The sequence below is a fragment of the Kryptolebias marmoratus genome, linkage group LG2 (assembly GCF_001649575.2).
Source record: "Kryptolebias marmoratus isolate JLee-2015 linkage group LG2, ASM164957v2, whole genome shotgun sequence".
In the NCBI taxonomy this organism is placed as follows: domain Eukaryota; kingdom Metazoa; phylum Chordata; class Actinopteri; order Cyprinodontiformes; family Rivulidae; genus Kryptolebias; species Kryptolebias marmoratus.
In genome coordinates this window covers 13,155,769-13,271,548 of record NC_051431.1, presented here as the reverse complement: position 1 = coordinate 13,271,548, position 115,780 = coordinate 13,155,769, and the positions used below count along the sequence as shown (strand labels likewise).

The following is a 115,780-nucleotide window of genomic DNA, read 5'->3' as shown; positions in this document are numbered from 1 at the left end:
CTCTTTTCTCATTGATGCTTAAACCAAAACTAAACACAACACCTGCACCAAAGTTACAGCAAACATGTGTGCATGGTTTAAACTAAAGGAATGGATCCATATTTTGTTTTTGTTCACGATCCTTGTGAACCTGCTTCACTCTCCCACATTTGGGTCTTTCAGCCGAAGAACTCAACTCTCACGGCAAGCATTTTAGTTTCACTTTTTGCATTTTGCCACAACTGTGATGACCTATTTTGCAGCGAATAGCTTATAAGGTTAAGGTTAATGAGGTTATGACTGACAAAATTAACTGACGTAACCCTAAGAACAAACTAAAGCACAGCTTTCAAAATCTCAAACTGTGCCTTCAAATCTTTTTTCTGTTCCCCCCCAAAAAAAAGAAAAAAGAAAAAAGATATTACTACAAGGTTTCACTGAGACATGACTTAAGTGCTTCAGTCAAAAATCATTTGATCTCAGTTTTTGCTTTTGAAAAGGATGCTCTGTCAGCAGGTGCACTTTACTAACTTGTCACAGTTGGCAGCATCACTTCACTATTATCTGGCCTATATTAGATCAGAGATTTACCTTGCACCCCTGACTCGCACATTTTTCAAAGTCAGTTCTTATTATAAAAACAGACATGTGCTGGCACAACACCTCCTTCAAGAGCGCAAAGCATCTTTATCAGCTGTTAAATTTTACCCTGAGTGACTTCGCAACACCTCGGGAGAATATTTCTACTCAACTTTGGCATAATGAAACTTTGGGCATTGTATATCCTCACTACAAATGAATCCGAGGCCCATGAATAATTAAATCAACCTTGCTATTATAGAAATATTATCATACCCTTGTGGTCACATTAGCATAAAGAGCAGGAAACAGGTTAAAGTGCTTGACAAACAGAAAGCTGCTCCAAACTGCTGAATAGGAAGCCAAATCTCCTTAGGAATATTAATCTAGTGTCATGAAGTCCTGCATTAGACTCATACTAAAAAGACAGATAGCACATCCAACCCCCCCCCCAGCTGTGTAAAACAGAATCAATGAATTAAACAAGAACCCTCTCACTGTATACCTCAACCTGTCCTCTCCCCCATCCATCTCTCTCATCCATTTTCCCATCCCTCATTTAATTCATCCGCATTTCAAACGAGAGGCATCTTTGATTAGCAAGACAAAGAGGATGCCTTAAATAAAAAGACCATTTACAAGTCAGACTCTGAAACGACACGCATTGACTGAGGCCCTGCTCTCTAATTTGGGATGAGAGCACGGAGCTGGCCTGTAGCACAATGACGCAGCAGCTCTATTGTTAGTAAAATGAACACCTGGCTGCCAGAGAAGTGCTAAATCACCGCTGTGTGTTCAATCACACCTGAGGCTCGCCACACAAACTGGCACAAAGCAGAACATTACATTGCAGGCTGCCTGAATATAAAATGAATCTGTAAACCAAAGTTCTTCTTTCCCCCTGTAATCTATCAACAAATGGTGTATCAGTTTAATTTAGTGTGTGCTTTTACAGTGTGTCACTTTTATAAATAGCTGTATTTTATTTTCTTGGAGTCGAACGACTGCGAATGAAACATTAATAAATCTGGTTACACAAAACTGGAGGGGAGGGAATTAAAGATGAGGATTTCCAGCAGTTTGTGATTGTGTTATTTACACAGAAGTTGATCAGGGGGAAAGGGAAGGGTTTAACGGATAACCAGATCACTGATAAGCCATCTGCTTTATTACGTTCATACTGCAACAGAAGCAGCAGTTGACTGATGCCCCGCTGACTCTGCTAGTCAGAGAAAGCCCCATCATGTCTGATGAATGAGATCTTAATTCTCTTTCCATGCACACACACACACCACACACACAGGTGGAAAATTATTTTAAAAAGTTACAAATTCCCCTTCTAACAAAAGCAGACGTTGTTTTATAAAAATAGCAAACCACACAGCATGACTAGTTGCTAATGAAAATGTTTTTTTTTTTTTTTTTTTTTTTTTTTGTTTTGTTCTTTTTTTTGGTGTTTTGCATGTAGCTGATTATTACCAATAAGTACGAAAGCTTCAAATCAGCTTGGAATCTGAAAAAAAAAAAAGTCATATGAACAAATTAATACTATAGAATTTTTATTAAAAATAAAAAAGAAACAAAAGAACAACTGAATGGAACTGAATTAGGATTAAAGTGTACTTTATTGTGGATACTGAAACATTGTCTTATAAAGCCAATGAACAGTAACTAAACAACTAGTAATTTATGCTGAAGACATTAACTTGAGGTCAGATTTTTTTCCTCTTTTACTGTCTGGAGCTAAAATGATGGCCGTCCATAAATTTCTATCTGTACAAGTAACTTTCTGTTAAAATCAATACAGCACAGTGACTTACTCATAAATTTATTTATAAATCAAAATGAAAACCTTGAAGTCTTAACCCTCCTGTGGCCTTTGTGTCAAATTGACCTGAAATTACAAGGACTTCTTTATCTTTCTCTATCTCTGTCTCTTTTGAGGGATCCAGGAGGGTTAAATATAATTTAGGTTCTCGCTTTAGTAAAGGAGACAAAACAGCCCATGGCTGAGATGTCTGCAGATTATTGTAATCACCGTTCATTTCGTGTGTTTACTGATGTCGACAAAGTCGGAAAGTTCCAGCTGTGCTGCCATTGTGAAGGTACTCGCAGATGTAAACAAAGCAGTATTTTGCTACTTTTGTGAATAAGCAGATGTTTTTTTATAATGTTGTTGTTGAAATAATCGCCAGGAAAGTGAATCAAAGCTGCTGAAATGTTCCGAGAGTGCTCAAAATGCGAGAGAGAAGCAGCAGGAAATCAAGAATAAAAATTCAAAGGATATAAAATTGGGTTGGAATGTTGATCCAAATCTACTCTCTGAAATTACCAGATATTGTGGACTACTTGATATTCAGACAAAGTTTCTACACCTCAGACAACCTGAAAGTCCTTCATTGGATTGAAAGCCTGCAACCACATGTTCTGAACGGGTCAGGGATGTTCTGAGGAAGGTAACTAACACTGAGATGCAGTTAAACATTTTAACAATACTGTATAATATATAAATCAATAACTACTGTCAGCAGTTTGTGAGCATCAACAGCTTGCATCAAAGTGCACCTATGTTTGTTACATTTGTAAATCATTTGCATCAGTATGTTGTAGTGAAGTGAAGTGAAATTTATTTATATAGCACTTTTCCACAACAAGGCGATTCAAAGTGCTTTACAACACAGAAACAGCAATCAGGTACAGAATCAAATACAGCAAACATCATAGAAACATCATATTCAAATATAGATCAATCATGTATAATCTAAATGAAATCATGAAACTAAACATATCTAAACATGAGCTAAAACAGTCAAAATAGTAGCTAAAATAATCTAAATAAAATCATGATAAAGTTAAAGCTGAACTAAACAACAATTAGGCTAAGACAGTCAAAATATGAGCTAAGATAAACTAAACAAAACTAAATGTACAGGAAGGCTAAATATGCTAAAACAAGACAATACTAAAGTAACGGTACAAAAAACTTTCTAATAGTACCAAAAGGCCCGCTAAACAGCCAACATAAGAATTACTAACTAAAAGGAGAGAGGGAGGGAGTGGAGTAAGAAAAGATGAGGCAGAGACGGTGGAAAATTGCATACATATGATTTATAACTGTTGGGTAATGGTGCTTGACACAAATTCTACTGAACACACTTGATTATTACTCAGAGGCTTCTCTTTAAAATTCCAGTTTAGCTTTGTAAACTACTGATGCGGCCTCTCAGCTGGTATTCATTGGCTTGATGTTTGATCACATAATTTTGTAGTAATGCCAGTGTTTCTTGCGATCGGAGCTGCATATTTAAGCAACCTCCCCTTCTGCAGTAGTTTACAATCTCAATCTAAATCTCTAAATTTTCCATGTCTTTTTTAAGAGAGTTCAGCAGTCAGCTCAAACGCTCGCCAGTTTACACCTCTAGTACCTCCAATATGATCGACTTTCAGTTTGGTGACATCAGAGAAAAGGACCGGGGACATAATTTTTGAGTTTGAAGTAAGTGGAAGGCTTGAAGTTGGTTAAGCTCAAGGATAGAATCAGTGGGCCAGTGTAATGAGTTAAAGATTTACTGGAGATTGGAATATTTCAGAAATCAATAGGACCAAAGATTTAGAGTTAAAGTAAAGAGTTAAAGGTTGGACTTTGGTTAAGATTAGGGCAGCCAGCACTAAGCCTGACACCTTACCACCAACATAGAGAAAGGTTTAAAATTCATTGTGCTCTATAGCTGCCTTCATACTGAGCACCTGGTTGCAATTTGCTAAATATACAAAAAAAGTGTTAGTTTGAAGAAAATCTCTCAGATGAGCTCCATTTATCATAGAGAAAAAGTAAAACAAAGAAAAGCAGCCAACATTGTCAACAGTCTTTCTGTACCCACAACAGTATATCGTTCAGTATTTTTTTATTTTCAGCAGTCAAAATGAAATGCACTCACCCCTAGTGAATGTGACCTCCACTGCACCATAAAAATCGCTTAACAAAGTGAATTTGATATAGGTTGAATTGGATCGGAGCAACATATTGTGCAACAGTGGTAACCTGCAAAGACAGGACATGGTAGATTAAAACTCAAATAGATGGAAAAGAAGCTTTCCTGATAAAACTAGAGTAGGCAAATTGCTTTTCAGCCGCTATTCCAAACCAATTAACCTTTAGACACTTCAATGCAAACAGGAATTTTGCACATACACTGCAAAGTGAGGATCATGTGTTAGCAAAGTGTGACTACCTATTGGATCAACAAAAGCATTATAGCAATTAATCTTTTGAAAAAATATACGTAAAAAAACATTTATATTATATATCTATATTGTCCCTCTTTACTTGCTGTTTAATTTAACAAATAAAAGAAGTAAATATGAGTCATTTTGACATCTATCCAATTCAGCTGGCTAAATATAAAAATTCATTGTTCACTCATCCCTGACTGCTGGAGTTATACTCATTTATCTGTTCCTAATGAGTATTTTTACGCTGAATAGGTCTAAAAATTAGTGAATTACATTCCCACGAGTGTTTCTTATTTAGCTCTAAACATAAAATGTAAAAGATTCTTTTTAATTTTTCTATCAGCAGCCCCTCTTAGTGATCACACCTCCCCAGAGACCTAAAGTCCAACTGCGTGCTCCGAAGTACTGCCATTCATTTTAAAACTACGGTGAAGCTGTGCAATGTAGGCTGCCATGAACCATCATTTTATGAACAATGAAAATGTTGAAGATGGGATGTGTGAAGTAATTGATTTAACCCACGTGATCAACAAATTTAGAATGTAATTATAAACCCAAAAATGTGTTCTGTGAAAAGAAGTGCTGGTTATCTCATTTTGTTGAAAAATGCTCAGCAGAGGCAGAATCTTGTTGCAGAAGGTCTGAGCGTAAGTTTCATACTGTCCTCCTCTGTGCCTGCCTCGTCTCTCTGCTGACAAATAAAAGCCACAAGAGCACATAAAATCTTTAAAAGAAAAACAAACAAAACAAAACAAAATCAATCAGCGCCCTGCAACCTTGCAGTTTTTCGGGGGGGCAATCCTTTAATCAACAAACTTTTAACTTTTGTTCCTGCTGCAGTGGATCAGCGCATGAGAAATGATGCTGGATGACATTTTAACAGATAAAAACAAACAACACATGGTGTATTATCATAAAATCTGCTACTCTTTGAATGTTAAAAAGCAAGTCAGACTGTGTGAACTTATAAAAATAAACTTGCAAATCATTGTGGGGTGTTAAACTTGTTTGTGGTGTTTTCCAAGTAGTGGAAATGAATAATGAAACTGCAGCCTATTTAATGAAATTAATATTTTATATATTTGATAATGACAACCATTCTATTCAAAAGTAGCCTTATAATGAGCAATGACTCAAATAATTAGCAATATTGTTAAACTGCTTCCCATTTTCTTGTTATTAGTTCTTACCTTAATTTGTCTTAAAAAAAAGACTCAAAGTAACAACAATCTGGCAGTTTTTTTTTCCATCCTGGGAGCCCCTACAGTTATTCTACAACTATTCCCATGACAATATATCCCCAGGCATACACCCCGGGCCCCATCCTGGCAAAACCTTCTAGGACAGCGTCACGGTGCAGCTATATGCTAGAACATCACTTCACTTTAGCACGACGCTACTGCCACGGGTATCATTTCTTTACATGACCATGACGTGTTCAGTTACCCACATAAGGCAGCTTCAAGTTCTCAACAACTGTGTGAATCCAATGTTAGTGTGATCCCTTAAAACCAGTGAAAAACACTGTTTAAATGTTCAGACATTTTCTGGTGCTGCTTTAAGTCCAAAAATTGGATAAAGAAAGATTTGTTTTTCCTCACAAAAATCATGCACCAGTGTTTTAAACCCTATGTTTTAGAGGTGAACATTTTTTTCTTAGCTCAGATGATCAAAAGTCTACATTGACTAACCCTGCTGTAGCCACACAGAAGAAAGACTTTTCTTTGCACCAATTTTTCTGTTCAGTGCTGTTGTCAACGAGACACAGCAGGACCTTCTTATGTCTTGTCACTTATATGCAGGTCAACAACAAACAGAGAAAATGTTCTAAAAATGTGATTTCTTAAGTTTGCAGTATTAAAAAACTCTGACAAAGGATAAAATCATTGTAGAGATATTATATATCTCAAGGTTTACTTCAAGTCATTTCACAGAACCCTAACAATCTTACAAATGTCTTTCTCTGTGCAAGTGCTCTTCAGAGTGAGAAAACAGGAACATACCGTACAAACAAAAGTTCAAAGACAAGCAGATTGAAAAATGTAAGTGTATTTTTGGTTTTTGGTTCATTGTTATTTAAAATGAAGCAGTTGTCATGTCAGTTGTCTTGTTTTTGTGGAGTCATGCATGCACACACAAACACAGACACACAATTCCTGGATTTAAGACATTTATAGTAAACAATAGATAAATTATCTGCCATCACGGAAATTTGTTTTCTAGACGTTTTTAATTATTAGATTCATTTTTTTTTATTTTATTTTTTGAGATGACTATGGGGAAACTTGAGCAAAATAAGTGCAGGGAAGGCTATAAATATTCCTAAAAAGATGAGGAACGAGAAACAAGGATGTTCAGCTCTGTGAGAAACTCAGTAGCCGGTGGACCATTTTCTTGAAGGACCTCCCTGACTACAAGCAGCTCTGCAGGATCAGCAGCAGAAGTTGGCCAAAGGCTTTAAGTTGGAGAGCAAAACGGAACAGCAGTGTAGTTGGAAAATCACAGATGCTTGAGAAGAGCCAATGAGGAGGGGGGTAAGGTGATTCTTGTCATTTTCCTGTCGCCCAGCAACAAATGTGCCATTGACTGAAGCATCCAATATAAATCTCCAGCTGTGAAGCCATTGTTGCATCAAAAAGAACAAGAAAGAACAAAATCACTATAAGTAAATGTTTTTTTGTATAAATATATTTTGCAGTTATTTTATTTTTGCTATTTGTTGCTTACACTTGCTTTACGGAGATGTCTTGCACAACATGTTAATGAAGACATGCAAAATGTGGCTGCAGTCGCCTCCCCCAGGTTTTCCACATTAAGCTACTCGTGGCCAGACACTCTCAGTGGGTAATTTGCTCCGAAGGCTGTAAAACCATATATAAACATGGCCTGTCCATCATTCTACCACAATATAATCCAGAACTCAACACAATGGAGTCACAAGGGATTCATTAAGTAGACAATTTTAGTGGCACTCATTGGAGCACAAATGAAGTTACACGCGTCAGGCATAATAAAAGTGAAATGAAACATCACACCTCCTAAGATCCCAACAAAGACCACAGTTACAACAATTTGAAATGGTCTAAAAGAAAATTTCCTTCACTGGAACATTTTAAAAAGCCAGACAGAGTTACATCACACCTCTCTTTTTTTAAAGTAACACAGCTAAGTATCAATTAAAAACATATAATAGGTAATTTAATTCCAAAATTCTAAATAAAGGCCAAACATTCTTTGAAAGAATGCCTATCGCCCGCTGGATTTCATACCAAAGTATTGGACCAAGATCATTTTAATATAACTGAGTTATAGCCATTTTGGTCAAATGACTCTTAGCTACTACCACATAAAATTTAAGTTCAATATCTGTAAAACTGACCAAATTATAGACATTTTGGGGTTTTCTAAAATCAGTTCGCTGTGGCAACAATTTTAAAATTTAGTTGGCTACAAAAGTCCATCAGCTGTAGAGGTACATGTAATAATTAGTATCTTCCATTAAAATCTACCCAGTGGTTCATAAGAAAGTTTGCTAAGAGACTGTCATGCAGGGTTGAGACGGAGACAAACCCAGGGTGCAGACTCATTTTTAAAACAAAACTAATCTATTAAACTTAAGAAAATGAGCAAAAACAAAAGCTGACGTGGCAGCAGCTAAAACATAACAAAAATCCAAAACATGGCAGGGCAAGACAACAAGGAAACAACAAACAATGAACCGACAGAGTGTGGAGGAGAAGACCGGACTTATGAAACACAGAGGATAATAGGTAAGTGGGCACAGGTGCGTGAGACTCATTACTGTCAGGTGGAAGTGGGCGTGGGAGTAAAACCGGGTGAAGCCTGAGGAAGAGTGGAAAAACACATGGAAGGAAGTACAGAAAGCAAAACAAGATAACAAAACTCAAGAAAAACCCAACAAAAAACCCAAAACCTCACACAGACAGAGTTGACTTCAAATAATAATTTGCAGATTTAAAACAATGATCTTGCGGGAGCTGTTAGAGGTCAGAGTGGGTGTTGTGAATGACTCTCAGCATTTCAGCATCAAGACCAGCCATTGTGACTCATCGTTTTGGTCAGAATGAAACTAATTCTCCAAACTGAGGCTGTTCAAGGTAACTAGAACAGGTAAGATACTCTTTGTTTCTTTCCACAGAACCCCAATTCAAAAAAATCAGAACTATCCATTTAGTGCATTTGGTTATTTACAAGAAAATAAAAAAAAAAAGAAAGAAAAGGAAAACATACATTTTATACATTTGGTGGTTTACAATAATGCAAATCCCTGACGTATGACAATTTTCAAAAGTAACATTTTTAGAGCCAAGCAAATATAATAATTCTACCACGTTTTAATGTTTATTATTAAACTTTGATGTTTTGTGTTGTTGACCAATGTATTATTTATCCAATCTGATGTGAAAACAAGTTGAAGTGACATGACATTCCCTTGACCTTTGTGCTAACCAGGCAGTTGCAGCAAAGAAAATGGGTCTAACTTGACATGCTGACTTTGGTTTTGTAGATGATGTAAGTCTTAGGACTCTGCAGTCTCTCAGAGGTATTTAGCATCACTTTTTCTTCCTCTGATGTAAGTTAAAACAGCAGTCACGTTGTTGGGTTTTGGTCTCTTTCTGACACTGTCAACCTTTGTCAAACTTGTCGACTGATATCATCTGTAGCCATCATTAATGTTGACTACTTTATCACATTTTATAGCAAAAAATTGACAAAAAATTTCTTTGAACTCTCCCTTGAAACTGTTGAGTTGCGTTGTTCATTTTTCTCGGTCACCTTAGATGTCTCTCAATAAGAATAGATATAAAGTTCTTTACTGTTGAAAAATTATAGCTGACAAAGCAATTTGTTTGTTTCATTTGTTCTGACCCAACACCAACAGTGAAGTGCCGATAATATTTGTGCCCATGTCTGTGTGTGTGTGTGTTGTGCTTGTTTGTCTGTATTATTAGCAATATCATGAACTACTGAATGGATTTTAATGAAACTTTCAAAAAGTAATCATTAGAAGTTACTTATTGGAGTCAAACTCATTCAAGATGGGCACCATAGCGCAGTGTCATAATCAAACACGGAAATGGGAAACTTTACAGATGTTGAGATAAAATCTGGTGTGTTAGTAGTTGAGCATCTTTCCCACCACACACTCTGACATGACACGTTGCATTATAGTTTTGCTTAAAACTTTGTCATTAACTTTTGGCAACTTGTCTCATGAACCACTCGATGGATTTTAAAGAAACTCTCAGATAGTAATCACTGGATGTGCATCAAAAACTGATTAGGTCAACCCAACTGATTGCAACCACAGCTATGCAAGCTTAGCTAACATAAAAATGACTGCAGCTCTGTCAATTTGTCAGAGATTGAGCTGGTTTTGGTGTGGTAGTATCTGAGAATCACCTTTAACATTCTCTGAGCAATAACATGTCGCAGTATTTCACAACATTGCATGAAACTGTGGTATGAAAGGTGTAGGGCGATATGCATTCCTTCAATTAAAATTTGTTACCACTGCACAGTAAGTGTCACCACCGTCTATTTCCAGAAATAAGTCTCCGCTTTACACAAAGTTGTGGCTCACACTAAACTGGAGTTAACAACTCAGCTGGGTGTTTTATGAAACAGGCTAACTGAAAAAGTGACCTTTTAAAAACTTCTCATTAGTTTTAACTCAGCTGTTAAAGCAGTGGGCCAAATATTCAACAAAGCAGCCAAAAAGCACACAGCAGAGCTTTGTTATTCAAACAGCCTCAGTTTCATCCTCATTTTCATTCACATCACTTTTTCAAATGATTGTGGGGTTTAAAGAAACCTGCACTGTGTTCATAATTATTAGGAGAGTGAGTATTCTGAATTCATCATTACTTCTTTGTTCATTTTTCGATGAGGTATTTTTGTGTAATTAGGAGGATGTGGCATAATGTGATGAATAAAATGATCACAGTTATGAAGAAACTTCATCACCCCAAGATAAACTGAGCAAATAACGAGGATTTGGCTGCCAGGGAAAGTCAGTATTTGTCAATAAGCTTCTGAAAGATCGAATATTCCTGAAATATCAATGTGAACCTGAATGCCAGACATAAAAATATGTTGCAAATATCAAGAAATGTCACAAACTAGTGCATGGATAATAAAGCACAGATAACTAAGATAAAAAAAGCAATAATTAGAAAGAACCCCTTTTTAGATAATCTGGTGTGACTAACAGCATCAAAAATATTTAAAACAAACAAAGTTTTGTATAAATAGACTTGTATGATTATTTGCAGGCACATATAGTGGCAGCAGCAGCTAGCTGTAAGAAAATACAATCCCTCCAGAGGGTCTTCTCTAGGGTGTCTCCTCTCCCTGGGGGAGAGAAGCACTTCAGCTGTTTCTTTTCAGTGTGAAGGAGCAGCCGCTTTTCTCTCTGTGCTACTCCTGAATGACAGCTTATCATTAAGGCTAGGCTTGGCCACCCTATGGAGGAAGATTGTTTCAACTGCTTGTATCCAAGATCTCGCTCTTTCAGTCATGATCCATATCTTATGATCCTAGGTGAAATGCTGATGGACCAGTAAACTGAGAGCTTTGCCTTTCAACTCGTTGTTCTTTGTTGTTTTTTTTAACCATGACAGATGAGAGCAACACCTTCATTATTACAGACAAAGTCCTGATCCCTTAATTCATTTTCCTACTGTTACTCATGAACAAGAACCCAAGATACTTAAACTCCTCAGCTTGAAGCAAAGACTCTGAAAGGAGAATTCCTCCTTTTTCCTGTCAGGAGCCATGTTCTCAGACTCAGAGGAGCTGACTCTCCTCCTGGCTGCTTCGCACTCGGCAGGGAACTGCTCCAATGCACAGTGAAGATCATAGCTGGAATAACCGTGTAATGTGAAATTGATGCTAATGTAAAGGTTTATGAAACAGGGATTGCATAAACTGCTATGAAATTTGTGAAATCGGAGGTGTTTTAAGACGACAGCAATCCACTTTGGTCTTGGCCCTGTTTTGACTAACCGTTAGCCTGTCAGTCCAGCCAGAACTAAACCCTTTTTTTCCAAACTGAGATTGTTCAGAGCTATCCACAGCAAGTAAGATATTAATTGTTCATAACCTTTACACAGAACCCCACATCAAAACAACTGAACTATTGCTTTGAACTCAGAAAACACCTGAATAATGTATTTATAAGCACACCTGAGCAGATATTTTTGAAACTTTTGTGTCTATTTTGTTCCAGTTTATTCTGGCCTTATTCCTTTAGACTTCTTCTCATACTCTGGCGGACTCATTCTCTCAGATCTATGTTGTCCTTAAAAACAACTTAGACCAAGACTATTTGACCCACTTCCTAGCCTTATGATAAGACATTAATTGAGTGTGATGGTCGCGAAAGTCCAGCTGAGTGACAGCCAATAACACGTTCGACAGTCAGCAGACATTCCACCGAGTACAGAGCCGTCTTAAACACACAAACACAGGCACACTCGTGCCAGTCAAACAGCACTATGACAGAAGGGCAGTGTGAAGAGTCAATGCCACAAACACTCCAAATCATGTTGTTCCCCGCAGACCACTGAAGCTGAAGTACTGTACGTCTCCCTTTAAAGGAGACGTTTTTAAATATTTCAAAACTGCTGCATGTCCAGAACCACTCAGTGAACAAGATGCAAGAACACAAAGCACAGGTTTTGTTTAGAGGCATGCATGGTGAAGTTTTGAGCCACAGTGATTACAATATGAAGTTCCTGTGGATCCTTGTTCAAAATAATAAAAGAATAAATTCCTGATTTAATTTTTTTTAACTTTTTAATCCACATTGTAGCTTTCGAGACAGCAGGTTGCTTCAGAGCTTTCGTGTGTGGTGTCATTTCTTATTATTCATGGACTCTCTCCAGTCTCCTTTGGCCCCCTGCCCACACTATCCTCTTATCTTTTGCTTTCACTTCCCCTCCTAACTCTTTCAAATCCCCTTTCTGCATCTGTTTTCCATCGTCTCCTGCCTTGCAGCATTCATATGGGCAGCAGCAGACCTATGGCTATTGGCTCTCGGCAAAGAGAACGCTCAAAAAATATTAATAACACCCAAGCTGCTCCCACACACAAACATCTATACACTGAAAAAAGAATTTTTGACCGAGGTAAAAGAGAAGCAAAAATGGCTCTTGATGCGTCCCTACTGAGGGCTATCCAGACATATCCTCTGAATTATGTGCAGCATAAAAAAATGGGAGAGTAGGGAGAGTGCTGAAACACTAAAGGTTCACTTTGTTCAACAGAATAATAGCAATAATGGAAGTGCTGCATGATAAAGTGAGCGATAAGAAGGAAAGATCAAAACAAAGAAAAGAAAGTGATGGATTGTGAGTTAAAAAAAAGGAGACAGCATGACAGTTTTGAAGTTGGCAGGCTTGGTGCATGAATATTAGCTGCACAAAGGTAGCCTGAGGATGGGTGTCTACAGTCAGGGAGACAGCTTTCAGGAACACCAGTGCACCCTGGGCAAGGAGACCTCTTGCCTGTTCCAGACTCCTTATGTAAATACACATCACAGCTTCTGTGTGTTTTGAACTATCACAACAGTGCAGCTGAGGAGAATGCACAGTAATTTCCTTCTGCTTTGAGGGGGGGAAAAACATGAAGGAGCAATGCTAAAAGAGCATCAAGGAAGTCTAAACATTGCATGCGCAGCCATTACGCATGAAATCATTCATATCCTTTTCTATTGGAGCATGTACATATGCTTCACTTAGACTCCAAGAGAAACTGGTTGACTTAGCTGCAGCATAATATTCAAGATACAGTTCATTTGTCCATCTTTTATGTGGCTGCTGACACATTCGCAGAGGTTTTGCATTCACGTTCTTTATTTGTTTTGTGTTTTATTTTTTTTCTGACCAATGCTAAACAATGGCTGTTTTCGTCACACTTCCATGCTTTGATAATTGCAGGAATAAATTAAACATTTTTTTTCCCTCTCCTCTAACATTCTATACAGGACTTCAGCATGACCTTCACTACCAAATAAAAAATTTAGCCGGAGCTGTGAATCCATTGCAGTTAATTAGAGAAGAGCACTGTCGTGGTTCAGCATTAAAGGGCAAAGGCTTTTTGTGTTGAAGATAAATGACAACGGATCAAGTTGTATGAGAGCCACGAGTGTATTTGTGATAATTTGTTTTGACACTGCAATGTCCCAATATCACAGATCTATGGATGTAAATGCAGAAAATCTTTAAAAATTTGAAGTATCAGCTTAAAACACAACAGTACCTTTAGTAGGGACCCGTTAGAATGATCCCTCTTTCAGGTCCTGAGGCCAAGCTGTTATGATGCCATTTTCAGTCAGCAGTCCGCTCTGAATAAGCCACACTCTGTTCCCATTAAGCAGAAAAGAGAATTTAAGTCAGCAAGTGATAATAAGGCATTTATTGTAACTGACACCTGTTTTGTTGCACTATCATTCCTTCAACTAATGAACTGTAAGGACACAAACATCTAATCTGCATTTAGTTTCCAAGTGCTTTCTTCTGTAAAATAAATGTTTGGTATTGCACCAGAGTATAAATGGTCTCGTTTTTTTTTGCCACACAATCTAGCACAAGCAGCACCAGCTGCTCCTCATTTCTTTTCTGACATAGAAGCATTGTTTTACTCTTTCTTCAGGCCCCACAGCTTCGTGGATAGAGTGGCAGTAAGTCTCTTGGAGAAGCCAAAATTATTCTTGGATACTTTCCAACTCTGTCAGGTAGGACTGTTAGCTTCTTTCTAATTCCTTTCCAAGCAGCTCAGATGCTAGACAAAAAAAAAAAAAAAATTTTCACCTCTAGAAATTGTGGACTCTTTTACACCCAGCTTCTTTTATACAAAAAGATTATTTTACAACAAATGACTAATGTTTGCCAATGAATCCTAATCAGACCTTTTAAACACACAAACCTAACCAGACTTGCCGCCTAAATCTATCAAAAGAAAGATAAAATGGATTTTAAAAAATGGTTTATTCGTCTTGGGGCATGGTTGAGATCATTGGAAAATAGTTTTTTTGAAAAGGTTATAAACAAACAATATTTATATGTTCTCGTTGGTAATAGTTGTAGATATTCATCCAATTAAATTTAACTAACTGTAATGTGAAACTGATGATAATGTAAAGATGTATAAAATAGCATTTTTATGAACAGATATGCGTCTTTGAAGGTAAGAATTCTTTAAAGTAAAAACAGCAGCACAAATCCACTTAATCCTGCAGCTCGTATCTCATCAATTTGGTCAAACTCTGCTTCTTGTCTTCATGCTATACCAATTTGTGCAAAGTCATGGTTCAATAACTGAATAAATGTCTCTACAAACATCTTCTTTATTTTGCAATGGTTACACTAAAAAACTAATTTGGGTTCAACATTCATTAGCGCTCCACTGGTGGCAAAACTGGAGAACTATAAGAATTTTACTGCAAGCAAAGACACATTGTCTAACGTATGTGCTCACAGTAGCATAAGTAACATTGGCTCCACATCAGTCTGTTAAAACATAAATTTGGCTTTACTTGTCTTATCTTGTTCCTTGTCCTTTCCCTTTCTGTGTCTCTACATTTGTGCTAACTATCACATCTCGGATCCCCTTCATTAGCACACTCACTAACTCTCACTAGCTTCCAATTATAGTCAGGAATTGTCTTTTTTAAAATAAAGATCCTTATCCCCCTGGTACTGAGTGCTCTTCAGCTCTTGCTGCCTTCATTCCCCAAATTTCTATTTTTGTGCACACGTCTTTTCCAGCCTTACTAGTATCTTCTCCATGCATCACTCACTACTTCATTGAGGTAATTTTTGTTAGTTTCTTCCATTTTTTTTTAGTTTCAGATACTGTATCTAGAGCAAATTCTTTTAATTCGTTTTAATTAGGTGAAGCTTTACATACATGTAGTCAGTGACTGTGGAAGTAATCCCTGCCACTGAAGAGAAGAATTTACTTCTCTTCAGTTTGGTGTTTTTTTTTGGATGATGGTTCTTCAAACTGAACAGAAAATATTGATGTGCTAAAATTGTGTATATGCTGAGAATGCCAATGAGTATGGTTACTGATGGGAGCTGAGAAATTCTAAACTAGAGTATTAAAAAAGTAGTTTGAAGTTTAGCATTTTAATCATTGCTGCCAGGGACTGTATGTTCAAGAGCATCACAGTGTGTGAGCTGCGGCAAAAGACTTCTTTCTTCCCAATATGTGCTGCTCAGAAGAAAGGAAACCATGTAACTGAGTCAGTCTGAAAAACATCCATCCATCCATCCATCCATCCATCCATCCATCTATTTATCTTCCATCATTTAGTTCCTTTATCTTTTCTTTAGTCAGTCTTTTCCTTTCTTCTTTCCTGTTATAGTTCCTTTCTATAACTTCCTCTTTTTATCTTTCCTTTTTTCAATTTTTTCCATTGCTCATTTTTTTGCTAATTTCTTCCTTTGTTTCTTCATTCCCCTTTTCCCTCCTTTCTTTAGTTTCTTTTGTCTTTTTGTGTTATTTTTTCCTCCATCCCTTCCTTTCTTCCTTTATTTGTTTGTTCATTTCCTTCCTTCCTTCTCTCCTTCCAGCCATTCGTCCTCAAAATGACCTAAAATGAAGAAAAATCCATGAAAAAATTATGTTAATCACACTGAATGGTCTTAAAGCAGAACCCTCATTGTTTTTGGCAGGAGACTTATTTTCATGACATCATGCGTCCATAACATGAGAATGAGATTTCAGTTTATTACAGATGAGGATTAAATTGTTGAGATGGGATTACACTAAAATCAAATACATCAATTTTTTCAAAATTTTTTTTGAAACACTAATAATGTAACTTTCCACTGAAAAGAAGTATAAAATGGTTATTAAAACTATTTTGCAAGAAGTGAATATCAGTTTGGAGGATTCTTCATTTAACTGATAAGACTTCATCCTGAGATGCTGAAATCTCTGAAATTTAAAAACTGGAACTTGACTGATCAACAGCTTTTAGGCTTCGAGTTATTGCTTCAACAAATTCAAGCATGCACAAAGACAGAAGGCACAACAGAGTGCATATTTTTGTTCTTTAGATTCATGTTTTCATATTTTTATTTTATGTTTTTAAAAAATCACAGCTTTTAAAAAAATCATTTAATGTTTGTTTTGGCAAGCCACAATATTTAGGTCAAAACATTTTTTTTGTTTCAAAGTAATAAAAAAAGCTTTTCTTGAAAAGTAATGATTCAATATTTTTAAAATCATCTGTCAAGAACTGAAACTCATTTAGAGAAATTGATTTTTTTCCATCTATAATGCAACAGGCACACATATTTATATAAATAATTTGCACTTACATATTAAATTAATGAGTGTTCATATCACATTTCTGCCCATGAGCTCATGCAAACAGAGGTGAGAAAAATATGATAACCTTGAATCCTTTAATGTGACATGACATACATCCCTCTGCAGCACTGAGCCAAAATGGAGCTCATTAAACATTTTTTCAAGCCACTGGAGGAATTGGTGATTTGGTCTGCAGCACAATATAGCCAATCAAACAGCATTGCTGCCATTAGGGCCAATATGGTACACAAGGCTGGTTTGTCGTTTTCTCCGCAGCCTTTTTCTGATTCTCTTTTTGTCTTTTTGTAAATCTAGGCTCTGGGACCTGTAATATGTCTCCCTTGGAAAACCACAGATGTTTTAAAAGACTCATTTTAGAGAATAAACTTCTAGCAGGAAACTTGACTTTGTATTTGGGCAGACAGTCAGGGACTGCAAATGAATGTAAAAAATGTGAATTGATTCAATCAAACTGCAATCTGCTACTTCTCCACTCGGTCCCTGAGTTGTGCATAATCACCCCAAACTTATCAGGGGGAAAAGCCTTTTCAATTTCAAATCCGTCTGCAATCAGCCGAAGCAGATGGAAAAGGATACATGAAAGCATGTCGGGGAAACAGTCGCATCTTTGTACTCAGTCATGGATGGCCAGAAGGCCAACAGGCTTGTATATGAATGCAAAAGCAAATCCTGTTTGGCCCATCGTGCTGTCCGCATGCTGTTTGGCTTGGCAGAATCAGCACGGTGCGTGACCTTACAAGACAGTTTTGTCTTCTCTGTGCTGAAACTCACTTTTGTCTCCTTGTTCTGAAAGAACCACAATCTCCTTTCTTCTCTTTGTAGACAAAGATGAAGTGACAGGTGATTGCAAAGCCATGAAAATGGGATTGATGACATTTTTTATTTATTTGCCGCTTCTTCTCCTTGTCTTCGTCTCCACACCTGCTCTTCATTGGGATTTGAAAACTTCAGAACATTTACTGTATGTTACATTGATAACAGGAATTAGTTTAGAATAAATGCAGTTTTATATCACACAACAAATAGTGAAAAAAAAATGTGTGGGTTTTTTTTTGTTTTATTTACCACGAAGTACTTCACAGAGTCGATGTCCTGTTGAGTCATTCTTGCGCACACTCATGTGAAGTAATTATGCTGTCCTGCAGTCAGGAGCAACTCTTCAGTGTTTTATACAAAGAAACTTCAGCATAAGGAGGATTTAGAGGAACAAACTGCAGATTATAAACAACCTGATTTTCGGCCCGAGGCACAGTCAAATAAAATGCATGGATGAGGTTCAGTGATGTGTTTTATTTTTTTAGTTTGCGAACATCAGTTTTGTCGTCACTTTTAGTCTTATGATAGGACCTAAATATACAATATTAAATCCCTTCAAGTAATCTCTCTTTTGGATATGAAAGGTGCGAACACACCTCCCACAGACATCTCTTCCTCGTTTTCCTCGCCGTCTTGCTTATCTCTGTTGAAGTTCTTCCCGAGGAGCAGTTGTTGTCACAGCTATCCTCGAAACAGACGGTCATGCCAACCCTGCCTGTCTCTCCATCGCTCTGCCTCCATCAACACACAGGTCTGCATGTCAAGTTACAGTGCAAGTGCCGGCCAGGGAAGGGAGCCTAAATGTCAAGCTCAAGATGTCACACAGGCTTATTTGGTGCTAACCAGCAGTGATTTCATAAATTCTTTATAGGATAAGGCAGACTTTAAAGGATTGACTGCTGGTGCGTGAAATATGATTCACTTCCAGGACCGATGGATCGAGTGTGTGCGTGTGCTGTGAGGTTTCCTGCAAGTAAAAGAAGGAATGCTATCTCTTTGTGTGACAGTGGGGTCTGTGTTTACTGCTGAACACCTTCAGTTTGCTTCAGCTTGCTGTTTGTGGTGACTCTGTGCTCTGGCAGGGCTTGCAGCTCCAATCTGTGTCTCTGTTTGACACGAGGTTAACTGTGAATGCCAGTTTCGCGAGTGAACTTTGTTTTCAGCCCCAGGAAATAAGAGTGCGTACAAAGAAATCAGGATCTTGACCATATTTAATGAATTGTAAAATGTTTCATTTCTGCGAAATGAGGCAGAAACTAATTTGTAAAACAGCACAGACAGAGTGACAGTAATATCGCTGTGGATTTTAGCAGCCATTTCACATCTGATCATCAACACAAGTTAAAATCAAGTGAAGGCGGAAATGTTACTTTTAAGATAACTATTAGATGTGTTAGTACATCATGCAACAATTCTGGGTAATGTGAGTGCATCACAAGTGTATACATCAGAGGTTTATTTTTTTTCATGTTTATGTGTGAGTCACTCAGAAGTGTAAACTGTGATCTGGCTATCTGCCTGAATTTCCCCTACAGGGGCACAGAAGTGAGAAAAGCTGGTTGTGAGGGCTGCTTCCAGCCGAGGCAGATTTTACTCCTCCGGTTGTGTCACTAATCTGCAATATTTCATCAGTAGTGAAGAATTTAGGTGTTAAGAGTTATTTCTGTTTCTTGTCTTTCAGTTTGGACTACTTATTCATCCATATATTAGATAGCTCCTACATTGCTAAACATATAGGTCGTTTGGTGGTTCGTGCTCATCTGTTTGGTAATTCAGAGGTGTTTCTGTGGGGTTTAGCCTTCCAAAAAATATCATTGTAGTTATTTATTTATATATATATATCAGTGGTGGGCCGTCAGGGCCAGCAAGGCCTTCTCTGCTGGCCTAACATGACCAGAAATCATGATCATAATTGTGATAAAGGTTAATTATGAAAAGGTTAATTGATTAGTAGTCCACAAACAAATTCAGGTGTAAAGCTGCTCTGAACAAAATATCTTACTACATATTGACCTTATGATTATCATTTTTACGATTTTTTTTGATGATTGTAATGTTTTTGATGTTTTTTTTGATGATTGTAATGTAATCCTACTGATGTTTTTATTATGTAAAGCACTTTGAATGCCTTGCTGCTGAAATGTGCTATACAAATAAATTTTTACTTTTTTTTTTACTTTACTTTAATTTTAATTTACTTTCCCTAGATATGTAAAAGTATTCATATTCTCTTCGTGTCATATTATGCTCCTTCCAGCGCTGCTGTTTTTATGTTAGAGTTTTTATCCAATCAGAATTCAGCTATTCAGTGCTGGCGTCTGTGCGCTGTAAGTGAACGGGCAAATACGGTTGATAGACAGTTGCGACAGCCAATCAGATCACGAGTTGTGTCAGTAAGGCCTTCTAGCTGGCCTCACGTTGAACGTGACATTTACGCGTCCTGTGATTGGACATGGATACTTACGAGTTGAGCCGCGGCAGCACTATGCAGATCAACAGAGTCACACCCGGAACTGTTACCGGTTAAAACCTTTTTTAACCCACAATGGCCGAAGGAGAGCAACATGTTGATTTGGTTGCTGATTTACTGGCAAGACTGTTTTCAAGACGAACTTTTCAAGAGAAGCTAGATCTGGTTAGAGGAGGACAGCCGACTCTGAGCTAGCTAACCTGCTCCAGCATGGATTTTGTGTTGAAATACGTGTTTGGGGGGACACAGCTGTTTTGGTGAGTGCAAACATTTTATTTATTTTATTCTGTTTTATTTAATTTTGACAGTAGCATACCAGATATGTTTTAATTGCTGATGCGGGTTTGTTGATTTTTAAAATGCACCGGATATTAGCCCATTTTGTACACAACTGAGGTGATGCAATGCCAAGTAGTGCTTAAGTGTGTTTCTAACTACTCTACAATCCTGGTGTTATAAATGCTGGTCTAATGAAAGGTATTTATTGGCTAAGTTGGACATCAGTGAAGGCCTAAGTGTGAAATGCACCGCCCGCCACTGATATATATATATATATATATATATATATATATATATATATATATATATATATATATAAATACTTTAAAAATCAGACAGAATTCTACGTAAACTGCACCTTGACACATAACTCTGTCATAAACATCTTGCATGGTGCAGGTATGAAAAAGAAACTTAGACGATACAGTTGTTTGGTGGTTAAAGCTGTTGCCTCACAGAAAGAATGCCTTGTCAAATCTGAGCTTTGCAGGCCTCTTTTGTTTAAAGTTTGCATGTTTTTGTGAGTCTTCTCAAGGTTTATAACCTTGCAACATTCATAAGTCAATTAAAACATAACGGTTGCAGTCTGATTCAGTCCGACTTCCATGCAAACACACAATAAACTTAATTATGGATGAATCTTCTAAGTCTTTCAACAGTGAGTGTGTTTGGGGGGTGGAAAAAGACAGGTAGGTGTTCTTTCAGGTCAGGCAGTTAGTCAGAAAGTAAGTAGGTTAAAGTAAAAGATGATATGGAGGGTACTAACTGAGATGGTTTTTGATGTTTCTTATTTTACCACTATGACCCCACAGGACATAACAGACAGTTTGTGGCTGTGGATCAACCAAGAAAAATCAAGGAATCCTGCCAGAGTTGGCTCATTGGTGCTTTTTTTTTCTGATCAGCATTCTTGCATGGATTTAAATTGCTCACACTAATTAATCACATTTCTCTTAAAGTCAGAAATGTTGATTTTTGTTTGTTTGTTTTTCTGTTTTTTATTATTCATGTAATATGCTGGTGTAGATTCTCAGTCATCCAGGACATGGTAAATCCAAAACAGGTTTAAAGCAATTTAACAATTTAAAAAGAAGAGGATGCGAACTCTCCTTTTTGAATTGAGAAAACTCAACAGATGAGAAGCGAAACGTCTTTAGCTACAGAATAGAAGTTGATTTTTTTAACTTTTTTGGATTTTACATGTAATATTCCAACTAAAAAGTTTCAATATTTGAGTTCAGAAATAGAAAAAAATAAATGTTTGCTTTGTTTTAATGCATGAACAGCATTTCATTCCAAACTAATATGAACTCATCAGCAAATTTAAACTGTATAATAACAAATTTAGAGATAATATTTTTACTATGGTTCCAAGGCTTTTATACTTTCACAGCAATTAAAAAACAAAAGTTTATTTAAATGACACACGTTACTAAATATAAAACATTAAATAATTCACAAAATTATTGTCTCTTATTCACACAATAACTTGTTTTATCATCAATGACAGTACATCCGTTTACTTTCCACAGTAAGGCATTGTTAAGTTTGATGGAGTGATGGAGGATTTTTGGCCACAAACATGTGGGCCCACATACTGTCATTAGGTTCTCTGTCAGATCTCTTTGCTGAACTTCATTTATACCACTTAAATAAATGAAAGAATGATGACAGAATGACAAACTGGAGGAAGTCCTCAAACTCACGGGTGACGTCTGACTACATGCATCTTCATATCCAATCTGCAGAAAATAGAAAAAAAATTCTATTCAGGATCTTAGTTTTAGGAATTAAGCACCAACATTTAAACATGCTTGTTTACAAAGAGAGGTTTCATGTAAAAAACAATGTAAGACAAACTGTCTGTAACTCACACTTACTGAAAGTGCAGACTATCATTAATTTACCTGAACTGCATTTGAACAAAAGGTGCCACGAAGGATCTTTCAATTACGGTTAACTGACTTTTCCCACCCTCAGGAGATGTATCCCACTTCCTCCAGTTTACAATCAATATTTTATTTTAATATCTAATTAAACATGAGGCCATGTGCTGGAAGAGGTGAGCTGTATTATTAATCACCCCTTTAGTCTTGTGAGTTTTAAAGAGTAAAGTTACTGTAAAGCCACTGCAAATGTTGAGTGCTGGAGATGAAATGAGTCATAAAATAACATTCAAAAGTTTTTTTTAAACAATTCCAGAAGCTGTTTGAGTTTATAAGTTCAGTTTTAAAGTGTGGAGGTTTCACTTTAACAATGATCCTTGAATTTTCTGTGTTATTTCTGACAAAGTCATCAAACTTGGTTGGGCTCTTGATGATGTTTTATTGTTAAATGCCTGATGATGGCTGATTTGTTGAGTTTGTATTTGAGTGTTTCACTTTATCAGTTGTTGTAATTGTGATATATCTACTTTGACTTGACCTGAATGATTAAAAAGACAAGAAAATAAGTTGGATGTACTGTATCCTCTAATGCAGTTAACTGTTGCTAGCTGTAGGGTGGAACAACCTTGGTTTGGAAAAATTAAAATCTTGTTGTGTGACAGCCCCACCACTCGGGGACAGCAATTTTTGTTTGGTTTACTTTGTTTTTCAGTAAAACCAGGTAATAAAGAGTGAGCCACACCTGAGACCATGTGGTCTCTCCTGTGGTCCTCCTGCTCCTCCCTGGGCAGAATGAAGTTCACCCTAGCTGTCTCCAGTCCTGGCTTTTCCTCAGTTGCATGCTCAGTGTTCACTCATTCCCAAATGATCTGCACAACTGATGAATTGATTATTCACATTTATTCTGCTATACTTTAAAATAAATTATATTTTGAACCTGCCACCTCATGTTGTCTCCCTTTATGTTACAGTTTTTGAGCCAAACTGTACCAGTTGTGAGTTGACAGCCAAGCCAATGAAAAGTCCAAGGAAGCCAGAACCAAAAGTGGGTCGCTGCCACCTCAAAACAACTTGGATCTCAAAAAATTCACAAGATTACAGACTGCACATTCTTCAGTGTAAATACATACAGATTCCTATGCAAGTAACTGTGTAATGTGAATGTTACTGCAGTCAAAATGTTTTTTAAAATAGCATTTCTATGAATTGCTAAGAAAGTTTTCAGACTGAAGTTTATTAAAGACAGCAGAAATCTGCTTTGGTTTTTTTGCCCTGCTTGGATTAGCTGTTAGCTCTTCAATGAGGTCAGATTTAAACTAGAGCCATCTACAACAGACAGTTGTTTTTACCTTTCCAGAAACCCCCAAATTCAGAACTATTTTTTAAAAATCTAAATAATAGGTCATATAGTTTGTAGTTTGTTTCATTCACATTATGACATCAGTTCTGCTTGCATCTGAACCTACTGAAAGAAGAGATGTAAGGTAAGGCAGTAAGTAATATCTATTTATTAAAAGAAAAAAAGGTCCATTCAAAAATCTGATGTGTCACAAAGAACAATGATAAGAATGAAACTTGTAGTTTGTGATAAATCTTGTCCAGAGTTCATCCGCTGGAGTGATCATCAGCCAGGCAATACTTATCTTCATGCTTTGCAACAGGATCACACACATTTTCTTCTACAATACTGGTTTGGATTTGTAATTTTTGATTCATGTGCTAAAAATGGTCCTAAAAAGAAAACCAAGCCTGTATTGTAAAGCTATCCTTACAGGAGAACCATTTAAGGCATTAGTGGCAGGATAGAGGAGGTGGAGAACACCTTTCTGCTTGTAAAACGAATCTGGGATTAAGGAAAGTTAATTGAATATCAAAAGCAGAGTGAGAGTAAAGCAGAGGCTGTGCTGGGATGGAGCCTGGGGGGACGTGTAAAACTGTAACATCAGCACAGAGCAAGAGGTTGGTGTCTGTATCTTTCTCCCCCTTTTAATTTAAATCTGCAGGTGGATTTCACAGCCATTGTCCATTTTTCTTATTGCCAAGATTCACACCACACAGTGCCAAATATAGGATAAATTATAATTGCTTTTACAGGGGGAAAAATAGCAGTGTGAAGGAGATACGTGTGGTCCATACTTTAAAAAAAATGACACGTTCACCTTTTCCATCCTGTGTTTAAAGTGCAGCATGGGGTAAATGTAGAGGGAATAAGGTGTCTCCTACACTGGTGACATTAACAGCAGCACAGCTCCCTGGTATGGATTAACCAGATGTAACCCCGCCTTGAATTTCCACACTTCTTTCCAGTCGCCGCGTCTCGTGCCTCCATCAGAACCGAAGGGAACTCCGCTCCGTGCGTAAAGCTGCTGGACACCTGGAGGACGCGTCGCGCGCTTCAAGCTTCTTCTGCTTCTACTTCCCTACAAAGCGAAATCCAAGAAGAAGAAAAAAAAACACGTCGCTTTTATTGCATGTAAAGGCCAAACGGAAAGCGCGTCATCATTTTTAGGTGTATTTGTTTGTGCGTACATTTTGTGCGTTTCTTTTTTTTTTTTTTTTTCTTCCCTCTTTCAGCCTGAACTAATGTCTCGCACCCGAGCTGCCGCGCCAATACGATTATTTTCTTTTTAAAGAGTCAAATAATGCGCAGAGGGAATAAAAAGGACACGGCAGGAGTTAACTGTGGACTCTTTTGGATTTAATCGTGGGTGCCTTTAAAACAAAGATTCAGTCAAACTTATGGCGTGAAGGTAAGGCAGTTTCGGTTGTTTTTGTCCTGTTTTTATTATCATGTAATATCCTAAACTTGAAAAAACAAAATTATATTTTAATTTAATCGATCTGATATCCTAAAAAATGTTCCTTAAAGATGTTGTGTGTGGGCGAATGAGTGAATGAGTGTTTTTTTTTTGTTTTTGTTTTTTTGCGCGCGACTGACAGCGCGTTACAGGAGCGGTTTCTAATGACAGCACTGTTTCAGTTATTGACTCTTGCTGGATGTGATTTAAACTCGCTGAAGGCAAACATTCAGACCGTAATCCAGCCCGGGGTAAGGTAAGGAGCGCTCCGAGCGAGCCTTTCTGCGTGCGTGGAGCTGACCTTCCCCACCCAATTTCAAATCTGTTTGTTCCCAACTGGTGATCAGTACTGGTCTCTGACTCTGGAGGCAGCAGGTCCTGGAGCCGGGGGCAGGTGGTCTCATGCTCCGGCTGTGCAACCTCCACNCCCACACACACACCTACTCCCTGCTCTGTTTGAGCCAAGGGCAGCTCAAACAAGCTTTTAGAGAGACATAAAAACCGAGGTCCACAGCTCCTCTGATTATCCTGTGAGAGAATTTACGGAGGACCGTTTTGTGACTGATTGCCTTTTAATGGCAAGGAAATGACTGATGGGATTTAGTCATTTCGCTTTTCAAAAGATTTGTAGCATCTCACTGTTTTCTAAGTTACATAAAACTTACAATGATGAAAAAGTAATAAAGCCTCCACAAACTTTACCAAAACTAGTCAGTACTTTGACATTTGGTCAGCAGTTGGTCTCTAACCCAAGAAAATCTGCAACTCAGGAGGCAATAGCACCTGCTGCATTAAAAATGACACTTGTCAGACTTTAGCTTATTAAGAAATTAGTTGTGGCAACGCCACTTTGACAGAATTTCTGATTTCAATGCTGCCTGAACTGAAGAGATTGATCTGCTAATCTCTACTGAAAGGATTTTCAGTTAAATACCAGAGGATCAGGTGAGAAGAGCTGCTGTGTGTGTGTGTGTGTGTGTGTGTTTGTGTTTAGTGTTTATCCAGTGACAGCGCCCAGACAAATATTGAATTCTACACCCTCCTGTCTCTTATCTGTTACTCCTCTTTGTGAGCAGAACAGCTTCACTAGAGCTGCCTGATGCAGTGTTTGCAAGGGCTCCAATGCTTTGAGGAATTGTTAAAAGAGGATTTATCTGAACATTTTTTTTTCTGTGCTCGAGTTATTAGCAGAAAAAAGACTCACATTCCACAACAAGTGACCAAGAGGGTATTTGGATCAAGTTGGGAGAACGATTGCGCAAACCATTTGTTCAGTGGGGTTTAGAGTGAGCTAAAAAGTAAGCTATTTGATGCAAATGGTCAGCCAACAGAGAAAGGTAAACAAAAGCAACAGTAAACCTGCTCGCGCAGATTACACCTAATTATAAACCAAGTTATTTGTTTGTGACGTTCTGCCTCACGATCCGGTGTGTGAAATCACAAGCTCAGTCCTCAAACAGACACATTTGAACAGCTTTGAGAGGATTACCCACGTGACATGTGAGAATTATAAAAGATTCAATACACGGTTTTCAAAACTGAGAGCTAAATTTTGAGAATGCAACTTTAACAGGATAAAATACTAAAAAAAAATAAATAAAAAAGCCTGCATGGCCTCACTGTAAGAAAGAAAATTGGTCTGGAACCTCTATCTTAATTCTTAATTTCGAAAGGAATGATATCTGCAAAAAAATGCCCCCGGACACAATTGGATAGACCTGCAACCAATCAGAGTAACAAAGTGTGTGATGGAGCTTCGAATGATATGCTTCACCAGTGTTTCTACAGGCCTATCGTCTCAACCTCCCCTCCAGTAATAGATAAATGATTGTGATTGCCTGGCCAGCGCAAAGTAGAAAACTGTTTGAACCCAATGAGGGCCAGATGTATTTTGCCAGTGCAAATTACGCATGTACCCGTAGATTTGCCTGCTTTTCAAGCTAATAAAATGCTGCCTAAGATACAACTGCCTTTTCCCCCTCTAATGGAACTATATGCTGCTAGTTTATCACTTCAGTAAAAAGTCAGTTCAAAGGTAGTGCTGTCAACTATTAGTATTCATCTATTCAATTTTGTAAATTATTGATGTATTAAACCATATGCCTCTTCCAATGTTTTTTCCTTAAATACAGAGCATTAGTGCCAAAGAAGACCATGTGCATGTTTCAAGAAGAGCACTGACAGAATGACAGGGTGAAATGCCCTGGGAATTAGAGCACACTGCAAACAATAAATAAAGCTTATTTAGTTTGCTTTGTTGACAATTCATGATATACTTCCTACTGGCCTAGAACATTACATGAGTGGATGATTCCACAACAGTTGTGTCATTGTAAAAAAAAAAAAAGCCTTAGAGCAGCAGTGTTTGAAGTTCGTTGTATGTGATTTTGGCTGAACTATAAGCGAGTCAAATTTTATTAAAATGGTTTGAATAGTCACCCAGTGCACTAACTGGATGCTCAAAATTGCCTCTAGATTGTAGAGACCACACTGTAAATAAATACTCATCTAAACAGCAGTGCAGTTGTTGTGTATTTCACTAATATTGCATGGGGCTAATGTGACATCCACCATCTCCAGCGCAGCTGCATGCTTCATCTTCCGTGTCTTACAGCATAAGCATGGTAGTTATGTAGCTGAAGTGGGCTGACAGTGTTTTGACAAGTAAAGCATTTAATTGTATTGGATCTCTGTGAACGTATCCAAGCGGCCTACATCCTCGCTCTGCTGAAACTTGTTCCTTGGCATGTCAAATATGTCTCCACTCAAGGGACCATCACGGATAAGGATGTAAGGATGGAGGAGACAATTAGGTCCAAAAAACCAGTAGGAGATATATTATGAGCTTGTTATGCTCCATATAGGAGAGCAGGAAGTTGGTTATTCTGTTTGGGCAATAATACACATTGCTATATTTAGAATATATAACCAATTTGGTGCACTGTGAGTGTCGGGGTTGGTATTTTGTCACACAGAATAGGATCTGTTTTTCACTTGTTGTGGTTATTTACTAAATATAGCATTTTTAATATTCTATTTGCTGTTAGATACAGCTGTTGTAACGCTGACAGTTGCGACAACACCCACATTATTGCTAAAGTGACTGCCTATTTATTAAAACACATAAAAAAGACTAAAAGAACTAATGCACTGCTCATAAACAGAAACAACCCACTGGTTTCGGTCTTTTGAAACTTGAACAGGTAAAACCACTGTACTTAGAAAAGCAAGGAACCTGTCCCAGACTCGGTATTGCAATGAGCCACTGTTGAAGTAAACCTTCATACAGCCAATATTCCCCTGAGAGGTGTGAAAGGGTTTAAGCTACAGTCAGGCTGCACTGTCAGAAGATATCAGCCACCTATTTCTATAACCACACTCGCAAATTTGTCTTAATAGCAGGCACAGAATGCACACCAATGTCCTAATTGGTTGTAGATATGCAAAAACGTCATAGAAATTCAGTGGTAAATGCCTTAGAAACTCTTTTGAGGCCACCACAAGGGAATTCTTTGAACAGTCTGGTCCTATAGGAAGGGATATGTTGTTTTTCAACTGACAAGATGACTATGAAACAGAGCAAAAGGCACAGGGATTAAAAGCAAAGACGGAAAAGAAAAAGCAGGATTTCCCAGGAGAAATGAAAACTCTTCCCAGTTGTCTCTCCGTGTTGCGTGTTCGCTCTGACTACCTTGAATCAAGAATACGTGGAGCGTTCAGGAGCATCTCTCTGAAGACTTTAAGGAAGTAGCTGAAGCTCCAGATCACCCAGACTCCAGCAGATTATTCATGGCACATGAAGACCCTCAGCATAGTAGTCAAAGACAAACTACTGATGCAGTCCACTCATAAACTCATCTCTAGCTGTGAAATTCAGTCTTTGAAAGGTCAAAAATTTAAAGATTTAAGTGGGTGAGAGGGTCAGATTTCAGATCAGCGTGACGAGACTCCTCTCACTTTGAACAATTTTTTTTCTTGTCTGGTGTCAAATCAAAATAAAGAACAGCCTCTCAGTGGCAGCTTCCTTGACATTTTCCCCACCAATCTGTGATTGTTTTGTTTGGGGAGCAAAGCAAGATCCTGTATGACCTTTTTGGTCTTAACTTAAATACATTATTTTCAAACCAAATGCTGGCCAATCTATTTGACTAATATCTAAAACGCAGCAAAGCATTTGAAAACATATTGATCACAATAAATAAAAACATCCTCAGTGCTTTTTTTTTTTTAGATTGATCAATTACGGTCATGGAGGTTGTTGCACTCTCTCAGAAAATAACCAATCTTCTGGTTTCATGCTTGCCACAACCTTAAATTCATTGCTTTGTCCTGCTTCTATGGATTTCATTGTTGCTTGTTAGATTAGCCTCTGACCCAGCTTGAAAGGGCAGAGAAACACAAGTGTGCATAAGGAATGTGATCTAGCATCCAAACATTTTCTTAAAAATAATTTAAGATAATGGAAACATCATTGCATATATTCTAGCTTATACAGGATATAAAAACTGAATAGTTTACCTTTGCAATAACCTTTTGTTATTTTTTGTAGCTTATATTGTAGATATAGATGAGTGGAGGCAATCTCCCTGTTTAAGACCGTCTGGCCCATAAAAATGGCACCTGAAGTCATTTGTGCTGTTCGGTATTACATTCAAATGTTATGTCTCAAATATAAGTTATCTCTTTTGGCCTTGGGGAAAACGGCAGACAGAATCTTTTGTCTTTTTTTCCAGACATCTTAAGATCCAAGCTTTTACACTTAGTGGAAATTGTGAGAAAAATGTAACCCTGATGTTTTCTCACAATAGTTTTAAAAGTACTAGCATTCCTTGAAAGAATACATATCATCCACCACCTTTTATGTTTTGAACCAAGATCATTATTGTGTGCAGTTATAGCCATTTTGGTCAAACCTTGAACAAAACATTATGCAACATGTCACATTGAGAGTCTGTTGGTGATGACTCTCAGGTACAGAAACACCAAATTTTAGCTCAATAGCTGTAAAATTGACTAAATAATAGTCACAGTTAGGTGAGATACAATCCTGAATTGGGTTGGCCCCCAAAATTAATCAGTTCTAGAGGTACATCCATGGGTTGCTTTCTGAAAGTTTTATTAAAATCTATCCGGTGCTGCATGAGATATTTTGCTAACAAACATACAATGTTGACTCCATTAGTTAATGGCAGTTTTAGACGAAGGTCTACTATAGTGTGATTTGCGACTGCTCAGAGTGTGTTGGAGATGACTGTTCGCCACTGCGAAACCAAACTTTAGCTCAATAGCTGTAAAATGGACTGAGTTATAGCAATTTTTGTTTCCAAAGTTTGAATATGGGTGGTGAACATTTTGAATTGGGTTAATTTCAAAAGTTAATCAGTTGTAGATGAACCTCTAATGATTACTTTTAATGATTTAATGATATGCCTCTTGATTCATGAGATATTTTGATGAGACAGACAAACAAACACAGAAACATTTGCACAGACACAGGCAAAAACATTATCACCCACCTTTTGCCTTTTGGCATTGGGCATTAATAATCAAACGAACCCCAAATTTAGGATTAATAGTAGTTTAAAAAATTAAGTGACCTGTAATCTGCTCCACAGGCTCAATCCATCACTTCTCCAGACTCCAGCCACAGGTCACAGTAGCACTCCCAAGATGTGGACTATCTTGGGAGTAAAAACTCATCGCTGCTGTTTCAGAAAAAATCTTATAGGTGGTATCTTATCAGTTGCATTTGGAGACAAATCGTTTGGGTAAAATAAGTGGCTGCCCACTTGAAGGTCATGACCTCAATGTGCCTTTTTATCACTGGATTGATTTTGGGCTTTACCTTCCACAGGCCGGCCTTTCCTTCAGCTCCTTGTAATTCTCCACTTTTCATGCTCATTTTTTCTGACGTTACTGTGAGCTCGGATTGCCACATCTATCACAACTGCCCTCCTCTGCTCCTTGTCAACTACCATTGTGTCTGGTTGTTTAGCCAGCAGCTACTTGTCAGTCTGTAACTCGAAGTCCTGAAGGATTTATGCTCTGTTGTGCTCAGCCAATTTGCGGTGTGTCCTTTTGGGACCTAGGGACTTCTAAGCCATACTTGGCTTGCATATTCCTGCACACCGTTGAAGCCACTTGGTTATGCCTGTCCTTGCTTTCATCTTAAACTATGTGTTGGAACATTCTCAGGGGCAACTTTGCACAGCCTGCATCTTTGATAATGTCTGCTGTGGTAAACCCCACCTCTATGATTTGGGGCTCAGGGGCTTTTCGTGTTCCTGTGATGAGAGTCTTTGCACAGTTCTCCAAGTTTGTCTTTCCATCAAATGGCAACATTTGTCAAACAACACTTGTTGCATCTCAAATCCTAGTGGAACTGTTAGGACTGCTTATCCTGTGACCAATCTCAGAAATAAAAGAAGAAAATGAAATCTAACTTGATTTAGCAAATAGCTGCCATAGCTTCTTTTGATTTAATACAAAATTATGTCCCAGGCATTTTCATTTGCAAAAGATTTCTGTTGACACTGGCACTGAAACAATTTATTGAACGTATCTGTTATGCTTTTGAGAATTTCTCATAAATTTGAACAACCTGCATAGTTTCAGAATCAGCTGATATTGCAGGGCTATGTTGCTTCAAATAAGCAATTTATCACTGACATTTGTTTGGATCATAAAGATGCTTGACACTCAGTCCTGAGTGTCCACACAGACAGCTTTGCAACAAATGTCACAATTGGCTGAAATTGTATTGAAGACTGAGAAAAGTCACTAGAATTTGCACATTTGTTTTCGACAAGTGCTCAAAGTTTTGTAAAGTAACAGTTGAACTTTTCATTTTGTTCAAAGTTTAACTTCAAACTATTAAGTCTGAGCTTGTTTATGTGTTGGAGATTATATTTATATAATCTATATTGATGCTAACAGAATAATGCTCGAATAAAAAAAAAACCCCAACAGGTTCTATACTTTTGGTATTCATCTACCTGTTATTAATGCAAACAGCCTGCTTGTTTCCCTACCACTGAATCCATCGCCATCAGGTTACTGTTGGGATAAAGTCAGGATTATAAACTGCCTGATTTGACTGTGAATTAAGCTGAGACGTGGATCAAACAGCAAAAGCCCCACTTTATTTACTTTTCTCATTCTGTAGACAAGACAGCCACCGCAGACAGATATGGTGAGACCTAAAGAAGCACCTGATTTATCAAAGGCTTACGAGCCTCTGCTGAGCAGACAAGGTGTATCAGGAAAAAGCAGAGGCAGAGCTGCTGTGCATGCTGATTTGCTTGTTCACACACCTGCATCCATTGCTGCCTGTGCGTCTTTGTGTATCATGGTGTGCAATGCAAAAATGGCAAGGGATTTGTGTGTGTAGGTGTGTGCGTGTGCATGTGTGTGTGTGTGTGTGTGTGTGGGCTATGCACAAGAGACAAAACCAGTTGTTTGGTTAGAGAATCTCTAGAACCTAATGAGGTCGATGGAGGCTTGTTACCAGCCTTCCTTTCCTCTCCTTTCTGTGGGTGAATGGGCTATCATTTTCACTTACATGGCTTGATTTGTGTTAATAATGGATTAAATCACTTCTACAGTAACCCTTTATTTTTTAATGAGTCAACAAGACTGAAGGATGAGTAGAATTTAAAACCATTAGGTCTTTAGCTCTTGATTAAACTGTGCTTTTTTTATTTACAGCCATTTGCTTTTTTTGTTTACGGTTATTTGCATTGATGTGTCTTGTTGATGGTTTGTTTTTATTTTATTTGCAAAATTCAAGGAGCACTCTCTCCACTTACTGTTAAGTTTTTAAATTATTTTTGTACAAATAAGGCTATTTTCTGTAAGAATTGCATGTTCTTTTAAAAAAACATTGATGGAAATTTTAACTCTTTTTTTTTTTTTTTTTTTAGCTCTGGAATATTGTGCTTACCTCAAAAAAAAAACGAAAAAAAAAACAAAACAATGCTTTCAGCTCTCAGTTTCATACAAGTTGTACTAAAGGTGATATTTTACTAAGCTGCAACTGTTGGAAGACAAATCTGCATAATCTGAATAAGTCATACTTTGGGTGGTGACAACAAACATTTGTGTTCATGTTTACCAGGAGATCGGTTACCTTGAATTTGTTTAGGCAAAATTAGGTGATGTGATAGGTCTTAATGGATAAATTGGTCAACACAACACTAGCTGTTAGTGATGAGATCAGAGATTGTCTACAAGATTTAAAAATCTCACTATACTATTTAATAATGTCACTAATATGGACTCTATTATCACAAACAGATGATGCAGACTATCATATCAACACATTTAAGGCCTTCTGATGATTTGGTGATGTCAAACCAAAAGAAAAAATTGAAACATTTACATTTGTATAATTTAAGCATATATAATGTTTTTATTCTTTGGTTTTGCACTTTGTATATGCTCTCTAGTTGCCTTATTTGTCCAGCTCAGAGGAAGACTTGCTCTGATTGAAGCTAAGTTGTTGCTTTTTTTCTATTTTTTGTGGTTGGAGGAAAATGAAAAGTTTGTGATTTTTCTAAACTTTTAAGCACTTGTGGTTCCAAACCTCCAAAATAAACTGTTTTGCATTGTTGCTTCTTAATTCAATAAATCAGAGAGATGTTATTTGGATGCATAATGCAGAAAATAATAATTTGATTTATAATTATAGGTATAGTTTTGCTTTCGAACAGCAGCAACTATGTTTATTTTGGTAAAAGCTTAAGAAATATGACTGTTGTTAGTTGCTTTTCAGATTTTGAGAAAATGCAACTTAGAGAATACAGTAATTAACATGGCTTTACTTCCCCTTTTTTAAAATTCTATTTATTGCTCCTATGTCAAAGGTGTGCTAAATAAAACTAAATGCACCTTCATGGACTTCTACTAGAAAAACTTTCAGAATAATAAGTACAGAGATAAAGGAGGCATAATTGCAATGGCAAGATAATCACAGTAATTGCTACACTGAATGAGCAGGTTTATTTTCAGTACAGTAAAAGTCATAGCAGACACCACCTACACAGCCAGCCCAAAGATGTTGGCTTCACATTTACACCAACATGCTTCTTTACTCGTTCAGAAAGAACAGGAGGCCATTTTTCTGAGAGAAGGAATTCACAACATAGTCATTGACTTTGCCAGAATCAGTCATTACGACCTGGCAACTAAGGGGGCTCTGGCTGTTAGAAAACTGTTTAGGGTGAAGACTATCACAGGGTAAAATCAAACACAGCATTGACACAGTGATATCAGTTCCTGCTATGCTTCCTCTCTGCACAGGCTGAAAGTAGAAACGAGAAAAACAATTTATGACGGCTAGAGGTTGCAAATGTGTTAGATCCTGAACTGAATGTTAATATGAGTAAAGCAGGTGTGAATAATCTGGACGAGTTCAAAAACATACAATTTATTTTTATGTAAAGGTGCCTTAGGAACTTTGAATCCATTAATTACAGTTTGCACCGATTTCCACTTGGAAAATAGGCTAACAAACAAAATTAGTTCAAACAATCCTTTAAAGCAATATTTCTAATTTTTTTAAGTGTTTTTTTTTTTTGGAAAGGTTATGAATATTTTTTTACATCTTGCATGTTGTACATAGCTCGGAACAACTTCAGTTTGGAGAAACTGACTTTAATTGTGAGTGGACTGATGAGCTAACTGTTAGTTCAAGGAAGTCATGATCAAAGTGGATTACTGCTGTTTCATAAAATCACATGCAAACACTATTTTAATAATCTTTAGATTGCTGCCAGTTTCACATTATATGGGTATTTACAAAGAAATCTGTGTTTATTTGCATGTTTAAATAGCAGCAGCTCGCTGTAGCCTGAGACAGTTATTGTTGAAATATCAAGATTTCTTGCAGAGAAAAGGTAATGTAAGACTGACTGTGGTGTAAATGTTACAAACAGCATTCTCACGAAGCACTATAAATATGTTTTAACTGGATTTGTTTTATGATGATAGCAATTGACTTTAGTCCTGGTCATGCTTGGACCAGTTATTAGTTTGTTATTCTAATCAGATTGAAACTGTATTTTTCCAAGCTGTCTACAACAGATAAGACATTAATTGTTCATAAACTTTCCATTGAACCCTGCTTACAAAGATATGAACTTTCGCTTCAAGACCAAATTCCTAGTTGAAGAGGCCTTATTGAAAGAATTATGTTGCAGGTTATTATGTGGTTTAAATGACATCAGTTTTCAGCAACAACAAGACACACAATCATTTTTTTTTTTCTCTTAAGCTTATGTCACCCAGCATATTCTTTAAAAATAGTGGAATTAATGGCAGTTTTTGAAGTGTTATGAGTAAAGAAAACTTATAAGGAAATGCTTGAATACAGTTACTTTTGTATGGAAGCCGGCATGATAAGTTTGCTAAAAAAAAAAAAAAAAGGATAAATTTATTTTCCAGCTTAAAACAGACACGGGGAGTAATTGATACAGTTCCAGGAGAAACAAAACAAGTCATGGAGTATTTATGAGGGAATTATGGGGTGATTATGATTGAACTGTTTTGATACTGAAATATATTTTTAATCACTGGCTGAAGTAAAAGCAGTTTTGCTGTGCTGTAATTGAATAATTGTAATTGTTTTTTAAGTACCCCGTCATTATAGAGTAATTTGTTGGGCATTATCTCAGACCATTAAATATAAGTTATATGAACTCAAATCTATATAGGCAAAAGATTTGACATCACATGTTTAAACTATATGTATTGTTTCATATAGTAAACAAATCCTATCAGTGGTTAGAGGCACTAATTATGGCAGCACAAGAGCAGGCCTTCATCACAAGAGCAATAAAGGCTGGGGTCTATCATACCAGACAGGACCATGCAGGCTGTGCAAAGATGCCCCTGAGACAGTCCAGCACATAACAGCAGGGTGCAAGATGCTGGCAGGGAAAGCATATATGGAGCACTAAAACCAAATGGGTGGAATGGTGTATAAGAGCATCTGTGCTGAGTATGGACTGGCAAAGTTGTAGACTCCACCAAGGGTTGTGGAGAATGACAGAGCCAAGAAACTGGAGGGCTTTCAGATTCAGACTGAAAAACAGGTGATGGCTAACCAACCGGACATTGTGGTGATAAGATACAGAAGAAAGCAGTGGTGACAGACGTAACAATCCCAAACAACTGTAACATCAGGAAGAAGGAGCATGAGAAGATGGAGAAATACCAAGGGCTGAAAGAGGAAATCGAGAAGTTTTGTAAAGTCAAGCCATCAGTGGTGCCAGTGGTCATCGGAGCACTCAGTGCTGTGACCCCCAAACTGAAAAAGTGTCTCCTAGAGATCCCAGGAACAACCTCAGAGATCTCTGTCCAGAAGAGCACAGTCCTAGGAACGACTAAGATACTGCATAGAACCCCCAGGCTCCCAGGCCTCTGGCAGAGGACCCGAACTTGAAGTGAAATTGGAAACGCCCATGTGGAACAAATGGGGCAAGATAGGAGTTTGTTATCATTAATTTTTTTTCTTTGTAAAACACAAAAAGCAGACAGATTTTACATAAATAATGTGCCATAACTAGCTTTAAAACAAAAATCCCACTTATATTTAGTCGTTTTGTCTAACTTTTTTTTTTTGACCTCATCATTTTGCCAATATGCCAAGAAAAGCCATGTCATTACTGTGGAAATCTAGTCCAGTCTGATAATGCTTCCTGCTCTCGTAGATCATTGCTGGTGTCAGCTGAGAACAAGAAGATGCAGTTTGATGTGAGAGAAAGGAATTGTGGGTAAAAAGCAGGGTCAGTCTATTTAAGGACTGTATCCAGGAAAGGTCAACTATTCACAATTTGGAGGTCACCTGGCTGGCTGTAGTGCCATTTAACCTGCTTAATGATGAGAGGTGGATACACTGTGGCTGCGGCTTTGTGATCCACTCGTTTAATAATAGAAAACCTCCATATGATTCAGACCGTGTAGGAAGAAATTGGTTTGTCTAAAATGCTTTGTGGATACTGACTGCACAATTTGTGGGAAAGAAAATGATGTGTGTTTTTTATAAAAACCTCAACATCTTTGTATTCCAAGTCTGTATAACATGAGCTGGCTTTAACTTTTTTTTTTTTTTTTAATCCTTCTTCAAGTCTTTGAGCTACATCATGCCAGACAGGCATCCGATATTCAGATTGTTTGATCTGACAGTTACAGGTTTTTCTGTTGGTTCTTTGGCAAAGCATTTTTTATTTAAAATAAAAGAAAAAAATCCACATTAAAATGTCGACTCTTAACTTTAATTTGATGAGGCTCATTCATGCAGATGGACCAGGATTCAAGGATTCAAAAGCAATGCAGAACTTGTCTGCAGGCTGGCTTTAGAACAGCTGTGTCTTTTCAGTGCTTTCCGGCTCATATATGTTCCTGTGCATGCTTAAGATTTGAGTGAGAGCTGCCATTTGGACACAAGTGTACTTGTTATCTACTATGAATAGTAAAGAAGTGAACATATAAGTAGATAGGAAGGATGTAAATCAAGTTTTGTTTATTTTGCAGGTGCACACAAGAAAATGCAGGAAAGGGGTTATTTTTGATCCACTTACTGTCATCGAAATATGTAGAACTACTTAATGCAGACACTTAGAAAAATAGTTTTTGTCATACAACTTTACGTTTTGCACTGATACACATGTGTTATGCTCTTCAGTCCACACATTCTTTAGATTTTTTTATATATATTTTTTTTCCAGATGTGTCTGAGAACTATTTTGTAGATTTTAGAAGTTTATGATTTTTTTTAGGAGGCTCATTCACTTTTTTCTGTTTACTTTTCATACTGACAGAAATATTTTGGTCCACTTTTGATGTACCTGTGAGCCCATTTAAGCAAAAATATTGTTTTAATACAAAACATTTTTATTTTATTTGTGCCATTACTTTTTTGAGGTTTGCATTTTGGGAAGGGGTGTTAAAATATTAATGTTGCAAATATATATATATATATATATTACTGTTGGACACTGTTACTGTTGAAAATTAAAAAGTAGGTATTAAATTGGTATGTATTTATTATTTTATTTCAAATTATACATGCTGAGACTCTAAAATGCTTTTAGTTTGGACTTTCTGAATGCTATAACTGGACACACTCAAAAAACATAAATGCTGTTTCTAAATAATACAAGGAACTAATCAAGTATTTGCAGCCTGCATACATCCAAAAATATTGATTTGAATGCTTTGACTTGCAAAATTTTGACATTGCACCTTTAAATTAAATACAACAGCTGCAGACTTGCAGATAAGAAAAATAAGTTGTATAGTTCCAACATCATGTTCAAATTTCTGTGGTATTTGGTCCAAATGGAAGAAAAACACAAAATCTAGGAAATACAAATAATGTTTTATAACAAAGGTTTTGGTAAATTTAAGATTTTATGAACTAATCAGGAAGCACAGCCTTGAAAAGACGTATGTGACAAGAGAACATCATGGTATGATGTCTTTATAAGGTTAGCCTGATCTGCTGTTTCTGCATCCTCAGGCAACATTTTGAGCCTACGTTATCAGACTAAAACTGTAAATACTGCCCTTCAACCTTTGTAGGTAATACACCAACTGTAAAAAATAAAAAAGGACTTGCCTTTTTTCTTGCAGCCAACAACAGAACAGTTTTTTTTTTTTTTACTGGAATTGACACATTCTAAGATAGCAGAGACAACAGGTCGTCTTAAATTTTGCACTTGATGTGGTCATGAGTAAATACGAGTTGCACAACACCAATCAGAACAGAGTATGGAATGGATAAATGTGCTTCATGTTAAATAATCCTGAGCGTCTGTTTTACTATGCAAATACAGATATGCTGAGCATAGACCGTGTGAATGTTTGTGCCAATTTGGTGTTCTTACACACCAATGACATTTTTGAGACAGAAATGTTTTTTAAACCTGAAAAACAGAATAAAACTGGCCTTCCTTTGGCATTTAGACTGCAGAAAGATATCTGCCCTTTTTTCATACTCCATGATCTGTGACTGATGTCACCACTCATATAGGAACTAACTACTGATAAATATTTGAGAGAACATTACTTCTCAAATGACCTGACTATGTTGTGCTGAGCAAACCCAATATGCAGACTCATGTTGGTACAAAAAATAAAACTGATTTATTAACAAAAGAAAAAGAAAACAAAAGGCTGATGTGGCTGCAAAACTAAGTAACAAAACCTTACATGGGAACATGAGGAGCAGTACCAAACTGTGATATGAACGACATACATAACAAGAATTAGAGAGAATTAAATACAATGAACCAGCAGCTAGTGGGTGACAAGATATGGTTTTAAGGAACTGTGGGTGAGTGAGAAATGAGTTACAGCTGGGAGATGACGAGGAACAGGTGAGGTGGGTGTGCAGGCAGACCAGAGAACTACTGAGCTGAGGGCAGGTGAAAATTGGCACAGGAAACAAAGAATAATACAGCAATACACTACACAAAGAACAAAGAAGTAAAACTAAACAATATACACCGACATGAAAGCAAGGATCCCAAATATGAAAATAAATGCAGAAAAAAAAACACACAAAAATCTCAAATCATGACAGACCATCCCTTTTAAATCTGGAGAAATACAATTTTACAAAATGGTGAGAAAACAGTGACACTTTGTAAACACATGCATTTTGTTTTCTGAATTATTAGCTGCTTACATTTGTCCACATGGAAACAGCAATGATTGCTGGCACTTATTGCAGGTTGCCATCACTACTCTTTACGATTTGTGACAAATTAAAAAAATGTTGGCCGATGTAATTTAAATTGATAGTTCAGATTACGAGGTAAGATTTTAGGTGTTACTTTCCACAGAACCTCACTTAAAATAAATCGGGGTTCTATGGAAAAGAAAGACCTAATATCTTACCTGTTGTAATTAGCTCCTTGATCAGCCTCAGTTTGGAGAATATGAATTATTTCTGAGTGAAATGATGAGGCAGCAGCTGGTCTGCGCAGGGCCAAGACCAAAGTGTAATGCCAAAGTCCTGAAACAACTTCAAGGTCAAAAAATTCTCAGCAGTTTGTATAAATGCTATTTTATAAACCTTTGCATTGCTGATAGTTTTGCATTACATAATTACAGTATTTACATACATTTCTCTGGTTGTTTAAATTCACAAATACCAGCTTTAGTAACTAAACTGTGGCATGTTTGGTGTAGCCTGAGACATCTTCAGCAGGAAAATCACATGGTTTCTGCTGAAATAACCATATAATGCACAACTGACAACAGTGTAAAAATTTATATATTATAAAACAAACCTTTCAGCTTTTGCTCAAACTACTTATAAAAAGTTTTAGATCAAAAGACAGCAGCAATACACTTTGGTCTTGGCAGAAAATATATATTCACTGATAACCAACACACAAACAACATACCAAAAATATCCTGCAGTTAAAAGGAATTCACACTTTCCACTTCACACCAGTATTACTTATGCAACTGGTGCAACAATTTTCACATGATTTCATCAACAATGCTCCACTTGATTCCTTTTTTTTATGCTTTCACATTTAGTTTATTTTTCAGGCTGTTGGGTTTCTTCAATAGAACATGAAGAGCACCTCTGGGCTATTTCACTTTCTATCAGTGGAGCTAAAGCTGCTAGATGTACCCTGGCCATTTTATGCTCATGTGTGAGAGTTTTCTTACCAACAGTTTATTTACTGTTATCACCATTTATGCTTTACGGGACAGGCAGCAGCTTCTGGGCTGAGAGAATAAGACAGAGTACTGTAATAACTCAGATGTCTGAAATTGACATGGGAAAAAAAAAGAAATGTGGGAAAAGCAACTGCCAGTGCAACTCGGAAGATTAAACACCATAATGGCCATGACCTTGGACTTAGAGGAGCTGACTCTCTTCTCAGCTGCTTCACACTCAGCTGTGAACCGTCCCAGTCCATGCTGAATGTCTTGGCCTGAAGATGCCAGCAGAACCACATCATCTGCAAAAAGCAAAGACAAGACTGTGAGGTTCCCAAACCAGACACACTTCTCTCTATGACTGCCTTGAAATCCTGTCCATGAACACCACAAGCAGGATAGGGGACACGGGACAGCCCTGTCCAACCCACACCAAAAATGAGCATAACTTTGTGCCAAGAATGTGGACACAAGTTCCTGCTTTTGTTATACAGAGACCAGGTAGCCCTCAAAAGCAATCACAGAAGCGGCAGTGCTTCTGGGCACCCTCACCTTCTGGCCACTCAGAAAAATAAACACCATAATGACTTTAAGAACCATGGTCACCCTCATTTTAGAACCATAATGAAGGCATTCCTCTGATCAGTCATGGTAAAGAAAGCGTTGAGTAGAAAGGCAAAACTCTCGATTTACTGGTTCATCAATGTTCCAACCCTCACCTATGGTCATGAAATTTGGATCATGACCAAAAAAACAAGATCCCAGATTCAAGGGGCTGAAATTAACTTCATTTGTAGGGTTTGCCTGGCTTAGCCTTAGAGATCAGATGAGGAGTTCCGTCATCCAAGGAGAGCTTGGAGTAGAAACGCTTCTCCTTTGCATTAAAAGGAGTCAGTTGAGGTGGTTCAGGCATCTGATTAGGATGCCTCCCTTTGAAGGGTTTTTTGGCATGTCCTACTAGGAAGAGACTTAGAGGCAGACCCAGAATTTGCTGTAGGGATTATGTATCCTCTCTGGCCTTGGAACACCTTGGGATCCCCCAGGAGGAGCTGGAGAGAGTCAGTGGGGAAAGGGATGTCTGGATTTCCCTTTTGGACCTGTTGCTTCTGTGATCTGACCACGGATAAGTGGTAGAAGATGGATGGAAGGGTGGCTTTTAGGAATAATGGGTTTGACATTGTTAGCTGGAACCTTTGTTTTTAAAACCCTCATTTTCTTTGCTGGAAAGTCACAAAGTGGTTATGACAGAAAGAATAGACTGAAAGGTGTGTTTTGAAAAACACTTAAAATTGGAACTGATCAACAGTGAAGCTTTTGCAGAGAATTATCAGATTCATTTTTGCTCTGGGAGAGTAGAAATTCATTTGAAACCCTGACAACTATTATATGATTAGTACAATGTATCATGAGTAATTACTGTATTTTCTATCAAACCGTCAGCTGACTTTAAACAACAAGCAGTATAGTGAATTAGTAGGGTTGAAGAAAAGAACAACAAAAAAAATCATATTTAGATAGATTTTGTTCATATAGTCAATGAAATTCATACTGTGCATGACAGTATGTGTGGTATGCTTCACTCAGTGGAATCTCGGCTTATTTCATACCTTTTCTTGCTCAAAATCTTTAGAACTGAACCATATCTATGTTTAGCATTGAATGTGCTACAATAAAAAATAATTTCCTTCCTATTTTAATACCTAGACTTATTCATTATTGTATTTTGATTATGGTTTGAAAAATCCTGCAGCAGAAGCCTGATTTTCAGACTGAAACCATCATTTAGTACTTTGCTCAAACCTGTGGCTGTGACTGATGTATTCTGCCGCTCAATGTCAATCTGACAATAGCTGAGTTTAACAGCTTTGGAGCACTTAGCTTGGTGATTGTCAAGAGGATTGTCTCAACATGTTCTTGGAAATATGTTTGCAACGAGTAAAACCGTTTAACAACTGACTGTGTCATTTTCACTGTTCACTCCAGGCTCTGAAGCTTTTCATTTTCTTCTCCTAAGAGCTGCATCCAAAAACATGAAAGGATAAACAACTATGAATGCTGCAACCTCACCCAAAGCAACACAGTTAAACAACACTGGTTTAAGACAACCTTTTGGTTGCCATCAGGTCCTTTTAGAGTTGCTTTGTCTTTAAACACCAGAATCTTCTCTTTGGTTTAACTAGCATATCTTGAAGAAATGCATATTGCTCTCATCCTTGCATGACAAATTATTAAACAAAGATTTTGTGTAAATTGATAGTGATCAAAGTATATGGCATGATTATGTAATAAAATGGGGGAGCAAACTCTGGGAAATATCCCTGGTATTTAAATATGAAATAAGTTGTAGACATTTTCTATCTTTTTTACTTTTGGACCTTTATTTACTTTATTCTGTTTGATTCATTGCTAGAAAACAATGCAGCACAGCTTCAAAACTTAGAAAAATACTTTGTTTTTTTATAATCATCTCCATAACTGAAAGCTAGCTGGGTTGAAAGGCAAAGGCTAAGCTGCAGGAGGGGATGTCGAAAGTAGTGGCACCTTTATATATTATTATTATTTTTTAGTTTGTAACTAAGAAAGTAAAATTAAAATCCATAAACACTACATGTTTTTGTCTTATTGCTGGGAGTGATAACATGTTTTTAAGTAAAAAAAAAAATAGGAGAGCATCTGCTCAAACATACCCATGCACACACACACACCTTCTGCCTTTCTGTCTTGTTGCCGGTGCTTTGAATTTTGGTACTGAGAATCTGACTGACTTTTACCAAATGAGACAAACAAACATAAAAGCTATTCGATAAATGTCTTATTTAAATCTTGGTTGATTGTAGAAGCTGTAGCTGAGTTAAATTTTGATTCACAATTCAGAAGTCAGGCCATATGTCAAAGTGACTTTTGGCAAAACAATTAACCCCACATAACCCTGATTTAGTTCCACAGTCTGTGTGAGAAAAGAACGGAAGGCATGAACACATGTCAGTTTGTAAATGTGACTTTAGTGAGGCTAGAAAAACATGAATTGGGGAAAATAGAGTCAAACTTTTTTTATGCAGTTTATATGCTTGACCTGTGCAACGCTTGAAAGAATTTTAATTATGAACACAAAAAGTGTAAGGATTTTCAGTTCTCCAGTAATGTCTAAAACCCTAATAAGAACAATATAAGTACTACAGCTACGTGACTGCCACTGACAAAATCAGTTAATTTCTTATCAGTTGACAGGTCTGTTGAGGCATCTTTGTGTGCAAAGACATTCACTTTGTTTTTGGTCACTTGCCCTGACCTTTGAGTTACGTGACCAACGAGATACATGTCCCAAAACACAAAATTTCAATAGGGTGAGGTACTCATGGCATCAGGTAAAGATGGGAGATTTTTGTTTAGAAGCAAAAACTAACCATCAGGTCAGCAGCATTGGAAATATTGCAACTAAGGAAGAAGAGGAGGCGAACAAATACGATTAGACAATGCAAGGCATCTGCAGGGCACACATGTAGACTGGTGAGCCCAGAGCATTCCTAACCGGAACATGTTTTCCTTCCTCCAAGGTTGTCTGCTTTTATTTATTACATATCACCGGATTCCCTCTGTTTTCTAGCTCTGCTCTGAGCCTTTCTTTGCCATATTATGATTATTTTCCTGTTATTGTAATTAGGAAAACTACTGGGCTAAAAAAAGTTAAAAATAGGAACATTGGTTGATTCATCCTATTAAAACTCTAGCTAGACCTTTTTTGGACGCTTCAGGGCTGTGACATTTAATGTACTGTGGATTAACTGTATCAGACTGTATTAAGAGTTGCCTGTCCTTTGCAGTGACCTGGTCAACAAGCATTTTGAAAATTCCCAAAATAAAAGTAAAAGCTGCTCACAAAAAGGCTGCAAAGGTCACACAAGAATCCATAGAAATGTGCCCTTTTAAAATCAGTGGTTAATAGCATTGCAGCTTAGGTCAGCTCACTTTTTTTTATTAAACACAAGAAATTAGTTTTAAGGCATCTTTAAAAACATCTTAAAACTATCATATAGGCAGTTCAAATACTGCAGTCATTCATATACTGATATATCCTTTATTTATTCGTTTGTATTTTCATTGAGATTAAAATATATATTTTTGAGAGAAACCTGGCCAGGAATGCAGCAAAACATACAACAAAAATATTACATAACATTAAAACTACAACTGGTATTCAAGTGAACAAGTGAACAACCAAACTATGCTGTATTCCATAATTCAATCAGGAACAACATCACAAACAGTTACATTCAGACATACATTTTATATAAAGAAATTAATTCCTATCAACTCATTTTGATACAGAGGAGCAGCAGTTCTACTCTGAGCTCCCATTGAATGATGAAGCTCCTCTCACCTTATCTCCAAGGCTGAGCATGGCCACCTAACAGTGGCAGCTCATTTCATCCCAGATTTGTTCTTTTGGTCATGATTTCATACCCATTGTTGAAAGATGGACCATAGACAGATCAGTACATCAATAGTGCTGCCTTTTGGCTCAGCTCTTTCTTTACCGTGACAGATTGGAGCAATGCCCTCATTACTGTCATTGAAGCCCTAATCCATCGGCTATTGCCTTGCTCCATCATCACTTGTTAATAAGACATCAAAATAGTTGAACCCCTCTGCTTGAGGCAGAAAATCACCCCCAACCAAAAGGAAAATCTTCACCTTCAGCCTTAAATGAGCTGACTCTCATTACGACCACTTCACACTCAGGTTTGAACCACTCCAGTGCAAGCTGAAGGTAATGGCTTGAAGACATCAACAGAAAACATCATCCACAAACAGCAGAGATGAAACCCTGAGGTTTCCAAACCAGACACTCTCCTCATACCAACTACAAACTATGAACACTTCAAACAGGATCAAAGACGAGGAGTAGCCCTGGCAGAGTCCAACCTGATCCTAGAAAAGGCTTGACTTTGTGCCAAATATTTGAACAGAGTTCTTGATTTGGTTATACTAGAACCAGACGGTTTTGCAACTTTTACACCCCATGCATCTGCAACACCCCTTCACAAAACAGGATATATATAAATTATATAAAATGTTCTTATGGTTTTTGCATTACTGATTCAAAATCTAAAATGTCTACCCTGTGTAGGCATTCCTAAACTTTAATTAGCGAGTGTCTCAAATACATTATTAAACCAAAGTTTTTTTTCAAACACTTGTCATCTTAGGTTTTGCAGTGTGTATTTTAGCTAATCACAAGGATTGCACTGACAGAAAACAATCATGACCTAAATCAAACAAAGAGAAAAAGACTTTAATGCAGCTGATGGGTTGAAGAAAATTAAAGTATGCAGAAGTGTCAGATTAAACGTCTGTTTAGTACAAATAAAGAACAGAGAGAAAATCAGGGAATGACATAAACATTCAACTGAACAGAGATGAGGGAACTACATGCGTTTGTGATTTTTTTTTTTTTCAAAGAATGTAAAAGAGCTTTGTTACATTTTCAAAGATGACACGCATTGCATTACAAATGTAAACGTAATAACACAATAGTACTATACTATGATCAAACAAAGAAATGAGGCAAAGCAAACATCAAGGTAAACTGACTTTTTATACAACACATAACCATCTGGGATATTACCCACACAGTATGCTAGGCATAATGCAGTTTTATTTATATGAAAAGCTCAGTAAATCTGTTGCAGGGAAACATAAAATCAGACAACTGTCAGGACTGATTGTCATGGGGTTATTGTCAGGCCTGCCGTGATGACACACGATGGTTCACGGTGGCTGGTTTCTGATACAATTCCTGAGCACAAAGTCATATTTTTATTCTGCTCAGATGAATTTGAAATGTTGTATGCATGGTTGGAGTCATCATTTTGGCAAAACAAAAAAAACAGTTTGGCTAATTTGTTGTCTTTTTGCAGTAGGTAGGTAAGTAGTTTTCTTGTCAACGAAAAACAGTGCATTATGATTTTTATATCACACATGACTTTGGGAATATTTTTTGTACTGTTATTAATTAGATTTTTTAATTTACTGAGACTGAAGCCATTTTTACAATGGCTCATTTCAGAGTTTTATTTATGTGACAATGCTGCAAAAATGATCATGGCTTCATGGTATTTGTTTTCTTTTGTTTTTTGTTAGAAGAAAACAAAAATTGAAGGTTAGTTGCTGATTATTGTTGAAATATTTAGTGAGCAAAAAAACAACCTCTAGACAGAGACTGATGTAACATGAGCAGTCAGTCAATGTAAACCAATCGACCTCAATGTTTAAACTGTGACAAGGAAACGCAAAAAATATTGATTATGTCATTAAAATGATCTGCTCTGCTGGGAAACCTTGTGTCTTTTGCATTCATGAAGAGATGCCCCCTCCATCAAAACCATGCACCTTGCCTTGTCACAAAAAAGCAAATGCCTCGAGGATAACAGTAATGAGCCCACCCTCCAACCTAACCAAGGAGGCATCTGATCAGCTCTAATTTCATTCATTTAGCATCACAACACCAAATATGCAGTGACAAGAAAAACCTGCAGGAGATGGTTTACCACCCACAGACCCCGAGTTTCAAACAATGCAGTTAGCTGGGTGTTACATAAAGAGACAAATATGAGGCAAGCTAAACCTATAACCTACTGGAGCAAGAAAACTTATCAAGGTGTGTTGATTTAAACTGAACAAATGACTGGACCAAACATTGGCTCATTTTTTTCTATTTCTTTAAAGGGAAATGATAAGTAAAAACTATTTATTTGTAAGATATTTCAGAAAGCATGTTCGTCCAAAACATAATTTATTTTCTGTACACAACTGAGTGATAAACACAAACGTCTCACATGATTGGAAGAAGACCCAAATGCAGACAAGAGGAGGCAGCAGGCAGGCAGGTTGTGGAAATTTTAACTAAAAACCGAGTTCATGAATTTTGATGAAAAACAAAAATATGCTTAGCAATATGCTAAGAATAAACAGGGAATCATACAGTAGCCACTTCCACTAAAAAGGTTCTGTGGTACAACCACAAAGACATCCCTTCTTTAAGAAAACACAAGAAAACCAGACAGTACAACAAAGATACAGACTCAAATTGTAACAGAGAGTGTATGAAGCAAATTTGAAATCACAGCATTCACAGAAAGATATAAGTAGATATTCCTAATCACATTGATGAAACAGCTGAAATATTTTCTCCTTTTGTTCAGTTTTTAATTCAAGCTTTTTTTGGAAGAAACCTAATCTGTTGATGTTCTATTTTTTCCCCTTTAAGTTCACTGAACACACCAATGATTTGATTTCTATCTCCGCTGCAATTTGAAATAAAGACCAAACCTATTATTTGGCTCTGCCGAGTTTGAGAGATCAACTGAAAACAGTTTCTGGTCAGCAATTACTGAAGGATTATAGATGATCTCAATGTAATATCCTGTGACAGTAATTTCTTTTTCACTGTGTGTAACCTTTTCAATGAATACAAAAACAATTAAACGGTACCTTCTGTCTTGCAGGGCCCCATCTTGGCCTCCATCACTCACAGCTAATGGATGTCTTTTCCCAGTATGCCTACAATGACAGTTTCTTTGAAAACGGAACATGGAGCTTCAACGAAACGGAACAGGAACAGAGGCTCCCGTACAACTACTATGCCATGCTTCTTACTCTGCTCATCTTTGTCATTGTCTTTGGCAACGTGCTGGTGTGCATGGCTGTGTCCAGAGAAAAGGCCCTGCAGACAACCACCAACTACCTGATTGTCAGCTTGGCTGTTGCTGACCTTCTGGTGGCTACACTGGTTATGCCCTGGGTGGTCTACTTAGAGGTAGGAAAGTAAAAACGCACACAAACACACTGATACACAAAACATTTTGCCCATATCTCTTTGTAATTAGACATAAAACCTGACATGACTAGTGTGACAAACATGCTTTCCTTATTCTCTGTGTAGTCCTTTTTCTCTGAGTGTAGAAAACAAAGATAATAAAATGACAGATGAACAGACATCCAGCAGACTTTCAGTTTAGCAATAAACTGGAACAACTGTTTTCATCTTCAGCATCATTACTGTGAATATTGTTTGTGAAACATTAGAATAAAAGCATGTATTAGAATGAAAGTATGTTGTTAAAGGAAATGAACTTAAAACACAACATTTTATGAAGAGGTTAAAATGAAGAAAAGCATGTTGTGTATATGAAATGCACTTCTTTGAAATCTGGTGCCAGTAAACTATTGTTAAAAAAAGGTTTGAAGGAAAAAAACTGCCTACAGTTATTGGTATCTCTGCGTCACAGCTTTAAGGTGAAACAAAAGCAAAATTTAAATTGTTCACAGGGGTCTTGCAAACAGACGTCTTGCTGTGGACAAAGGCTTATCATGAAGCAGATATGTGACGGCGAAATGTCAGAACAGCCAGTTCTATCAGAAGTCCGACATTTCTGAATATTTCTTCCCACTTCCTGGATTCATCATCTTGTGTTCAAACCAATGTAGCATAACCTGTACTTTTTAAAATATACATCAGTCTCAGCCAACAACCACCACTTAAAAGCACATTCAGACATTGGTCAAGCATAAAATCATAACTAACTGACCATATAAATAACAGGGGGAAGGAAAAGTATCTTTCTATTTTTACTCATTTTTAGTATCAATACACTGTCCTACAGTTATTTCAGACCATTAGGCTTTAGAACATGTTCTCTGATGTAGAAAAAGGGCCATTTAAGATGGGGACTCTAATCCGCCTGTCTTTCAGTGAGTCATGATGACCATCACTCTGATCAAATTACAATGCATTCATAGAAGGTTGTCTTGGCCTGCCTGCCTGTGATTTTTCGTGTCCATGATCAACATTAGGACACACTCATCACACTCTGTTAGTCCTCCATCGGAAATATATCTTTCTTATCTTGTGGTGCTTTGTGGAATAGGGTGGATCAGCTTGTTCACAGCAGTGTTTTTATCATATTTATTTACTTGTTTTCTTTGTTGTTGTGAGCAGCAGGATACTCACAGAGGGGGACCACTTCAAAGCTTATCATAAAAGCAGGACTTGTATTGTTAACAGAAGCTCCATATGATAGCTCACCACCTTCTCGAACAAACAAACAAACAAACAAAAAATTGTTATTTAGTTGCAGATGTTAAAAACTTTTTAAATAGTAAATTAACTACATTTATATAACTCAGTAGTTCTCAAAGTTTTTAGAATGAGTATCACCACAAAAGTTACTATGTTTTCCAAGACATTAAAAAACAGCAGTACGTGCTTACAATAATATACTTGTATCTGCTCTTCTCCTGCTCAGTATTTGAAATGCAAATATGAGATAACTTGAATCAAATTTCCTTGCTGTTTTGCACTTTTTGTTGCTAGCAGATTCAATAGAGACCTCCCTGGTGCTGCTTAAGTGTCCACTAGCACATTGGTTATCCATTGTGTGCTGTTTCCACAGGTTTTTCTCAAAATATCTCCATAGCAGTATTTTTTGTTTCAGTAGTTTCCATTTGGAGACAAAATTGTAATTTGCTTGAGTCACTTTTCTTTTTTTGTTGTCTCTAGCTTTACATCACAGATCAGCTTCTTCTGATGTTTACTAAGTCTGTTTTTTTTTACTTGTAAAAAGTTGATAGGCTACTAAAATTTCTTCTAAGTATCACTAGAAAGATTCTGAGTACCACCAATGGTACTTGTACGACAGTTTGAGAACCATTAGTATAGTAGCTCTTTTCTAGTCTCATTAACCTCTCAAAGCACTTTGGCACTAGAAGCTACTTCAGAAGATTCCCATACACTCACATTTACCCAAGGACACTTGGATGTGGGGTGGGAAAAGATGAAATCAAACTAAGATGACGACTCTGCTTGGCTTAGGAAGACAAGTATTATGGATATGTGGTGAATGCTAGAACCACAGTTTTACATGTGACAGTAGGAGTAAGTTTGCCAGGGTGCTATAGGCTTTTTTAATTACTGAAGAACACAAACAACAGCAGATTATAAAGGCATATTACCTGTGACATGTGCTGATTTGTCTGTTTGCAAGTCAGATTACGCAAAAATGATTGTGCCCGTCTTAATGAAATTAAAATTAATTAATGGAATTTGTGAGCCTGGGTTGGAACAAATGAGTCCTGTAGTTCCTACAGTGAGACAAAATTGTTATTTTCAGTAGTGAAAATGTTGCAGGTGGAACAGTTGTGGACACTTTAAATGGTGCATCTCAAAATCGTTTTTGCAAAATTCAGTAAACAATACTGTGATTTTATTGTTGTAATCGTGCAATCCATTTTTACTTGGAAGTTTGATTTTCCATGTTCCTAGTTGAAAACCCCAACTGGAAAACACCCCTTGTCAGAATTTTAAGTTGGAAAGTCGGAGATTCTTGCAACCCTGACCTCAAGATAAAAAATGTCTGCCTTGCGCATAAAAAGCTGTGATACCTGCAGTAATAACCTTTTTTTATTTTCATTGCTGTTGGGTTGTATCTCATAAAATCAGTTGCAGACATACAGTAGAACTGTACTCCTTATGTTGTTGCTGTGTTGACATATTTATTGGCTTGTAGCAACCAGTCTAATAATAGTTAGACTGGTTGCTAAGTGCAACAATTAGCTATGCTGCTGGTTTAAACACTTGCAGCTGGAACGTGAGCAAATCGATCTGAGATTTGACTTCCAAAGTAAACAGAATACAATATGAATCAAAAAAAGACAGGGCAACAGAGAGTGAGTCCAGTCCTTATCGGTCTGCTGGTGCAAGGCGCAGATAGAAGTGATGACGAGATGAGAGAGAAAAGCTTGCTGGTAGCTAAAGGTGTCACCTTAAATAATGGATGACCTGTCAAATAAACCAAACTTTATTGTATCCATAATGTTTGAAAACGAAAATGTGTATTAGAGCATCAAAGGAATACAGGAAATCACTTGCTGGCTGACATTTCTTACATTCAGCAGATTTAGTAATACATTTATTATGTTCAGACTACATTTATTTTGGCAACAAAATAGTGATGTTATGTAGTAATTGTGTCATGGTCTAGGCAGACACTTCAAATCAGAAACAGGACATGGTCGCACTGATCAAATGCCAAAGCCCAAAGACAAAGAGAATATATTGTTGAATACTTTGCTGATGAAATTACATGGAACTGTAAGAAATAAAGAGAGACCTGTTTGTTTGAAACTTTTTTTTTATTCTTCAGACAGAGGTACTGCATGAAAAGTGTGAGAACCACTGTCTTATAGTATTAGTGAAACTAGAATTCCTTGAAGAAATCCATATCACCCGGTGCTCCGCGTGCCAATGTTTTGAAGCGTTCTTTACAAAAAAAAACCTCACAACCATATAAAAAAAGACGTTAAATCAACTTGTGAAACTTATCTCTGCACAGAGATCCCATGTGATTTTGGAACATTTTTAACATGTTTGTGTTATTTGCACGTGGTCACATGTTTTCCCACATGGGATTACATGTGAAAAACCTGTCTTGCTAATGAGATCTTCTTTTGATGGCTTCCTAAAAATATCTTCTTAGATCTAAATACTGGCTGTTTATCAAAGTCTTAATGGATTACCCAGTATTTAAAGTAGGATGCTAATAATCTGATTTTGGCAAGTCCCTCTTAAGCTGTCAAGCCTCCTGGTAAAATGAAGAGGAGTAAACTGAGTTAGGGCGGAGTTGGACTGATATAAAAGCATGCAAGTTTGAAATTATTTGTTGGAAGTGGGTGAAATGACACTTGAGCTTGTCACAAAGTTTGCATCATTTTGTGGAACGGTATCCTGCAGTTTTGAAATAACCTGAACTTCAACTTTTATGTTTTATGTTTACTCATATAATTCTTCACACATAGACACTGTCTAAATTGTGCTTGACTTTGTACAAACAAATCAAAAGAACGCTTCAGACCACAGTGTTTATCTTGTTTTTACTGGACCATAGACAGGCCTTTCTCTGCACCAGACACAGACTTTTTATTTGCCTTTATCTATGTGCAGACATAGGGTTTCATTTCAGTTCTCGTGTCAGTGACCGTGTCCATGACTGAGGTTCTTGTGTTAATAATGTTGGAGCATAACTTAGTCACAGAGAGTGGGCAGGGCATTCAGCTTGCCCTTTATTATTAAATGCTAAATTAGCATTAATTACGAGAGGTTTTCTTTTCAAGTGTCACTGATTATTAGAGCCTCTGGAAGGCAAACTCTGCATAATCCAAGGTGGCAGAAATATACCTAAATAAATTATACTTTCTTGTCTCCTGCAGCACACGCTCTTGACCCATAAAGCAAGTTTCTGATAACCTTTCTGAAAAAGCAATAAACAAAAAAACGAATATTAATTAACATTCAGATTTCTAATGTGACTCTGGTCTACATCTTTGCATTTTTTCCACATAACAGGCATCTAAAAAGAATCTCCTGAGAGAAAAAAAGACTAAGGTTTTTTGGCAGGAATCAAATGTAGAGAATGGACATTGTCTCAAAATATCTTCTTATGTCAGAGTTAATAATTTTCTGTTAAAGCTATAATAATCTAGTCAGAGTCAAAGGGAAAAAACAGCAATAATAAACAGCTGTTTGAATGCAAGTCATACACCCTTACTGAGTGTTTAGGACTATTTTAGGAATACGGTTACTGCTGCCAGACTTGATGATTGATATGCAATTTGTGTTTCAATCTGGAGACAGGAGACAGGTGATGGGGCAGTTTGATGGCTCTGAATCTAAACACATCCTGCTATGATGTTAATGAAAAATCTGTAAAGTCTCCTGCCATGACTTTGTGTGTCTGATCAATAACACTTAAAGTAAGCCCTATATTGACACATATAGAGGGTGCATCTTTGTTTGTTTGAAATACAGTCATCGGTCATACTAGTTTGTGCTTTAATGTCATTTATACCTGTATACTATATTTGTAACATTCAAGTAAAAAACATTGTGCAGAGCCTCTCTAAACATCTTTGTTCCCACTTCTTACTGAAATGCATGCTATTTCAGCAGGACAGAGATAACAAATCTCTAAAAACTGTATAATGCCTATCGTTAAAACCATATTTCCAGGTATTTCTCATAACACTAAAAACAGCAACAAAACTAAGTCTGGTGCATAAAGTTAGATACATGGACCACATAATCAGGTATGATCTATGTAAAAATGATGATGTGCAATATTATTGTTCTAAGTTGAACAAGCTAATATACAGGCATAGCATTTTCAATTGTGCACAGATGACCTTACAGTAGCTCTTTTTAGAGCATGCAGTACTTCTTTTTCATAAAACCAATCTGTGGTGTAGCTACTTACACTAAATTTGTACAAAAGCCTAGAAAAGCTACTTAGTGTGCCATGATGCAGAGTCGATCTTTTTGGATTAAGAGCCTAGAAAAAAAATATAACCCCCAACTGAGGAAGCGGAATTTCTGTATATATGGAGAGCAACTATTCATACAAACAATTATATTTCATCATTGAAAACAACTTTTGGATGAAGTTTTGACACTAGAGTTTAAACACAAGACAACCACAGTGGCTGTTTTCCAGACAGCAGCCTGATGTACAGCCCAAGCTCTGCAGACTTTGAACAGATTGATTTTGAAATCGTGTTTTGTGTCTTTTCCTGCCAACTGCCATACTAAGTAAGCTGCTCAGCAGAAGAAAAGTGCACTGCTAATGTCAGTTTGCATTCTTGATAGCTAATTAATGAAGTTACTTCTAAAGCAACAGTTCAGATCTTATGAATAGAAATTCAAAACTTGAGACCTTAGAAGTCCACACTCTCATCTGTTAGCAGTTTATTGTTAAGTCATGATGCCCTCTAAGTGATACTACCTCCCAGTTATTGTGAGGCTGGTGGCCCTATCTGTCTTACTGATACGCTTTGCTCAAACGAGCCTTCTCTGACAATCTGAGGCAAGACAGATCCCACTGCTGCCTTCAAGTTGTCATGGCGAAAAGGAAAGGGAGACAGGAAGACCCAGCTTGTTGATTTTTTTTAATCAATTTATCACAAAAGAAATGTCAACCAGAACATTTCCGGGATACAACTGATCCAAACGGCAGGATTTGTCCACCTTCAGATTGTCAGAGTGCTCATTTGAACAAAAGGTATCAGTAGGACACAAAAAGGGCCACCAGCCAATTCATAACTCTGAGGCCATATCGTTTGGCCACCCCCGATTTAAATGGCATCATGACCTAACATTAAACTGTGAACAGGCGCAATGTCCTCATTTGATGCAACAGCTTTGTCAAGTATGGTACATACTTGACATCTCCATAACCCTATAGTTTATCTCATTTTTCCACAACAGGTAAAATATTAATTGTCCATAACCTTTCCAAAGACCTGAACTATTGCTTTGAAGTTTTTCAAGAATTATAAGACATTATGACTGCAGTTTACCAGACATTTGTTTGTTGGCACTTAGCCTTTCAAAAAAATAACAGTAGATCTTATCAATATTTGCTTTCACAATATGATGTTCATGAAGCATTCAAAATGTAATTTTCATAAATGCATTACAGTTGTACAGCAGTCTCACTGAGATAACGGAAAACCTAAATAAAATATGAACATATGGCTACCAAAGGGTTTGCATCAATATGTTATTTATTTTCTCTCAATAGTAATAAACATTCAACATTTCAATGCGTGAATAATATTTGTCATTTGTAATTCTAGTTCTGATATATAATAAAGACAAATGATGTTTAGCTGTTTTGATATTTTTCACTTTAGACGTTTCTTCAATAAATGTCATTTGATTTCATGGGTGGCTTTTATTATTATGTTGTCTGAAACAGAAATTTGTGTCAAAAAAAAAGAGCTGAGTGGTTAAACTCGTTTCAACTTCAGGAGATCATTTTCTAAAGCCCTTCAGACAATCTTTTTGCATTTTCAATATGTCAGAAATCAAATTAGAAGGTTGCTAAACTTTGAATCATTTATGACTAATATAACTTACACTATAAACTTGGAAGTTTTAGATCCCTCAGTCATCTTGTCAAAGATTTGAACCTTTGGAATGGTACATTTGCTGTGAGTCAACTGCTTGGGGCAATGTGCAATAAAAAAAAAAAACTAAACTTTTTTTTCCTCAACAGATATTTCTATCATTGTGTTGTGTAACCATGACACCTATGAAAGTTTCCAGCTCTTTTGAGTTTTTTGATTTTTAAATATCAAAGTTGTTTTCGACGATAGCGCTGATGTTGCTTTGGAGGAACTTTTGAGAGGAGTGCATACTGACATCTAACAAATCAAAAACAAGCAACTGAGTGACGGCATACGAGAATGTGGTTGCAAAGAACAAAATGCTTGTTTCCAGAGGCAGGAAGGCTGATGTCAGGTGCAAAAGGTTGAAACAATAAAGAGAGAGGAAGAGAAGAGAGGAGAACTAGTGGGAGGGAAAATGGCAGTCATTGCTCTGTCAGATTATTCAGCAGTCACTGTAGTGTAATGTCACCACCCATATCATAAATGATGGAGCATAATTTTATGAAGACAAGTCTGGGGACAAAAATAATCATCTGCAGAGAGGCAGGAGATGGCCTTTGACACAAACATCTCTTTTATTTTCTACATAGCTTTTGGAAGAAGCAGCTAGGACTTTATGTCAGCTTAGTTGGGTGTAATTTGATCTGTAATTTCAGAATACCAATTCTACAGCAGTGGTCAACAACTAACAGCTCACAGACTGAACCTATTCCACTACATATTACAATAATAAATACAAATCTGACACATTAGTAGGAGTAGGTGTTGAGGATGATGTTTAGTAAGTATCACACATAATTTGAGCTCAATTTCTGTAAAATTGACTGAATTACAGTCATGTTTCTGGTTGCTAAAGTGTGGCAATTGTGGCAACTTTAATTGCTTAAAGTGTATCAATTGTAGATGTACATTCAGTGATTACTTTCTGAAAGTCTGTTCAGTGGTCCATGAGATATTTTGCAAGACAGACAGACATAAACACACGCACACACACCCACACAAACACTCACATTATCACCCAGCTCAGGAGGTGATAAATATCTGCCAGTATGTCCAATATAAGATGTGTGGTTTGTTGTGGACATAGTCTCTTTCTTTCTTCTTAAAGTTGCATTTGGTTTTCATTTCCTCTTCTTGTGTTACCAGTGTGGAAATGATTTGACAAAATATACAGAAATGCTTGACAGAGTTGCATTTCTGTTCAACAGCGAAACATAATATTCCTGTCAAGAAGCTGTCTCCGCCAGGCAAATGTAGTGGCTTTGTTTTGTTGATGTTTGCTGTAAACTGCAATTTGTTCGTGTTTTTCCTCTCTAGGTTGTGGGAGAATGGCGCTTTAGCAAGATCCACTGTGACATCTTTGTCACTCTCGATGTGATGATGTGTACAGCGAGCATCCTCAATCTTTGTGCCATCAGCATTGATCGGTGAGTCGGCCATTGCACAGACTGTTTAGGTCGGTTGCTCATGTTTGCAGCATGGAAATCAATGGAAGTGTTTAGCTTCTGAACAACAAAAAGGAATTGCAACCTTTCAGTGCATGACCATCAAGGTCCACGTGTCTATTTACAAACTAAAAGACTTTCCCGACATGAATTTGAGACTGCACACAATCTGGAAGTGAAACATTTCCAGTTCTAATTAGTGGCCACCAGATGTTCCAGGGTTATAAACATAAATACCTCCATTAACGTGCAGCAATTTTGAAAAAAACTAACAAACAAACGTGAATAATCTCATGAACACTCGTAGAACAGGTGTGCAAAAGACAAAAGGTTGTTGATGAAACTGTAAACGCTAATTTTACGAGCATTTAGTCCAATAAAGATGTATTTGGCTTTGAATTTTGACTTTCAACTACAAAAGAAAGCAAATCATAGACAATACACTTTTAGTGAATCAGTTGAGGCTGAGTTTTTGTTCTGTTCCTGTAATTCTGGCCATAGCCTCTTGACATCTTCAGTAATCTCTGGTTCCAGACCCTTTCACATTAGCTGGCTAATCAGCACACCTCTTCCTACTCACAGTTTTTATCCTGAATCTTCCTCCTCGTCTGTTGCATTTGATTTCATCCCACCACAATCAATAAACAAAGAGAAAGGGTAATACACTGGACTGCAACTGTTGGCAACTCAAATATGCAAGAAAATTGGCAAATTTTCTATTGTTGTCTCAATGAATTCTGAGTGTTTGCGACCAAGCAACTAGTGAGCTGTATGTCTGCATTTAGAGTGGTCAGTTTTGGAAAATCATGGCTTATTTTTGTGTGCACAACTTGTAAAATTGTATTCCAGGTTGTGAACATTATTCCATTGTCCACCTCTACCCACAATACAAACACCTCAGCCTGCTTTGTATGCTGTAGCACTCTTAAATTTATGGAATGCCATTCACCAGCTAGTTGCCAACAGTTGCAGCCCAATGAGATACTGCTGTTAGGAGATACTTCCAAAGTCGGAAGTGCAAAATTAAAGAACTGCAGAAAATGTAGTGCAGGACTCATTTGGAACTCATGAACTCTTGCTTTAAAGTTGACCATTTAAATCCTTTGTGGGGGTTTTTTTGTGTGTTTTTTTTAATTGTCGAAGTTAGTATTGTCTGTCAACATCACGGTTTTACCATAAAGAAATTATGGAGAAGTCATCAGTAACATATTTGATGTTATATTGAAGAACTGGCAAAGAAAATTGTTGTAATGATACTACAATTACTACAGTTATTCATTTCCATTGTTTGATTAGATTTCTTTAGTTAGTGAAATTATAACATTTTGTGCTGTGAACCTACGGTACATTCAATCTTAAGCAGTGACTGATTCTGGTGCTTTTTTTTAGGATCCAGATCATTTGGCTCAGCTCACTCAAAGGAGGTGACTCTTTCAGCTCCCAAATAGCTCCTCACAAGATGTAGTAAAGAGCCATATGAGAGTCAAAACAGCTGACTCTTTTTGGTGAGTTGAGCCAAATGACTAGGATCCTTGAATAGAGTTGGATCGTCCATCACTAGTCCTAAGATATATTTAGGAAAAAGAGAAAATAGTTCATCCAGCAGCTAAAGACAACAGTTTAGATAGCTGAAATAGTTGTCAAGGCTTTGCCTCTTACAGTGACCTCTTGACCATACTGACTCAATATCATTAAAAGTATTGATCCATATAACAGCCCTAAAAATCAATTCAAAAAATAACCTGTGGAAGCTGGAGCTGCAGGAAGTGGTTCCACTAAGGAAGCTGTTCTTTTGAAAAGCATGAGAAGATGGATTCTAAATTTAAATTTCTTGGAAATAATTGTGTAATACTGAGCTCCAGAAATATATATTATAATACCTAGAACATGACATTTGCAAAATTTTCAGATTATGGATTTGTGCCATGTATATTTTAACAATTTTTTTTTTACTTGGTTGATCTTTCATTTTGAATCCATGTGCAAAACAAATGTCCACCATGGACACATGGAGACAATTCCAGCTCTTCTAGCAGGAACTGCATTAGGATGCAAATGACTCCTACATTTGTAAAATAAAATCTAGTTAATCTGAATAATATCATGACTGATTTTTGTTTTTGTGTATTGTAAACAAATGTCCCAAGCCTGCAGGAGAGGAATGGCAACCACATTTACATGTAGATATTATTCATCTGAGTTGTGGCAGCTTGCTGGTTTCTTGTGAATACAAATCACAAAAGGGACATAATCTAGAATCACTTTCCATGGCTTTAGCGCATTTCAGTGTCCACCCGTATGATACTGTGTTGCAAAAGTTCAGATTTCCCTCACAGATAAAAGTGTTGGCTTTTATCAGTCCAGCAGCTCAAAGTGGTGATGTAATTTATACATCAAAAGGTTGTTTTTGTTGTGCTGTCTTCTATGAATTTGGGCAAAAGCAGACACACATTCATATAAAAATAAACACTGGTATCTTAATAGTGACCTACAAGCTTTTCTTTCTTCAAAAACAGAATGTTTACAGGAATATAGTAAATGCTTTATATAGGAAATAATTCAAAGCACAAGAATAACATATTTTTAGTTTTTTTTTTTTTAATTACTTAGTTTTTACTTTTAATGTTGCTGAAACACAGTTTAAATTATACTTCAATTTTCCAAAACTCCACAAACAAATCAATAAACAATAACTTTAAAAATGACATCAGTCAAGTTTAATCTAAAACCTGAATCAAACTCTGCAATCATGCTGGAAAAAAAATCTTTGTCCTCAAAAAGTTCAGAAAACGCTTGAAGCAAAACAAAACAAACAAATAAAAAAAATGTGAAAAACACAATCTTAAACTATTTATTAGTATCAAAACATTCTCTAAAGATTTCCCATCTTATTCTTCCACCTTCATCTTTCATCTAAAGTCAAGTGAACTGACTACGGACGGTTTGATTTTTTTATTGAAAGTTTGGGTTTTATATAAATTACTACCACAATTGTGTGGGGAAAAAAATGCTAAATTTCATAAAGCTACTGCTGTCTAAACTAAATATGTCAAAAGTGATATTGAATATTACTATATACTGGTTAGTATTGTCTGAATATAATAAAAGTAAAGCATCTGTTAAGTTGTTTTGGATTTTATTTGCATTAGTTTGGCTGAACTTGAGCCCTCATCTTCCTTACTTCATATATTTTCACAACATATTGTAAAATGCTTTACAACATTATTTCAGGAACATAAGGACACTGTAGTGTCTGTAAAATATAGAAACAAGTCCATGCAGGCTGACCTTCAAAATTGAAACTGCAGAGTAGTGCATGATACCTCTTTATTCTGAAAGCAGAGGTTACACAACAATTTGCTTGCAGTTTGGTTGCATAAAGATAAAAAATGTCTACAGTTTAAATCAGGTGTGCACAAAAGATATTTCAAGACTGACTCATATTGACTCGCCAATTTCTGTTTCTTGGAATCTCAAGCTTGTGCGGTTTTTTTTAAGAGCAAACATTGGCCTGAGGTATTGGTTTGCTTTGTAGTGCAAGTCACGGTTCCAAAAAAAAAACAGATTTTAACATCTCTCACTGTGCTGCCAGATTTTAATTAGACTCTTACCTGTTTGTGCAACCCCAGCCTTCAACACAAAATTATATCTCAGAACTGTGTACATTTCTTCTTCTTGTTTCGCAGTTTTTTAAGACTGTGTGTTACCATGAAAACATAGCGAGAGGAAGTATTTTAGTTTAATTCAGAAATAACCCCATTGAGAACAGTCAGCAAAGCAGAACCACACTTGAATTTATGTCGAAGGTTTTCCAAACCAGATAAGAAAAATCAATGAATGGCTCATTGCAAGAAGCTGTGCATTCCCTGGTATTTACAGCAAGGTTACTAATAAACCCAAGCAATAACGCAAGGTTAAATAATAAGGTCTTTTATAGAAGAGACCAGAAGGGGAAAAACACATCCTTCCTCACAGTATCTCATTCTGATGTGAACCGAAGCCTACAGCACATAACCGTTTCCAAAGGGCCAGTCCTGCTTTAAAAAAGATCTGATCACAAATGACAGGCAACATTTCTGGTTTAACCCACTTGTAGACTTCATGTTCTCTGTGTGTTTTAGACAAAAATCTTAGTAAAAAAAAACAAAAAACAAATACAGAACAGATAATAAATAGACATCACTTGGACCAATTTTTAAATCCAAACCTAACAAGAAAACCATAATGAATAAATGAAGGCAATTGTAAAAGTTGCACAGACATGATGTCATCATACATACTAACCATGGCGGCCATCATTTTTTTCTCATCTTACAGATATACAGCAGTTGCGATGCCAATGCTGTACAACACACGCTACAGTTCCAAGAGACGAGTCACTGTAATGATCTCGGTGGTGTGGGTACTCTCTTTTGCCATTTCGTGTCCCCTGTTGTTTGGCCTAAACAACACAGGTAAGAGAGTTTAATAAACACCTGCTGTAGAGAAACTAAAATACAAATCATTGTGTGTGCATTTGACTGAATTAGAAGAGGCGTAGTTGTCCTCTACCCCAGTACCAGATAAAAGTTACCGACATTGGCTCATAATTTGAAGAAGAACCTATGTGAGGAAACTGTTTCAAATTAATCTTCACTTGTCTTGATCAAGCCTTGGGCCATCAGGTTGTTTATTCTGAAAGCAGGAGCTTTTTGAGCAGCCCTAAAACAGAAGCGTGACTGCAGTTCTTTTTAATAGTTTTTGGATGGTGCCAACTTGTTTCTTATCAGCTACTGAGGCTCACATCCTGTCACTTTGAATCTCCACTTATCCCTTTGAGAGCCTTGATGTAACATTTCAAACAGACAGTGAGTGAAGATGCAGGCAGTGTGAGATACAGAAAGCATGAAAGCAGAGATTACGGAAGCAATACGCTTTCAGTCGAAAGTTTTGTTGCAACAGTGATATAAAGCATGCAAATTATGTTTTAATTAGTTTGATCGAAACACACTGAAACTTTACATTTTGCAGTTATGGGGAAAAGAAAGTGCATTCTCTTTTAATTTTAATTTTAGTACACTTTAAGTGTACTAAAACATGCAATGGAGTCCACCATGTCATTATTTATTAAACAAAAACAAAGCCCAAATGAAAGGGCTGTGTGCAAATAAATAAGTCCACCCTAGGATTTCATAGGCTGTAGAACCTCCTGAGCAGCAATAATTTGAAGTGGTCATTTTCTTTATCAGTCTTTCACATGGTTCTTCTTCACAACCTCACTTTAGTTCATTCAGATTTGCAGACGATTGTTGCTACACAGCTCTCTCAAAGTCCCTCCACACTACTTCAGTCAGGCTGAGGTCTGGACTTTGACTGAAACCTTACAACACTTTGATTCCTTTTGTTTTCAGTCATGCCATTGTTGTAGATTTGCTGCTGTGTATGGGCTCATTGTTATGTTTCATGACCTAATTTTGGCTAAGCTTCAGCTGTCAGACAGATGCACATTTGACTCTAAAAACCTTTCTAAAATACTTTGGTTTACAGAGACGGTCATGGTTGACTCAGTGACTGCAAGGTGTCCAGGTCAGGTGGCTACAAAATAATCCCAAATCATCCCCCCTCCACACCCATGCTTGACAGTTGGTATGAGGTGTTTGTGCTGATCTACTGTGTTTGGTTTGGGGCTCTAGTTTGCAATGAGCTGCTCTCACAAGTGCTACTTGTTCTGCCACTGCGTAGGAGCAGAGAAATTTGCACCTAACGCCGAAAAAATGTAAAGAGGCACTGTGATTGTAAAACTGTCTGAAAAGATTCCTAAATTCACTGACAAGTGCATAAAAGGGAAAACTGCAGCAAGACCTTCACTGTTGTAATTGACAAGGATGTCAGTATCTGAATGATAATGATCATGTTTGGAGCCAACCCTGGTGCGGAGACCATAAAATTGAGGTGGTTTTATTCCTACATTTGGCACCTGATACAAACCATATGGCAGCACTCTGGATAAGCAATGAGACTTCCATATGGGAATGCAATGGATGGGAGGTGTAAAAATGGAAAATTGTGTGAATGACCTCCAAGTGAGAAGACTGTAGAAACTGATTACATTTTTGGATGCATTTCAAGCAATCAAAACCAAATTGCAGGCCCTGGTTCGATCCAAACAAGTGTTCTCCTCTTTGGGAAGATGCAGCCAGAAGTTTTTCTTCACTCTGTGTTTGTCTCCACAGCTACTCGTGACGCGACTCTCTGCGTGATCGCCAATCCAGCCTTTGTGGTGTACTCCTCCATCGTGTCCTTCTACGTGCCCTTCATCATTACCCTGCTGGTTTATGTGCAAATTTATGTGGTCCTGAGGAAGCGCAGAAAACGTGTAAACACAAAACCAAAGCAGCGAGTCTGTCAGGCTGTTGACACTGATGTAGCCACTTCACTGAAGGTTAGCAGCCATTGAAATATGGCTCCTGTTTACAGCCAGTGCTTTTATGGCTCCAATATGAAACTAAATTACCTCTGTTTTACACCAGAGCTCTTTATTTTTATGTTCTATTTGACTATACTAGAACAACATTTTGTCACTTTGTTTGTAAAAGTAAATATGAAAACAGAAAATCTGTTGACCTTTGAAATTTGCAATCAATGGTTCTATCAACTCAATTACACCTAATGGTTTTACATCAGGTATTGTTTGGCAGCGTACATTTTGCAACATAGCAACACACTGTGAAAGGAATACTTTGAAGACAATATTCCTGATTTATTTTTTCTCCAAAACACAGTTTATAAGATCCATGGCCATGAACTGAAATAATATTACTCCATGATCTTTTGGGCACTTGAACAGCTTTTTATGTATATAAAAACAATTACTTGCTAAAATGCCATATTTTTAGTGACAGAAGTGATCATTTTGCATGTTTTTTGTATTATTGATTTTCACGACAGAGTGAAATTTGGTGGGTTTTGGATAGAAAGTCAAGTGGTTCAAATAACTTATTAATGCTGCACCTCATGCTGTCATTTCAGCCATTAAATGAAAGTAGAACATGCAGTAATTCAGCTTCTACTTATATTTGTTGGATGCTTTCAGTTGGCAGCTTATTACTCTGTAGAGTGAAATAATTTGTTTTAGGTTAAAACACCAAATTATTGCATAAGGTTTTCTTTTTTTTCAACCTCTCGTCATTTTTCTCCTGACCTCACAGGAAGTCAGATTCATGCATCTGTTTTTAGACTGTCTTTTGTCAGTTGCTTTGACATTGCCCTCTCTCCTTGCCTGACACAGCTGTTTTTCCATTTCAGGACAAGTGTACTCATCCAGAGGATGTGAGGTTGTGCACCATGATTGTTAAATCTAATGGAAGTTTACCTGTCAATAAGAAGAAAGTGGTGTGTATTCATTTAGTTTGTTTGTTCCTATTAAGACATGATTTCCCACTTTCTATATTTTAATTTCATTCAAAAAGAAAAACTGATTTTTTTTTTTACTAAACTAAAGCATCAAAGTGTATTATGGTTGTCTTATATTAATATTAGATTGTTCATGCATGTTTAACTCACACGTATTGTTCAAAAAATTGACAAGAATTAAGAAAGAGAGATCGACACACTAAGCTACTTGCCGGTGTTCAGACGGCAGAACACATGATGGTGGTATTGGCACAGGACACACATTCAGGCACAAAAATAATCACTTGCTCCTGGTGTTTTTCTATTATACCTAATGACCAAAAAGGCTTAATAAAGAGAAAGGCAAGGAAGATATTAAATTTTTAGTATTGATTGATATCAGACAATTGATTAGTATGAAAAAAAACAGTTTTTTGAGGAATCAAGTGTATTAATATGTAAAAAAAACAACCTTTAATGGCATGGTTCTCAAGTATCACTGGTGGTACTCAGGATCCCTGTAGTGGTACTCAGATTTTAATATCTTGCTTTGCTGTTTAGTATTTACCATTAAAAAGTTAAATAACAGGCTAATTAACCATTATTAACTGTGATGTAAAGCTAAAAATGAAAAAGAAAACCATAAACATGAGTGGTTCAAGCAAATTGTGATCTTAGCTCTAAATGGAAACTACTCGAAAAAAAATCCAGTGAAGAATATTTTGGGAACCCCTCTGGAAACTGGAGTGGATAATGGTGGATGATGGGCTTGTAGCTACTTAAGCTGTGCCAGTGAAGTTTTTTTACGAGCAGATTGTAACAAAAGGTGCAAAAAATTGAGGCTATTTTAATGAAATTATCTCTAGTTTGTATTAATTTAATGTGGGGCAGAAGAAGAAACAAGACCAACATGTATGTGGAGATGTTTTCATTAATGAATGCAAGAAACCATCCCATAATAGACTGCACTTTTCAACCAGGGTTAAAGCTTTGACCAGTTTACTCTTTGATGTCAGTTATGAATGTAAGCTTATACCACTGTTTTAATGTCTTAGAGATCCTAAAGGTTTCTGAGGTTTCTCTTCCTTAGCCCAAATAAAACATAACCATCTGAGTCCCTGTTTTGCTGCTGATCCTGTCTTTGTTCAGATATTTATCAAAGATGTGGCCACCGAGGGGGAAGATTTGGAGCTGGATGAGCTGAACAACAGTGGCAACAGCCAGAAGCAGAGGCAGCAGACACAGAGTGTTCTTGGAGACACTCCGGCCACCAGCCACCAGCAGCTAATGCCTGACAAGGCCAACGCTAGCCCCTCTTCCACACCTCCCACACCACCTGAGGAGAGCCACAAGGCAGAGAAAAATGGCGAGCCCAAGGAGGCCCTGTCTGAGCCAGCACCCATTGTAGCCAAATCCTTCCAGACACAGGCCTTACCTAATGGCAAGACTCAGACTTCTGTCAAAAGCATGAGCAAGAGGAAGATCTCCCAACAGAAGGAGAAGAAAGCTACTCAGATGTTAGCCATCGTTCTTGGTATGTTGCATCTTACTTAAATTTCTTTTACACTTCCCATTTCATCCAAACTTTTCACATCTTGTGAAAAGTCATGCTGGGTTTCCGGCTTTGAGCATGTGAAACATCATGCAATTATCCCAGCATCAAACCCAAAGGGAACAAATCTCAAACTAAAGAAACCTGATATTGGATCCTGTTTTAATTAGCAACAAGGCTTTCTTGGAATGTGGAATTCTACTTTTTCTTTCAGTTACCAAGTAATTGGCTGCCTGTTTGAGTTTTTTATTTTCATTTCAACTCTTTTGGAAAGACCTAAAAGAGCTTAAAATGGTGATGCAAGAAACAGAAAACATTTTTATACGCCGCCTTTTGCCTGCAGATTGAGGTCTAATACGTAGTAAGAGTTTTAATTTTTTTTTACCTTTTTCCCCTTTATTTCTCCCACTTAAACACTGTTTTCTCCTCTTATCTTCTCAGGTGTATTCATCATATGTTGGCTGCCATTCTTCATCACACATATCTTGAACACCCACTGCACCAAATGCAAAGTTCCTGCTGAGATGTATAATGCGTTCACTTGGCTGGGCTACGTGAATAGTGCTGTAAATCCCATCATATACACCACCTTTAATATTGAGTTCAGAAAAGCATTCATTAAGATCCTGCACTGCTAAGCTGCTGCATCTCTTGTTGATCAAACTGAGGGAGGAGTGAAAAAAAGGGTCAGGCCATCTCTTCAGGCAAATACCTCATCCTGTTAAGGAAAATGCACCACATGGGAAATTTGCAATTGGATTTTGGAATTACAGCGGAAAGCTACAAAAAAAAGAAAAAAAAAAAACTGACAGTGTCTTCTTGGAAGGTCTGTTGGCTCTATGTGTGAATTGTTCTGCTCTCCAGATAACTGAATGTAAAAACAAGAAAAGTCTGTAACAACATGGAAGGGAAACAAGAAAGAAAGGAAAAAAAGCAACATCGTTCTCCGAAATCATTGTGCTTGTTACATATGGAGCCATCTATGTATAACCGCACACATGCAAACTGCTATCCATTGTGTGTCTACCTTATGTTTCAATGATGAAAAAATTCTACAAATCCTAAAGATATCACATCAGTGTTCATTGCAGTGTTACTATGGATATGTCAGCTCTTACTGTTGATTGGAATGTGTATTGACAAAAGAAAAAAAATACTCTCTGCTCAATGTGACGATGCCAATATCTGCATTTTTGCAATTTTATAAATTAATCTGACATCATTATTTAATTTGCTGTAATGTACATAGTTTGACAACATTAACTGTGATTAAATGCCTGCAATGGAAATGTGATGCATGCTACACTGCTCCTCTTGTTGACTTTTCATAAAATATGTGTTTAAAAAAGAGCAAAATATGTACAGTAAATAAAAATAAAATACAATGTTAAGTGCCACATGAATATCCCTACTTACTGCATGTGCGAACACACACACCTGTTACGTACCTGTCACTAATTTGCGGTTTTTGTGTGAGTAATGTTGCTGTGAATGCCTTGCTTCCGTGGAACCAGTTTCAAGCTAATGACCTATATGAGGAGTTTGCAGCTTCCAGGTATAATTATTTGGATGTGTGCGAGACCTGAAGCTGCCCCCGGAGGCCTCTGTTAGTAGGAATGAGGTAAAACTTTGCAAAGCTGAAATAAAAGCCATAGTAATAAATCTTTGTGTGTTGTTTAGGGTGACAGATTTTGCAACAAATTCAGTTCAACATTTAAGACATTATTCAACAGCTTTAAGATTCATTTAATTAACCTCGCAACACCAGAGGTTAAACAAAAAATCAAAGCTGGATGATGCTACTACAGTAATTTGTACACTCCACACACAAACTATATGAGGGTTTAATCCTGTCAGGTCATAACCATTCATTTTTGTTGTAAATGTGAAAGTCTTTGAGCTTGGAAAAAAAAAAAACAGCTTCTATTCTTGTGCGGTAAACAGGCTGCAGTGAGAATATTTTTGGTATTTAAGTCCTTGTAGTACTTTTTCTTATTTTGTCATGTATGCTGGAATATCCAGAAACACCTACGTCCAAACATGAAAAACATGAAGGTCATTTTGTGAAAATCAAGTCCTGTGATGGACATGACATGCGTGCAATTTCCATAATGTGTTTCCGCTATTTATTATCACTCGCTGTCGAAGGTAAAGTCAGAGGTCAGAGCAATGAGGTTTTTGCCTGTGTGTGTGTGTAGGTGTGTGTGAAAGTGATGATTATTTTGCTTGTGTGTGTGTGTGTGTGTGTGTGTGCATATGTATGTTTAGAGCAATTGGAAAACAGAATATTTGTGGAAACCAGTTTGTAACTAACCAGCACTTTCCTTTTACATTTTGAACTTTTTTAATGTGCCTTGTTGTGCCTGTAAAAATATGTATCTTTACTGAAACAAGTGGCTGACACATCTAAAACTTTTGTACGATACCTTTTTTTTTTTTAGATCAGACAGTTTGAAAGAAGAAACTGAAGGGGAAAAAAACAATCAGGTTGGGTTAAGAGCTATAAAAGACCCAAAGAGAGAAAAAAAATCAAGGTTTCTGTGAGTGGAGTCAGAACTGCAACATTAAAGTTCTTTTTTCTTGCAACAATCCCTGACCTCTGATAAACCCAAATGAATTAAAACTTTCTCATTTTTTGACAGCCAAACCTGTTTCTGTTGTTGCGGCGGATGCCGAGGCTGAAGTTTTAGCTACAGTCTGTAGAAGAAATGATCAAAGATGAATACTACAGTTTACGGAGTATCATACTTTGCAAAGGTTTAATTATTTTTGTGAATTCCAATGGTTTATTTATTTTGTAGCCAGAACTAATAGTAATGTAAATAAAATCATTACAAGCTACGTACATACAGTTTAATTTCACTAAAATTCTTCATACAACAAAGAAACCAGCCATTGGAAGGGTACTTTCTGTGTATGTCTGGTGCTGGTTCCAAGCCTGAGTAAAAGGTGAGGGTTGCGTCAGGAAGGGCTTCAGGCATGAAACTTGTGCCAAAGCAAACATGCAGATCTGCTTTCCTGGATTATATAACAACCTTGCTGGATTGGTTAAAATGACCCAGGTTAACAATGACTGCCTCCAGGGCTGTTAACCAGCTGGGTGCCGGTGGAAATTGGACTTGATAAGGGAGCAGCACTTCATACAACAAAGTGCCATCTTGATTTTACATATTGCATTGGTCTCTTGTTTTATTTTTGTATTTGAAACCATAAAATGCAGTGCAGAGTTTTTCTACATCATGTTGCACAATGCACATAGGGGTTTTGTCTCTGTTGCTATGTCATTCAAAGGAAGTGTGATAAATTAAACTGAATAAACCTCAAAAGGTGGAAAGTCAGGCAAAAAACTTGAAAACAATGATGCTATTTATATTCAGTACCTGGAGGATTGCTTTGTTGCTTTTTGGTTAAAAATAAATGTTTTCAAAATTCACATGAGGCTCCCCTAACTGAAAAGTGTATTTTAGATGAAAAGTCAGGAATGACTTAAAGGTTTGAAGTTAAAAATGTGAACTGACTTTTTGACTAATCTTTTAATTTCTTTAAATCAGAAACAATAAAAAATAATTTTCTTTCGTTTTAAAAATAAATACTTCTACATTTCATTGACTAAGAATGTAAGGGAATTATTGATGTGTGCGTGATTTTGATGAAAATACACTGGATGAAAGCAAAATTATCAAACATCTTTTCTGTTTGGTGTTGAAACTTTGAACTGTCTTTCCACACAACATACAGGCTGCACATCATTTTCTGATAAATAAAGGGAATAAACATACTTGAAGCCCCCCCCCCCCCAAAAAAAAAAAAAAAAAAATTATGCATGTAAAAACAAAAAACAAAAACTTGGACTGAAAAGTTTTAAAAGATTAGACCAACCTGCTCCAGTTCTTAAGTGGTTTGGCCCACTTCAGTGGTCTACACCGTTCTCTTGCCTCTAGACGTTTCTTCCCCACAGACATTAACCAGACTTGTACCATCCAGCTGTCAGCAGCTGTTCAGCTCCTGGGAAGTCCCACTGTAATTAAATACTTTATTTGTTGAGCAGAACATGTTTATTGACCTTTTATTTATAAAGTTATTCATTATTTCATTCCTCAAAACCACAGTTGAAATCTGCTTCATCTCCATGGAGACAAGTTGTGTTTCCAAACCTGCATTTTTTTAATAACTTTATTAGTTTTCTATTAATATTTGAGCAGTTTAGTTTGAAATTCAAAAACTTTATCTAAGGCAGTGGTGTCCAATCCTGGTCCTGGAGGGCCACTACCCTGCATGTTTTAGTTGTTTCCCTGTTTTTCAGCAGGTCTTTGGGTTCTGCAGAAGCCTGTTAATCACTCAGTCATTCTAAACAGGTGTGTCAGAGCAGGAAAACACCTAAAACATGCAGGATGGTGGCCCTCCAGGACCAGGATTGGACCCAATGATCTAAAGCATCATGTGCTTGGTCTATGAAAACAAACCTTTTAGAACCCCACACTTTGCAAAATGGAGACAATATTTTGCTGACATGATCTGTTTATTAACTTACCTTAAATGTTCAAGTTGCATGCATGGCTGTTTTTGTTAGTGTTTTTTTGTAATTAATATTTTCATGGAAACTTCATGGTTGCCATTCTTGTTTTGTTTAAAATATTTAAACTAAAGAGCTAATTTATGACAGACATATAATTAAAAATGCCCCCTCCCAAACACACACACACAATTTCTTAAGCCAGAAACTGCAATAAAGATTCTGTTAATAACTTTAATTCACTTGTTGATATTGTGTTTCATCGAGTGAAGTTTCTTTTATCTTAATTTCATTGTGTATTTATCATACAACAACAGAATGAGTAAAGAGGATGTTTATTTTGTCTCTCTTTTTGGGGGGGGTTAGTTTTTAGTGTCCCTTCAGGCAGTGGCTGACTGATGTGATGTTTTTCGTGACGCAGCTTAATGGACTTGTACCATATACAAGGACTTCTGGATTTAAGTTGCCCCTTGGCAGACATTATCAGAGAAAAGCTGCTATTGAAGAGCCATAGAAAATGTTTATTTATCTGTGTAGATTAATGTTGAGGATTGAAGACGACAAACAGTTCTGGTAATTTACTATACTCTTGTGACACTAAAAGACATAAAATTTGTGAACCTTTTAAGTTCACATCCACTATTTTTTAGTTGTAACGATCTAAGGTTGTTGAACTTCTAAATGGCTGGCTTATTTATTTATTTAACAACAATTCACACTAATAAAACCTAAATAAAAAGTTATTCCTCAATACTTAACGAAACTGTAGTTTAATGCAATCATTTTTCATGTTATTTTTTTTTTGTTGTTTCTGGACACCTGTGGTTTGGATCTGACTGTTTGCAGCCGATCCAACATTTCTGATTGAGCTTCTGATCATAACAGGAGAATGTCTGGACGTCGGCCTGTCGGCTCCCAGTGACAAGCTCACTGCAGCCCTCAGGACTCCATTTAAAGGATTACTGATATACTAAAGCTGTTGATCCTTGTGTGTGAAGCACACTACTTAATGTGGAATCTGACCAAGAAGTGAAAATCTAATATCCATCAAATGTTTTTCTGGAAAGGATATGTTTCAAATTTTCAACTCTAAACCTGATGAAATGCAGCAACCCCGTAACCTGAATGTTTGCCGTTATCATTGTTTTAATTTATATTTTAGGTGGTTGAAGGTCTCTGCAGCTATGCTTTTGTTTTTCTGTTTCTATAATGCAATTTTGGTTGGGGAATCTGTAAAATTACAAAAAATAATAACAAAGAATCATTCCCAGTCAAAATGGTAGTTTACTTTATTTCCAGGCTTTAAGAAATGTATTCCAGCCAGGTCCTTTCAAGTTATTACCAACCTCAAACACAGCTTACAGCAGCAACACTGAACTCATCTGGGCACAGTTTCTGAAACTACAAAAGCATTTTATAGTTATACATTCATATAAAGACATTTGGCTGTTACATTACCAATCAAAAAATAGTTTTTCCAAACTCAAACCATGCACTATCTGCAGCAGGTGAGATAATAATTGTTTAAAACTTTTGTACAGACGCCCACTTCAAAAGATCTAAACTATCCTTGTAATAGTTATGGATATTTGCCAAGCATTTTCAATTATCTTTCACAAAAGTTTTGGCTCCTTGTGGAAACATAATTAAATTATTTTGTGGGGGTACAATTTGCATAATTGCAACTTAAACCCATGTTCAAGGATATTAGTTATTAAATCATTCCATTTTAGTGTTGAATTATAATTTAAAAAAGTATGAATAATTCCATTTTTGTCACAAGTTGAAAGAGGTTTTAAATATGGTATTGACCTCAATATTTCAGCACAGCTCTTATTTTTTAAAACCATGTTTTCAAAAACGTCATCATTGAAGAGAACAAGTGTAGGCAGAGTGAGATGTTAAAGCCCTTATTAGGAGTTTCTTTTCTTTCAGAATGCCAGTGATTATAGACTGCTGTTCTCAAACAGAAAAGTGCAGAGTCCCAGAAGATTTGTGGTGTCAGGGTTCAATTTAAAAGAACAGGAGACCCAAAAAAAAATGCAGATTACAAGATGAGCTTCTGAAAATGAGAATAATATAAGATCGACTTAATCTGATGCTGCAATCCTGGAAATCCAGCCTCAGACAAAAAAAGTTTAAGAACTGTCTGAAGGTTTGAGAGAACAAAGTCTAAAGAGGGTTCAGAGACAATGAAACAAACATATTGACAACGTGTGGCTGATAAGACAATAATTGCTGATTGAACAGCAAGACAAGGCAGGAAGACAAGGCAATAATTCAGATCGTATGAAAAGCCGGTCTGTGGAAAGGTTATGAACTCATAATATTGAGTCTGCTGTAGATGGTTCTTTGAACAGTCCTTGTTTGGAAAAATAGAATTTAATGCTGATTTTTGGATTCTGGATTGACAAACTAATGGCAAGCCACAGTGGGTCTAAGAGTATCTTAACTTTATTTTCAGAGGGTTAACATCAGTTCATCCAATGTTATTTTATAAACCTTCACATCACTGTCAATTTCAAACTGCACAGTTATTCCAGCAGAAAATGTATGATACTGCTGCTGGCTATTTGCACTCGCACATAACCAAAGAACCACACAACCAAATAATTTTATGTAACAAACAACGTGATGCAAAAATGATGGTGGTGTAAAGGTTTATAAAATACCATTCAGTGGAACCACAAAAAGATTGAGACTGAAGTTGATTTAAAATGAATGGCAGCAAAAAAACACTTTGGTCCTGGCTTTTTCTCAGATTAGTGTGTTAGTCTGATCACAATTAAACTCTTTGGTGGTTTAAAAAACTAAATACATCAAGTAAACAAATGCAAGATGGCTAATTTTAAAAGTTATTCAGAGGCATTTAAACACAACATAAATGATGGCCTTTTTTATTTGTTTCTGTTTTACAGATGATGATGCTTATTTTACATGACACATTTATTTTAACAAAACCTTAGACTAAGTTGTTATTTTTGGGGGGAATAATTGTATATTCCCCAGTATTTAAAAAAGCTTTCATTATCTTAAATCATTGTCAAAAGTTGCTAAGCTGGTCCACTTGCACTATATAATATAATGTCAGTCTAAGAAAAAGCTTAGATATTGCAAAGAAAGACAGAGGATGTGACTCTTGAGAAAAAATGCTTTAAATACTATTTTAAATGGCCAGACCTTAATGGCTTACAGATGTTATGCATCACTGGAACAGACCGTGTTGTGGTTGGGATATGAATACAGCAGAATTTGTGATTTAATCCACAAATTTGACTCAAGCAGATTAGCTGTTACATTGCTTCCAGACAATAAAGCTTTTATTTTAAAATGTAAATATTTATCATAAAAATGCAAATATGTTATATAGTTTCCTACTGAATAAAGGACATTTGGCCTAATTGTGCAAGATGCTTACCATGTTAAATTGTAATAATGATATGCCTCATCAAAAGTATTGTTGATCTTTTAAAATTGTGTTCTTGTTGTTTTCTCTTTACATTAAAGAACATTATTAAAGTTTAGAAAATAAGTACGATATCTGACACCAAAAATGCCCATTTATGCCCTAAAAGTGGCATTAGAGTAACTTTTAGCAACCTAGGAGAAAACACAAAATACATTTACTGATGTGTCTTCAGGGACACATGCTGAAGTTAGTTATTATTTTTTACCATCATAGGACTGCTCAAGTGGAGACACACACACCCACACACACACACACACCACCCCGTCCTTCACTCTTTGTTCAGACTTACTTGACCAGACTTTGCAGACTGTGCACTTTAATTTGTTTGTCTTTTTTGGCACAATGATAATAAAACTTTAAAAGACATTTTCTTGCTTATGTTTATTCTTGTTGGTCAGATTTCCATGACAAAAGTATCGACCTATGGTTAGAAATAATGCCTTTGAGGTGGTGGCAGTGGCTCCTGTAATCCAGAGTGGCAGCGGTGAATCAAATGTTTGTTAAAGGCAAGTTCAAAAGTGTCAGACATCACAGGAAAAACTTAAAAACTTCACGACAATTTAATCTCAAAGTGCACCTTAAGGGAAAAATGTGTAAGACAAGACAAATATTGCAATGGGTATGATTGATTGGATACATTTCATCTATTGTCTCGCCGCTCTTTCTTTAGCTTGCATGACAAGATGCTGAAAGCAGACTGCAGAGAAGTTCAACTCAGACCCTCTATTTCCCTCTTCTTTTTGCCATCTGACACCACCAGGCTCCTCTCTGCTCAAGTGGAGATCTGTAGAAAATGGGCCTGGACATTTGCAGTCGATTATCCTCACAGGGGGAGTATCAATCGAAAACTTAACCCAATCCATCAACTCAGAAGCTCGAGGTTGGTATTTGAGCAGTGGGGTGTGTTCCTAATTGGACTGGGAGGGAAAATGAGAGACTGAAGAGCTCTCTCTCTCGGTGCAGAGCTGAGTTATAATCACATTCTTGGAGAGTAGAAGCCTCTATTTTTCTCTCTGTGTTCACTTTAGATCTGTTTCATACGCTCCGTTTTTTTGCACTCCCCAGTTCCTCAGAGAGGGATTAGTGTGGTGCATGACCAATCGAAAGAGAAAGATGTTTGTTTTTATGGAGAAATCTAAAAAAAAGCTGTTTTTCAGGCTTTGGATTCTGAGCAAATATTCTACAGCAGCTTGAACTCGGAATTCAGTCTTGATCATTTTAAGGTAATATTTAAAAATCTAAGTAGCATTATTAGCTTTGACTATGAAGTATGTTAGCATCAAACAATTGATTTCGAGCCAATGATTCTGTTACAAGTAGACAAATAATCCACTAACAAAACAGATCACTTACTTTAAGGAACAATATGAGTCAACTTTATAACTTGGGGACACTTATGGAAAAATTCCATAACTGAGTAGTTAAATAAAAGTCATGACAGAAAATCTGTACTTTCAAAAGGAGATTAAATTGATTTTGAGCTCAGTAACATTTATTCCTTTCTCAGTTAATCAGATTTTACCAAAACAAAAATTGGGTTCTTGCTGACAATAACCGGGTTATTTTTGAGTAACGGGAAATTAAATTAATAAAGAGGACTGACTGAGAAATAAAATGAAAGTGGCATTCCTTGAAAGAATGCGTATCACCCACTGACTTGCATACCAAGGTTTAAACAGAGGTTTTGTGCAATCTGTTCTTACTCAGAGCATGTATTGGGGAGGAGTCTGAGGTGCTACCACATCAAACAGTAGCTCAAAATCTGTAGAAATAACTAAATATAACCATTTCTGTGTTCACTAAATTTGATTAGCTGTGGTGGCCATCTTATAACAGGCTGACTCTAGAGATTCATCAGTTGCAGATGTACATCCAATGCTACTTTTGCTTCAATAAGATCTGTCCACTGGTTCAAGGATATTTTGCCAACAGACAGACAAACGAGCAGGACGCAGACAAAGTGCTGCTTTTCACAATGATAAAAAGAAAAAGCTATAACTTAATGTGCTGTAGATGTCTGTTTTAGTTTCTAGACAGTTTCCTCTAATAGATACTGGTTGGTTTGTTAAAACAATTTTGCTATTTTTAATACCAGAAGCTTACGAATATTTCAAACAGCAACTTTTATTGAAGCAACCAGATTTTTAAAATGACTTTTGTTGTTGTTGTTTTACACACTGCCTGTTTATGCGCAGAGAAAGGCTTTGCTCTGTTGTCAGTTTTGACCCAAGAGACCACATCAGTGTCCTCACAGCTGAGGCATCACACAAACAACTTGACAGTTATTATGGGTTGTGATTTACCCAGACATAAATTGTACACAGTTATGTAAGCAAGTGATACTCTGATACAGTGACTTAAAAACACGAAATAAAAACACACCACCTTGTTATCTAAAGATGATGTTAATATATTTTTCAAATTCTTTTTCTAGGAAGTGGTGTTTTTGGTGTTGATCTAATATTTGATAATGGGCTGTGGCTGAGCTGACTAAACACCACCATGGATTCAGTGTAACAGAAAGTGTACTTTTTGAGGGTCCGTCTGCAGCCCGTGAGACTTCAAGTTATCTCTACTCAGACATTTTATTTAAATGCACCACTTCAGTTTGAAAGGACCTCTTCTACAGAGGGTTATTTGACTTTAATCTTTCCTTTATCTATTTCAACTTGCAACCTAAAATTAGAACATATCTAAAAAGTGTAATAGAATATGATTTTTACAATAAGGAATTTAAAAGACAAGCTAAAATAAAAAAAAATGAGAACAGGTGGTGGCGGTGGTGGGATGATGTCAAACAAACAGGCTTTTGCTTTTTAGTAGAAAACTCTTTTGTGTTTTTAATATTAATGGCAGCAGTTTGTTTTTGACTTCTTGCCATATTTGGCTGATATATTGAGTGGTAAAATAGAGCAGGGTCTTTCAACTTAAAACTCGGCATGGTATTTTTTTTTCTATGTAAATATACAATATAAAATAAAACAAAAAACTATCCTTTAAGAAATGAGTATCGCCTGCCTCCTTTCATGCTATATTTTTAAACTAAAATCATCTTTTATTGAGAAATAACACCATTAAAGCCATTTTGCTCAAACCTTAAAAATAATAGTATGTGTACTCTCATACAATATCATGAACTTTCACTGCAGTATGCATTGTAAAAGACTCTTAGCTACTATCACATCAAATTTTAGCTAAAGGGCTGTAAAACTGGCTGGGTTATAGCCATCTTTGGGTTGGCTAAGGTAAATTGGATGTGGTGGCCATCTTGAATAGACATGACTCCAAAACTTAATCAGCTGTAGATGTGTATCCAACGATTTAGTTCTGATTGTTTCATTAAACTCTCTCCACCGGTTCATTGGATATTTCAGCAGACAAACAGAACTGACTAGTAGTATGTGTTGGGAATGACTTTCAGCTAAAACTAAAACACCCAATTTTAGCTGTCTGTAAAACTGACTGAATTATAGACATCTAATGTTTAAGGTCGAGAAGCTGTGGCAGCCATTTTGAAAGTGGTTGACTCTATTAGTTAACCAATTGTAGATGTACATCCAATGATCTTTTTCAGAGCTTCATTAAACTCCATCTAGTAATTGATGAACTATTTTGTGTGGTGATGGTGGAGTTTTGGTGGTGTGTGTGTGTGGTATTTACTTCCTGGTGGGCCGTCCTGGGCTGAAGAGTGACATCTCGTTCACACTCCTCCCTCACCTGTAGCTGATCAGACTGATCAGGAAGCCAGGAGTACTTAAGGCTGTGGTTGGAACCAGACCAGCGCTGGAGCATTACTTGTCTTGTGGTAAATGTGCCAAGCCTTTGTGAAAACCCGAGATCTGTGAATCCTGTTGTAATGTTGTTTTGCCTCAGAACTACCTGTTCACTCTGGAGCCAGTCTGGTCTTCTTCCTGGGAACCCTGTCAAACCAAGTACTCACCTGATCACCTGTGCCTGTCTGTCTGCAAGTCTGCTGCCATCTAAAAGGAATTGCTCACTGCCTCACCTCACCTCCGAGCATTGGATCGCCTGCCTCCTCGTAAGAACATTGTGTTACCTACAAACAAAGTACCTCGCCTTCCTTCTCATATCAAGAACTTATATTCACGCACTTACCTCATCCTCCGTTTTCCAGATCCCGATTCCAGTTCCAGTCTGCACTTTTCCATCACTGTAAATAAACGCACTTACCGTTACTTCCTGGTCTCAGTTGTCTGTCTGTCGCCGAACTGCTCATATAGAAGAGACTCTGAATCTTGACATTTTGCTAACACATGTGCACAGAGCAAAATATCAGCCGATGCTTACTGAATTATATCAAACATTTTTACACAAGCTACCATCTGGCAAGCTGCGTTTTGATAACTTGTGTGGTTTTATGTGTTTTTACGCACCTCTGGTCTGACAGACATCTAATTATTTAATTAGGAGCCAAATGCAGGCAGGGCTCAGAAAACAGGTGGAGAGATTAAAAATATATATTTAACGAAAGAAACACTACAGGGAAAAAGCAGAAGTTAAAAGTAAAATGGCAAAACACTGACATGTATTAAAAGAGCACACAAGTCCAACTAGAACTAAGATCTAACAAAGAACAACTGGAAATGTGTGATTGTGTATACTAATTGAGCAAATTAGTAAGCAAACACAGGTGTGATCAGTAGCAAACTGAAAGAATACACCTGGTGCTTAAAGAACAGGAGGCAAAATCAACTCATAGAAAAAAAACTGCAAAAACATAAAAAGAGAGAAAAAAACATAAAGGGCAGGAAATGAAACAGATGAATATCTGAGTGTCACTTAATTCACTGAGGGTTTTGTGTTCCAGGCAGAAGTGTTTGGGCATTGTTGTACAGTATTTGTTCAGCAGAAATATACCTGTAACACGCTGTCTCATTTCTGTAAACGCCTCATGGGTTTTGGTTAAACTGTTATAATGCTTCATTACCTGTTTGAACCAGGAGGAAAATGCAGACACAGACAGATGACGAAAGGCTAAGAAGTTATGATCACAATGGAAACAACTAAAGAGAAAACTCCAGGAACTAAAACAAACGTCGGTGTCTGAAAGATATGGAATAACCCAAGGAAAGACGTGAAATATGAACAAGCTGGCAAAATGGTCAGGAACATAAAAGAAAAAGGATGAAAAATGAAACCATATACTAGAAACTGAGAGGCAAACAAGATCCACCCAAAACAAATTATAGTGGGACAGTAAATCAAACAAGAAGGCAAGAGCACATAAATAAAGGGAGTAAAAGACAAAAAAAGGAAAGTGACTGCCAAATTTAGCAACAAGAAAAGACAGCGCAAGTCTCAAAGATGCTCAATCAGGCTACATAGGATATTTCCTTTAAAGATAACAAATGCATTCTAAAGAGAAATTGTCTTTTTTATCTTTACTGCTTTATTTCTTTGTTGCTTGTTTTTTTTTTTTTTCAGGTGGATTTGTACTCAGCTCTCCTCACACACCTTGTTGTTGTAATCGGTGATTTTGTTGACACTTCCTGGTGGACATGCTTGGCTCCTCCTACTGGTGGAGTCAAGCAGGTCCTTTGCACACCTGAAGGAGATGAGACATCAGACGAGTTGCTGTATTTAAGGCTGTGGTGGGAACCAGATCAGCGCTGGAGCATTGCTTACCTCGTGGTAAAGTGTTCGAGCCAGCTCAGTAACCTGCCTGTAAAGTTACAGATTTACTTACCTGTGTTTTTGTATTCGTCCTCTTAGTGAGTTCCTGTCTGCCTGACGTTCCAGTCTGGTTCCAGTTCCATCTGCAACGACCCAGCCTTGATTCCTCGTTGATGTCTTTTGTCTTCCTCAACAACCGATGCAGAACCTCACCTGACTATTTAGTAAGCCTCCAATCAGTCGTTTCGTTTATCGCTCGTTTAAGATCCTCGTTTGATCACTTACCGTTTCTCCTCCGCTTTTCAGATTCCACTTCCATTCCGGTCATCTCACTCCTCACTGTAAATAAATACACTTACCTGATATCTGAGTCCTGTAGTCTGTCTACCACCAAGCTGTTGTTTTCTCTTCGACGTCAGAGAAACCTGACACTTGTTGAGTTACCACCTGCTTTAAGCTTGTTTTCTCCTCTAGCAGTACTGATAGGTGACCAAAAATTTCACTTTGGCTTTTTTCTAATCCAATTTTCTTTTTCTTTTCTTTTAAGGCTTTCGCAGGTTGGAAGACACCCTTAGATAATTTTATAGTTGATCTACAATGTATTTCAGTCTAAACAATCACCTTTCTTTATTGATCTAAATGTTTCCGTTTACAACATATTACTCATGAACCCATAACCACGAATTCAGCTGGTGGTGCAGAGAACACAGGGTTCTCCGGGTTTTTGTATTTTATCTTGTTTTGTCTAGAAGTCTGGTGAAATTGGGACTAACATAGAAATATAGTCTTGTCAATAAATGAAGTTTCATTTAGAGTTTTGTCAGTGACTTATGTGGTCTGGATATTAATATAGAACTATGTTTTAACTAAATTAATCTCTTGAGTATAAAATCAAATGTAAAAAGAATGTCTGCATGGTGGTAGAGTGGAAATCACTGCAGCCTACCCAGGCCTGTGCAGGTTTCCTGTCACAGTCCACAATTATGCATGTTTTAGTGACTCTAGATTCCACTTACAAGCTGCTGTGAGCATGCATCTGTTTTTTTAAAATTGCCCAAGTATCCATATACTTAAATTAAATAAGCATAAGGAATCTGAAAATGTTTAGAAAACATTTGCCAAGGAAGTCCAACTCGCATCTCTACCATAAAACCTCTTTAAGAAGTTGTGCTTTTTTTCACATTTTGGTGAGATCAGGGAATTAAAATTATTTTCTAATCCAGTTGTTTCCATCACGGTTCCATCCTGCTGTGAGTGCATTAAATCTGCCTATAGATGCAGTTCAAAGTGTTTAAATCTAAGATCAAACAACAAATAAGATAAGGGAGTTACATATATTATAGTTAAACCATGACATTTTTGTGTTACCCTCTTTTTAAAACCATCTTTTAAATCTGTCAGTAAAACAGAGTAATTCAGAAAAGACTCGTGCATTATGAAAATGCAAAACAGTGGCGCTGCACTAAAAGCATCCAATAAATTTATTCCACTAATTTGCACAAGTGACAAATTTCAAAAGCTCTCAAACCCTTAAACCACTACAAAGCATTGTGGTTAATTCTACTGTGTAAAGATTTCCAAGGCTTGTTTCAGTTTATTTACAGTAATAATAGAGAGATTTAACCACAGTGAATTTTTAGGAGGAAAAATGCCAAATTCATTTCAAACGGTACTAAGAAATAATAAGATTATTTTCTGTGGAACACAAACACACACACACACACAGTTGATTTCTGAGGAGACAGAACAATGAGGAGAAAAATGGTCATCCTTGAAGATGCTGTTATAAAATAAACTGTAAAGTCTATTGGGATAGTGCAGAGTAAATAAGTGTTGGTGAGTTTCTGTTGTGAGTTAGATAGGAGCGAGATCCACCATTAATCATTTCCCAGGTACATGACAACACCAAGGACAGGAAGCTGAGAGGATAATAAGAATGCACAGTGGGATAATAAGGCAATTCAATGTCAATAGTTCAATATCTAATGCATTTTCTTTCTTTATGTAAAGTACCTTTTCAAAGTGTTTGCGTGACCAGAAATTCACAAGGTATTCACAGAGTTTTCAAAAGCTGTCTTTCAAAACAGAACTTCAGCGAAAACTGCAGTTACCAACTTTGTTCTCTACATCATATTGCAGAGTGATACTTTGCCAAAACATTTTCTATATCATAAGATCATCCTCCAGGTGACAAATGATCACTGAGTCAGTTATCACAAGAATAACCTACCTGGAGGCCTGCTTGGAGCTGCTGGCAGTACCCATCTGGGCCAAATGATTCAGCTGCATCAGTCCTGATTACAGCTGTTTAACACCACAGGGTACAGTTTTAACATCCTAATTAAAAGGGGCTTTGCAGGTCATATAATGACTCTCTGCTGAAATGCTAAACAGCCAGATGACATCCTTCCCCATCAAGATGAGAGCTGAGGATATTAGAGAGACGCTCTGTGCATCCTTTCTACTCTCGAACTTGTGTAAATGACATAAAATTACAATCACACAAACAATAAAGGTCGTTAAAGGGATGGTTTTGTTTTTTGAAGAGGGTTTTATGTGGAGTTAAGTAGTCATGTCCACAGAAAAACAGATATTTTGCAAAACGCATTTTTTGCCGCAAATCTCATAGAAAAACTGTTTTTTGTGAGAAAAACTGAGATATTAAAGAATATTAACTTTCCAAAATAAGCCTGAGAGCTACTTGCTTTTTGCTTGCTTGCATACACATTGCTTGCTTCTTTCAGCCCCTCCACCACCCCGGCGTCAACCTGTGGCCTCAGGTAATCTCATCACTGCATGGGAAGTAGAGGGACAAGGTCATGCAGTGACAGGAAGATGCCAAACTAGACTTGTATTTTACAATGAAGATATATAACCATTTACACATAACTGTCTTGCCTGACATGATAAACGGAGATTTTCAGAGACAATGACAAAACAGCTCGTTTTATGTGTGTCTATTGCTGCTTTGTGTTCTAGCAACCACAACAATATAAGCATTTTTACAAACTTTTTTTATGTCCAGCTGTCTTTGTTTTAACTCTCTTTCCATTAAGTTTTGATTGTGTAATGAAAAGGAAAAACAATTAAAAACTATAATTGTTTTGGGACGTGGATATTTCCCTGTTTTGTTAGCATTGTCTGGAAGGAGGTTTTTATATATATAAATAGAGAAAAAATATATAATATATAATTTCAAAATCATCTTACCTGAACACACAGCAGTCAGAGTAATCTCAGTTGGGATAATCTGGGAGAAATTCTGACAAAGGAGTCTGGTTAATGACTAGTCAGACAGGACCTATTCAAGACCAACTTTCTACAATCTGAAACAAGTCAAGCCTCAAAGATTTCATAAACATGCAAGAAAATTACAATTTACATGGTCCATTTGCATAAAAGTTGTTGAAACCACAGACTGTGGTTCGACCAGTCTATCGTCAAAGTATAGTATAAGTAACTGTCTGATGCAAAAGCAATGCAGCATAGGCAAGGCAAGGCAGCTTTATTTGTATGGCACATTTCAGAAACAAATTAAAGTGCTTTACAGTGTAACATTTAAAAGAATTCATTCACTTTAACTCCTACAATTTTTTTCAATGTTTGAACTGTTTTAGAAGGCAGCAATTCACTTTTAAATGACCTGCCTCTGACCAGTTGTTAGCATGACTCACCCATAGGAATTTCTCCCTGATTCTCCAAACCAAGATAACTCTTGCTGTCTTCTGCAAGTAAGCTACTGACTGCTCATAACTACTTCACACAATCATGCTTACACCAAACCTTACATAATTTAGAACACTAATCACATAAGGTTTGTCAAGTTAAGTTGGACAAGTCATAAGCTAGAAAAAAATGTTTATGTAACATCTCATTAATTTAGCAGTTTTTATCCAAAGCAGCTTTCACTGGGGATCAACTAGGGTATCTTGAACAAGAACGAGGTGATATGTAGAACTGGGGATCAAACTTCCAGACTTCTAATTCAAAGACAACCTTGTTATCTAAATGCAGTCTAATAAAGATATTGTTTGATTCAAGTCCAGTTACTGATAAATTTAGTACAAAATAAAAATAAAGGACAAAACAGCCAAAAAGATTTAAATATAGAACAAGGCAGCTGTCTGAGTTTTTCTTTTTGTGGGTTTTTTTTCTGTTGCTGATGTTGTTTGTGGTACCAACAACTTGCAACAACTTGCATGACATTATCTTCTTCCTGCTGCTCTCCCTGTTAGAAATAAAATTAGTTTAGGTGCCTGCAAACCCAATTACTGGCTGAGATAGAAGGTATCCAATGTGTCATTGCATGTGTAAAAAGGTTGAAGCAGGAATATTTGTTCAAGTAGGTCTGATTAAATATAGAAAAAAAAGTGTTTCTTTTTTCTGGTTTTGGTGTTAGGCCAAGGATACGTACAGAAAACAAATTAAAGAAAAAGAACAATAGAACGACAAAACTCTTGTGAGACAGATTAAATGAAGCTGTGCATTCCACAGACATGTCTCATCAGATCACTGCAGCAAAAGAAAAACTGGTTTGGGTTCAGTTTCGAAGACACTGAAGGAAGCAATAGAAAGGAAAAAATTCAGCTGTAAGATCAGTGCTTCTTTTTTATGTCTGCTTCTGAAGCTCTCCTTGACGATTTACAGCAAGCGTACAACAGGATTTCGTTTTAAAAAGGTCCTTATACAAATCAGAAGAGAATAAAAAATAAAACTAGCCAAGTGAAAACCGTTTACACAGACTGAGTTAAAATTGATCCAAAAAGAGAATGAAAACTAAATCTCAGGGATGAATGCATTTGCAGATCAAAGCCAACAAACTGTCAGGATCTGTTTTTTTGTTTATTTCTTATAGCTCTTTTTGCTTTTATTGTTAGTTTTTTTTTTCTTTTCGCTTTGTGATCATGATTTCTGTGCTTTGTAAGTCTTGTGTTTAGTGTTGTTACTTGTGTTTTCATTGTGATGTTTTCTTCATGTTCTGTTTCCTGCCCATGTTCCTTGCCACTTCTCAGTACTTTCCCTCAGAGATGGGCCAATTAAACCAAAGCTTCAAGTCACGCTCAGAGCAGGAAGGCCAATTTCAAATGAAGCCCGGCTTCCAGGCTTGCTTCAGCCTCCCTGAAATCACGTGACTGATGACAAGTGAAGCCTCACTTTTGGTGCAGACCCAACTCTGATTCACCTGGAGATATGCAAGCAGACCCACCTCACTGAGTTAAATCCCAGACAAGCAGTAGTTCATCAGAAAAAAACCTTGAAAATTAAATGAATAGTTAAATAAATGAAACAAACCAGAGCAGCACAAAACAAACAGCTGATGCCACTGGTAAGGTACAAACAGAACATAAATGAATCAAAAAATTTCAGGTCTGAAGTTTGTCTGCAGTGCAGAACTAAATACAAAGTCTACAAAAACTTTTGTATTTATCTTAAGTTTTCTGGGCCACTTCCAGCAGGATATAATTTCTCTGCCAGAATAGTCATGTCATGTGAAATTGACAGCAGTGCAAAGGTTTATACACTAGAGATCCCATGACCTACTACAAAATCTTTGAGATCTGAACTGTTTTGGCCCGGCTCAGAATGCTAGAACTAAACTCTATTTCACCCTACTCAAAGATCCATCTACAACTGGTAAGATATTAATTGTTTTTAACCTTTCCACAGAAGTCAACTTAAAAAAATCTCAACTACTATATTGCTTTAATGCACTTACTAATGTTTTAGTGGGTTCTTGTTAATAAATATTGCTCAAGAAAACAATACAGTTTAATTTTTACCCCTAAGGAGAAAAGGTTCAATACACAGTAAGCAGTCTCTTTGTCAATGGCTTTATTTTTAAAACATTAAAAGAGGTTTAATGGCTTCATGTTGTTTTATTACAAACATTAAATAATACCTGAAAGTCAAACCAATCAAGGTAACTGAAAGAGTCAGACGTGAAAAAATAAGTGATTATTTTAAAATAAAATATCACCTTCAATACAACACAGTATACATTTCACTCAGCAACCGAGAACATCCAAAGCTCAGACTGAGCCCAGTTTACCTCTGCACTTTTCATTTACAGTAATTTGATTGGGTTCAACCCTCAGTTCTCCATCAGAGTCAGTCTCTCGTGGTTCCAGGGAAAATCCTTTGAAAGCGCAGGTCAATACTGCTCCTGAATCCATGCATTTCATTTAAGTTTAATAGGATGTCAGTGTGCTAAATGAGCATGGCAAAAGCCGGATAACGCCGCCATCATTCTGTAGGGAATGACTGATAATTATCTTGCCTTGTCATGGAGAAAACAATAGATATACTGTATGTTGGAAAATTTGGTTTAAAAATGCCAAGTTTATGTCGGTCAAATTTGGTTTAACTATGTAGATAAACAAACAAACAAAAAAACACAGACTTTTATATCAAATGAAAGCTCAAAGTTATTACAAAAATAGTTTTTTTCCCCTGTAATTTTCACCCTTCATCTATGATGGCAGCTCACACAGGAGGCACAAAGGCAAGGTGATTTAAGGAGGACAATCAATATGTTTTGTCATTATAATCTACTTCACCTGATTCTGACCCCAATATGTTGGCTCACTTTCCTGTGTCACTATAATATTCTTGTCAGATTTAACAGCAGGTTTTAAAGGAATTATTTTCATTTCAACTACCAGATATGGCATAAATGGCAGGGTTTTGTTTGGCTGTGGAATATTGACAAAATAAAATCAAGTAATAGATGTTTTTAACCATTGTATTAAATTTTGTTTATCTTTTGTATGCTGGACAATCAATATAAAGCAAACTGTTTTTATTGCCACTTTCAATTTAGGTTTTTAAATTAATAACAAGTATAACAATCTAGTGCTGCAAAACGTAGGTGTTGTTCAAAAATATTTAATATCCTGCTTTAAATTGCTTAACAAAGGCCTGACTCAAAAAAGGAGACGATACTAGTTATTTGTTTAAGTATTCTTTTTGGATAAATATAATATTCTTCCAATAAGTACCACTAAGCAACACTGAAGGAGCAAATACCCAAAAATAATTGTAAAATTTCTATGAATGACCATGTAATGTGAAATTGACATCAATTTAAGATTTAAAAATACTGTATCATTTTCATGTAGCTTTGTAAAAGTTTAGAGATTAGTAGTTTAGTTTGGATTAGGTATCAGCTTTTTCATTTCTCCACATTTAGGTTGTTCAAAAGGCTAAGTTATTATTTATAGCCTTTCCGCAGAAACTCACTTCAAAAGGTCTGAACAGTTGCTTTAGCTATCCTTTTCCAGTATTTTCACTATTTCCCATTCTTCACACTGTTTCGCCACATCCAGAGCTGTGGATCCAGAAGAGTCTTGCAGCGCCCTGTCTGCTCTGTTCAGCAGCAGGGTCTTTACGGTGGGCACACAGCCGTGCTGAGCAGCTAGGTGTAGAGGTGTGGCCTTTTCTGAGTTTACCGCATTAACATCTGCTTTGTATAACACCAGATGAAGAACACATGGGAAGCAAAAATTTGTACAGGCTACGTGAAGAGGCGTCCACCCATTGCTGTCCTCTTTGATGTTTGGGTCCGCTTTGGCTGACAGGAGCTTTGCCACCACTTCCGGCTGACATTGGTTGCAGGCGAGGTGCAGCGGAGTCCATCCATTTTGGCCTTTCGAGTTCACAAGAGCACCAAGACTCTCCAGCTGAACCACTACAGCTTCATGTCCTCTCTGAGCAGCCAGGTGCAGGGGGGTCCACTCCTGGAGGGACTTGGACTCTGGGTTGGCCCCGCTGGTTAACAGCTGCCTGCATATACCTGCATGACCATTCAGAGCAGCCAAGTGAAGCGGCGTGTGTCCTCTGCTGTCTGCACTGTCAACATTCACCCCGCTTTTCAACAACTGTCTGACTATGCGATTGTGGCCTTGTTCGGCGGATAAGTGAAGAGCGGTGGAAAGAGATCTGTCAGTAGCATTCGGATTTGCTTTGTGAGCAAGGAGAAGCTTGACGATATTAAGATTCCCGTAGGAAGAGGCAAGGTGGAGCGGCGTCCTGCCCAGTTTCTCCTCTTGATCTACATTCACCTCCTTCACCAGTCGTGAAAGCAGCAGGCGCACCACTGTTTCATGGCCATTCTGGCAGGCCAGGTGGAGGGGCAACCATCCGTCTTTTTCCTGGGGATCTGCCGAAGCTCCTTTGTCCAAGAGGAGACGGATACACCGATCATCACCGTTCTGAGCAGCAAAATGTAGTGGCATCCACTGGTCTTCATCCCCCTGCATTTTATCTGCTCCATGTTCCAATAACAAAAGGATGATATCATAAAGCCTGTTGGAAAAGAGGTTTCTTTTGTTCAATAAGACTTTAAAGGATATTAATATCTCATATCTTTACAGTGGATAAAAACCTACAGCCAGGGTTTTCTTGTTTTGCTTTTTTTTTCCTTTAGCAAACTCCAAGCTCTCCAGCTAACATGGATTGAAAATCTAATCTCTTATATCCCAGATAATTTTTAACCACATGAACAAGATCCTTAGATTCAGTCAGGAAATAAGTCCAGTTGATGCTTTACAACTGAGAGACAGAGAAAAACTCGGAAAACAGTAAACCCTTTCCTGACCACAGTTGGACTGGACAAACGTCATCATTTAAAGACTTATTTTTTGTTGCTTCTCACAAACAAAAACTGCAAAAAAGAAACAATGAAACAATTACTGTTTCTAAACTGCATGTCCATTTTTTCTTGCAACAAACTTTTGAGTCAAAAAGACACCTAAATAACTTTTTTCTAATGAATAAACCAAAATTTACACACACACACACATATATATACACACACCCACAAGGAGGTCCAATGAAATAAAGATGTTTCCAAAAATAAATGTGGAAGATGTGTGATCATTTCTAATGTCCCGGTTACATCATACAAAGCTAAACTAAATGTAATTTGCATCGGGTCATCAAAAAAATAAAATAAAGAGTGGTGTTCTACTCTTATCAAGGTCTCTGAGAGAAAATATAACTAGCATTATGTAAGTAATTCATAATTACACTTCACAAAATGTCAACAAACTCAAACACTAACAACAACTCTTCTCTGTGTTGCACATAAAACAGATTTTGAGCATATTTTTATACTGACCTTTGCAGAACAGCAATAATAAGTGGAGTGTAACCTCTGGCCGTTGCACAGTTGACCTCAGCACCCAGACTCAGGACATGCTTGACACTTTCCAAATCTCCGCTGGCTACCGTGTAGTGAAGGAGACTCTTTTGGCCTGAAAACTGTGTGTCTACATGCTCTCGTTTCACAGTCTGCCTGAAACTACTGAAGTCCTTTTTGGAAAGCAGAAACAGAAGGCCGTTGCTTGCTTCTTGGTCATCTGTAAAATGAAAAGAAAGGCCAGAAATGCAAAACAGAGTGTGTTGAACTTCTTTCAATAACTGCTTTTTTCTTTTTTCTTAAAGTTAGCTCTCCTGGTTTTATTGCAAAAAGCTGCGCGCTTATGTAAGTAGTGACAGAGGATAAAATAGTCAATATCAGTCTATAACAACACTTCATTTATGCTTTTTGAAGATAGAAGTCCTGCTCTAAGTAAGCTAGAAAAAACAAGTTCCTGATTTTATGAGGGTCTATTTTATCATCCAGTTTCCCAGGCAAGACACTGTCAATGTTAAAACTAATTTAATTTCACAAAAAACACTTTAATCTGACTGATTACAGTTTAATTATTAAAGCCCAACCACATGGCAGCGCATGTGTAAACTTAATAAAACAGCAAATGAAAACACAGAAAGAAAAAATTTAATCAGTACTGGATTAGAGGGAAGATGAACATGAACCTCAAACCACCCTGAAAATACAAACACTTTTTTATTAGTTAAAACTCAAACATTTGCTTTGTTAAGGGTTTGAGACTGTTTTATTTTACCTTTTTACCAGGGTTGTGTCTGTTTATGTAAAAAATAAATAACTTATGTCCTCAAGCACAAATCATTACATTGCATTCCATAAATTTCTTGTCAGGGTTAGTAACAACTCAAAAACCAGGCAGAAAGTAGGGTCTAGATGCAAGTAACTTTTTGGATACCTAAAAATGAATGTCAGGAAAGAAGACGGACAGAAATGGAGGGAAAACTGAAAATCAAATTATTATTAAAAACAGTTTACTTGAAATACAGCTCTTGGCTAGACTAAAAAGCTTAGCTAAGTAGTGACAATACCTCTGTTCTATTGCATTGGGTCCGTGAATACTTGGTAAATGCATACTTAGCATACTTGGTATTTAAAAATAGCCCAGATCTCTGTATATTTTTTGAATTTGTCATAGTTAATAGACGTACCAGAGCTGATGGGTTGATGATGGGTTTTTACAGTGCACATGCATGCTCTTGACTGTGTGTTAATGAACCTTCTTGTAATCAGCTGTTTTGGAACTGAAAAGTAGCTCAAGAGTTACTCAAGAGAAACTCAGAGTTACCTAAACCCCCTTTCTGGAGTGCACCAATGAAACTAATACCAGATGAAAAGAAAACTCAAAATAAACTTTTTTACCTTTCTTGTATGTGCTCACCTGAAGAAAGGTCAGGCATCTCAGGCAATGTGATCTAATGAAGGAATGACAGAGCAAAAAAATATATAATTTTCACTGTAAAAGCATACATGTTCAAGGGCTCTTTTAATCGTTCACACCTGAATTGCTATTATTAATAGCTTATTTTAAACAAACACTTGCTAAAAAATATCATAAACTTCTGTTGTGATAATTGGGATTTTGTGTCAGGTGTGTGAAAGCAGAAAGATTAACAGTGAAACAGACCCTGAAGCACAGAAACTACAGACCATGATACCAACTAGACATACCACAGCAACAACAAATAAGAGCATCAAGCAGAACTAACTTCATGGTTGGTGGCGATCTGCCTCGAATAATTAGATTTCTCTTTCATGTCACTATTTTGGTAATAGTGGCTTGGTCCTGGGATCTTCAAGACGTCTATTTTCTTCAATGTGTCTGCAAACAAAACATCAAGACAGGACTGTTAAAACACTTAATTTAAAATAGAAGTATTACGTAAGGTGCAGCTAAAAAATCCAACTGGGACTGTCTTCTAATTGCATCAAAACAATATGATTACGCATGAATTACAGGGAAATTGTTTTATAATTATGGTAAATGTTTTTTTGGGAAACATCACAAATTAGCACATCAGCTTTTTCTATGAGAATGAAAATAATGCATGAAAAATGCTACCTTTTGTTAACTATAAACAATATAATTAAACCCTGTGGAAACAAAGCCCTAAAATCTGGAAATTTGATTAAACAGCTTTAAAAGTTTTTGAATTCATGAGAATTTCTAGTTACATTAAGTCTTTTTTATAAAACTTTTTTTGTTTGTTTGTTTGAGTTAGCATTTTGGACCTGAAAACTCTGGCCTCTTCCAGGGATCCCTGTCCCAGCATTGTTCCATGATGCTGATCAGCTGATCGCACTTCTGGGGCCTGTGATCGGGAATCCTTTCCAGGCAGGGTCTCTTCCCTTTTGACACCTGCAAGAGTACTGTTGTCACACTGCAGCCTGTAACGCACAAAAAAACATGTCAGTTGCTGCCTAAATTCAATTCAGTTCAATTTATTTCCATATATAACTCATTCATGTCAAAAGTCTTCACAGGACACTGTGCAGAAAATAGAACCAGGTTCTAATCAAATTGGATTATCTACAGAACATTTTGTAACTTATTTCTGTTGGGTTGTAACATAACACATGTTCCATTTCTTCTTACCTGCATATGGTTTCTGCTGTGTCAGTATCTCCCACATCACAATCCCAAAGCTGCAGATCAAAGCAGGAAGAGGCTCTTAAGTCATAAGGTTTTGATTTAGCTTGCTGTGCATTTAGTGACTTTGAAGCTTCCTCTCTCGTACACAGCAGAAAAAGTTACCTGTTTCTTGTTGTCGTCAAATAAAATATTGATATTATAAAAGGGCAAGAAAGCGGGTTAGATCAGAGAGAAGTTGCAATGTGTCCATGACTTGTGGAACATAGAGAATACAGAACAGAGCAAGGTTGCACTGTGTGAAGTTGGAGTTGTGCACTGAATCACAAAAAGGTAATGCAGCAATTCCGATTGTGTGTTTTTTCAAAGACGCTCCCAGGAAATCACCTGTAAACATCGAATGCAGTTCCTGGTGGACCGGGTTCCTGTGTAAAGGTCTCTGGAGGAATGTAACTTATGTTACCTCTGGCCGTCAGATGCTCCATGAACGTTGTCCTACTCATGCCTTCTTCCCACTGAATGATACTGAAATCTGAAATCTGAAAAGGGTGGGGAAAAAAAACATGCAAATTTCTGAGGATTTCATGTCATATTAACATGTATCACTGTACGCTGTTAAAGTTTTAATGACCTTAGCATGAAGATGCTCATCTAGTAGGATATTGGATGTTTTGAGGTTAAGATGGAGTAGTGGAGGTTCCATGCTGTGGAGGAAACTCATGCCCATGGAGACTTCATGAACCATCTGAAACTTCTTTGGCCACATCAAAGTGTGACTGGTGAGGAGATTGTTCAGGGATCCATTGCTCATGTACTCCATCACAACAGCAGTTGCTTCATTGCAAAGTCCATAAATGGACATAATGTACTTGAACTTTAGTTTGGCTATGTTGGACACCTCATCTGCCATTTTCCTGTGATGGAAAATAAAAATAATAATAATGAGCAGACACACTGGATTGGAAACATATTATTTTAGCCAATATAATATTTAATGATTAAACTTCCTGAGGCAAAGCAAAACCTCATGTCTTTTTAAGTGAAGTTGTGTGGAAAGGTTATGAACAAAAATGACCTTACCTGTAGTAGATAACATTTCTAACAACTTCAGTTTGCCAGTCTGAGAGGAATCAAGACCAAAGTGGATTGCTAAACTCAAATAATTCATATGTCATGTGAATATCTTATCTACTTTGGAAATATTTCCATTGTTTCAATTTGATATTGCATAGTTATTTAGACAGATTTTCTTGTTGAGGTTAATTGTCATGGTTTTTAGTGTTTTGTAAACTCTTGTTTTGTTTCTGGTTATCTGTTAGTTTCTGTGTTCATGTCCTGTCACTTTCCACCTCCCCAGTACATTTCCTATTTATGTCTGCCACGCCCATCTTCACCTGCTTGTAATCATTCTCACTCACCTGTGTCCATTTTCCTCATTATCCTCTGTCTTTAAGAACCGGTCATTCTCCTTCACCCCTCACTGGATCATTCCGCTTTGCCTGTTCATTCTTGTTCCTCCTAGTTATGCCTTCGCTCCTTGCTTTTTGGATTTTGTTAGTGTTTGTTTTGCTGCCACGCCAGCCTTTTTGTTTGTTATTTTAGTTAATAAAGTAATTTTCGTTCTTTTAAGTAATGAGTCTGTGTTCTGGGTTCGCCGCCATCTCCCCGCCTTCTGACATTAATAGTTTCTTTCGTACATGTTTTTGGCACCTAACTACCTCAAAAACAAAATATGTCAAATGTCAAAATGTTCAGCTTATTTAGGAGATGGGTGTTATGGCTTTTGGTAATTATTACTTTTATACTTTTTATTTAAAATGGAACTTTAGTTAACAGTTTTTGATTGCATTGGAATAGATGGGATTCTTTTATTTTAACTAGTTCTAGCTTTTAAGTCACTATTTTAAGTTAAGGTTTCAGCTAACGTTGTGCTAATTTCAGCTACTTGCCAGAGTTTTGCTAACTTTAGGTTTTGGCTACTGTTGTGTTAATTTTAATTTATAGCTACTGCGTTTGCTAGCTTTAACTTTAAATTCTGCGCTGCTTGTTTAAACTTGTTCAACAAAATTTTAGCAAAGTCACTCAGGCACCTAGTATTCAGCCTGCATTTTAGCAGAAAATTATCTTTTTTCTAGTCGTTCTTAACCTTTCTATAGAACCTCTCTTCAGATTATCTGAACTATCACTTTAATTCAAATCAAACCGTGCCACTGTGCAAAAGAATTACTAGAGAGTTTATCATATCTTTGAGCACCTTGTAAGACATTTACCAATGAAAATTCTTACCTGTAACAATTGCTGGAACACAAATCTGTGTCAAAGGTTTTTAGGACACATTTTTCCCGCCAGAACTTGAGTTTGACTTGATACACCTGACCAAACCTGCCTTCTGACAGCTTAATCCAATCAGCCTCAAAGTCGACCTTCCTGAAGTCCCTGAACTGTCCCGGAGATCCATCACAGCAATCCATGAGTACAAGGATCCTCTCAAACAAGCCCTGGCGACACACTCACTCTTTAATCCCACTCATAAACAGGGTTTAACCTGCACATCAATATCAGTCAGTAGCCCTGCAGGAGTCTGTGTCTTGCTGAGGAAAAGAGAAAGTCAGAACACAGACGAACATTATAATGAGTGGCAGCTGGTTGTAAAGTCAAACCAAGCGACAGGACACTCCTAATCTGTGGGAGGAGCTGAGGTGCAGAACTTGTTTGTGCTGTAATGTTGCAAAACTGGTTTTCAGCTGTTAAGACAGTTTAGTTGACTTTCAGTCTTTCTCACTGTAGAACTTTGCAATCTAAGTAGTTTCATATAAACTTCTGATCTCTTCTCTTTGGCTCCAAGATGGTGTCAAAATCCAAGGAATAATTAAAGGCTTAGCATTCCTTGAAGGAATGCATATCACCCGCCACCTTTCATGCCTGATGTTTAGACTAAAATCATCTTCTGTTGACAGATAACCATGTTGTAGCCATTTTGGTTAATCCTTAAAAGTCATAGCCATTTTTATGTTATCTAGATGAAATAAGTTGTGGCAGCCATCCTAAACTGGGTTGACTCCAACAGGGAACTGGTTGTAGATATCAGCCCTATGATTACTTTCTGAATGTTTCAGTAAAATCTGTTTAGTCATTCATGTTATTTCGCTAACAGTGCAGACAAACAACCGCAAGCACGCACAGGCAAAAAAATGATCGCTTCGTCTTTGTCTTCAGCAGCAGTAATTGGGTTAGTGATCATATCTGAAATGATAAATGAACCTGTTGTGATTTAGATCTGTATTTACAGTAAGCGAACTGCCTAATGAACCATCTACTTCTACCAAAATAGAGTTTAATAAGACTTTTAACCCCCAACAGCTTTAGTGAAATGGCTCAGTGGTCTACAATTCCAAGTTAAGGAGATGGCCCTTTAGATAACACCAGGGGACAGGAATGTGGTGTGTCTAGCTTGTGTACTCAGCAAAAGTCTCCCATACACTTTCTTTAAATATTTCATGTATAAAGTATTTCATAAACTCTAATAAAGCTAATGTAGTCTCAGCAACATTTAATACTTAGTAGGATCTGTGCCACAGTCAAATATGGATCAGCTGCAGTCAATACATTTTGTTTCTGTTACCTTTGTCCCAAATCAGATTCTCAGAACAGATACCAGTCTTTTTGTTTGACTTGTTTCCCAAGCTGTCAAACACCATTCATGGGACTGTTGCAGAACACCCTTGTTTAGCAGTATTTTTCTGAGAAATTTGTATTCTCGTCACAAATCCGACGCTAACCCCAATTCCAGCTGTTTTCTTTGTGATTAGGGGAGCTATCAAAGCTTTCTGAACCAAAGTGCACACACATCAGAATTACTTTGCTTTCGCTACAAAAAGTCAAGTAAAGGGCACAAAGGCTACTGAATTTCAGCAGTAAGTGTTTCAGAACAATCAAGATTAAAAGATTAAAACAAAGTTGTTTAAACCTAAAGTACATTAAAATATGTATACTCCTAATTTTAAGTAGTGCCACTTAAATGTAAATTTATTCATTCATTTCTGAGTGCATAATTGAACCTAGCTCCTTACAGTAAACAGTGTAGCTTCTGTGGGAAACAGATACAGAAAACCCCAAGTCATAATAAAGAGATATTTCAGGTTTTTCTGAAGTGGACTTCTATAGAACGGTTATGAACAATTAATATCTTACATGTGGTAGATAGTTCTTTGAATGACCTCAGTTTGGAGAACAGAGTTTAATTCTGACTGGATAAATGAGCAAATGGCTAGTTATAAAACAAACCCAATCTTAAAGATTTTATCGTGGTTCATGCAAATGCTTTTATATTAACTTTTACACCACTGACTATAAATAGCTGCTTTTAAATTTTTAAGACTGCAGTTGTTTTAAGGTGACAGAAATCTACTTTGGAACTGGATCTGACTAGTTAGTTTGTCAATCTAGTCAGAAATAAACTCTATTTTGCCAGCTATCTACAACAGGTAAGATATTAATTGTTTATAACTATTTTAGAGTCCTTCACTTTGAAAGGTGACCTAAAGTGCTGTATTAGTGTAATGGTCTAACAAAATGAAAGAAAATCATATTGTTTGCATCAAATTTGACACTCTTTGACATTGACTCTTTTACAATGAGTGATTCGAACAAGTCTTTATGCATTTTATAATTTTTTACATCTCACTGCTGAACAGCAAATGGATTATGTTTTTGTCAGTTTCTGTGTCTGTGCCTATGTGTGTTTGTCTGTTTGTTAGCAAAATAACTATCAAACCATTGGGTGGATATACAACTGATTAACTTCAGGAAAAAATTCAATTGAAGATGGGTGCCATAGATAAGTGAGCTGGCCAAATGCATAAGTGGCTATAATTCAGTCAGTTTTACAGATACTGAGTTGGAAATCTGGCATGGTAGTAGCCGAAAGTCATCCTCAACATGTACTTTGAGATCTAACATATCTTGTAAGATCTCGCATTAGATTGTGCATAATGTCATTTACACAGTTTGACCAAAGTGGCTAGAACTCTGTCCCATCTACAAAAGATGATTTTAATTTAAAACACTGGCATAAAAAGCTGTGGGTCTAATGCATTCCTTCAGTTCTCTAATGAATTGAGTTGTGCTATTAATCAAGCAGCAAATACATTTATGAATAGTTTTAAAAGATAAAGTACAGACAGCTATAAAGAAAAAAAACGCTCTCATCACATACTGACACCGCTGATTTCATCACTCTACATCACTTTAAAAAAATCTGTTCTCAGTGGGGGAAAAAAAAACTAAAACCTCCGGCTTTATGAGAAGGGATTACTGTGATATGAAGGTCTTTCAGGAAAATGAGAAAACAGAAAAGTCCTGAGCTACTTTCCCCCCCTCGTATTCCCACCTGCTGTTCTGTTTTACAGGCTTCTCAGTTCTATTGCTCCTCCATTCAGCCTCATTTCCAGCTAAATTTATCCGAGGACATAAGGTGTAGTTGTCGTTTTAAAGAAAGTGGGCTCACGTATGTACATTTACACACACAGAGACACACACACTCAGATATATATATGTATAATTTTGTTCCTGGGGGTCTTCAGTAGCATAGGCAGTCATGTAGGTATTTGGGCCTTCTCCCTCAGGTTCCTTCATTTTGAGCACATATGGATCATTTGGATTCCTGCTGAGAGGATAAAAAGCCTCTCCGTCCCAAACTCGCAGTCATGCGCAACCCTCAGCAGGCATCACTTCATCTCATCTTGTCCTCGTCCATCTTTCACTTACCGGAAATGTAAATGTGATTCATTAGGATTTCTGTTCATAGCGCGTGCCTCCTGAGAGTTCAACTACAGGTCAGGGTGGTGCCTTCATTTCTACTCCTCCACTTTGCTGTGGGCTGGCTCTTTGTTCAGCCTTTCATTTCGAAGACACGGTTAGAAGTTCTGATTAATAAGTCGACTTCAATAGAATTCCCCTTCGCTCCTGCTTTTTTTTTTCTTCTTCTTCTTCTTTTTTTCTGGCTCTTGCTGCTGGGCTGCGGTAGGGAAAAGACTCACACAATTTAGATAATTTAGGTTTTTAAAATTCATGTCCCTTTGCTTCCATATGTCGCACCATTCCTCAAGAAATCAAAAATGCAAAAAAGCTATAAAAAACCATCATTGCGAGGCTTTATATGATTATAAATTGTTTGTTTTTGCCCACACATTGTGGATAATTATGATGGATTGAGAAAAGTCCTTGGTTTAAATTAGAGATGAATAATCAATCTGAAAACATGACAGATTTTCATAATTAAAGTGATCTATGTGATTTAGCAGATTGTTTTCCATCATGCCACCTCACAGCTACATTAACTTGTTGCTATAATAGATAAACACCACTTCTGCCCTACCTGCGTTTACTCTTTATAGGTTAATACTCTTAATTTGAGAGTTAACTCCTTGCAGCGTAACGATCCACCAAACCACCGACTTTTCAACTTGCTTAATGTCTGCGGGTGGGGCTAAAAAATGAACTTAACATTCACTGACGGCCGTTGTTTCACGCTTCACTAACTCACACTGTTATTTAGGACAGACTCATGGATTGATGTTCCAATGAAAACCAGGCAGTCGTGATCAGATTTTTGATAGGCTACCTGAGGGGAGAAGTCTGTCTTCATTGATGGAAGCCACATCTTGCAGATCAGCCAATCGCATTAGCAGGCTCCACCACACTGGGGAAAGTTGACTGGTTCGAGCCGATAGCTTGTTTTTCCATTGCCCCTCATGTCCTCTAATAGCTTAACTGTGAGCTCTCCGATCGGTATGCTCCGAGCGTACACACCAGCAAATATAACCAAACAAAATGAAACGTTGAGGGGCCTACAGTATCTCTTCTGCTATCTATGTAGATAAGTAATGTGATTCAGACTGAAACAATAATTGGCTCCTGAGTGTTTCTCAAGAGCCATAAACACGTTTTAATCAAATCCTCATGCAGATAGTTTAGCTCTCATATTGGCACAGAATTATAAACATGGGAGAACAACAAACATGAGTAACAAGAAAAATTAAAGTCACAAAGGTACTCTTAAGGGACATTTCATATAAGTGTATAACATTTCTCTGTGTGTGTGGATTCAACGGTGTTAAAGACGCCATTTAGATAAATTAAAAATAGAAACTTAGATTTGTAAACAGCTATCTAAACGTTTTTAAAGCAAATGTTTAGTTTCCTTGAAACTAATGATCAATTTCTATGAGAATAAAGCTTTTAATGAATCACCATTTGGGCATCACTACTAGGATTTCTGCTCATCCCAACATTTAACCTAGTGTTTTTCTTTTTTCCTTTGTTTTTGGGACTAATTGCTGATGTTTATACTTGGCTATCAGCTATCACCTCTTTGTACATATAGCTGACTAGATCATGCAAGTGTAGTTATGCTCCCATTTTCATATTCTATTAGAAGTTAAACACTGACATTCCAATTCAGTCTGGGTCAGCTTTGACCTGTTTCAAGTGAAAATATCTTGTCAATACCTTTATTTATTTGAACAACGCTTCAAAACATATCAACAAACCCAGTTTTTCCTCTCAGTTGTTAACAGTTATGACGAACAGTCAAAATCTGCTGGCAACAGAATCAGAAAAAAATTAAACAGACCCATAAAAAACTGTAAAAACAGCTCAATAGTTGATTGTTTCTAAGGGGCATGCACAAAATAGGCTTCTACATCATAGTTTCTGAAAACCTTTGGATATCTTGTCTACACAAAACCACCACAAATGGACTTTTTAATAGCCTTCACTTTGGAAAGTGTTTTTTTTTAAATTAGTTTTTCTGATAAAAAACGCAGTGTTTGTGTGCAGACAGGAGGTGCACAGGCAGCAAAAATGTGTTTTAAAAATATCTGAAGTAGTGTGGACAGGGTCTTAGGTTTTTGGTGTCTTGGTTCCTTGTGTTATGTTCTATTACCTTCTGCTGCTCCTTTGTTTCCATTAGTCTTGTTTATTGAAACTTGTCTTGTGTTCCTGTTGTGGCCATATCATAATCATATGGCCATATGGGAAATAGGTTGCTATGTTGTTTCTCTAAATCTCCATTTGTCAGGTTTACATGGATGCACAAAAACAGAGGTTTTGAACATTTCTTTTCACCAAAAACACTATTTTACATATGAAAGAGGAGAAAATGCAGCAGAAAATGTTTTGCAAATTATCTGTGTTAGTGTGGACAGAGCTTCAGTACATACAGTACTCAGGTTTTCTTTTATTTACCCAACCTTTGTGTCATCTTTTGTTTGTTTCTTTGTTTTTCTTCTTTGTTCATGTAATAGCGAGACCAGTTTTCAGTGTTAAACTTTGCATTGGTATTTTCTCCTTTTATTGCTGACTCTGCTTCACTGCAAGGCAGCATTTCCTCCAACTTCACACCAGTAAAAATTGGATTCATAATTTGAACATGACTTTTTTTTTGCATAGTGCCCGGAGATGCTTTTTGTTCTGAACTGGCATTATATGAATAAACTGGATTGAACTGAAGTCAAATGGGAATTCCTTGTTTTCAGAAGACTGGTATCAGTGTTGTTGCTTGATTTTACTCCCCACTCCTAACAGACACACACACAAACACACCTCCCACACACCTAATCACCTAATAATGATCAGGAATTACTCTGGATTGAGATCAAAACGAATGAGAAAATACTCTGTCAAGATAAACTGCTTTATATTCCATTCTTTATTTGTTGCATTTTTAATTTTAAGACAATCAATGAACATTCATATTACTTGCAGTATTGCTCACTAATGAATATGGATGGAAAATCAGACATCTCAGCTGCGTTATATTGTCTCTTGCAATAATACATGAGCTCAGCAAGACATTTTCCCAAAATGATTTATCAGTGGGACTCAATAACGGTGTTAAGCCACTAATGCATGCATGATATCAAACCATTATTAACAAGTTATCTGTCTCAAAGTGTTACACAAAGTGCATTGATTTGTTGTCACTATGGGGAATGAAAGGATCAGAGGAACTTTTCAATTTCAAGATGTATTTTTTTCTGTGAGTGATAATAGACTTTTGATGGTTAAGTGTAAAATTTGACTCCAACAGCTGTGTCACCTATAAGAGAAGGTGTGAATTGGATTGCTTCTCATTGTCTATTCTGTCCTATATCTGCTAATAAAACTGCCTGCTTCTGCTCTGTGGCTAATATGATTGACTGCTCCACTGTCTGTTGACTAATGTAATTGTCTGCAGCTATTTTGGAGGGGGACTTGATCAGAGTAATTGGCAGTGGTTCCTCCTTGGTCACGGTGAGATCAAGTCACCTCCCGGGCGTAGACAGCCACAACAGGCTTGAGGTGGAGCTGCCGAGCGGAGCAACCAGATGGCCCGATGACGGTAGGCCAACCACACCAGCAGCAGCATCATGGTGATGAGAGAGAAGCCGACAGCCAGGCTGATGATGACCAAAACCAGGTCAAGTTCTGATAAGTCTGAAAATCAAAAACACACAAAAGAACCAACATCTGGCTTTGTTTTCGCTTCCTAGTGTATATGAAGAAAACTAAAAGAAATGTGTCGCAGAGTGGAGGGGTTTTCTATGATAATTCATGTTTACAGTATATTTACACTCAGGTGGACACAGCATGCCTCTTTCTTCACACTCTATTGATAACAGCACAGTCATCTCTCATTTCCTCTACCAGCATCTTCCGTCCTGCCTCTGTTATCTCAGATTGATTGCTTTCATTTTTACTCCAAGCTAATAATTACCTATCTCCTTTGGGAAGGTTGAATTCTTTGCTTGTTTCAACACGGGCCCAAAGGATATGCGATTCTTCAGATTGGCGACAGCAGTCTCTGGACCATCTGAGGGAACCGCACTCCTCTCTTGAAAGCACTGACATAGAAATAAGAGGGAAAAATACAGTGTGAGTAGGAAAGATGATAGGGTAGCTACTGACTTTTGAAGAAGTGTTTGTGATCTATCAACAGACAGACAACGAAACACACACAGACACAGCCAAAAACATATTCGCCCGCCTTTTGCCTTTCAGCGGCAGGCTGTAAAAATCAATACACAAGCTCAAAATAAAATTACATTTTGTTCAAGATCCTTGATGTTTTTAGGCTGGTTTGGAATAACCTCTTAATGTTACAATAAGTTACTCCATGTGCATAACACAGCTTCTTATGTTACTGAATTCAATTACATTCTTTTCCCTATTATTTCCAATAAGACTTTGTTTCTGTTATAGGTCTTTACAATGCATGACCGTCATGTTTGACAGTTGTACATAATGATGCTTACTCAGAAGTTGATGTGGGACTTTGGTAATGTGACTTTATGAAAAGAATGATTATTTATAGATCGTTTTTATGTACTGGCACAAAATGACAGCAGGTTTTAGCACCACTTATGAGTCACCTTTTGTGAAGGTTTTTGTGTTCTAAAATAAAGATCTTCCTAATCTTCTGTGAGAAATGGGTCTGCAGTAGTTCTGTTACTGTTTGTTTTGCTTCTCATTTGTATTTCTATCGGTTATTTTTAACTCCTGAAGGAACCTTTGCAGATGAAAAAAACAACGGTTGATTGCTTTTGTAACTTTGCTCATGCAACAGTTTTTGTTCATTTCTGAGTTTAAATCTCTACTTTTTTTCTCAGTGTGGCATTAAGTAAAATAATGCATTCCCTTTACTGTTTCATAATCATCTTTATTTACTGGTTGCTGTAATGCAAACAATGATTTAATTTGTTGATAGTCAGTTCGGGACCTTCCTGCACACGTTTCACTACCGGAGGAGTAGATATCAGGTTTATACATGTGTGGGCAAGTTTCCACAAGGACTATGACTTAAAAACATTATGATAAGAATCATATATATGCAAAGCTTTATAAAAATGGAAAAGAGAATGCTTTTATAAATGTCTGGCTTATTCATCTGGCCCCTTGTGGGCATCTTGACCGAGCATTCATGTGTGACAAAAAGTGAAATCTATGTGAACAGTTATCCAAAACAACAAAGAGTTGAACCAATAAAACATATATTTGAGGACCTATCAGTTTCAGAGGTATGGCTGTTTGTGAGAACTTTGCTCTTTAAAAATAAACATCTGAATGAGTCCTCAGAGGTTTTTCCTGTGCTTCACATTCAGCATCTTACACACTTGTCGGATGATTCACATTTTCCCATTAAATCAGATGAGTCACTCTAACGACACCAGGTTGTCGGTATCAAACCACCAGCATCCTTTGCTATTCATAAATGTGTTTCTGTTACTTTGCAAAGACCTCTTTTACTTGATACCAGGACAGATGTTTGAAACAGTGTCTGGCTGTCAGACTCAGCGTTACATCTCACTTGGTTCAAAACAGCTTTGAAAACATGTCTATGGCAATAAATATATATATGTATATGTATTCTTTTTTTTATTTAGAGAAGTGACTTCTCCTTGCAATTTAAATGTTACCCTCTTCTCAACATAGTACTCACTTTAATTTTCTTTTTCTTTTCTTATTTGTTTCACAAGAGCCTGTCTGTCCCCATGTTTTTACAGCGTCTCGCCAAGAGTCACTACATTTAAATTGCTCTAAGCTGCTCATTCTTTCCCTCTCCATTCATTCCAGCGCAGTGCTCTGTGAACCAACTGCAGTCTTACCCTTTCACAGTCAGAGTGGTTCCTCAGGCAGACGCTGAGATCACAGTGTAGGTACACCACTGAGTAATTAATCATTTGGAAGAGACTGATGGTGAAGCTGGCACTGGTTGACAAGGCACTGGGCAGCAGCGTGATCCCCGATGGCTTCGCTCTGAGTCTGAGAAACAAGCACAAGTGTTCTGGATAAACTTGTTTCTCTTGACAGAAAATGGTTCAATTGAAAATAACCTGCAGACTTTGTTGTTTTCTAAAAGCTAGAGTTGCACTGATCAGCAAACATGAAGACAGATATTGTGCGCAAAAAAAAAAAGAAAATCAATATTTAAAGTTGGTATGAGGTGAACTCTTAGAAATAGTTCAGATCTTTTGAAGTGGGGTTCTGTGGGAAGATTATGAACAAGCAGTATCTCACCTGTTACAGAAATATCTTCAAACTGCCTCAGTTAGGAGAAGCAAAAGTTTAGTTTTGATTGAATTGATGAAAGTAAACCAAAGTGGATTGCTGGGATCTTAAAAAAAGTTAAAAAAAAATGATATCAAAACATATAAAAACTTTTAAAAAAATCAAAATAAAACTTGGTATCACTATCATTTTCATATCACACAATTCTGCTGGAAGTGCTTTAGGCTGCATCAAAAATGTTACAGCTAACTGCTGCTGCCAACATTTGAAACTTGTAAATAATCATAAAATTCTACGTAAGCTAGAACTTTTCTAGATTGTTTAGAGATTCAAGTTGGGAATTAACAAGTTCTAAATAGAGAAGGATTTGTGATGCACAGGACAACTACACAACTATTTTCAGAGAAACATGAACACATCAACATGTTCACAATTCAAGTAACAAGACTACAAGACTCTGTGACTCGTGCAAGAAAACTGAAAACCCTTTGCAACTGTTTTGAGACACATTGAAGACTCCAGTGCCGTTTGCCAATTAGTCTCCAATAGTCACAGCTGAATGAGAAACAGGTATGGTATTAATTGTCCTTAACCTTTCCACAGAAGCCCACTTCAGGATCTGAACAATTGCTTTAAGACCAAACAAATCTTGTTAGGTAAAGGTTAGATTTTACCTTGTGATGCTATGATGCTGTAATATTAGTGTCATTAATCACATCATAATTTAATATTTTGGTTTGTTTCCTCAATTTATTTTTAATATTTCCAGCCAACAATTTAGTGTTTAGCTTTTTTTCCATGCTATCCGGCAAAAGCATGAAAGCATGTATTACCAAAGGTGTTTTGTTGTGTTACACAATGAAAGTAAACAACCATCTTTGTGACATGTTGACATATTTATTAGTGAGTCTGCATTTAGCTACCTCTCAGTATCTAGAAGTGCACTGGATTTACATTGTTCTTTGCATCCGTGTGATGCTGGCACAAAGAGATAACACAATCAATCTGCAAGTGTTTACCAGAATTATTCTCCTAAAATTGCTTCTGCAGAACCATTGATATTAATTTTAGCAGCTCTGTTTCTTTTGTGAATGTATTTGCAGGCCGTGACAAACAGGAAGTGTGAGAATATTCATAGAAGTTAGAGATCTGTGCTCTCCCTTATGTTTTTACAAATGTCTTAGGCCAGGCGTTCTGTTTTTATTTTTTTATTTTTTGGTCCAGTTTGGATATCATATTAAATTTTAGTCCACAATAAAACAAGTTTTTCTGTTCCTTCATGTCTCTCCTGTGTTTTGTGTGAATCAAGCTTTATAGCTTCAAACAGAAAGCACAGCAGATCTCGCACCTCTATATTTCAGAGCATGTCTGACTGTTTACCTGGAGAAGAGGCAACAGGTGAAGTTGCTGAAGTCGGGCTGAGATGTTGGGGACAGGCAACAGGAGGTGACACCAAGGTTTATCTGACTGTTGTTTGTCTTCAGATTGATAAAAACCCTGAGATTTCCTCCGGCAGGCACAGCATCGCCAGGCTCCAAACTCCTTCCCAGTTTCAGACTCATTTCTGCCGTGTAGTTCCCGCTGCCACAAAGGTCGTCTGAAACTTCTGCCACACTAGCAACGGATCAATATCTCATTATTTTTACGAACTGCAAAAAGGAATTATTGTCTAATTTAAATAATGGATTTCTTAACTCTACCATTTTATTCTACTATTTCTTACCCTCCAGACAATGTGTTTTTGCCATCAGTTTTCTTATACTAGGAATACATTTCTTATTTGATGAAGTTTGAATGAGATTTATAATCTACCACATTGAAGACTTTTATAGCTCTTATTTTAATATTTAGCAACTACGGTTAGGAAGCTCTGTGGGGATTTTTTCTGTTAAGCGTGCTAACAAAGGAGAGTAGCTGCCAAACAGCAACCTGCTGACTGGTAGCAGCTTCATGAGGCATTGTGCTATAAACTAAATGCTAATTAGTAGGGTGACAGTATTAACACAATAACAAAATATATAATAATAACAACAATGGAACTGAACAAAAGAACCAGATATGATGTTCCCTTTCTGACTATATTTGCTGACTTTTCCTGCTTGCTAAAATTTTGTAATTAATATACAAGATTTATGAAACTAGTATTCTTTGATGGACAGCTACCGTGCATGCCAAAGTTTTAAACCAACACCCTGCATGGTCTGTTTACACTCAGAGTATGTGTCAGGGATGACCCTCAACTACTACCTCACCAAATTGTAGCTTAATATCTGTAAAACCGACTGAGTTAGAGCCATTTCTGTGTTTGCTAAGGTGGATTCGCTGTGGCCGCTATTTCAAATCTAGAACTAAGTCAGTTAAAGATTTTACATCTAGTGATTACTTGCTGATTGTTTCATTAAAATTCATCCAATGGTTCATGAGATATTGTAAAAACGGACAGACAAGGATGACTCCAACAATTAATGCCAGTGTTTTAAACAGATTTGACATGATTTGTTAGCACTCATACTATGTGTTGGGATGACTCTCAACTACCACCACACCAAGTCTTAACTCAATTACTCTTGAATTCATTGAGTTATATATATTTATGTGTTAGCAAAGGCTGATTAGCTGTGGCTGTCATCTTGAATTGGGTTGACTTCAAAAGTTAATGATTTGTAAATGCATATCCAGTATTCACTTTGTGAGAGTTTCAAACAAATCTGTCCAGCAGTTCATGAGGTATTTTCCTAACAAACAACCAAACACACGCTTACAAACAGGCAATGACATTATCGCCTGCCTTTCATGACAGTGGGCAAAAAAATTCATTGTAAATCTGTCTTTATTCTACATATAATTGCCTGTGCAGCAGTAGAATGAAAACATTTAGAAAAAAAGTGGTACACAAACAACAAAGAAAGAAGTAGCAAGGATAACAGTCCAGTTTGTAAAAACATGCACTGGTTCACAGCTCAAAATCTAGTGATTTTGAGTAAAGTAAAATTGTGAAGTGGAAAAACTATGAAGCTAATGTGTTTTGTGAATACTAATATGTGTGGCATGATACCGAGCTAAAAAAACTAATTAAAAAGACTGGTTGCCAATCAATTAAAACATGCAAATAAGTGCCTTTTTCTGCAAACTTTACGGGGAGAGAAAAATCGTTTGAGGCTAATAGTTTTACCTCGTCTAAGTCTGCGGAGTGCACCTGATAACAGACACTGTAACGCTGCCTTTGATGTAAATGATGAGAACAATCACACAGCAGGGATTCTGCTCTCCTAAAGTACTGGTTGTTGTAAAATCCCCCCAAAAAATAAAAATCCTGCAGAGTTTCCTGTGGTGTGCAAGTTTTTTTGCTGTAGACATTAACTGCCTTATTGAGTACATTTTTTGTCTGCCCTGAAGAGACGTATACCAGCAGATAAAAGAGGGAGCAGAGCAGAGACGCTATAAAAAATTGATAAGACATTGTTTTCAGGATCCCATCAACAAGAGAGTTTCTTGGGTCAAAACAAACACCGCTCGCTTTTCTTGTAAATTCTGTCATTGTGTCTGTGATCAATTTTTGTTACAAAATGAATAAAAACTTCAATAAACATGCCGATGCAACAAATTAGTGCAGCTATTAAATACTATGCAGTTTGATAGATAAATGTTTTATTTCAGGTGACTAGGAGTTTATAGCTCTACATTACTTTGTTTGTTGTCAATTTAATACTTTTATGTAATTATTTTGGAAGTTATTTATTTCCGTAGCTTGTTAATCAATCTTCGTATTGTTAGAGGTGGGGTGAGTATATTTAAAATCAATACTTGTGTATTTTGCCTCTGACACACTCCTGTGAAACAGCATTTTTGTCATCAGCAGCACCAACGGCATTTCCCTCTGTTTACCAGGCTGACTGTAACATGAGCAAACCTCAGGTAGTGATGCTTCTGTTTTATGGCTCTGCTGTACAACATATCCAGTAGAAGAGACACTGATGGGCAAAGTAAATCTGATCAGAAACCATTAGCACTACTCACTTTTGACTAACTTTTTCTTTGCCATAAATGTTGAAGTAATAAAAGGACTTGCAAGAACCAGTCAAATTTTCCAGTATCATGAGTGCAGTTAGGAAATGGCAAGAGAGAACTACCATTTTTCTCTTTCTTTCTGAGAAATTGGTTTAAATGAATATTCTTTAACTTGTATCTGCAATAAATAAGAGTGAAAACATTTGAATCTTTTACCTAAATTTATCAGTTAAGTAGCAATAATATATTCCCTTGCATGTACCAGATAAAAACCATCCCCAGATAGCACAGTCAGAAAAATCTGCATTTTGTTTTTTGCCCACGAACAAATGGTTTTCTAAGTTGTTGACATCTCAAAGTCCTCTGCAAGCATTTTAAATTTTCCGCTCATGACTAACAGAAGGTATGTTTCTCACCATGTCACCAGATTTACGAATTTGATAAGTACACCATCAGGGAAACAAAGCATAAACTAGCAATATAATCTTAGATAAAAAAATTAATAATGGATTATCTATAACTCATGCAAAATGATTAGAACAGTGCCTTAATTTGAGACAGGATTGTTAATAGATATTAATAGATATGATAAAATAAATAATAATATTACCCAGGGAGATACAGATGAGGTGATGTCCTTCTCCTTTGGTTCAGCCTTGGCAGCTCAGATTTAGACTTCGGCTCTGACAGTAACAGCCTGCTCCCAGACTCTGGCCTTGCTGTCTCCTCTTTAGCGTGGGCATGCAGTGACCTACTGGCATTTTGTACTTTGAACATCCTGGCTTTACCTGCACTTCTGTCTAATTGTGTTCTGGTGTTTCTTTCAGTGAACAGTGTCTGCTCAGTGGATTTTAGTCTGGTTTGTGCTGTAGCAGCTTCAGCTTCCAGCAAAGTGGCCTCTCTCACAGCAGCCTTCAGAGCTCTGGAGGTCTCTCTGTGAAAGCGTCTTCGTGTTGTTTTCATCACAGACTGAGCCCACTGAGGTGTGCTGTGTTTTTCCAAATGAACAGGTTTATCTGATGTACTTTTGTCCTTTTTTAACCCCGTGCCATCAGCACTCGCACGGCCATGCTCTGACTTCCTGGTGACAGGTGAAAGCACCACTTTGAGGTTGATAGCCTGCGGTGTTGCCTTTCCAGGTACAGAACGGTCAGAGCTCCAGTTGTCATTTTCTGGTTTTGTGTCAGCAGCACTGTCTGCTGCAAAAAGACTTCTTTCTGTGAATGCGGAATGTACTTCATACATTTCTCCCGTATGATCCATCACACCTGCTCCACTTGTTTTAGCAGTCCCACCTGACTTAGCATAGCCAATAGTTCTACAGCTGGTTTTATTAATAACCTCTGTAGGCGAGATCCCTGCAGGTGGTACAGAATCAGTCATAGCTCCAATGATTGCCTGACTTATTGAGGTCTTTCCAGGCGACGTATGCTTCATGTGTTCTTGTGTGTGTGCTGGAAACATTTCCCCAACTGGAGGATGTTTGGCTTCGAAAACCCTCTTTGTTGTCAGAGCAGATTTGAAATCTTTAAATGATGAGTACCTCATTCTTTCCACCACGGCAGATGTTTGGCCGTGTGCCCTTCCAGCACTGTGGGCCATTTTCAAAAAACCTGCTCTGACACCCATCTCTGCTTTTTTAATAGGACGTGTTATTGCAGTCACAGCAAGCAGGGCATGCTGCCTTTGTTCAGTAGTTTGAACAAAAATCTTGCTCTCAGGCAGCTGCACACTCTGTGTTTCCATTGTTCTTGTCACAGCAGAGGTGGGTTTGCCAGGAGTGGAAGTTATGAGAAGCCCTCTAAGTAATAAAGGCTTAGAAGGACTTTTGGACAGAGCTTTATGCTTAGCAATAGCCTGAGATAACTTTTTAGTGACTGGCACACTGTCACCATAATCTTCTGTGTACACATTAGTGCTGCCTATGCTAGGAGTTGTTGCCACAGAGACAAAATAATTGGTTTTAGCTGTGATTATCTGAACTTGAGAAGTAACATTTATAATCCTGTCAGTAATCTTCTGTGTAAATTTACCGTGGACTGTCAGGTTATTAATGTGTGGAACTTGGACAGTGCTGTGATTCAAAGTTTCTTGTGATGGATGCTGATTATCTTGCTTTTCAGTAAACGTTGTCTTTGACGAGTCACACGTCGGTATTTCAGGAGATTCAAGCAGACCATCTAACTCAACAAATGCGGTTGATCCAGTAGGATTGTTTGCAAGAAGCAGAGGCGTCATAGCTGCAATATTTTCTTTATCTTTGCCATCTGTTCGGATTATAGAGTTTAATTCACCGGTGTTAATAGCATGTTGTTTACTCCTCTCAGTTATTGGTGTTATTAAATAGGAGCTTTGCAATGGGTTTTTAACTGCATTTGAATGTGCTATGTTTGATGTCACCATCAATCGCACATTGTCCTTGTCTTCACTTTGATTTGTCTCTACTGTCTCTAACAAGGACTCACCACCACTGTTTGCATGGTCAGCATCTAAGTTGGCGCGCTGTGTTTTTTCCTCTGAGGCTGCCAGTCCATACGTTACAGGTAAACTGTCACCTCCGACCAGCCTGACATTTAGCGTCGGTGACATCCTTCTGTGAGGAAACTGATTGATTTCCACTCCGGGGCTCATTGGTGGCATTAGTGCCTGCAGAAATCTCTGCTTGTTATCATCACCGGGAGTATGCAAAGCGTTGTGATGAAACGTCCGCTCTGACAGCTTGAACGAGCACGGCCAGCCTGAAGTCGCGTCAGGACAGGAGGAGGACTGACTTCTCTGAGTGAAGGGCTGCCCTTGGTGCTGCTGCGACTGGCCCGTGGAGATGTGGGTTGCGGATGACAAGGCTGTGACTGCGTGTGGCTTTGTAGATGAGTCATTATACATGTGCTGATGCCGAGCAGGATTCATTGATGGTGTAACGTATTCTGCTTGTTCTCTTTCATTCGCCATATGTACAACTCTCCAAACCGAAGTGTTAAATTTATGCCTGTGATGTGGGATGCTGTGAATAATTGATATGCTGAGGGAAGTGTTTACTGTAACGTGGGGCTGAGCTCTCTGAAATCCAGTTGTGGTCGCCGGTGGAAGGGTGATGAGTGACAGCATATTAGCTGATTTAGCAGTCCTGCTCAGAGGGGAACTATATGCCTTTAAAATGTCTCTAAATTTTGAAGAGCTCACTGCAGCAGTGTGAGAAAGTTTTGGCGTGGCAGACACCGAAAATGCAACCTCCTTCTTCTGAGAACTTGCTACTGTAGCGCCTCGCTTCAGAAGCATAGCTGTGCGAGTGGGATATATCTGTTTTGATTGCTTTGGTCTTTGAGATTTCAGAGATAAGTTTGACACTTGGTGATTGTTTGTCACTTTATAAGAAAATGACTTATTTGCTATTCCCTCCTTTTGTGAAGTGCTTTCACTCAGATGAATGCCCTGGTGCTTGGTGGTTTTCAAGTCTTTAATCAAACTGTGACAGGACGAAAGGTTTTCAACAATGTGCTCTTTGTTAAGTTCTTTCCAATCTGTTGTATGTTCAAGGGGAACATTTGTCATGTCCTCTTTCACAATATCCTTGTTACATTTCACGTCTTCCCTCTTAAATTGTTCTTTCCTCCCCGCCCGTGCTCCTTTCTCTTCCGTAGCCTCCATCCGCATTTCAGCAACATCTAGGGTGAAATTCTCTGTATTTATTTTAGTCACACCATTTCTTTTGGCATCTCGCTCTTCCCCAACTTCCCCTCGTCTTGGATCTTTGTCTCGTCTCTGAGTTACATGCTCCTCTCTGCTCGTCTTGGTGGTGTGTTCTTCCATTCTTTCGGCCTCACTGTCAGGGTTTTGATTTATCTCAGCTCCAGAGTTAATTATTTTTCCCAGTTCTGCACTCTCTGTCTTATCTAATCCTAATGGTTCTTCCTTTTTGTTTGCCGGAATTTGATCTGCAGTGCTCCCCTCTTCATCCTGCAACTTTGACATTTCTTCTGTCTTTTGAATTTCCCTGCTTGGGTTGCCCTCGAACTCAAAACTATTGCTGTTCTCATTTTTTGCAACTACTGTGAATTTCTGTTCTTCATTATCTTCCAGCTTTAGATTGTGGCTGTTGTGTAAATCTACTTCTAAGTTGCCATTGGAAGTAGTTAAAGACTGCTGAGATTTTGACACATGAATATTGTCAAAGGCCTTACCCTGAATTATTTTTGATGGAGTTTCTGACAGTTTTTTAAAAAGTGCTGTAACTGGATGTTTGACTAAAGTTGATCCAAACGTTTCTTCACCAAAGTCTTGTTTAGCTCTACAGGTAAATTCCTTAACAGGCACAACTTTTCTTGTTGCAGTGGCTGAAGTTTGTTGCTCTTTCATAACCGTATTCATTAGCATCTTTGGAGGATTAACAAAAGACTCTTTAAAGATTCTGTGTTCGCTTGTAAAAGTTTGAGAGTCCTGCTTATCTGGAACATATATCTCAGTTAGAGATGCAAGCTTAATTGTTGAACCCTTTGCCAATAGTGTCGATATTGGTTCTTTGGTCTGAGAGCTTAGCTCAGATTGTGTTTGCCTCTTTAGCACAGAGATAAAAGAATCAGCTCTCGCTGTCAGAAATTGAGACTCAAGATTTCTGACTGCTGAAGCAGTTGGCCTGTGAAGGCTGAAGGGTGTTATTGCACCATGAACTTCAATCAAGTTCATTCTTGCAGTTGGATGTGAAGCGGCGCTGAAAGCATGACCTTTGGAGAGAATACTTTCGTGGGGAGATTTTGCAATAAAAGGCGTATTGCTCACTGGCATACTGCTGATGTCCTGAATTTTCAAGTTTCTTGAGAGGCTGTGGGAAGCATTTAAGTGGCTCTTAGTGAAATGCATCACTTTTGACCAAGGGTCCCAGATGCTCACTTTTTTACTGAACACCTCTTGATCTCTGTTTTTCACTGGTTTCCCACCTGCAGAACGCGACTCTAAGTGGTCAAATGTTGTGGTCCTTAAGTTTAGTCTTTCTGCAATAAAAGTTTCTTTGGGATAGGTGTTTTTTTGTTGTTTTGGCTGAGGGGGTTGTGTTGCTAATGATAACTCAGCCACAGTCTTAGTGTCAAACCTAACCATTTCTGTAGCAGAGAAAGATGTTTTGATTTGGGAATTACTCAAAAAGCTATAGTTTAGAGTTTTATTGAACGGAAAAGGAACAAATGTTAGATTGTAAATTTGTTCCCCTCTTTCACTGAAACTAGTTGTGTTCCTGTCCCTGATCTCTTCGCTCTGAATTTCTTTGTGTTCTCCATGGCGTAATGAGGTTGTAAACTGATTAGGATCTAAAGCAAGCCCCTCTCTACCCAGAGAGTTTGAAGAGCCATGAGGTGACACTGCAGGCAGAGCTGCAGATTTCTCTGTGGACGCTGCTTTTCCATCTTTCAGGCAGGTCAAACACAAGCCTGCCACGCTGTTTCCTCTCTCGGAATCTTCCGCCGGATCATTTTGGAGGATGGATTGCATGGTGCCCGACAGATATGCATTTCTGCTCAGGTTTGTAATACCCATGCCTCGAGATCGTTTGTCATCAGTGTCATTAAGCAGCTCAGCTGGGTAATCAATTACACCAGGATGAGATGTAGATAGGATTGGAACTCCCAGCCCTGCATCAGCAGATCTGAGAGTAACAGAGTTAGCATTTCTGCAATTTTTGTCATCACGCAGAGCAGGAAACCGAGCACAGGCTTTCACTGCAGCTGCAGACAAATGGACTTGTGGCTCAGATGTGTCATTCAACAATGGCTTCATTGTAGTTTGTGTAGAAGACAAAATCTTTTCAGATGTAGACATTAGAGGGATTTCTGATATCTTATGTGTCTTTGTAACTGATGGATAAGCTTTAGATAATTTTAGGAAAATTTGAACATTTATGGAAGGTTCAGAAGGTTGTGGATTTTGTGAGTTTGTAGCGTCCGTGGTTTGTATCCTCTCATTAGCTTCTGTTGACTTTGTGTCGAACAAACCCGCCCTTTGAAACTCGGCAGCCACTAACACTGCAGTGTGCAGATGTGTATTCTCTTTGGGTATTGCTTCGGTGCCATGACCAATTGTGTTTTCATTTTTTAGAAGTTCATATCTTATGCCTTTTGTTTGCTCTGTGGGGTTATTTTGGACGTCTTCTTTTTCTGCCCCGACTACAAAAAAAAAACAAAAAAAAACATGTCAGTCATTTTTTTTTTTTCCTCAAAGGCTGTTCGTTTTACAACTGGCAAGAAAACAAATTATAACAAGAATAAGTAAAGTCAGTTCCTAATAAAAATTGTAAATGTTTAGGGGAACTTTATTCAAATTTGTACCAGTAATTTACTAGCATATCTAAGACAGAAATATTAATCAAAAACCTTCTAATTTTAAGTAAGTTGACAGCATGACGGATTGCAATTTTAAAAAGTGTCACAAAGATGTCATTATCACTGTAATACAAGAACAATCTGCTGGTAGACATATGGTTTAATAACTGCGTGGAGTCGAAGGACTGTTCTAAATTTTGCCAGAGGGAAATCATTTCAGAGTTGTTTTAATAAATTTTATCGCACTAATGCAACAATAATCGCTGAAGGGACAGTTTTATACAGTGTATAAATTTCGAGACACTGTGACCTGCAAAATGCAATTGCCAAAGAAGAGAACGTGAATCTAATGCTTTCTTTATGAAGTGTGAGGGTCATAAATTTCAAACACTTTTACATGTTAGCTGAGGTGCTGCTCAAAGAAGGGAAGGAAGCGATACAAATCACTGGGCATAAAAATTCAAAGCATGTTTTTCAAAGTTTACAAGAAATGTAAAAAAAAAAAGGGTGAAAAGAAGAATTGGACAGAATATTGATTTCAAGCAAATCTTATATGTTAATCTCAATTTATTCAGTCATTTGAACACTGCTGTTGCTTAAAAAAAAAGAAATTAATAAGGTAATTATGTTTTTATCTATTAATGTGTGACTGATGGCCAGAATATTAAATGTCTCAAAACGTTTTCCCCACTTTAATTGTGGGAAAGAAAATGCACACTTTAATGATCTCATTTCATGTCTCATCATGTTACATATTAGTAGAAATAAGGAAGATGGCAATAACAACACCTACATCCTATAAGCTGTTATATTAAATCACAGCATATTGCAATAAAACACAACTCTTGCTCTCTCATTTGTCAATTTGCCTGAGTTTTTACAGTAGTAAACACTTTTAAAACAGCTTAACATTAATAATTTTCTGCAAACAAAAATCAGGTTACAATTCGAAACATGTCAGCCTTTGTTAGCTATCTATATCACAACTGAGAAATGAAGGATAAAATAATTATTCTGATGAACAAAGCAGCTAACTATCATGCCAACAATTGCACAAATGAACTTCAGAGCCTTGAAAACCTGTATGTACATACCTGTGAGCAGGAAAAAGCTGAGTGTAAAACAGCAAACCCACATTTCTGATCAGTCTCGTTTCTTAAACTGCAGCGAGTAAGTGCTCTGCTCAGTGTTTCATACTCCAGGGAACAAAGTATCAGCTGTTTGCAGATTTATTCAGGCGGTGTCATCACTTGCAGGGTGACTGTCCACAGAAATTCATTATTACATGGATCAGATGTCTCAGTAGTGATTCCTTTTTTCTTCCAGTTACATTTGGTCAACAAAGACGTTTGGATTATTATTCATTATATTCCACGAATAAGAGAAAAATATCTAAAATTGATTATTAAAAAAATAATAACAGACTGCATTTAAAGTGTAGAATTTAGAGCAACTTTTTAATAAATCCCTTACTTGAAAAAAATAATCTTTAATCTTTAGGAAGTATATAAACACACAATGCCCACACTGTCTTTGTCTTCAAACCTTATAAACAATGTAAAATAATACTTTAGTAGAAAGTA

General features: G+C 37.1%; 3 protein-coding genes across 4 annotated transcripts; 1 reads left to right on the top strand and 2 right to left on the bottom strand.

Annotated features, from left to right (window-relative positions):
- The first annotated feature begins 8,813 nt into the window (after positions 1-8,813).
- drd2a (dopamine receptor D2a) lies at positions 8,814-67,858 on the top strand. Of its 2 annotated transcripts, none has more exons than XM_025008755.2 (8): positions 8,814-8,922; positions 48,599-48,909; positions 57,411-57,520; positions 61,856-61,992; positions 63,751-63,959; positions 64,823-64,909; positions 66,059-66,443; positions 66,903-67,858. In XM_025008755.2, the coding sequence occupies exons 2-8, from the start codon at positions 48,631-48,633 to the stop codon at positions 67,097-67,099; spliced, it is 1,404 nt and encodes a 467-aa protein (XP_024864523.1). In that variant the 5' UTR covers positions 8,814-8,922; positions 48,599-48,630; the 3' UTR covers positions 67,100-67,858. The 2 variants fall into 2 exon arrangements, with proteins under 2 accessions (XP_024864523.1, XP_017284448.1); XM_017428959.3 differs by lacking the exon at positions 8,814-8,922 and adding an exon at positions 24,896-25,361.
- An 18,034-nt stretch (positions 67,859-85,892) lies between these two features.
- ankk1 (ankyrin repeat and kinase domain containing 1) lies at positions 85,893-94,496 on the bottom strand. Its single transcript, XM_017428946.3, has 9 exons — positions 94,123-94,496; positions 92,468-92,750; positions 92,224-92,375; positions 91,843-91,892; positions 91,479-91,634; positions 90,956-91,068; positions 90,628-90,661; positions 89,196-89,436; positions 85,893-88,381 (listed from the first exon to the last, which is right to left on the bottom strand). Exons 1-9 carry the CDS (start codon positions 94,305-94,307, stop codon positions 87,340-87,342), a joined length of 2,256 nt encoding a protein of 751 aa, XP_017284435.1. The 5' UTR covers positions 94,308-94,496; the 3' UTR covers positions 85,893-87,339.
- Positions 94,497-100,560: 6,064 nt separating this feature from the next.
- On the bottom strand, positions 100,561-113,996 carry LOC112450985. The gene is made up of 5 exons (XM_025008779.2): positions 108,503-113,996; positions 105,265-105,498; positions 103,482-103,638; positions 101,594-101,720; positions 100,561-101,313 (listed from the first exon to the last, which is right to left on the bottom strand). Exons 1-5 carry the CDS (start codon positions 113,695-113,697, stop codon positions 101,126-101,128), a joined length of 5,901 nt encoding a protein of 1,966 aa, XP_024864547.2. The 5' UTR covers positions 113,698-113,996; the 3' UTR covers positions 100,561-101,125.
- Positions 113,997-115,780: the final 1,784 nt, after the last annotated feature.

Excerpts from the sequence above, each read along its gene's own strand:
- drd2a (XM_025008755.2), top strand. The coding sequence starts at position 48,631 with ATGGATGTCTTTTCCCAGTATGCCTACAATGACAGTTTCTTTGAAAAC. Across the intron at positions 61,993-63,750 it reads GTTTGGCCTAAACAACACAG|CTACTCGTGACGCGACTCTC; the intron begins GTAAGAGAGTTT and ends TTGTCTCCACAG. Across the intron at positions 64,910-66,058 it reads CTGTCAATAAGAAGAAAGTG|ATATTTATCAAAGATGTGGC; the intron begins GTGTGTATTCAT and ends GTCTTTGTTCAG.
- ankk1 (XM_017428946.3), bottom strand. The coding sequence starts at position 94,307 with ATGGATTGCTGTGATGGATCTCCGGGACAGTTCAGGGACTTCAGGAAG. Across the intron at positions 91,893-92,223 it reads ACTGCATTCGATGTTTACAG|CTTTGGGATTGTGATGTGGG; the intron begins GTGATTTCCTGG and ends TTTGATCTGCAG. Across the intron at positions 91,635-91,842 it reads ACAGCAGAAACCATATGCAG|GCTGCAGTGTGACAACAGTA; the intron begins GTAAGAAGAAAT and ends TGTGCGTTACAG.
- LOC112450985 (XM_025008779.2), bottom strand. The coding sequence starts at position 113,697 with ATGTCTACATCTGAAAAGATTTTGTCTTCTACACAAACTACAATGAAG. Across the intron at positions 103,639-105,264 it reads ACCTGTTGCCTCTTCTCCAG|ACTCAGAGCGAAGCCATCGG; the intron begins GTAAACAGTCAG and ends CTTGTTTCTCAG. Across the intron at positions 101,721-103,481 it reads ACCACTCTGACTGTGAAAGG|TGCTTTCAAGAGAGGAGTGC; the intron begins GTAAGACTGCAG and ends TTTCTATGTCAG.